The sequence below is a fragment of the Canis lupus genome, chromosome 10 (genome assembly GCF_003254725.2).
Source record: "Canis lupus dingo isolate Sandy chromosome 10, ASM325472v2, whole genome shotgun sequence".
NCBI classification, from domain to species: Eukaryota; Metazoa; Chordata; class Mammalia; order Carnivora; family Canidae; genus Canis; species Canis lupus.
Window position 1 is genome coordinate 68,373,030 of NC_064252.1, and position 143,423 is coordinate 68,516,452.

The following is a 143,423-nucleotide window of genomic DNA, read 5'->3' on the forward strand; positions in this document are numbered from 1 at the left end:
GTGGGGCCCGGCGCCGGCGTGTGCAGGGCCACGCGGGGCCTCGCTGCCTTGGCCGCCTGTCCGACTTACCTGCTCTCTTGTTTTTTAAGGCCTGAGCTAAGACTAAGGGGCGTCCTTGGGACTAGCGGTCGTGCCAGCTGAGCGTCCCCTGGCACGTGTGGGCTCCCTGCACCCCTCGAAGCCCTTTCTCCCGTGTGCCTGAAGCTGCCCGTGGCCGTCCGGGTCCCGGGCCCCATGGCAGTGGCCGTCAGCCTCCGGTCTGGGTCCCAGTGGCAGGTGGAGTCTTCCCTGAACCTGTGCCCGAGCCTTAGCTCCGGGGATTCTGATTCTGCGTGTGTGCACGTGGGCGGGGACGGTGGGGTGGGGGCTACGTTTGCACTTGTACTTTTTTAAACAATAAGGCATGGCTAGCTGTCGCCGACATCCGCTGTGTCGCTGCCAGGAGGCTCCTGGGACCCCACGGCCCAGGGCTCAGGCGCCGAGGCACTAGTGCGGGGCCCAGCAGGCCTCTCCAGGTGGCTCCCGCCCTTCCTCTTGCCCGCTGTCGCCGGTCCCTGCCAACGTCTCCCCCAGCCTAGGCCGCAGACAACGCTTGGCTTCTCTTGGCCTCATTGTCCCTGCAAGATCCGACTAGGTGCTTCCCCCGCGCCTCCCTCTTCGTCCTCCCCTCACTTCCAGGTAGACGCCGAGCCTGGGGGTTTCGCTCCCACCTGTCCGGACGTCTGCTCATTCGGTGTCGGTTGAAGACCCCAACATCCTCCCTGTTTTAGGGTTTGTGGTCTTTGGGGTCAGAGAAGTGTTTGTGTTTTGCAGCTGTTTCAGAAGTGCCCCCTGCCACTTAGTGCGGCGCTCGCTGGGGCTGACGGGCGCTCAGCGAGCCAGGGACAGTCACCACCAGACGGCTCAGGGCCGGCCCGAGCTCCGCAGGTGGCCGCAGGTGTGGCAGCAAGCTCTCGGGGCTCTCCGCTGTCACTCGCCTGCCCACGTCCCTTGCAGGGAGGGCTTCCTACCGTTCGTGACCGCCCCAGCAGGTTTACGCCACGTTACTCCCGTTTAACGGAAGAGGCAACGGTGGCACCGAGGGGTGAAGGGACTGGTCCAAGGTCGCACGGCTGGCACTGTCGGGAGGGGGGGTTCTAGCCCCGTTCGGCCGCCCGAGTTCGAACTCTCAGTCCCCGCCGTAAGGGTCCCCCTTGTAGTAAGAGATGGAGTTTAGTTCGTGTGACTTCGTGTGCCGGGAGCTTTGGCACATCCACACCCCTTGCCCCCCAGCTGTACGGGGCCGATGCTGCAGGGAGCCAAGGGTGATCACATCGCCCTAGACCCGCGGCCGGCCGTGCAACAGGACTCAGATCCAGGTCTGAACAGCCTCTGGATCCGTCTGGGCCCCGCTCTGTCCCCGGTTGTGTTGGGTTCCCACGGCCCGCGGGCTGTCGCCCCGACGCAGACGTGCCCTGCCCACCCCCCTCCCCCCTGATGCCCCACCAGCTGCAGTGACGTCTCCCGCCAGGCCAGGCCACAGCCAGCCTCAGCCCCGGGCTCTAGGCTCTTCTTTGCTTAAAGGAGATTTTATTCTCTAACACACTCACACACTCACACACACATTACAGACACTTGCACACTCGTATGTGTACTTACAACTTTTAAAACCCCGGGGTGCCTGGGTGACGCAGGCGGTTCAGCGTCTGAGCCTTGGCGCCCACCGTTGCACAGAGAGCGAGCCCTGCCTCGGCTCCAGGCTCATCGTGGAGTCCGCTTGGGTTTCTCCCTCCCCCCCGTCCCCCTCTCCCCCCACATGTTCTTTCTCTCTCGAAGATAAGGACGTGATTTTTTTTTTTAAGCCCTGAGAGCACTGGATGCACGCACGGGCACAAAAACTTGCAGAGGAGCAGCCAAAAGCCTTCCCCCTTCCCTCGTCCTGGGGGGCTCGAGGTGAAGAGCTCAGTTGGGAATTAGGGAGATCGTTTCTTTGGGGACAGCAGTTGCGACGCAGCGTGGAGGCTTCCTCTCCATCCCGTGGGGGCGGTGTGTGGGTGCTCCCCGCACCCCCAGCAGGCCCCGAGGGGCTCCAAGGAGCTACCCACGGCGATCCGTGCCGCCCGGACGCTGCCGGTGGGTCTTGCCTGGCGGCTGTGGCCCGTGGGCGCCCTGGTGGGAGGGACGGGGAGGGGGCAGCTCCGAAAATGGCCCGGCCAGGGCTCCAGGGGAGAGGGGGTCACGTAGGCCTCAGGATCCTGCCTCAAAAACAGGCCATCGGATGCTCAGAGGCTGAAGGGGAAACGGCCAGCAGCGGCACCAGGGCAGGGCAGCCTAACGTCAGGGTCAGGGTGGCAGTGTCCCTGCAAAATGTTCCTTTCAAAATGAGGAACTTGCTTAGATTAAAAATTATGGGCAAGGTGGCAGGACCCCACCACCAGGCGCCAGCGGAGTGAACCCTCTCTTGTGCCTCGTGTCCCCGAGCGGATGCAAGTAGGGCTGGAGGCACAGGGCAGGGAAATGGAGAGGCCGGTGCCACGTGGCCCCCTTCCCTCTGCAGACCCCCAGTCCCGTGGGCCTGACCCATGGGAAACAGACTCCCCCCCAGTCGAAATAGGGTTCAGAGGGAACAGCACGGATGGCCACGTTTTAATTAGCCAGCTGAGATGGCTCTGCGCCTTGGCCGGGGTATTATCTCGGAGATGCTGGGACATCCGATGGCACCTGCTGGGGGCCGCGCACGGTGGGGAAGGCCCAGCTCCGCAGACCGGAGTCGAGCGGAAACAAGGCCTGCTCTGATCGCCTCCTGGGCGTCTGGCTTCTCAGCTCCACAGCCACGCAGCTGCTAGGACGGCAGGCGGTGCTCAGGGAGGCTGCTCCCCACGCAGCCCCGGCCCCCCGCCCCCCGAACGTGCTGGATCACCCTCCCCAGCCCTCGGGGTGGCCTGTTGGTTCGTGACCGGTTCCGCCCTGAGCTTTCCACTGTGGGGGGGACCCTCCCGGGCTCCCTTCTCTGCCGGCGACCAGATGCTCGCTGTGGCTGCATGTGGCCCCGAGCGCTAGACCGTGGCCGGGCCAAGCGGAGCCGTGCTGTCGGCGAAGAAGACTTCCTAGATTTCAAAGGCGTGGGACAAAAAAACAAAAAACAAACAAACAAACAAAAAAAAAAACCGCTTGCGACTACCCCATGAAGACATTCTTTATTGCTTGTTGAAGAGGTATTATTTTTATTAAAGTGGGTAGAGTAAAAGATCTCATTAGAAGTAATTTCTTTTTTTTTTTAAAGGGAAGTTTTTTTTTTTTAATTTTTATTTATTTATGATAGTCACACAGAGAGAGAGAGAGGCAGAGACACAGGCAGAGAGAAGCAGGCTCCATGCACCAGGAGCCCGATATGGGATTCGATCCCGGGTCTCCAGGATTGCGCCCTGGGCCAAAGGCAGGGGCTAAACCGCTGCGCCACCCAGGGATCCCTCATTAGAAGTAATTTCATCGTTTCTTTTCACTGTTTAACATAGGGCTGTCAGAAAAACGTGAAATGGTGCACGAGGCTCACGTCTGTGGCTTGTGTTATGTTTTTATCGGGTAATGGGGCTCCAGAGAGTAGTCTTTTTATCAGTCTGGATGGTTCCTAAAGTGAGGATGTCAAAAACGTGGAGCAGATCCTACAGCCAATTGACGATGGTGGCATGACGTGAGCAAGTAATACACGTTTGCTGTTTCACGCCTCTGGGGCTTGGGGTTGCTTGTTCTTGCCGTATTAATGCCCTCACCGACCTGATTGGGGTCGACGTGGAAAAAGAAAGGCAAACAGAAGGGAGCATCCCGAATATTTTATCCTCTGAAATGTCCCCAAACGTCCACTTGGCTTCTTTAGACTCTTCATCTCCATGACCAACAATCAGAAATACCAGAATCTTTTAGGATTTTCCTAAAAGATCCTTTTAAACGGACTCTGGTCTCATCGTCATTCAGAAGGACAATGGCAACTCCAACATCACTGTGCGGATTTTTCTTTTTTGTCAATGTCCCGACACCCAAGGAAGACCACTTTCTGGTTGTGTCGTCTTTGTAAATGAGGTCAACAGAGGTCAGAAGACTCGTGCCCCAGTCTGGTCATTTGCTTCCTGCCACAGTGACCCTTGGATAAACAGCCTGCTCTTTCAGTTAAGCCTCCTTTCCTGTTTCTTTTGCTCCCTGGGCCTCTCTACAGGGTGTTTGTGCTAAGGGTCCTACAAGCGCATCCTGATGACAGCGTGAAGGGTACACAGAGCTGGACGTCTCCGGGAGAACAGGGGCACTCAAGCCTATGGTCATAATCCAAGGAAGAGAGGACAGAGTCACACCAGTGAGGGTGAGGCCAGTAAAAGTCCATTTGAGGGATCCCTGGGTGGCGCAGAGGTTTGGCGCCTGCCTTTGGCCCAGGGCGCGATCCTGGAGACCCGGGATCGAATCCCACATCGGGCTCCCGGTGCATGGAGCCTGCTTCTCCCTCTGCCTATGTCTCTGCCTCTCTCTCTCTCTCTCTCTCTCTCTGTGACTATCATAAAAAATTTTAAAAAAATTTAAAAAAAGTCAATTTCAGTCACCAAACAAATATTTACGGAAGGTACACCATATATCAGAAACTGAGCCAGGATAAGTAGCTGAGCCTTACTCTCTACCCTCAAAGAGCTCTTAAGGTGATGTCTTCAACATTTTGTGATTGCTGAGTGCTGTGATGTGCAGATGAAGAAGGGGAAACGGGCTGTGCAGAGGAGCCTTCCTAGAAATGCTGGACAACTGAGAGAAGTGGTTTTTTTTTTTTTTTTTTTGAGTGAAGTCTTGAAGGATGAATAGGGTTTTCCAGGCAAAGAAAAGAAGAGAAAGATTTAGGGATCCCTGGGTGGCCCAGCGGTTGAGCGCCTGCCTTCGGGCGTGATCCTGGGGTCCCAGGATCAAGTCCCACATCAGGTCCCTGCAAGGAGCCTGCTTCTCCCTCGGCCTGTGTCTCTGCCTCTCTCTCTCTCTCTCTCTGTCTCTCATGAATAAATAAAATCTTTAAGAAAAAAAAAGAGAGAAGAGAAAGATTTGAGAGATACTTAAGGGGCAGAATCAAGAAGAAGAAAGATGGTCATTTCATTGAAGAGTGTAAGGAATAAAAGAACAGCCCAGTTAGTGGGAAAAAAGGATGTACGTAGATAAAAAACAAACACTGAGTTTAGAATCCTAGTTAGGAATCTGGGGGCAGCTGCTCACTGGTGGTGAGGGATCTACGGGACTGGAGCAAAGAAGAAAGTTCAAGGCTTTTAGATTTCAGAGTCAAGAACTCGTCTATGGGTACTTGAAATGGTGATAATGGATGAGGATGCCTGGGGAGAAAAAGAGCCCATGCATTCATTCACTCACACGTTCACTATGTACTGAGGGTCTACAACATGGAAAATGGAGAAATGTGAGATCAACTTGGGCAGATGTGTATTTTTTAAAAAAAGCAAGAATGTACTTTTCTTTTAAGAAATTTGATTGTTTAGGGGAAGTGATCAATAGCTGATAATTGGATGGAAAACTAAGAGAACACTTCTTGAGGATGAGAGAGACATGCTGGAGTTGAAAATTTAGTTGAATTTTACCCACATTTGAAAAAAAAAAAAGCTTTTCAGCAACAAGAGAACTATAACAAAAATTTCATTGGTTGTACACACAGCTATTAACATTATTAACATTTGCTGAAGTTTCAATCATATTTATTAATGTAATTTTTCCCTTTTCCCATGTTATCTGATTCTTCTGTCTGGCAAATAATGAATCTAGGAGACGCGTGCTTCAAAAGAAGTTGACTGGACAAACTTTAATTGACCATCTCCTGCGGGGTTATGTGGGCACAGAAAAGTCAAGACTCCATCAGGCTCTCTGGGACTCAGCATCTGTCTATAAAGATTAATGCTGGAAAATTGGACATCCACATGCAGAAGAATGAAACTAGACCACTCTCTTTCACCATACACAAAGATAAACTCAAAATGGATGAAAGATCTAAATGTGAGACAAGATTCCATCAAAATCCTAGAGAAGAACACAGGCAACACCCTTTTTGAACTCGGCCATAGTAACTTCTTGCAAGATACATCCACAAAGGCAAAAGAAACAAAAGCAAAAATGAACTATTGGGACTTCATCAAGATAAGAAGCTTTTGCACAGCAAAGGATACAGTCAACAAAACTCAAAGACAACCTACAGAATGGGAGAAGATATTTGCAAATGACATATCAGATAAAGGGCTAGTTTCCAAGATCTATAAAGAACTTATTAAACTCAACACCAAAGAAACAAACAATCCAATCATGAAATGGGCAAAAGACATGAACAGAAATCTCACAGAGGAAGACATAGACATGGCCAACATGCATATGAGAAAATGCTCTGCATCACTTGCCATCAGGGAAATACAAATCAAAACTACAATGAGATCCCACCTCACACCAGTGAGAATGGGGAAAATTAACAAGGCAGGAAACAACAAATGTTGGAGAGGATGCGGAGAAAAGGGAACCCTCTTACACTGTTGGTGGGAATGTGAACTGGTGCAGCCACTCTGGAAAACTGTGTGGAGGTTCCTCAAACAGTTAAAAATAGACCTGCCCTACGACCCAGCAATTGCACTGTTGGGGATTTACCCCAAAGATACAAATGCAATGAAACGCCGGGACACCTGCACCCCGATGTTTCTAGCAGCAATGGCCACTATAGCCAAACTGTGGAAGGAGCCTCGGTGCCTCCTGGAGTAAGGAGCCTCCAACGAAAGATGAATGGATAAAGAAGATGTGGTTTATGTATACAATGGAATATTACTCAGCTATTAGAAATGACAAATACCCACCATTTGCTTCAACGTGGATGGAACTGGAGGGTATTATGCTGAGTGAAGTAAGTCAGTCGGAGAAGGACAAACATTATATGTTCTCATTCATTTGGGGAATATAAATAATAGTGAAAGGGAAAATAAGGGAAGGGAGAAGAAATGTGTGGGAAATATCAGAAAGGGAGACAGAACGTAAAGACTGCTAACTCTGGGAAACGAACTAGGGGTGGTAGAAGGGGAGGAGGGCGGGGGGTGGGAGTGAATGGGTGACGGGCACTGGGTGTTATTCTGTATGTTAGTAAATTGAACACCAATAAAAAAAAAATAAAGATTAATGCTCATGAACTGCACAGATGATCACTGTGATGAGATTATATTTCCATTTGCAGAAAATCTCTTAACAAGTAAGAAAGTGGAGACGTTAAGGAAAGTCTAGAAAACTGACTTGAGGCTTGATTTGTGCCACATGAACAACAAAAGAATTTGAGCTTTCTCTTTCCTTGTAGGCAAGTGGTTTATTAAAGGGAGACTGGACAGAGGGAGCTTGTAGGACAGGGACTCAAAGGACAGGGATATCAGTTGGGGACTATTGTAGCCTCTCTGTATGGGAGGGGATAGTGGGTGGGTGGCAGAGACAAGGATGAGCACGGCTATGTCAAAGGAAGAATCCACAGATGGTAGGGACTGAGTAAGACGGTGAGCATTAGGAGGTACTCGGGGAGAACTGTAGGGTCTTGGTCCTGGGAGGAGAGCAGTTCCTTAATAGAAAAAGAAAAGTCCTGGAGTGACGGTGGGTTTGGGACATGAGTCTGAAGACAAGGAGGGGGGGCGGGAGATGCAGGACTCTGCTTAGACTCATGAGCAAAGGAGTGAGAGCTGACGTTCAAGGAGATGTGTTCACCAAAGGAGGATATGTAGAATGAAGACCTCGATACGGCTTTATCGCAAACCACCCGGAGGAACCATGGTGCGGGTTGGGAGCAGAAAGAGGAGCCAGCAAAGGGATTGGTCAAGATGCGGTTTATAGAAGATGACTGTCAGAGGCCTTAGGGAAAAGGATGATTCTAAAAGAAAAAGGAAGTGGTCAATAGTGTCAAATGCACAGAGCTTAAGAAAGCAGAAGCCTCAAAAAGGCAGTTGGGTTTGGTGTTAAAGCGCCCCGATGACCTTCAAGGGAGCAGTTTCAGAAGGAGGTCAAGGGGGAACATCACAGCACAGAGACAATGGGGTGAGAGGGTGAGTAGTAGCGGGGGAAGCATTGATGGCAGACTATTCGTTCTAGAAGTTTGTTACAGTGAGTCATAGAGCAGGGAATTGGTTTGCAGCTTCCAGAAATAGTAGGTCACCCATTTGATCAGGAGGACCGTATACATTGGAGCCCACGCGGTGCTTGTTCACGGCGAGGTGAATAAGGCAGGCACGATCCCCAGTATTACAGAGCTTGCATTTTAAGTGTCGAGGGATGGTCTGTAAACCATGAGGACAACTTCAGATCTTGAAAGTGCTATGGATGAAAATAAAACAAGGCACTTTCCTGTCGGTGGACATAGATCCCGAGGCAGGACTGAGAGCTGTATATTCGAGCAACAGAAAGGATAGGTATATGGTGCTTGATAAACTTGGGGCAGTCTATAGGACACATCCAAGAGACCCAGGGAAGGACTTTGGATCTTAGTTTACACGCAAGAGGACAGACACCATTGCTGGATTTTCAAAAAGGAGGTGACATGATCCGATTTACAACTTTCAAATTCTCTTTGGCTGCTTTGTGAAGAATGGACCATTGAAGAAAGCAAGAGTTCAAGCTTGGACACCTGAGGAGCTGCTGAATTTTTCAGGCAAGTAGTGAGTGTGGCTTAGACCAGACTGGTAGCCCTGGAAGTGGAGAGAAGGGGTCAGATTTGGGCCACGTTTTGGTGGTAAAATCATAAGATGTGCTAAGTGACATTGAGGATAAAAGGAAAAAGCAAGTACGGGATGACCCCTAGGTCTTTGGCCGGGAGGGACTGCATAAACAGTAAAACCATTTGCTGATGTGGGAAGACTGGAGGCGGCGCAGATGTGGCGTGTGGTAGGGTGGCGAGAATCCGGGGTTTCGTCGTACTCATATGTGATAAGTTTTGAGTCATCCAAGTAGAGGTGGGGTTCGGCGGGGTGGTTAGAACCAAGTGAAAGATTTTTTTTTCCCCTACTGAGAAGGACTGCATATTTGTAAGTCATGGGCTGAGGGCAGGAATATACTGGAGAGAAGAAGAGAGGAGGAAAATGAGAAAGGGAGGTTTTGGAGGGAGCAAGGAAGGATTGGATCATGGGCCGGATACTGGGTTGCCATGGAAAGCAGGAGGGACGCCATTGAGGCAGAGAAGGACACATGGATGCATGTAGCAAGGTCTTTTAGAGGCTGATGGGAGAGAGAAGACAGGGCTTAGGCTGAATGCCTTCTGACATCTCTCTGAAGCGAGTGATGAAGCCGCTCAGGGGGATTTGAGTGAGAGGAACGGTTGGAGCCTGAGGACAGTGGAGGCTTGGAGTAGACATTTGGAGACTCAGTTGACAGTAGAGAGCATCAGTCTCTAGGAGTGCAAGGAGCGACAGAAGCCCTTGACACCCATCAGAGTCCTCGGTGACCTTAAGGCAGGGATGAGGAACCCGAAGGGCATGAGTCAGGCTGGGGTGGTGGCTCCAGTGGCAGGTGTGGGATAGAGAAGTCCCCGCTGTACGTGGCGGGCCTAAGGGGTTAGGCTCCTGATGCAGACAAGAGGCGGGGAGCGTGTGCAGCAGCGTAGAGATGTGGAAGTGTAAGTACGAGTGGGGACCCCAGACCGCAGTGTCAGCCTCCCCTGGGAGTCTCTTTCGGAGAGCCGGGGTTCCAACCCAGATCTCTGAGTCAGATCATGAAGTTTAACTAGTTTCCTGGATGATGTCCTGTGTGTATTAAAAAAGTTTTTAAAAGATTTTCACTTATTTATTCATGAGAGATATAGTGAGAGAGAGAGAGAGAGAGAGAGGCAGAGACACAGGCCGAGGGAGAAGCAGGCTCCACGCAGGGAACCTGACGTGGGACTCGATCCCGGCACCCGGGGGTCACGCCCTGGGCTGAAGGCAGAGGCTCAACTGCTGAGCCCCCCGGGCGTCCCTAGAAACAGTTGTTACAGGAGAGTATTTAGAAAATAGGAAAGAATCTAGTGCTTTGAAGAGAGAATGCTCTCATAAAACCATTTACATTTTATCACATGAAAGTGTACCTGTGAGAGTGTTTGTAAGACATTTGCCTTGTAGATTATAAAAATATGTCCATTAATAGAAGTTGGGGTTTTCACTCTTGTTGGGAGGTTGATAATTATACTGTTCCTTGTTACCGTGAAAACAACCTGACCAATTGTTTTTCATTCATTTAATTAATATCCATTCAAAATACTTATTAACTACCATGTACCAGGCACGGTCTCAGCTGCTGATCTCATTGAGTTACATAAATTATAATGTGGTGATAATTATTGCATAAAAATTCAGCTAATAAGAATGAAAGGGTTGAGGGTCAGTGGCCAGTGGTGCTCTAGGGAGAGGAGTCAGGGAGGTCTTCTCCAGTAAGATGACACTGAAGCAGAGACCTAAAGGCAGAGAGTGAGCCGGGTTGGTATCTGGCGGGGGGGGGGGGGGGGGGGGGGGGGCGGGGGAGCATTTCAGATAGAGAGAACAGCAAGTTCCAAGGCCATGAGGCGACAGTATGCTTGAAGAACGTCAAGGAGGCCAGGATGGCAAAAGCAAAATATGAGTGGGAGGAGGAGCATAAAAACATCCTGAAGGTATGACCAAAGCAACAGTTGGGTCCAGGTCATACAGGAGCATTTAAGGAAATATCACAAATAGGTAAAGATTTCCATGCAATAGGTTCTATAAACTCTCTGGCATTTTTTTCAATTCCTGAGCAACAGTCTCTCCAATGAGATAAATTGGATCTGTCCGTCTATTGGACACTTAGATGACCTCCACATCGTTCGAACCAGAGGTCACAATCATCCTATTATTTGACCTGTCAGTGGCACCTGACATCATGGATCCCTCCAACTTCCTCACAGCATTTCACTTTACTCCTTAGTTTTCCCCTCACTAATCAGTTACTGGCTCTTTTTCACCCTTTTCCACCTCTGAATGATGGAATATCTCAGGGCTAAGTCCTTGGATCACATCTTCATCTAGTTAATCCTATGCCGTAAAAAGTCTTTAACTTTTCTTTTTAAAGATTTCGTGTATTTATTCATGAGAGACACGGAGAGAGAGGCAGAGACACAGGCCGAGGGAGAAGCAGGCTCTATGCGGGGAGCCTGATGCGGGACTCGATCCCGGGACTCTGGGGTCACGCCCTGAGCCCAAGGCAGATGCTCAGCCATTGAGCCACCTGGACGTCCCTTGAACTTTTTAATATAAACTGATGAAAATGATTATGATCAAGCGGACCAAAATGATTATGTTCCTGTGATGGTTGGTGTTAATGCCTAACTTATTACCAAACTTAATTCCAAGACAAAATACTTTGCAAGGATATAATACATACAGATGTTCATTAGAGTTCATCGAGAATACTCTGTCCTTAAAATAAAATATGGAAAACACTGTGGAGGTACTCCTCGGAACGAAATATGGCCCCATTGCCTAATATCCAGACAGTTCTATGGTCTGCTTAATAAATTGGCTGCACAGTGTGGTAGCAGCAATCGAATGACTTAGTTCTGCAAAATGTTGAAGAGATTGCTTGATCTGTGAAAACAAAACGAAATAATCAAATTGTTTTATGCCATTAAAAAAAAATGACCAGGAAGATCAGATCAAAGACTTGGTCATCTGCTTAGTATTTCGACTCATCGTACTGAATATAATCTTGCATGGGCGTTCATAGGTGGTTACAGAAACATGTCACATGTAACCTACTCATTCTTAGTAAATTGTGTCGAAGAAATTCAACTGGTGGAAAATAATGTGACCCACTTTGCTGCACTGAAGTCAGTTTCCGGAAATAGAAATCATGGTACAAAGTAAAATTGCGATGCTAGAGCTAAATTTCAAAAAGTTCTCTGACCTCGACTTAATGGAAAAGAGCTGAGATTATCCTTTTTTACCATCTAACTGAGTATTAATGGTGTGGAAAATCAATAAAAAGGAAAGTTACTAAATGCAGTTAAACAAGAGCTTAAAAAAAAACCAAACAAAATGAAGTGATTTCAGAAGAGCAGAATTTTACAAAAATCTTGAGAATGGCTAGCCATAAAAACCATGGTGCAAAGCTTGTGTCCATATTTGGAAGTATCTGTAGTTGTGATTGGCTGATTTCACCATGAATAAAAATAATCTCTCTTACCTAAATGATTTGAGACTAAATTCTGCTTTGCAAACTATATCAAAAAAATACAAACCTGACATTGACAGCTTAGTGAGGAAGAAAATGCATGATATTTTAGTTCCAAATTTCATTTAAAAAGGAAAATGCAATTTAACAGTGGTGATATTTAAAGGAGAGTATAACTGTTCCTTTCCAAGTGTATGACCATTTTCCTGGTTAGACTTGGAGGAGAGCTAGATCTGTTACAGAAGCAATGGGAGAGTGAGAATAAGGTAATGCTCCTTTTTGGACGTTCTTTGAGATTCACAGTGAGACAACATTTTTTTTTAATTGGGGTTCAATTTGCCAGCATATAGCATAACACCCAGTGCTCATCCCATCAAGTACCCCCCTCGGTGCCCGTCATCAGTCACCCCCACCCCCCGCCCACCTCCCCTTCTACCACCCCTTGTTCATTTCTCAGAGTTAGGAGTCTTTCATGTCCTGTCTCCCTTTCTGATATTTCCCACTCATTTTCCCTCCTTTCCCCTTTATTCCCTTTCACTATTTTTTATATTCCCCAAATGAATGAGACCATATAATGTTTGTCCTTCTCGGATTGACTTACTTCACTCAGCATCATACCCTCCAGTTCCATCCACGTCTGAGACAACATTCTTAAAATCTAGTTAATGGGAGAGAAAAGGGGCTTACATTTTTCTAAGTCTTGCAAGCCGAGATCATAGAGTTAATGTAAAGAAGAGACTTCTGCTGGGATGGCCAGCTGGGGAGGCTAGAGCACAGAAAGGGGGGTGGTGGTCAGAACCTGCCCATTCTAGTTCTGGGGTTATGGGAAAAGGCAGAGAGAAAGAAGCAGGAGGAATAGACGTGTGTTGGGGGATTTTCCAACTTGGGCCTTAGTGCAAGGAATGGGAAGATTCAGATAAATGGAAGGGAGAGTGACTTTCCCTGCTCACAGTTCGAGATTCCAAAGGGGACTTTTGTGTGGAGGCTCCAGGCCAATATGGGTGAACCGGCATAGCCAAGAGAGCTGGTGAGCATGGCCAAGAAGAGAGCTGCTCTCGTTTAGACACGAAGCCTCGGTTGGCTCTATACCGAGAGCCAGGGTGCTTGTCCTCACGCTGCCGTGGCAGGAGCAGTGGGCCTCACAGCAGAGTTGAAGGGGGAGCTACAGGCTATGAGACCATACAGGAAGCAATAGCTGCAGGCAGGCCTGGTCAGCATGGGACAGCGGAGAGAGGCCCACGTGTGCAGCCTTGTAGGGCAGCAGTAGAGGCTAGGGGAAGTCCAGGCCATAAGACCAGCTGATGACAGGAGAATAAATGTCATATGACCTCTTTGGGTGAAAATGACGTGAATCCCTCTGCCCCCAGTGCTCTTCACCAATTTAAACAACAACAGGATAGAGAACAATGGAATTTCAAGGCAGTGAGCATTTCTCTCAAAAGTTTGATGTTTAATGATACTTTATGTCACTGGGTTGGTCTAAGGTTTGAAATGGATTGAATAGTAAGCTTTTTTTTTTTTTTTTTTTTTTTCCTCTGCGGAAACTCAGAGGTTGGAGGCTTGCCGGGAATACCTGATCAGCTATATCAGCTAAAAAAGGAAAAACACTTCTATATGTGTGTATGTTGTATAAGAAAACCCATGAGAATATTCAGGATAATTCAATATTTATATTTTTCAATTTGTATTCCATTTCGTTTTCAAAATAAAACTTCCAGTATTATATAAATGTATATGAGATTATGTGCATAAGCCATAATTTTATAAAAATAAGGCAAATTTGATTATCTTTCCTCAGCTGACTTTTTTAAAGATTTTATTTATTTATTTGAGAGAGAAAGAGTGAAAGCACGGGGAGGGGCAGAGAGAAAGGGCCCCATGCCCAGGGCTCGATCCCAGGACCTAAGCTGAAGGCAGGTGTTTAACCTACTGAGCCACCCAGGCGCCCCTCCTTGGCTGATTTTTCTTATATTCAGCTTGCTCCATTCCTGTTTATTGCCAGCTTGGACTCTGAAGGCATTTGAGGTTTATGCATTTCTATAAAGAAATCAAATGACTCTTTAGGAACTTCTTGACTCTGAAGGGAACACAAAGGCAGGAGCAGAAAAAAATACTCACATACTAAACTCACACACTGAAACATTGAAAGGATCTTTTAGTAATCCCATGAAAAATGAACACAAATCCAATTAAAAATACACATACACAGGTTTGTCAAGAATGGATTTGCCTTATTCCATAGGGATTTAGAGGAAGGTTAAACATTATATGGTTCCTTACAAAAGTAAGCCTTATTTTTTTTTTAAAGTGGACTGAGAAAATTCGAAAAGTAAAGTAATAGTTTTAGTTAAAATCTAAATTTGGTTAAAAAAGGGGCCCCTGGGTGGCTCAATTGGTTAAACATCCACCTTTTGATTTTGGCTCAGGTCATGATCTCAGGGTCATGAGATGGAGCCCTGTGTTGGGCTCCAGGCTGGGTGTGGAGTCTGCTGAAGATGCTCTCTCTCCTTCTACCCCTCCCCCTGCTTGCTTTCTCTCTAAAAAAAGAAAAAGAAAAAAAGAAACTAAAAGAGATATAACTAAAAAATTAAAGAAACAAGGATTAAGGATAACTATTAGAGCTAAATAAAAAAAAAAGATATAAGGATAAAATATACACCGTCAAGTCAAGAATAGATAGTGTGAAAAGTAAAAACAAAGCTAAAATAAGCTGAATGATAAATACAGAGAATAAAAATAGAGAGGTGACAAAAGACTTAAGGGGGAAGTGCATAAAATCAAAATGTTAAACCTTACTAAATTTAACTCCAAATCCCCAAGTATTTGTGGAATGAAGGTCAAGAAAAATAAGCTCCCATTACTTAAAAAGAAACAAAGCTGACAAGTCACAGGAGTTACTCAGAGTGACCTCTGGGCTTAAGTAACTCCCAGGGGTTGGGGTCTCCAGCAGACGTTCCTGAGGGCAGAGATGGCCTCAACTGCCAGGACCCGCAGTCTGTCAAGGGCCTCTGTCATGCCAACGGCAGGCCTGTTTGTCTACAGAAGGAATCAGCCTGGAGTATTGCTGCTAACTAGTGTTAATAATTCTATTACCTTATTTGCATCCTATTTGCTACTTCACAAAAGCATGTAATATGGAAAATACCAGAAGGATCCTATATCTTGAATGTTAATGTATTATTAAATGCCTTTTTGCCACTCTAGCTATGAAAGAGATATACTCCATGCTGAGATTACAGAAAACAGTCCAATCACTCAGAAGTCTTTTTTTTTCCACCTGAGACCGTTTTCTCTCTTCTTACAGAAAACTCCCCCAGGTAAGGTAAGGTTGAAAAACTATACTTCTGAGACTCAGCATAGTCAAAAACAATCTTAAAAAGGAACAAAGTGGGATCCCTGGGTGGCTCAGCGGTTTGGCGCCTGGCTTCGGCCCGGGGCATGATCCTGGGGTCCCGGGATCGAGTCCCACGTCAGGCTCCCTGCATGGAGCCTGCTTCTCCCTCTGCCTGTGTCTCTGCCTCTTTCTCTTTCTGTCTCTCATGAATGAATAAATAAAATCTTTAAAAAAAAAGGAACAAAGTTAGATGACTTACACTTTTTGATAGCGCTTAATGCAAAGCTATAGTGATCAAGAAAGACAAAGGGGTATTTGAGTGAGAATAGAGAGCTCAATGGAACAGAATTGAGATTCCAGAATGGACCCATGTATCTATGGTCAAGTGATTTTCAACAAAGGTGCCAGGGATGCCTGGGTGGCTCAGCGGTTGAGCTTTGGCTTTGGCTCAAGGCCTGACTCCAGGTTCCCGGTATCAAGTCCCGCATCGGGCTCCTTCCAGGGAGCCTGCTTCTCCTCCCTCTGCCTGTGTCTCTGCCTCTCTTTCTGAGTCTCTCATGGATAAATAAATAAAATATTTAAAAAACAACAACAACAAAGGTGCCAAAATAATTCAATGAGGAAAGAATAGTTATTTATTTTATTTTTTAAGAACAGTTTTTCAACAAATAGTGTTAGGACAAGTAGAGAGCTGCATGCAAAAGAATGAAGCCCTACCTCACACCACTTATAAAATTCCACTCAAGTGAAAAGAATAGGCAAATCTATGGAAACAGAATATAGCTAAGTAGTAGCTGGGGGATATGGGGAGATGGGACGTGACTGCTGATTTTCATAATCGTTCCAGGAGATGAATCCTTTTGTCATCATATTATAGATGAAAATCTAAGGCATAGATGACTTGTGCACACAGTTAATAAGTGGAAGAGGCAGGAATGGACTATCTCCAGTGGTTATTGGGAAGATATCTTATCCATGGTGAGCACTCCCCTTAGGATACCAATTATTATCTACAGGCATTAATTTCGAGTGGTGGCTTTTATTTCACACACATACTGTACTTTAGGCAGGGTCATTAAAATAGAAGAAAAAAAGAAGTGATATGAGATAAAACTATATGTCACACTTGAGCACAGTTTACTTTTCCTTTTGAGATGGGGAGATTATATACATAATAAAATGTGCAATCCAAGAAACGGATTTCAAGATTTACAAGTGACAGGTTTATTTGTAAATGAAATGGAATCTTGCACATGTAGTTTGATTACCTTGCTCAACTACATAAGGCCCCTGGCTCACTCTTTCTGCCCAAATGAATTTCGAAGGGAAACTAAAAACCTGATTCCAGAAGAGTCTTCACCTCTGGATGAACTTCTTTTATAGTGTGTTCATTAAGAGAGTAGAACTGATCGACAATGTTGGCAAAAGGGTGAGAAATTTCTTGACACTTAAAGACTGTCAAACCATAAATGCCTAAGTCTTTGATGCAGCAACCTCAGAGCTCACATGTTATTTTAGTAGAATATACTCACACTAACCGTCCGACCACAGAACTGCAGTATCCAAAGACAGTGGGCTGAAAATTTGGAGAACAAACCTATGAAAAATGAAAAAAATACCCCTATGTAAAAACTTCTGCACTGGGGATCCCTGGGTGGCTCAGTGGTTTAGTGCCTGCCTTCGGCCCAGGGCGTGATCCTGGAGTCCCGGGATCGAATCCCACATCAGGCTCCCTGCATGGAGCCTGATTCTCCCTCTGCCTATGTTTCTGCCTCCCTCCCTCCCCCCCGCCCCTCTCTCTCTGTGTATGTCTTTCATGAATAAATAAATAAAATCTTTAAAAAAAAAAAAAAACTTCTGCACAGAATAATGACGTGGATGTAGTTCTTTGTGGAAAAAAAAAAACTGCACAACTAAATTGACATGTTCTTTACTGTGCTTTTGGAAATCAAGATCGAAACCTATTGGGTGGTCAGAACAGGAACGAAGGGCCGAGTGGCACGAGAACGCTTTTCATTGGAGTGCTCTCTTCCCTGACATCTTCAATTTCTAGCTAGAAAAGCTGTTGGTCATTTTTTGTTGTTGCTGTTATCCCCCAATGTTCTCTTCTGGGAAAGGCCCAGAGGATGGGCAGGACTAGTTTCAGTTCTATCATTTGCAACAAACAGTTTTGTACAAATTCTGACTTCTGAGATTTTTCCAATCAGCTCACATGGCCTAGATGACGAACTGTGTGCCCTCTGACGCCCTGGCTCCTCTTTGTCACGGTTTCAACAGAAATATTGCTCCCTCTGCTGGCAGCCGATTAGCATTTACTGGGTCTCAAGGACGGAGTCTCAGAAACCGCTTCTGGGCCAGTCCTGGGGTCAGGGTCCTTTGCTCCAGGGACAAGCTGCTTGACCTTACTCAAGTTACTTTGCTTCCATGAAGGTCAAGGTTTGCACCTTTATTTATTTATTTTTAAAATATTTTATTTATTTATTCACAAGAGACACACACAGAGAGGCAGAGACACAGGCAGAGGGAGAAGCAGGTTCCCTGCGGGGAGCACGATGCGGGACTTGATCCCAGGACCCCGGACCGAAAGCAGACACTCAACCACTGAGCCATCCAGGCGTCCCCTGGAAAATTGATTCTCACGTTCAAATGGCAAAACAAAAACAAAAACACCCCCGAACATACATGCATATATACAGGAAAACCTGGGGGCGAGGGGAGTAGGATCAATGATGGAGAAGTAATTCTAATAAATAAAATACACTATAAATTCTCCATGATTAAAACAGCACGGCATGAATAAATGGACAGGCCTGGAACATAACTGAAAATTCAGAAATAGAACCAAGTCACAGGAAAGTTTATGATATGAATAAAATGGCATCTCAAATCCCTGGGGAAAAGACCAACTCATTAATGAATGGTGTTGGGACAAGTAGACACCCATGTGAAAAAAATAATTTTGGATCCGTAACACATATTCTACTTCTGGAAAAACTCCAAATGGGAAAAATAAGCCATACAAGTACGAGAAGAAAACCTTAGTTTATTTAATTATTTTTATTATTTATTAAAAGCCAAAATTTATTTATCATTTTGCTGTCAGAAAACCTTTTAAAATATGCTTTTCATCCAGAAGCAATAGCAGAAAAGATCGAGACATTTTACTACATTGATAAGAATAAGGTTTGAGGAAAAAAAAAAAACTCTACAAGCAAAAACCAAAAGACAAATGATGAGCTGGGAAAAATATAATTGCAACATATAGCTAAAGCTCCAGCTTTCTCTATTTATAAAGCCTTCAAAAATTCAGAAAAGCAAAAATTCACACATATAAAAGATATAAGTGCCTTTAAACTTATGAACTTCATTTATGACCAGAGAGAAGCAAATTAAATCTATAGGAGGGGGCAGCCCGGGTGGCCCAGTGGTTTAGCGCTGCCTTCGGCCCAGGGTGTGATCCGGAGACCTGGGATCGAGTCCCGTGTTGGGCTCCCTGCATGGAACCTGCTTCTCCCTCCCTGTGTCTCTGCCTCTCTCTCTCAGTCTGTGTCTCTCATGAATAAATAAATAAATAAAATCTTAAAAAAAATCTATAGAAGAAAAAGTTCTTCCAGCTTTTTGTGTGAAAAAGGTCATAATAAAGGAGTAGAAAATGATACCCTGGGGTATCATTTCTCACTGCTGGATTGGCAGGTGTTCACAGGCTTGAAAACACACTTTTCTGCAATCCACTGAGTGAAATTTGGGCCTGAGCCGAGGATTAGATGCTATTGCATGAAGGTTGTATTTCCTGGGTGTGATCATCGTGTTGTGGTTACGGAGGGGTGCGTGCTTGTGCTCGGGAAATCCGTGCTACCGTGTTTATGGATAAAATCCCCGGAGACCTCGGAGCCTACCGTCAAATACATCAGCTCAACAAAAGTGGTTGTGCTTTTATTACCAACCAGTCCTTTTAATTGGGGACATTTGACAATGTTGGAGACCTTTTTGGTTGTGACGTCTTGGGAAGGAGGCTATTGGCACCTCCATGAGTGGAGGCCAGGGATACTGCGAAACCTCCAGCAAAGCGCAGCACGGCCCTCTCGCCAAACATCAAGAGTGCCAAGGTTTAGGAACCTGGGGTAGACAACGATGAAGCAAATGCGGCTCTGGTTGGGTTAATCTGGGTGATGGTACCGTTGAGCTGCTCCTTCAACTTCTCTGGAAGCGTGAAATTTTTCAAGACAAAGCGTTTAGAGAAAAAGTAAATTTTATTTTATTTATTTTTAAAGGTTTTATTTATTTGTTCATGAGAGATGCAGAGAGAGAGGCAGAGACCCAGGCAGAGGGAGAAGCAGGCTCCATGCAGGGAGCCCGATGCGGGACTCGATCTCAGGACCCCGGGTCACGCCCTGAGCCACCCAGGCGTCCGAAAACGTAAATTATAAAAATATATCATCAAAAGAGTCTAGGAAAGGAAAAGAAAGCCACACTGATAAAACAATAAGCCGCACATATTTTTTAAAGCAGCCTCCCCACCCGACGTGGGGCTCAAAGTCATGACCTCCAGATCGAGACGCGTGCTCTCTGAGCCAGACAGGTAGGTGCCCTTGTATTTTGGTTTTGTTTCGTTTATTGGGCTCTCACTACGGGATGATCAGAGACATAACCTTGTCATATTAAAACTAGTTGGAAACGAGCAACCTGTGTGTTCCCCGCAGGGCTCGGGAGACCCGCAGCTGAAAAACAGGCCTCAGAAGATAATTACTAAAAAATAAAAAGTCTCCCCGACGACGTAATGCTTACGGCAACACAGTATAATCGGCGTGGTGGGCGAAGCTCCCGTTTCATCCGACTTGATGGCCCATCCTGCCCTCCCTGGGCAGGGGCTGGGAGGTGTTGACAAATGCAAAACGGATTTACTGAAAAAGTGGGTTTCCTATATGTCAGGGCTAAATATAAGGCTTTTCTGAGGCCCGACTTGCGCCCCTCGCTTGGCACTGGTGTCCTCCTCCGCTCTCTGCCCCCCTCACAGGCCTTCGTCTCCCTCCTTGTCCCGTTGTGCAGACACGTCGAATGGCTTGGTATTTTTGTGACATTTCCTAATTTCCTACTGGACGTTCCAGCCCCAGGAATTCTTGTTTTTCTACAGCCTCGCTGCCCCCCAGGTGAAGCCTTTTTGGGGATGATGCACCTGCTAAGAATAAAGGAGTCAAGGCCCAGCTTTGAATTTTAAAAGACTTAAAAAAAAAAAAAAAAAAAAAGGCCTAGAAGAAACAAACGTTTTCAGAGTCTGACGTTGAGGAATGCCAAGATCCAGGCACTTGAGGAAGGAAGGGTCTTCTGGGTTTCAAAGGACTCACTTTAAATACTGTAGAACAGTGTTGGTCACCTGGATGACCGGAAAATAGAAAAGGTGCAAAGCAAGGAAGGGTGGAAGTAGAGCGTTGGCTCCCAGAGGAGCTGGGGACGCCTGCCAGGACGCGGAGAAGACCGGAGCGTGTGGCCCAGGGCTCCGGGCCTCCCCTCCTCCGCGTGGAACCGCACCCCTCCTCGGCCCCCCTCACCCCCTCCCCAGCCGAGGATGTCGGAGCAGAATGTCCCAGTGTCCCCATGAGCAGGGGCAGGGGAGCACAAGGGCGAGCTGTGGGGCATCTGGGCACAATGGGCCCAGGGGAGGTGAGTCGCCTCACGGTCCCCGCCGAGAAAGCATTTGGTGTTCGTTGTGCAGCGCGGGGTCGGGAGGGCGGCCGGGACACCCGGTGGTAGGCCTTCGTCTTGCCTGTGAAGTGTCCTTCGGTCACATCCACGTTCACTCAGTCCCAACACGTTCGTCGGTCTCGTGGGGTCAGGGCTGCCAGGGAAAATACAGACGCCCGGCTACATTTGAATTTCAGCTTTTCAAAATGATTAAAAAAAAAAAAATTAGTATAAGTATGTCCCATGCAATATGTGGGATATACTTATACTAAAACTGATCCGTTGTTTATCTGCACTTGAAATCTAGCGGAGCGTCGTGCGTTTTTATTTGCTACTTCGGGCCACTCTGTTTGCAGCTCCTCTCCCTCCGCTGCTGGCATCAGGAGGAGCGGGAAGCTGGAGTAACGGCGTCGGGGCAGAGGCTGCGGCCTGCACCCTGCCTCCCACTCCCACCGGCATCCCACGGCCTCTCCCCCGGCATCCCTCGTCCCTGTGGTCCCTGTGGTCGCCCCAGTCTGGACTTCTGGAACGATCAGGGCTCGGGGATGGGGGCCCTGGGCCACTGCAGACCTCACCGCGCTGGACAAAGGGCCGTGGCCGTGGGGACCCTGCGACTCAGTTTGCTCCTGGTGTCGCCGTCTGTCCCGCGGGGTCTTGGGGGTCCCCTCGCCTCATCCCCATCTCGGGGAGTGACAACGTCTTCAGACCTCTCCGGGGCCCGCCGAGCTGAAGGGACCTGAGGGCTCCCCCTCGGCCCCCACCCCTTGGGGATCCCCCCTTGCGATCCCAGTAAACCTCTGTGTTCCGACCCAGAGTCGCTAACTCCTTCTTTCCTTTTACACCTTTTCTCTCCCCGCGCTTTAGCTCACACGTTTGTCTACTGCTGCGTTCCCTGGTTCGCAAGCCATGCGGCGCTCCCGGCTGAAATTACGCCCATGTGCTGCGTTTCCACTTCTGCTATTGAATGTTTCGGTTCTAGATTCTCCATTTAGTCTTTTTCTTTTTTTAAATTGTCTCATTTTCTGGTAAAACTCCCCAGTGGTACCTATTTGCGTCCTCGGCCTGCATCTGTGGGGCCACATCAGCCGGGCTGCTGGGCGGTCCTGACCTCACGCTCCAGCCCCTGGGGTCTTACTCCAACGTTGTCGCTTAGCCCCGTCGTTCAGGATCCTGCCAACCCCCCTTTGCTGCAGGCAGACGATGCAGGCCTGTCCCCGGCGGGGTGGCCGCTGTGCGCGGGAGGCCGCCTGGGCCGTGGCGGGATTGAGGCCTGGGCCCTTAGTCCGCGACCTCCGGCCTGCAGGTTGAGCACCTGGCCTGCTCCCCTGGGCCGCTGCCTCAGGGGGTCCTCAGCTCGGGCCACTGTCCCCTCACAGAGCGAGCCTGGGGAAAGTGCCCTGGGCCCCCCCGAGCTCTCTCTGCCGCGGTCAGCAGAGCCTCAGACCCGGGCAGGGGTGGGAGGAGGGCGGCCGGGGCAGACGGCGAGCTCCCGGCCCTCGGGGAGCCTCACGCCTCGCTTTGTGTCTCTAGTGCGCCCGGGCCCCGAGCCCCCCGGGGGTTCCCTGCTCCCCCTCCAAGGCTCGGTCTTGCCAAAGCCCATATGTTCAGGTTTATTTATTTATTTTTTGTGCATCACGTCTGAAATGGCCCAGTGCTTCCATGGGAAAGAACACTGCGGAGTATCAGCTTCGCTTACAGGTCCCTCCTGCCCCCTGACCTTGGTCTCTGGCCCGGCCACCGAGGCCACTCTCCAATGCTTTTAAGGAGATGTTTTGTGTTTTATTACAGTTTTTCTACTTATTTGAGGCAGTAGCGTTGCTCTTGCATATCCTTACTTTTTTTGTTTTTTTTTCTATCAGTCGCTGATAGAGTGTGATAAAATCTCCCACTATAATTATGGATTCTCCGACTTCTTCTTATATATATATATATTTTTAAAGATTATTTACTTATTTATTTGACAGAGAGACAATGAGCACAAGCAGGGATGAGGGGCGGAGGCAGAGGGAGAAGCAGTTTCTCCACCGAGTGGGAGGCCTGATGTGGGGCTCGATCTCAGGACCCCAGGACCATGACCTGAGCCGAAGGCCGACACTTAACCGATGGAGCCCCCCCGGGAGCCCTTTCTTCTTGTAGTTAAATCAATTTTTATTCCCACATATTTATTCTGTATTATTAAATTCATCATCAGAATCACGCAGGTACCCCTGTGTTATTAAATTCATATGATTAGAAAAAAATTAATCTTCATGACAAATTATTTTTTATCCTTGTGTAGTTTTGTAAAAAATCTCCAGTAATGCATTTTCCCTTGAAGTTTAATTTGTCTGGTATTGGGTGTACCAATTTTCCTCTTGTTGCTGCTAACGCAGTATATGATTTTCCATCGTTTTACTTTAAACTTTTATGTATCCTTATGTTTTGATGTCTCTCTTGTAAAGTGCATATAGTTTTTTTTTTTTTAAATGCAATCTGGCCTCTTTATCTTTTCATTAGAGCATTTAGTGTACTTACTTATATTAACTATAATTAAAGATATATTTGGGGTGAAATTTCCCATCTTACTATTTACTTTGTGTTTATTCTTGTTATGTTACTGTCTTTTCTTGTGTTCATTGATTTAAAAAAAAAAAACTATTCCATTTTACCTTGGTAGCTACCTATTAGCTAAGTTTCAGAGACTGAGATGTTTTGAAAGCACATGATTTTCTTGTGAGGATTGATTGATTGATTGATTCATGAGAAACACAGAGAGAGGCAGAGACACAGGCAGAGGGAGAAGCAGGCTCCATGCAGGGAGCCCGACGCGGGACTCGATCCCAGGACCCCAGGGTCATGCCCTGGGTCGAAGGCAGAGGCTCAACCACTGAGCCACCCAGGCGCCCCGATGTGAGGATTTGATGTACTTCCAGGTCAGTGCCATTCCTCGGGTGCAGTCCTTCTGGGTCCTGAACTACAAAAGGGGAATTACTAAGGAGAGGGTTTCCTCATTCCCCTTCTCTTAGTGAGTCCGAAATTCCATCTATATACCTAATACTGATTTCCTCTGATTTTCTAAATATCTGTATGGGAGGTGTTCCTTAGTCCTTTATGTTGCTTCAATGTAAGGTCTAAATGTCAAAATTCTAAAAGGCGTTATACTCCTGTCATTAAAATCTTGGTCTCTAACGTCAAGGAGATTTGGGTTTAAATAGTGGCTTTACATCTTGATATTCAGATTACCTGGAAAATAACTTGATTTCCTGTGTTCTTTGAAAGTCTAATTACTAAGATGAAACAAGAAAATGCTATAAAGCATTTAGCATAGGGTTAGTCAAAGGGGAATACTCTAGAAACAGTTTCTTGAAAAAAAGAAATTGTGACTCTATGGGAAAATATCCTTAGAATGGAGAGATTTGATGATTACCACCTCAATCAAAAAATCGGACTAACCCTGTCACACAGTAGAACAACCAGACATTATGTACCTTTTAATGTTAGCACTAACCTCATATGAAGAAGCATATTATACTACCTATGTAGTCTAATTGCTAAATATTTTTAACTGAATCAAATCATGAAGAGATGATGAGACATTCTATGTCATTTATAGACATTCTCTGGGAAAACCATCCTGAATCCTTAAAAAAACCCAACAAGCCAATATTCTAAAAAACAAAACCAAAGGCGGAGGAATGCTTCTGGCTAAAAGAGATTAAGAGGTCATAAAAAATGACATGCACTTGTAAACTTGTTTGGATCCTGAATTGGAAAAAAAAATCTATATATTTTTTGAGGCCATTAAAAAAATTTAAACAGGGATTGTTAATATTATTTAACCAAATAAAAATTTTAGATGTGATGATATTGCATATAGGATAACGGACTTATTCTTAGGAGACCCATGTTGAATATTTAGGGGTAAAGCATCACCGTGGCTGCAAATTAGTTTCCAATGTTTCAGTAAAAATAAATACTAAATAAAACAAATGTGGAAATCTTAACAACTGGTGTATCTGGTGAGGATATACGTAAGAGTTTTTTGTCATATGTTTTTACTTCTCTGTGTGTTTGAATTTTTTCAAAATAAAAAGTTGGAGGAACATTGGTGGCTTTTCATTCAAGTTACTCAATCTCAGGTAAGTTTTTAATTTATCCAATAAAAAATTTATCGAGCACTTACTACGTTACGTGCTTATGGATGCTGGGGTGTGGTGATGAACCAGATAGATCATTCTTTTATTTTCCATCTCCTCATCCATAGAAAAGATGCAGAGCAATGGTATCCCTCGCATAAGCATTATGCTTGGTTCAGAGTGGGCACTCAATAAATGTTGGCTATTATAATTAATCAACTTTGTCCATTGTTTGCCTCATTTCATCTATTTGATGATTTTGATCTTTCAATTCTACTTAAAATGAAAATGTGTGTGCATCCTGTGTATTAATCTTCCCATGATGTTACTATTCATCTTATTTTTGTTAATATTATTAGGATATTTGAAGTTTTGGAGAGAAGATATTATATGAAGTCAAAGCAAAGATCCAATTACAGTGGTTAGGGGTATATTTTTCAAGTTAGGCTTTTATTTACTTGAGCATTCTAAGATCTAAAGTTTATATTCAACAGATTTTATTGATGATTATATCCTGGTCTAAGATCGGGTTATAGACTAGAGGCAACTAAAGATTTCTAGGGGCACCTGGGGGGCTCAGTGGTTGAGCGTCTGCCTTCGGCCCAGGCCGTGACCCTGGGGTCCCAGGATCGAGTCCCACTCAGGCTCCCTGCATGGAGCCTGCTTCTCCCTCTGCCTGTGTCTCTGCCTCTCTCTCTCTGTGTCTCTCATGAATAAATAAATAAAATCTTAAAACAAATAAAATAACGGTTTCTAAATTTAAAAAAATACTAGATCTTGAACTGATCAAATATCAACCCTGGGAACTCCTTCATATTCTATGCCAATAATCTTGCCTCTTTAACAAACTGTGTCTATGTAACACGTTATTTTATCTGAGTAAAAGCAGTCCTTCCCCCCCATTCTGCTCCACCCACTCATGTTCTCAGAGGCTAATGGCTTGGTCTGATAAAGGTACAGTTCCCTCTAAGCACGTACCATAAAATTTATCATTAAGTTGCCAAACTTTCCTTTCTGTGTAGACTGTGCTCAGTTTATAACTTATTATATAAAAATTATTTTAATGCTACAGTACTAAAAAAACAAACTAAAGACCATTCATATAACTGGTAAAGTAATACTTAAAATTCATTGGGGTGACCCAATAATTAAAAATAAGTGATACTTTTGGGTTATGTTTATTTGCAAGTGTTTATTCAAAAACATAAAACATTTCTATTTTCCTGTTTCTCTCTTACAGCTTTTGAGGAGACTAAAACAATTATTCACATATTTGCACTGATAGTAAGCATCCCATACATCTTTTGGGCTGTGGACAGTCAGTCTTGTTCACTAATGATACAGCAAATTATTTTTATTTTACATTCTGGGTAGGATTAAAATAAATAATATAGAAATAATTTAACAACTCTTCGTGGAATACCTACTATATTCCAGGTTTGTGGAACATAAAAAATAATAAATAAATGGTCCCTGCCTTCAAGAAGCTCACAGTCTAACGGGGGATACAGACAAATAGACAACTTAATATAGTAGACGGCTTTGGGAGTGGTATGGACGGAGGATGATGGGAACCCTAACGAGGGTCACATAATCCAGAGTGGTGCAACCTAGGGACGGGGTCTGGGTCCAGAGGATAAGTTTTACGGAAGAGTTTGCCACAACGACAATTAACAGCGGGTGCGAGGAATTCCTCCAGAAGGGACGGTCAACTAGGCCCAGAGACCTCACTGCCTGGTCTTCGAGGCCCTTTCCAGCAGATCCTCCCTGCTTGATCCAACACAGGGAATATGCAGAGGGTGACGTATCTTTCCGATACTGTGTCCATCTGCTAACTGTGGGTTTCCCAGATTCTTATTTTTTGTGCCATAGGTCACAATTTAAGAGGAAAATGTCATACTAAAATGTTTTGTGGAAACTTTTCACTATGGTACTGACTACAGATTCAGAATGAACAATCCGGTATAGTGAGTACTATACCATCTACTTTAAAAAAAAAGAGAGAACAACAGTTAAATCGAAGGTTCCTGGAGAGCTATAAACTTAAACAAATCAGATATATAGGGTTCTCTAAAATACATATATTTTTCTTTTAAATGTGACCCGGAAGTCCTTTGCCTTGGTTATCTAGGAGTAAGACACTAGATGGTGCTATAAGGCTGTTAGAAAGAAAGCTTTAGCAAGAAAAACTGGCAGTTAGAAATATTCTGTCCCTGAGAAAAGTTCCAGGTCTGCAGGCAAGTAATGAGAATCTTAATCTCACAAGGTTTAGCCTTCTGGTCAGGTTAATTTTAAACTAAACCACAAGTATAATACTTTTTAAAATGCTTTCTTTTTAAAACACTTCTTAAGTGTTTTTAAAACACATTTTAAAAGGGCTCAGCATTTGACAATTCAATCTGATTCCACTGAAATGGACATTTTACAGTTATTGAAATATAAATGTATTATACTCTGTATATTGAAACACACTGTGAATAATTTCATTTAGGTAGTCTTCCTGGTGCTATCTATTTCTAATTCTGAGCCCGGTTACACCTACTACTGAATGAATCTTTCTAATCAGTTTCTTCAACCGGTTTCCAGAATTCCTGAATCGTGATTCAGTAGAAAATGCCCATCAAACCCTCTTGTGATTAATTACTGCAACATACTGATACAAATACATTTAAAAACACTATCGGTATGGTACTTCTTACACAACATTTCATGATCTTTCCACCTTACAATAAAACCAGAAAAATGTTTTTATGAAAGTGCAGAATAAAAACAAAGTTTGACTTTTAAAAAGTTTTCTCCTTGGTTTTCTTTTAAATGTTGAACATAAAAAAGGTAAACCAAAAAAAAAAAAAAAGAACCTAAGAGTCATTTTAATTTCAAAGTCTCAAAGTTACGAGATCTGTTTGTGATTTTTCGGCTTATCGTTCCAGTTCTGCTTCTAGAATCTCCCCCCATGTATCTGCATCCATTGGGTACATGATTTTTTCTGGTAAACTAAGAGGAGAACATATGTTGCTGTATCTGCCACTTAGCCATTCGTGTTTCACTTTACTCTTCTGGTAGTTCCTCAGCAGTATTACCTGGAAGGGGTAAATCATCATCGTTAAAGGATGTAGTAGGGGGCTGGTCAGTGAGTTTGTTTAAAACGGGAGAAGCTGACTGACAGGGCTGAAAAGAGGATTAAGCATTTACACTGATAAACACAAACTAACAAATCTGTGGTGTGTGCATGTAGGTGGGTGGGTGGGTGGGTACACGTGTGCATATGCAGAGTGAGCCACCCCGTTTGCCGTGAGTTTTGGATAAGGTGGACTAAAGTAGTGAACAGAGGGATATGCCTGAGTTTAGGATGCAAAACATGTAAAAGGATGGATGGGATGGTGTGGCTTATAGGAAAAGAACAATCATTCAACGTCAACTCCAAAAGCCAACACTCTGATATGAAATCCTACCTCCTCCGTGCAGAAGGTAGAGTGGGCTCACACCTGCCACCACATTGTCAAGAACACTGCAGACTACAGAGACCACACTTACTCTCCAGGAATATCCACTTTCTACATCATTGTCTATCTCTCTTTGGCACACAGCTCTTAGAGTCAAGCAATGAGGTTTCCATAAGGAGTCACTGTCTCTTACTGTGTTATTCCAGCTCCTGCACGTTATCGAAGCCCTGCACAAACTCCGAATGTCCAGCTGACTGAAAATTTTAAAAGTAACTTCTGGAGGCAGCAGTTCAACAAAGTTATTTTGACCCTCTTTTTTTTCCTTCTCAGCATCCGCAGCATTCAATTCTAGGTCAGAAACTCTTGAATTATTGTTCCTCTTGGAGTTTTTCTGCATAATGTTTTAGCAAATTATCCTCATATGTAACCTAAAAGGCAAAGTTTAAATATGTTCAGTCTCTCTGGATCAGACTACAGAATGTACCCTGAGCCGGATACTGCCTGGGTATGATTTAAAGAACCTTAACTTTTTTTAGTTTTTCTATCTATAAAATGGGGCCAAGGATGCTCCTCTCTTGGGTGTCCTTCTAAGGATTAACAGGGATTATGTGTAAAGCATCAAGCTTCACAATCTGAATTGCACGTGGGAGGTACTCAACACTTGTTACTTCCCTTTTTCTTTTTAAACGTTTTTTAGTAAATGGGTTTGTTTCTTAACATTTGTTTTTCTGCTTCCAAAGAGCATTATCTAAAAAAAGAGAAGTGATTCTTCACAGACCAAAATTGTAGTAGTAGAAATGATTATTGCGGGAACATATTTGATTCCAAGCATTTGCTGAAAATACTTTGGAAAGCGTGTACGATTCAATGATCTTCAACTCCTAAATACTCGTCTGTGGGAACTGATGCCTTGTCATTAAGTCCTTCATTTACAGTTTGTGACTTAATCATAAACCGGGAGGACTTTTATAGTTTATACGATCATCGTTTAGCTACTTGTACCAATGGGTAGGTGTGTTCACAGCTGACACAACTACTATCTGAAATGGACTAGAGGTTGAAGTCCAGGTTATAATGACAAAGTCTCAAATGTTCAATCCAGTTATAAGATTAATGTTTCGGAAATGGCCTCTTGAAGCTATTCTACAGGCATAATTATGAATAAGAACAGTAGTTCTTGAGGCCATGAAGCAACAGTAACTAGCAACCATAAACAATGTTTATAATTCAGCTAGGTGCAGCATATAATTAAAGATGGAAAGTCCAGTTTCTGCTAATCTACCTAAGGTGCATGGTGTAGGCTTCTAAAATCAGCTGAAAGCACGGAGCTATTTTTGCCTATAAAGACAGCTCATATTACTAAAAATCAGTTTATTCCATATTGCACTTCCTTTTATGATGGGGGGGGCATGTGGCAGTGCAGGAGGAGGGGTTTGTTAAATACTTTTTTTTTTTTTTTAAGATTTTATTTATTTAAGAGAGAGCGCACGCACAAGTAGGGGGAGTGGCAAAGGGAGGGGGAGAGTCCCCGCAGAGCACAATGAGGGGCTTGACCCCAAGACCCCAGGATCATGACCTGGAGCCACCCAGGTGCCCCTAAATGCTTTTTTTTTTTTTTTTTTTTTTAACTCAGCTAATGATAACTCCCCCTTCTAGACATGCCACTCACCTATGTTCCCGGACTTGCCAAGGCCACAGTTGCTCCCATTCATTCGGCTGTTTGTGATCCGAGTTAGCCACGGTGGTTAGAATTTTACTGTCTCTGTTCAGCAGAGGACTTCCTCTCGAAGTTTTGGGGAAGGAAAGCGACAGAAACAAATTCATGAGTCGAGAGCAAGTTTTTTGCCAGTTCACTCACCTCTCTTAACCATCAATACAAACCAAGCCAAAGTACACTTTTGGTGGAGAAATGAGAGTCTACATCTCCCCGGCCGTGCATTTAAACACCTGTCACTTCTCCCAGAATCTCAAGGGGGAGGGGGAGGGGGGGATAAAAATGCGTCCTCTCCTTACAGTTCTTCTCCAGGAGGCAAACGAATGTCTTTGGAGTTAACAGCTTGGCCGGGGTGGGGGGGGGTGGGGGGGGTGGTGGACGCCTCGGGGAGGCTCCTAAACCCCCGCTGGGCATCTCCTTCCAAGAGCAGTTTTCCTGGATGCCTGGGAACCTATCCCTCTTCCGCCCCTTCTGGTGTATGAACCACACCTTGCTGAGGTCTCTCTGCAGGTCAGGAGCTCGCCCCGCCCACCCATCGCCCCGCCCCTCAAGCCCCGCCCACCCATCGTCCCGCCCCTCAAGCCCCGCCCACCCATCGTCCCGCCCCCTCAAGCCACGCCCACCAATCGCCCCGCCCCCTCAAGCCACGCTCACCAATCGCCCCGCCCCCTCAAAGCCACGCCCACCCCTCGCCCCGCCCCCCCGGCACCTGCCAGCGGCGCAGCCCGGGGTGGGGGGGCGGGGGGTCCGCACTCCGCGCGGCCCCACCGTGCAGGTCGGAAGGAAAGACCCCGCAGCCCCAGTAGCCGCCCCCCGAGGGTCTCCGCCGTCCGCAGCTGCCCGCCTCCGACGAGCACGGGGCGACGACAGCGAGCGCCGGCACCGACTGTCCCCGCAGCTCCAGGCGGCTGAGCGGGGCGCCGCGCCACCCAGGCGTCCGCCGTAAGGGAAGACCCTCCTACCTCCAGGGCCGCCTAGGCTCCTCCGGCGAATTACAGCCTCCGGAATTCGAATCCTTCGCCATCGTCTCCCCGGCCCCGCCCCCTGCGGCCCCGCCTCGCTGCCTCGAATTCCGCGCAGGCGTAGAGAGGAGCGCGCGCCGCCTCTTGGGAGTGGTAGTTTCCTTTTTAAACCCGGGCGCCCCCGCTCCGCACCAGAGGACAGCGCGGCGGACTACAAGGCCCGGCAGCCTCCGCGGCGGGTGGGCGGGGAGAGCGCGCTGCGGGGGGCGGAGGCGTGGCGGGGGGGGGGTGGTTAACCCGGGCTTTTAAAAAATAGTTTGGAGGCGGAAGTGGCGGCGGGAGGGGCGAAGCGGGGCGCGGCCGAGCGGAGCTCCCCCCCCCCCCCCCCCCGCGTCCCGCCGAGGCCCGCGCGTGTCCATGGAAGGCGGAAACGGCGGCGGGGCGCGTGAGGTCGCGCAGGGGGGCGGTCGCCGGCGCCATGTCCGGGGGCTTCGAGCTGCGGCCGCGCGACGGCGGCCCCCGGGTGGCCCTGGCGCCCGGCGAGACGGTGATCGGCCGCGGGCCGCTGCTGCGAGTAAGTGCGGGGCCGGCCTGGCTTCCTTAGTTCTCAGTTTTTGCTTTTTTTTTTTTGCTTTTTTTTTTTTTTTTTTTGCACGTGTCCACGTACGAGGAGGCCTTAAAACGTGTCCAGTGCGAGGCAAGCCCGCGCCCGCCGGCCGCTGGGGGGCGCTCATGGGGCCCAGGGCTGAGCGTGTGCCCCTGTGCTCCGTGCAGCCCGACCCTGGACAGAGGTTGCTGACCCCGACCTCGACCCCCGACCCCCGACCCCGGCCTCAACCTCGACCTCGACCCCGGCCTCAACCTCGACCTCAACCCCGACCCCGACCCCGGCCTTGACCCTGACCTCGACCCCGGCCTCAACCCTGATTTTGACCCGACCACGACCTTGACCCTGACCTCGACCCCGACCCCGGCCTTGACCCTGGCCTCGACCCCGACCCCGACCTCGACCCCGACCCCTGGCCGCACCGCGGGAGCCCTGCTCCGGGCGAGGATGGTCGTTCCCCGTAGCACCCGCAGGGGATGCCCGCGACCTGGGGCCTGGCTGTTGCTCAGGGGCTCTAAGGTCTGCAGGGTCGCGCGCGAGGTGGGCCGTGCAGCGGCCGCGTGGAGGGCCCCGGGGCTGGGCGCCAGGCGCCGCCGGGCTGTGGGTATTCCCCGCCCCCTGCATGTTTAGGGCTAGCAGACCCTCCTGTGGCGATTGGGATTTCGTAGGCCTCTACGTAAAACGTATATATCTGTTTTTATTTTATTTTGATTTTATTTTATTTTTTCTTGACATTTCAGGGTATTTTCTTTAGCGTCTATTTGGTACAGCCGATTTGCACGTGGTGGCCCAGTGGGGTCCTCAAAGAGACTGAGACACGGGTCCCATGTGCACGTGGTGGCCCAGTGGGGTCCTCAGAGACGACTGAGACACGGGTCCCATGTGCACGTATGGCCCAGTGGGGTCCTCAAAGACCACTGAGAGGGGGGTCCCATGTGCACGTGGTGGCCCAGTGGGGTCCTCAAAGAGACTGAGACGCGGGTCCCATGTGCACGTGGTGGCCCAGTGGGGTCCTCAGAGACGACTGAGACACGGGTCCCATGTGCACGTGGTGGCCCAGTGGGGTCCTCAAAGAGACTGAGACGCGGGTCCCATGTGCACGTGGTGGCCCAGTGGGGTCCTCAAAGACCACTGAGAGGGGGGTCCCATGTTCACGTGGTGGCCCAGTGGGGTCCTCAAAGACCACTGAGAGGGGGGTCCCATGTGCACGTGGTGGCCCAGTGGGGTCCTCAAAGACCACTGAGAGGGGGGTCCCATGTGCACGTGGTGGCCCAGTGGGGTCCTCAAAGACCACTGAGAGGGGGGTCCCATGTGCACGTGGTGGCCCAGTGGGGTCCTCAAAGACGACTGAGACGCAGGTCCCGTTTGCATGTGGTGGCCCAGTAGGGTTCTCAAAGATGACTGAGATGTGGTCCCCGCCCTCCAGGAGTGTTCTCTTGGGCCATGGAGACACACCTGTGTCCGTGCACGCAGCCATGAGAGTGCACCATGGTCCCCCGCTAACCTTCAGTGTCTGAACCAAGACATGGGTATTGGCCTTAAGAACCTGCAGGAAAGGAGTGGTGGTTGGGGGTGGCGATGTGGAAGTGAGTCCTGAATCAGTGTGTGTGTGGGTGTGTGTATGCATGTGAGCTGAGGTCCCTGAGAAAGTTGAAGCTCACATGCTGCTTATTTATTTATTTATTTATTTATTTTACTGCACAAGCAATTACTTAAATGTTTGGATGACATTCTGTTACTTTTTTCCAGTTTGTTAACTTATGCAAACATTGGAGAGAACTGCCTGAGCGGTTCGGTTTTTTTTTTTTTCCTCCCTCCCTCCTTCTCCCTTTCTCCATGTATATATACATACACATACATATGTTTGTATATATATGAAATTTTACAGAGTCTGTGCTTCATCCAGAGAGCTTTTGTCTAGTGACAATTAAGTTTTGATTTACTTTGATTTACTTAACTAATTGTGTCACCAGGACAGGGTGCTGTGGATCTGGTTAAAAGATCCATGAATTGTAGTCCTGTGTTTTATAAACATGGCAACAGGTTGCAGATCCTTTCATGGTTTGTGGCTTGATCTCCGTGTTACAGGCTTGCTAATGTGAGATGAGCCTCCTTGGTTTCTGTCTTAAAATGGTAAGGAGTAGAAGAAAGTTAGCCTGTTGGGTCAGAATTTTGCTTCTCTTTTTCAAATAATCATTCAGTGATGAGATTTTTTTTTCTTGCCAAGTTTGGCAGATTGTAGAAGCAGGTTATGAACAGTGTCCTCAATGTGTTGAAGGAAAAATGTGAAGAACAAACAAATCAGTTTGTGGTTTTTAAGACATGTTTCTTTCTTTGCAGTGGTTAAAACCCTACATGAGGGGGTGCCCGGATGGCTTAGTCATGATCTCAGGGTCCCGTGATCTCTGCCAGGCTCCCCGCGCAGAATCTGCTTCTCCGGCTCCCTCTCCTCCCCGCTCCTGCTCTCATCATGCACGCTTGCTCGTGCTCTTCTCTCCCTCTCTCAAATAAATAAATACAATCTTAAAAAAAGAGGGAGAGAAAACAACTCACCATGGGTGTGCAGTTTCAAATAGCAGCAATTCCAGGGAGGCTTTTTTTTTGTGGTATGAGAGAGCAAAGATTTAGTTAAGGTAGGGAAACACAGGAAGTGCATTGTAAATTATGCATGACGTGATGATTAGTTATTAATACGTGATTAGTAATGATGATTTTTGGACTCCCTTAACGAGTCATGTTTTTTTTTGGAGACAAGCTTCACAAGCATTCATGGGCATACAAGCATAAAGGTTTATAATTCCAGTGTGTAAAATGGGCTTGGTGGTGAAACAATTTGGTAAGAATGTCTTTATGTCTTTACTGTGCCAGGAAAATACTTAGAGATAACAGAGCACAGTGAAATTTAATTTCCTTGAGCCATTTGCTTCAGTGGAAGTCATCAGTGGACCCAGGGTCTTGGTTTACTTTACTCGGTTGTAATTCTATTTTATGATCTACACTAATTAAAGGTTTTGTAGCAGAATGAATCTCTATGGAATTATCTGGGGTGCAGACAGCCAATCCCAAAGGTTACATATTGGATAAATTTATTTACATGATATTATTGAAATGATTAAAAAAGACAAAACATGGAGAACAGATTAGTGGTTGCCAGGAGTTTAAAGACGGGAGGGAGGAAGGGAAGGGAGCAGGAGGGAATTGATATGGTTATGATACAGCAGCATGAGGGATTTTTGTGGTGATGGAAATGTTTTCTATCTTGATTGTTTCAATATCTGATTGTGATACTGTCTTCTGGTGTTGCAAGACGTTACCACCGAGGAAAACTGGGGATATGGCACAAGAGATTTTTCTGTATTGTATCTTCCAATTATATGTGAACCTACAATTATCTTAAATAAAAAATTTAATTTTAGAAAAGGTTTTTCAGTACAGCGTCTCAAGCAACAGAGTACCTTTAGGGGAAATTATTTGGTTTATGTTTTTTTTTTTTTTTTTTTTAATTTAAGCTGATTATACTCTTTTTAAAAAGCTGCTTATACTCTTAAATGAAAACTACTGTTTTTGATTTCACATTTTCCTTTTTCTGTTTTGATAGAGATTATATGACACATTTCTTTCTTATCTTTTTCCTCCAAAGAAATAGGACAACATAGCTATCTAGTCAGTCTTCCCAACAGCAGGTGTAATGGAATTTATTTAAAAGAGAAGAGGCCCACGGTTGTGGATGGGGATGGTCAAGGACTCTAGTACAGACTCTTTCCTGGCATCAGTTCACCCTTTGCAAGAATGCTGTTAAGTGTCCTACAAAGTCTACACAAAGTAGCCGGTAACTACTCTGGCCGGGCAGCTCTGTATGGTTTCTGCTTGTTACAGAAGCTCCCTGGCTGTTCTAGAATGCTAGTCCTACCTGCCCATTGGGATGTGCCCAGTGCCTCTAGCTACTGGGTATCCCTCCCCCCTTAATTACCAAGCCTAGTACAGTGCCTGACACAGGGGAGGCCCTCAAAGCACATGACCTCTTCCTTTTCCACGTCTCCGCTTTTCATTTTTCCAACTGTCAAAAACAGCCTACTTGTAACTGAGGTGTGAAAAGGATGTAGAACTTGGAAGTGAATTTAAGCATAGTAAAGAAGCAGTGCTACCAGCTGCTAAAGCTTACAGAGCAGCGTTCGTGATGGATCGTCGTTAGCATTTTTCCTCTTTTGTTGACTATTAATTGAGTAAATTCAGAAAATAATTGAATATATACCAGTCAGAATGGAGGGATGAAGAGACACAAGTCATTACTCTCAAGAAACTTGGAGTCTCCTAGGTGTGAGAGACAGAGAAACGGGAAACTAACCAGTAGTCGCCGCCTCAAATGGGGACTGGGAAGGGGTCCGTAATGCAGTGCCTACTGCTCACCCCCATGCCCACCTGGTAACAGTGTCCTGTTGTTTTCAGGAGTAGTCAGAGATCTGGATATTTATTTATTTGTTTGTTTGTTTGTTTATTTATTTATTTATTTATTTATCCATGAGAGATGCAGAGACATGGGCAGATGGAGAAGCAGGCTCCCTGCAGGGAGCCCGACATGGGACTCGATCCTGGGACTCCAGGATCACGCCCTGGGCCAAAGGCAGGCACTAAACCACTGAGCCACCCAGGGATCCCCGAAATCTGGATTTTTAGATATAACCTCTGACTTTTGAAAGGTCACATTTAATTAAAAGTTTTGTTTTGGTACCACAAGCCACACAGAAAAGGATGTTCCATGATACAAAGAGGCATAGAAAGGAAGGAACCCATAATTAAGATAAGGTGTCAGGGAAGGTTTCATGAACTCAGCGACACTGAGCTGACTTGGAAGTGTCAGAACAGTGAGAAGTTTGGTAGGTAGGGAGTGGGTGATAGAGAGAGAAAGGCCCTTCGGCTCGGTGGGGGGATGGTACATGGTTTCCTGGCTCTGATGGGAAGCCTATGGCATTGGATGACTAGATAAGTGCTGACCAGGCTTGTGGGATCCTCACATTGCATCTCTGATCCCCTTTAACTGTTACAGACGTCGCTTTTATATGGTATGTAGCTTCCTTTTTTGAAATAGGCTTCATTTTACTGAGCAGTTGTAGGTTCTTGGCAGAATTGAGTACAAAGTACAGGGGATGCCTAGTATACCTCACCCTCCCCGTCCCCCCACCTCCCTCACTCTCAGCACCTGCACCACAGCGCTGTGTTTGATGACCCTGTATTGTCCTTATAATCCAAAGTCCATAGTTTATGGTACACTATGCACATTCTATGGGTTGTAACGAAAGTGGAATGATATGGGCGCCTCGGTGGCTCAGCGGTTGAGCATCTGCCTTCGGCTCAGGCCATGACCCCAGGGTCCTGGGATCGAGTTCCGCATTGGGCTCCCTGCAGGGAGCCTGCTTCTTTCTCCCTCTGCCTGTGTCTCGGCCTCTCTCTCTGTCTCTCATGAATAAATAAATAAAATCTTAAGAAAAAAATGTTGATGTGCATAATGACACACATCAGCTATTGTAGTACCGCGCAGAATAGTTTTTCACTGCCCTAAAGATCCTCGATGTTCTGTTTTTCTTTCTTCCTCTCCCAACCCCTGGCAACTACTGAACATTTTACTATCTCCATAGCTTTACCTTTCCCAGAATATCATATAGTTGGGAATTGTACAGTATGTATACGGAGACTTTTTTGGATTGGTTTCTCTCAGTTAGTAATGTGGGTTTACACTTCCTCCGTGTCTTTTTTAGTGATGAGTAATACTCCATTGTCTGGATGTTCTGCAGTTTAAGCGTTTACCTGCTGAAGGACATCACGGTTACTTTCAAGTTCTGGCAATTATCAGTGACTGTTACAAACATCCAATGCAAGTTTTTGTGTGGACTTGAGTTTTCAGTTCATTTGGGTAAATACCAAGGGGCTCGCCTGCTGGATCATGCATACGGTGTCTGGTTTTGTAAGAAGCTGCCATCGTCCTTCAGTGTGGCTATACCATTTGCATCCCCTCAGCAGTGAATGGTTTCCTGTTGTTCACAACCTCACCAGGGTTTCCTGTTGTCAGTGATTTGAGTTTTGGCCATTGTGATAGGTGTATAGTCGATTACTTTTCATAAGTATATATATTCATATATATTTATTTCTAATCAGTCTCTCCAAACCGTCTCCCGTGTACTGCTCAGCCTGAGTATGCCGTCTTCTCACATGCCTCCATACCTCTGTTTGAGTTCCTTCCTCTGGTAATTTGATTCTGTAGGTAGCATTTGAATATCTGTATTTTTAAAAACTCTGAAGATGATTCTGTTGCGAAATGAGAGTTGGAAACCTCTTCTAGACACACTAAGAATGCTTGGCAGAGGGTAATTCTTTAAGAAATGTCTGCTGAACTGAATTAAATAACTATTCAGAAACTTTAATTTACCAAAGTCCCAAGTGGAGATTTAAATCCAGTTTTGTTTTCCTAAGATCTGCTTATGCGTTTATTATGTTGCCTTGTCATAATAATGATAGGGATGATGTTCTCACATATGCATAGCTTTCACTTCACCAGTAGCATTGCAAGCCTAACAGGTTGGGGGAGTTGGGATTTCAGTGGCATCAAGTCAGCACAGTTCCATCATACTAGCATCTAACAATTCAGCATCCTTGACTTAGGAGCTCAGAAGGTGTTGGATTTTACTTTTTGAAATCTAAACGATCTATATTTCACCAGTATTGTGGATTAAATAGATGTTTGTGAGGTAGCCTGATAACTACTATGATACCATTAGTTTTAAGAGACAGTATTTCACAAATTTCAGACCATTTCACATCCAGTATCCTAATAACCTTTTATTTATTTTCTTTTTCTTTTTATTATTATTAATGACCTTTTAAAGAGAGTTTAATCTGTCTAGAGAGCCTCTGGCAAAAATCAACTTTGTCTCCTCAAACTTGCCCTTTGTTAATATCAGAAAATGAACTTTGGTACATTCCAAGTATAATAAACACTATATCAAGTAACTTTTGCCCTCTCGAGGAATAAGAAGGACTTATCTAATGTTATGACAGAGTCTCGGTGTTGGTTGAGCTCTGGAGTACATCCTGGATCTGATAACCGGGAAGCACTCTGATAAGAAAATTTTATGGTTTGTCAACTGGTTTACCTAACCAGTCTCCCATCCAAGTACCAACCAGGCCCGATCCTGCTTTGTTTCTGAGATCAGATAATCATCAGGTGTGTTCAGGGTGGGTGGTATGGCTATAGACCACAGTAGCCATATGTGGCCCTGCATGGCACCATGTGCCCTTCTTTCTTTCTCTACTTTAAGTCTTAATTTTAGATTTTATTTACTTGCCTCATACACAAGTTTGAGGAAAATATTTTATGCAAATTATATCTGAAATGAATTCTGTGCTTCTTTAGTTTTATGCATTTTTCATAATACAGGCCCAAGTCCCATGCCAGGTGGTTTTTTATTTTTCTCTACCACGAAGGTTTGAATTTGTCTCTTTTTCTATTTGTCTATTGATAGAGCAAGCCAGATAATCTTGTGTGAACGCATTGTAAGTTATAAAATATTTTACGAAAAAATTTGTTAACTATCTTAGCCTTCGGTGTGTTATGTAATTTATACTGGAAAAAACAAATCTTGCCTCTTTGCTGTTCTTTTATGTTTATAGGAGCTAGGCTACAGGGGGCATTGTATTTATTTATTTGTGATACTCAGAAATTTCTCTAGGAAAACATTCTAAGAAAAATTAACTGCTGTTGGTTTTTCAGTGAATGTGTATAAATAGGCAAAAATGAAAGGAAAGATACCCTTTTATTCTGTTTCAGGATCCAGTAGTTTTTCTGCTTTTACTTTATTCAGGTTTATTTTTTATTTTTAGAATTTTGGAAATAATAAATAGGTCAGAGACCTTGATTCAAAACATCCAAGCATTTTTGCTAGTAGCATAAGAAAATCTTCATTTTGTTTGACTTCAGTAAATGTCAAAAATAAATATTTGGCAAACAAATCACAGTTCTTTTATGTTTTCATGTCTTTGCCTTTTATTCGAGCACAAACTCCATGTCTTAAAAATGAGACATGAAGATAAGGAGAAAGGACTTTGTCCTTATCATAATATGTGAAACATTCAATTTAGAACCAGAAAATCAAAGATAAGGGATCCACATTGTATCAATACGAAAGTGATACAGAAACAGTCTGGTCCCCATTCAAAAAACAATATGAAGAATTCAAGTAAAAGAGGTTTGTTCTGTAGTATCTCTGAAGAATTGTTACCATTTTTGCTCTTGTTAACAAAGGATAGGAGTGATTTCAGCATTACCCATTAGCCTGTGTATTCTTCAGCTCCTGCGACATGCCTATGCAGTTTTTGTAACGTTAAAAAACAATTCTTGGGTTTGTTCAATTTGGTTAGCTTTTTTGTTTTCTAATATTCCTTCTCTGACTGGCTGAACATAAAGGAATTTGTTATTAGATGTTCAGTATCGATATAACTGTTGTTACAGTAAAGGATATTCATTATCATTACTTTTGGCCGCAGGTAACAGAAATGCAACAAAGAGCGGTTTAATCACAGTGATTTTTCTTTTGTAAGACAATCTCAGGGGCAGTCAGTCCAGGGCCGGCACGGATGCTCAAGGAATGGGCTCTTCTGTGTTCCTCCTTTTTCATCCTTTGCAGGTGGCTTTCATGCCTGCAGTCATGAAAGTATCCCACTGAAACACTAAGAAAAGAGAAAGGCACAGGGCAGAAAAAAGTCCACGCCAGTTGCGCCTGTTCTTACCGTGAAGGCAGTAATCTCCAGAAGCTCCACTGTTTTAAAATGTAGGTTTCGTTGTTTTGTTCAGGAATGATGAGGCCAACAGATCAGAAGATGATTATCACTCAGAGTTCCCAAGAGAAAGAAGGGCACACGGTGCCATGCGGGGCCACATGAGGTTGGTTGAAGGCAGAAGGCAGAGAGAGCTAGGGGAACTGCAGGAAAGCCTTTCTTACGGTTTTCTCAGCAATGAATGGGCAAGACAAGGTACGCAGGTGTAGGATGATCTAATTGGAATAATTTCATGTGGCCCTGAGCTGTGGGTGGCTGCCCCTGGTTGTCTGATGCCTAACCCTGGGTGATTGGGGCAGCATAAGAGCCAGGTAAACCCAGAATTGGGAGTACAGGTTTGGGATTGGTTAGTTTGCATATGAAAGGTGTACTTGCAGGTGAGTCATTTACTGTCTTTAAGAATCCAATAACCCTGGGAGGGGTAGTACTTCCTTAGTCCAAAGTGTCAAATATCAAAACATTAGATGCAGAAACTAGAAGATGTGGTTAATATACACTCCCTTTTCTTTCCTTTGCTAGAACTTGTCATTTGGCCATCCTTAGCTACAAGGAATTCTGGGCATTTGGATATTAAATGGGTGCATTGTTAATCCTAAACAAAAATTAGTATGGAAGAAGAAATGAATAGTTATTGATTAAGCAACTAAGTAGCATCTGGTACACAATGTCACATGTGAAGAACTGGCATCTAAAAGCACAGGTGTAGTTTAAATCCTAAGTTGCAAATTCAAATGCCTGCAGAGGCCAGCTCTGCAATAAAGAGTGAAGTGTGCTCAGTGGAAGATTATAGGGAGTGCTGGGGACTGTGGTGAGATGGAAGGTACATATACTTTTCCAAGCAAAACTTAAAAAAAAATAAAAACCTAAATGATTTGTGACCTATTGGCTACGAGTATGTGGTGCCCAGTCTAAAATAGGTGAAAAAAATTACAACTAAATAGAAAGAGTCTTATTAATTTTACTGAAATGACTATAAATAGAATTATATCTCATTTATGTTACTTAGCAATCATATACTACATTTTCTAGGTAATTTGTTTCATTTTTAGAGAGTGAGAGAATGCACATTCACGAGCAGGGGATAGGGGCAAAGGGAGAGGGAAAGAGAGAATCTTAAGCAGGTTCCACACTCAGCGAGGAGCCAGATGTTGAGCCCTATGTGGAGCTGAGTCTCACAACAGATCATGACCTGAGCTGAAATCAAGAATCAGAGGCCTAACCGACTGAGCCACCCAGGTGCCCCAAAATTGTTGATGATATTGTGTGGTCACTTTGGGAAAGTGGTGTCTGTCAGACTTCTCCAGTAAAGACACAGTTCCCTTTGTGAGCAATTTGTGCAATGATGCATTGAGACTTCAGGAATATTCTTTTTCCATGAAGCACTTACCTGAAAGTTAACATCTGTTGATCCTTTCCTGAGTCAATTATTATATTGGTAGTTACAAAATAGTGATTTTCTGGTTTGATCATTTCTTCTTCATTACTTGGCATTCTTTTATGAAGAAGAGCTTTTCCTCCCAGCCCTAGCCCCAGCCCTTGTCTTGAGTTCAGTATGAACTCATGGATTATTTTATATTCAGTGTGTTGTATTCCTTATTATCATTATTCATATTGATTCCCAAATTGTTTCCAGTTTTGCTTGGACCACTGAACTGCTGGATATGAGATATGTTTTCGTTATTTCCCACTCAAGGTGTGACTGTTTGGGGGAGTGATATTATCTGTACCCCACCACCCCTAGCTCTCACTCTCTTTCTTTCTTCCCATTTGTCCCTTGACTTTCTGTTCCAGCAAAAGCCCTGAAGCTTGATCTGCATTTGGTGTTTCTTTCCCCTTTTACAAGTAAAGTTTGTGGTAATCTCTGTCTCTTAGATGGGCTTTAGATGTGAATATAGGTGGTTTTATTTGTTCTAAGTGTTGATTTTTATGGTGTGATGAGTGTTTAGGTGGCTACAGTTATTTGACAGAAAATTGGAATTCCCCTATTTTAACTATTTTTTTGGAGATATGAAATATCTTTCAAATGAAGTTTGGGTAATCAGTAAGCAAAATCAGGTAAGTATTTAGTACCTTTTGAAGTGTGTTATGCCATTTGTTCCTACTCTCAAAAAAGAGTCAAAAGACCCTTTGTGAGTCTTTGAGTTTCTTTGCTTTTCTATAGCCTTTGTCTTTTTACTTGTGGACCAACATCAGTCATCCCCCCCCCCTTGTCAATGCACTGCCTACTAAGCCCCACCCACTTTTTTTGTCTACTGTGTATAGAGAAATGGGAATTCAGATAACAATGTTGTTAGACTTAGGTATGACATTAGAATACATAGGGCCAATGAAAACCTGAAGACCTTTTGGAGCTTTATTTAGGGCTTGATTTTCCCAGAATGTCTACCTGCTTATTAAATAGTCATCCTGCCTTATTTCTAGTTCTGTAGTATATTCTAGTTTAGATAGTTAAACTGATGGTAAATAATCTAAAAAATTATATTTTATGTAATGATAATGAGGGAGGCAATACAGTGTTAAAAGGACGAGTGTCACCAGAGTCAGATTCCTTGGGTTCAAGTCCTGGTCTCCCTGCTTATTGACGTGTAACTTTAAGTAGTTGCTTAACCTCTCTGTACTTGTCATTACTCTTATAAAATAAAGATAATAATGCCTTCTCCAAAGGTTTGGTGAAGATTTAAAAAGATAATACATGATACGTGCATCTGAGTGGCTCAGTCGGTTAGGTGTCTGCCTTTGGCCTAGGTCATGATCCCAAGGTACTGGGATCACCCTGTGTGCCCCACCCCTCCCACGCCTCCTGTGTCAGCCTCCCTGCTCAGCAAAAAAGATAATATGTGGTAAATACAGAAGAGTGCCTTAGACTTGATAATTAATTGCTATTACAGCTAATATAGTAGTAAGAATATATGGATATTTACTCTGCACAAGTACACAAGGAATAGTGATCTCTGTTTAATAAAGCAGGTTATCAGATCTTTAGGGTAATTTATTTATGACCTGGCCTCCACAGACCATATGCCTTCTACCCTCCCCACACCCATTCTGAAATTAGAATAAGTTCTAATGATAATTTGTTAAAACTTTAAGCTTCCTGTAGAGAGAACATAAGTTACTTTGTAATTTACTATTTATTTATTTATTTATTTATTTATTTATTTATTTATGATTTCATTTATTTATTTATTCATGAGAGACACAGAGAGAGAGAGAGAGAGAGAGAGAGAGACAGGTAGAGGAGAAGCAGGCTCCATGGAGGGAGCCTGATGTGGGACTCAATCCTGGGTCTCCAGGATCAGGCCCTGGCCTGAAGGTGGCGCTAAACCGCAGAGCCACCTTGGCTGCCCCTACTCATTATTTAGAGGTATAGTTTATTTTATTTACTTTTTAAAAAGACTTTATTCATGAGAAACACAGAGACAGAAGCAGAGACATAGCAGAGGGAGGAGAAGCAGGCTCCCTGTGGGGAGCCTGCTGTGGGACTCGATCCCAGGACCCTGGGATCATACCCTGAGCCAAAGGCAGATGCTTACCCGATGAGCCACCAGGGTCCCTAGACGTATAGTTTAAAAGGGACAATTATAGCTAAATGCCCAGATGATATTAATTTTAAGGACTCTTTAAAAAACACTTTTTTAGGAGCAGCCCCAGTGGCTCAGCGATTTAGCGCCGCCTTCAGCCCAGGGCATGATCCTGGAGACCCAGGATTGAGTCCCGCGTCAGGCTCCCTGCGTGGAGCCTGCTTCTCCCTCTGCCTGTGTCTCTGCCTCTATCTCTCTCTCTCTCTGTCTCTCATGAATAAATAAATAAAAATCTTTAAAAAAAAAAAAAACTTTTGGGCACCTGGGTGGCTCAGTGGTTGAGCATTTGCCTTCAGGTCAGGGCATGACCCCAGGGTCCTGGGATGAGTCCCACATCAGGCTCCCTGCAGGGAGCCTGCCTCTCCTTCTGCCTATGTCTCTGCCTCTCTGGGTCTCTCATGAATAAATAAATAAAATTTAAAAAAAAACCAAAAACACTTTTTTTGATATACTGTAGAAATGCACAGCTTGCCATGAAATTACATTGTTGTGGAATGATATGTCCACTAGAGGTCATGTTTTGATTTTATATATATTTTTCATGCTAGTGTCAGGAAAACCCACTTCAAAGAAAGACTAAGATGGGGAAAGTCCATTATTGCTTTCTGCAAAAATAGTATTTAAAAAAGAAAGAAACCCAAGCTGAACTATTAGAGGAGCCACTATTGCATGCCATGGTTTTATATTTGACAGTCTGCTACTCAGTTGGTTAGAAAATTGATTTGTAAGCTTCCTTCTCTCTGACGTAAACTATTTCTGAATGATTATTTGCAGATATAGTATCATATATGACTATTTTCCACATATTTATTTATTAATGAGTATGGATTTGGAGTGCTACCTACTTGAGGAGTGGCTTATGCAAATTACTTCAATTCTCTAGACTTTGAATTTACAAATTCGTAAAATGTGAATAATAGCTATGACAGTATTATGGTGAATCTCAACATTTAAGTGAAAGCTCTATGCAAATGGTAAAATCTGTGCACGTTGGAAAAACTGGTGTTTTTCGCCCACAGGGCACATGATGGGAAAGAATATAGGAACCTCCAAATTTCTTCTCTCCTTTTTGATAGAACAGATTATTAGTTTATACTTACTTTTCGAAACTAGCCATTGTGGCCAATAGTGTATGTATTTTAAATGCACTACTTTTAAGATACTTTATTTTAGAAAATGTTCTAAAGATTAACTGTAGCTGTCACAAATCTACGTATGTGGAATTCATTCACCTGGGAGACTTAATGAGCCTATTTTATATAGTCATAGACTCACATGTGGAACTGCTCTCTGGTTTAAAAAAAAAAAAGAGTACTGATTCTTGGCACTTTCACATTTTTTGTAAGTTTTTGCTGAACTAATGGGTTTAATTGAATTAGGCATTGCTGTAGTCTGTTTTTACTGATAATTTCAGTCCTGAGGTGGATAATGCCAGTGTTGAAGTGATAGATACCAACGTGATCAAGAAATGGGCCAGATAATTACGGTGTTCAGTAAAGTGTGTGCTTAAAATGTTTTCGTTATGTATCAGCCCCAAGTAACAAAGCCAATCTTAACTATTGTGTTTATAGCCTTGCAGGGAAGGCTCAGTTGGCAATTTTCAGGATTTAAAGTGCAAGCGATTTTTGAATTTTGGAATGCAGAAGTGCTTGTGAGCATAAGTAGAGCATTATTGGCTCAAGACAGGAAGCAAATATTTTCATTATACATTATTATCTGATACTAAGGTATATGTATATATGTCATAGGTGCATATACACATACATACATAAATGGTAATCTCTTTTTCACTGTAAATATTTGGTTTTCACCTCTCCCCCTTCCACCTTCCTGTTCTGTTAACTTACTTCTGAGGGCCCTAGAGCTCCAGCACAAGTCTGCCCGGCCCTAAAACTTGTAGTCACACCTTTATATTTACCAGATTGCTGTCTTCAAAATCTTTTGTCAAAAAAAAAAAAAAAAAATCTTTTGTCATCATAACCTACTATATATTTCTTGTATTTGAAAGGTTTCTTAATAAGTACATAATATTTAGATTTTCTAAGAAGACTATTTATTCATGAGAGACACAGAGAGGGGCAAAGACACAGGCAGAGGGAGAAGCAGGCTCCCTGCGGGGAGCCCGATGTGGGACTCATCCGTGATCCTGGTATCATGCCCTGAGCCAAAGGCAGATGCTCAACCACTGAGCCACCCAGGTGCTCCCAAAAATGTCTATCTTGAATGGAAACTATCATGAAAGGTTGGGGATGTGTTAGATTCCAAGTTTGAGTCCCTGCTCTGCCATTTATTCTTATGACCTTGGGCATGTCCCTTAATCTCTTGAGTTTGTTTCATTATCTGTTCAATGAGAACCATCATGGTAATACCACAATTGATGAGTGAATATGTCATATCTGACCTACTTATTTCAGAAACATTGCTATGGGTTTTGTTGTTGTTGTTACTCTTGTTTTTAATGGCGGTAGCTCTGTTTGAAATGTTTATTTTTCCCCCTGTAGATAACAGACAAGAGAGTGTCCAGAAGACATGCTATTCTTGAGGTGGTCGGTGGTCAGCTTCGAATCAAACCGGTATGTATGTTATTCATGACTTGTTTTAACTTTTTGCCACTCACCTTTTTCTAGCTCCTGATTAAAGTGACTTATTTCCTAAGATTATGAAAATAGAAAATGAATGTTAGAATATATCCTTCTTATTTCCAGAGGATAATTGGGAGATAACAATATAAACTATTTAAAGTATTTATTTTCCCATAAGGCAGTGCTACGTTTACACAGAATTTTAGTGAAAGATGACTATCAGTTCATGAATATGTTATGATTTTGCTCATAACTGGGTATTGCAAATAAGATCCTATAAGAAAGCTTATAACTATGTAATGGTTTGTTTTGGGGGGATGAGGTAGTGACCACAGTCACTTAAATGCTACAGAATTGTATTTTAACAGATTTATCTATGTGTAGAATTGAATAGTTCTAAAATTTAAACCTTGTTCAACTTTAGAGTTGTATAAATAATTTTCATTTGAAAGTTCCTGTTGAGAGCTAAAATTTTAATTGCTTGCTTTAGAGTTTAAGCACTGCTGTATTGCAGGGATATCAGTTTCTGAGGATGTATTATACCTTTCCATTTGCACAATGTGCTCCAGGAGAATAAAATATGTGTAGCGGGTTCATCTGTTTTGGACTAGATGCTGTGGTGGTAGAATTATTATGGAATGAAAATAATTAATTTGTAACGTTCTTAAACTTATAGGTATTTTTATCTTCTATGTATAACTGCCTTTGATATCATTAGTTCTTTCCTTTCCACATAAAGTACCTTTATTATTCTACGTTGAGCTGTTTCCAAATTTGAGAATTATCCTTTTAATTCTAATATTGGAAAAGTTTTGAATAAAGTTGAATTTACCCCATCTCACCACTGAATAAATATTTTTAAAAAGGTTTGTATATTGTTCTGCATTATCTTCTTGAAAAGTGCTAATGTCTGTAGTCAGCTCTCTTGTGAGAGCCCCTTTATTTACTATCAGTGGTTCACCTCTGAATCCCCTCCAACTCTTCTCTTCTTAGACAAGACTGACCAGATCATAAGCTTGTTGAGTATAGGAACGCTGACTAATCCTTGCATCTTTAGTAAATAGCATAATGCCAAGCATATAGTAGAGTAGGTACTTAATTCATATTTGTGAATGCATGAATAAATGCTACAGTGAGAACTATATGTGGCACTTCTAAAAGTGGAGATAGCATGAATTTTTACAAAATTATGTTATTCCCAGCACCTGGTTTCTAATGCCATTTCAATGAACAACTATGGCCTGAAATAAACAAGTTTGTTTTTATTGTTACTGAAACACGTTAAGGTAGAGAATATATGAATCTCTAAATTCCCATCCTGATAGAGCATATCATTACTTTATATTTACTTTTATCAAAAAAGTAATTATGGTAAATGATGCACATGGCTCCTCAAGTGGAATACCTACAACTTAATACTACTTTATTTAGATTTACTGCTCTATCATTTGTGTTAATGAAATGGAGAACTTTATAGTGAGTATTAACTTTTTGGAAAAGTATAACATCTAAATAGTCCTCAATGAATGATTTCCAGTTATTTTTGATACCAAAGCAGAGAATATCAGCTCTTGCTAGGTTTATAGATTTTTCTAGATTTGTATTATTAGTATTCAAATCCTACTATGTATACATATATCACAAAATAAATCAATAAACCAAGAGTACTCTTTACACAACTTAAACAGATCCGTGGTTAATTTCTATAATTTCTGATGTTTTTGAAGCTTGCTTTTGTTTCAAATAGCATCTGAAAAATTTATAGTAGCAGAAGAGTTGTAGACAATGTCATGATCCATTTTAAGAACTCAGCACATTTATTTGTAAGCAAATTAATCGACTGAATTGTGAACAGTGGATAAATATTAGATTTTCTTTTTATATTCTTATTTACTCAGTGCTAAGAAGAAACCCTTCTTACAACAAAATTTACATGGCATTAAATTTTTTATGTATCAAAAGTAGGCCATTTGGGAAACCATCATTTTGACTAATGCATGAATATTGAAAAACTTACTTATATTTTTTCTCAGTGTTAATTAAGGATATTTTAGTTTTGAAGACTAGATAGAATGTTTTCCGAAGTGGCTTAATCAAGATACTTAACTGGAGTTGTGTCTATACTTGGATGAAAAGTATTCAGGTATATTTTGAACTTGTGTGACTATTCAAAAAAGTAATAATATAAGTATACTTAAATTAATAGTAATTTTATTAATGGAAAATTCTCTCTTTGAGTTAAGCTTTATTTTTTGTGAGGTGGGTCAGATTTCTGCATGAGAGTTTAGCAATTTTTTAATTAAAAAATATATTTTGTAGAAAACATCCTTCACTTTTCCTTGCTCTTTAATTAGATTGTACTCATGTAAAATAACTACATGAAGTCAACAAGTGTCTTTTGTCTACCAAACTGTGGTAGGTATAAAATTAGAAGGTGGAGCAAAAATTTCTCATGAGGTCATAGATATAAAACTAAAAATTTTACATAATGTTGTTTACTTAAGTTATACCTTTGTTTACACTTATCTTTTAAATATTATTTAGTATGATTTATGAACTTTCTAGTAAATGTAACCTTATATACATGGGAGGAAGATAAACATTTTTTACTCTTTCTTGGTAGTATTGTTTTTGACAGCGTAGAACATTGAGGCCCTCTGGAGAATGCCTCATTTTACATAGTCAGCAAGTTGTAAATGAGAATTAGAACTCAGGTTCTTTGGAATCTATGCAATATTTTTTTTTTCGTCATATTTCCCAAGTCAGGATTCTTTTGCCATTTGGTATTTTCTTCTTTAAAAAAATTTCTTGAAGTTAAAAGTAACTTGATTTTTCTTCATAAGAAGTTTTGGTGCCTTCAGTTGAATAGAATCTTACAACTGAAAGCAGCCTTAGATTTGGTCTTATGTATATAGGAATTTTATTTGAGCCAGTGCTGGCATTACTTACTAGTGGACAAGAGGACTTTTCATCTGTAAATGATACTGGGACAGTTTGTTATTTGTTTGAGGGGGAAAAAATTAGATCCGTACCTCAAACCATATACACATCAGTTTTGGTTGGTTTAAAGATGAAAGTCAAAACTATAAAACTATTAGATTATAGATGAAAAAAACCTTTGTGACCTTAGAGTAGGGAAAGATTTTAAAATAAGCTATAAAAAAGAAAGACTGAAAAAAATGCAATAACACTGAAATTAAGAACCTTTACTTAGCAAAGACTATAATGAAAATGAAAAATGTAACAGGGAGACATTATTTAAAACACGTGTAATTGACAAAGGAATAATATCCAAAATATATAGCAAATGTCTTCAATCAATGAGAAAGATAAAAATCCAATGAGAAAATGTGCTGAAGACTTGAGTGGCACATTGCAGAATTAGAAATCTGATGTAGTAAACAGGAGTAAGGTGCTCAGCCTTCTTGTTAAGTGGAGAAATGTAAGTGGAACTGCAGTGAGATACTAACACCTGACAGATTGCAAAAAGGGAAAGTCAAACAATTTCAAGTGTTGACGAGGATATAGAACAAGTAGAATAGTTAAAAAGTTTGGATGGGAGCTTAAATGTTGCAGCCACTTTGGAAAATAGCTTGACATTATTTCCTAAAGATGAAGGCATTCATTCCCAACAAGCCAGACCTCACACACGTGTGTGCCAATAGATGTCTACAAGCACCTGAAGAGTAAAATTGTTCATATCATAGCGAAAAACTAGACACAACATAATTTCCATCAACGGTGGAATTGATAAATACATTATAATATATTCATTTGGTGAAATGTCCTACAACAGTGAAGATAAATTATAGTGAAAGCATGAAAAACTAATGGGATAGAGCCAGGAACCTGATAATGATAAAAGCAATCTTGGAAGAATATATGCAATATAACTTCATTTATATAAGATGAAAAGTTCTACAAAATAACAGTATATTCACAGCTGTAAGCTTAGGTGATAAAACCATAAAATTAAGGAATTGACAAACACTACAATTGGTATAATACTTAGCTCTGAAGGAACTGAGAGGAAAATGGGATGGGCAAGACTAAAAGGGACATCAAAAGTTAATACACTTTTTCTGAAACTGTGTGGTGGGTCTACACATAATATCTAATAACATGTATTATATTTTTAAAAACTTATTATGGAGTACTTACTACATGAAAAAGGTTAGAGAAGAGTACAGTGTAGTGCAGTTCCTTCTGTAATGCCAAACTTCCAAACATTGGAAAACATGAAAATGTGTATTTTAAGGAAATCTTCAACTCTAGTACTAGAATTTGATTGCTCTTTTAGAACAATATTTCATTGGGTTCTGAATTTTATTCCATGAATTATTTATACCATACCACTTGAAGGAATACTGCTTCTTGGACTTGGTGATGTGTGTATTGGTATTTTGCTTTATGCAATGTTTGATTTCTTATTAATGTTAATGTAGTTTGAACAAAACGCCTCTCTCCTTGAAGTAGATATATTTATTTATTCAGCTACTTTTTGTAGCTGTACCTGCAAGATGCAATTTAGAGAAATATAGAAAAATTCTAAGCTGACCATAAATGTGAATAGAAATGTTAAGGTCTTGAAAATAATGAGATAGAAGAGTGACTTCTAATTCATTTCTATTACCTTAATGTGTGCTAAATATCATTTACTCTCTGTTCTCTAGGCAATCACAAATAAATTAATCCGGTAAAGGTTATATATACAACTGTGATAAAATTTTGAGAGAAGTTTTAGCTTAAAAATTTTTTGTAACATTATTTAAATGAATTATAGTAAATGTTTTGTTATGATCCCTTCTGTAGGCTGTGTACTCCAAATTATGTTTAAGTGATTAAATATTTTTCTGCTTTCCTTCAAATTAGAAATCCAATCAAATAGAAATGTAACTTTGACAATAATAGATGAGTGCAATTAGGGCATTTACTAATTTGTACTTTTAAATTGGATGAATTGGTCTTTTTTTTCTTCTAGTATTTCCTTTTTAAAAAGGCTCTAGCTCTCAGCAGTTCTTGGAAATAGTGTATGTAGGAGATAACGTTAGTTCATGAGGAGATGATGTTAGCTTTTTGTGTGTCATTTAAATTTAATCTACTGTCTGGTATCAGCAGGAAGAAAATGTATTATAAAGGCAAAATGACAGTGTTGTCTGTAAATGACTGCATCCCCAGTGGTTAGTTGTGTCCTCCGGGTGAATTCATAGCTGTCAGTGTTTTTATTTCATTTTAATAAAATCTTACTCTTTTTGGTTCTTGGACGATTGAGAGAGTGGTTCTATAACTACATATAAATTGCAAAAGATTAGATATGTTTTTTGCCACTTGGTGTTAATCTTCAAAATATGCATCCTTGGGTGGCTGCTCTTTTTCTTTGGCGCATTAAAATTCCTAAGTTGTGATTGTTTTTCTTCCTATGAGCGTACTTGGAAAACAGCTATAAAATATACAATAGCCTTTCCACAGCTCATTTTGTAAAAGAAAAAAAAAAGAGGAGGAAGAAGAAAGAAAAAAGAAAAGAAAAGAAAAACAAATGCTTTCCAAATTAAAAAGAGAAAACATTGAAAATAAGAGGAATTCAGGTTACACACATCAATCCTTCTTAATGGTTATGATAATTACAAGAGAAACTATGGAAAACTGATTTGTATTTTAGTTCCATTTCTTCAGGATTAATGCATCCTTTGCACCACTTCTAAAATTAGAACATAATATTATTTAAGTTTGCACTTATAATCCCATGAATATGTTAAAAGGCACTTCCCAAAAATATGCTTCTCATAATAAGTGGCTCATATCTTGTTCTCACTGTGACTCTGGATTTGCCAATATTTTGCCTGCCCTTATCTGCTTTTAGAATCAAAGTTAACTGAGCCTTATTGAAGGAATTAGAGAGCTTTCCATCTTTTTCTGGTCTCAGGAAGACTTTGAATATTCAGAAAAATTTTAAATCCATTGAGGTCTGGTTTGGAGAGAGATTAGAAAGATTTTTAATTACTGATTGTATTTTTAAAATATTATCAGTCTAATTCCAAAAGACACACACACACACATACATGCTTTTTTTTCTAAGTCAGTTTGGTATATAATCTCTAAGATCATTGTCCATCTTGGCTGTATTTACAAATACATCGGCACAAAGCACTTGCAGTATACCACCAAGTTTTATGTGTACCTATGTCATTGTTTTCATTCCAAAATTTGCGTGTATCTTCTCCCTTTTTGTCTATCAATATTGCTAGATTTTTGTCTACTTTATAACTTTCTAAAAACTACCCTTTGTTTTAGACTTCATGTCTGTGTGGCTTTTTAGTTGAAGTGTATATAGTTGGGTTTGTTTGTTTGTTTGTTTCTTTATGGAGGGAGGGGAGCAGAGGAAGAGGGAGAGAATCTTAAGTAGGCTCTAGGCCCAGCATGGAGCCCAACACGGGACTTGATCGACCTGAGCCGAAATCAAGAATTGGATGCTTAACCTGCTGAGCCACCTTGGTGCCCAGAAGTATGTATAGTTTGGTATAGATTTTAAAAACTTATTCAATGAGTAATATTTGTCTAGGTTTAAATTATAGGATCAAATATTAGATTAGTTTATAGGAGTGTCATTTTTGCTCTTGGTGGTGGAATCCCCTGTATGAACAATTTTAGAAGAAACAGGTGATCATGGATGACATACATTGGTCCTCTATTCTCTTTAGATATTTGCTAAATACCTAATATTTACCACTTAAAAATTTAAATGCTAAGTATATCCAACTGAGTAAAAAATACCAAAAATGACCATTTCTTTCACTTTGTGTTTGTGGTGCCTTATTAAAAGAATGTAATTAGTTTCCTTTTTTAAAAAGTATTTTACCTTTTCTACTCTTAGAATATTATGCCTTTGTATTTAACATCTTGGCCTTTGAGAATTTAGGACTGTTGTAATTTAATGTTGCTTAGAGATTCATCTGAATCTTTAAAATACTTATGAATAAGAGCATAGTTGTATCTTAGCCTATTAGAAGCAAACCTCATTTATAGAATATTCGAGGTTCAGGCAGAAGCTATGAATATTTCTGTCCTGACTCTTGTCCCTCTTGCTACCCAGCATTCCTGACTCTGATGATTGTGGTGTTCTCAGGGAAGGGGAGGCTTTCTTTAAAAGTCCGAGGAATAACAGGGAACAATTTCCAAGCGCAGCAGTGTGCGCAAGCTCAGAATCTGGTGGTTTGTCTTGGCTTCAAAACTCTAGCCATGAGCCAGGGTCATCTGAGAGATAAATTAGGGGTGGTTGATACCGTAATGAAAGGTTTCTTAAAAAAAAAAAAAAAAAGAAAAAGAAAGGTTTCTAAACGTGAAACTATAACTTGATTTTTAAAAATCAGACATTCACAATTCTTTTTAGCAATGTGGTGTTACATAAATACGGTGTTCCACTGCAAGTCCATTCTTATGAAGTCTTGTATATAGTTTGTAAAATAACTCTGGCCTATAAAATAATCACCTACCAAATTTGTATGATCTCTGTTTTTAGCTTCTATTTCTACTCTATCTCCAAATTTTATGTCATTCCTTTCTTTTAACAAACTTAAAGGAAATAGAAATGTTTTTAATTGCAGATACACATAAGAAGGACTTATGGCCAGATCCTCATGAAATTAAATTGCCAGGACCAGATAGATCATATTCATTATAGCTTTCAACATTGTCTTTTTTTTTTTTTTAATTTGGGTATGTAGACAACAATGCTTATTTTTTATTGGCAGCTTTTCTTGTAATGCTCCCTTTTCTATATTAGTCTGTATTAGAAAACTCCTGTGAGGACCAAAAACACTTGAAACAAGCTATGTTTGCTTGAGAGATTTGATCAAAATCTCCCTATAATATTTTTTAATCATACAAAGAAAGAAGTTACTGGGGAAAAGAAGTATAAAATAAGCTAGCCATTTCAAGGGATTAGTGAATTATGGATATGAAAGTTGGGGGACTCAGTTTCCATACTGAGAACTATTTTTCATATTTCTTTTTCTAATGTTTGATTGTCACTCTTAAGCAAATGTCTTTTAATTAGTTAATTGATAACTTTGCTTTTTTCTTTGATTCCTTGAGAAGTGAGAAGAACATTTTAGCTATTTTTCCTTTTTTAGGTTTAGATAATATTATGGTACTTATATAAGTGCCAGATTTATTAGACTTTAAAGTCCAAGTTTGTAATGAAATTGTATTGATACTGAAATTTTGAATCAGTTTGTGTTTAGTTGTGTTCTTCTCATAATTTAGAATTACATCACTGTATTCTTTTTTTGTTAGATACACACAAATCCATGTTTTTATCAGTCTTCCGAGAAGAGCCAGCTCTTACCATTGAAGAAAAATCTATGGCGCTGGTTGAGTCCTGGAGACAGTTTTTCTTTGCTAATCGACAAATACATTTTCTGTGTTTTCTCTACACACTCTGAAACAGAAATGGAATGTACTTTAAGGTAAGATTGCCTGATGAAACGAGATTAAGTAATGGTAATTATAACCTGAGGGTACCTGGGTGGGTCAGTCGGTTAAGCATCCATTGGCCTTCGGCTCAGGTCATGATCCCAGGTTTCCTTGGATCAAGCCCCCTGTCGGGCTCCCTGCTCAGCGGGGAACCTGCTTCTCCCACTCCCTCTGCTACTCTCCCTGCTTCTGCTGGCTCTCTGTTTCAAATAAATAAACACAATCTTTAAAATGGTAATTGTAACCTAATGATAATTAGGTCACTTAATTGGTAATTGTAACCTAATTCCTCAGCCATCCACAAATGCTTCAGTAGAAACTTTTCTAGGATTAAACTATGTTGGCAGTATAGGAGTTACATGGGATGCATGTGGTTATGTGTTTGTATTTCTCTAGAAAACATTTGACATTGGAAACCTACACCTCAATAGTGATTGCCTGCATATGTGGTTTTTTTTCCAATGTGTTCAGAATGTATTTTCCATCTAATAGTACCCAAGATAGTTAATTTGAAACCAACTATATTTTCTTAACCTTTCCTTTTAGCTTTTGTAGTTTTATTAAGTTATTAATCCCTCTGGCTTAGACTACATGCATATAACTCCTCTTTCTTATGAAAATAACAGAAAATATAGAATTGGGAAACTGAGGATATGAGATATTACAATAAACATCTGATGTAAAGTTAAAATTAATGCACTAGTTTTGTTGAGGCAGTCATTAGCAGATATTATTTGCCTCTATTTCAGCTGTTAAATTATATAGTCTACATAAACTAGATTTATAGAAGTAGGTAGACAAAAGTACACAGAATGTGTTCTGTAATTACAGTAGTATTAAAAATCAGCCAGTTGTGGGTTAAATGGATGTATGCATCTGTTAAAACTGACCAAATCATGTGCTTCAGATCTGTATATTGCAGTAAATACAAATTACATCTACAGTTTTTCAAACTAGCAAATGAAAAATTATCTGAGGAAATGGTTTTTGATTTCAGTTAAATGAAATTCAGTCACTGTTGCTTGCAACTTTACCTGTCTTCCTCTTCTTTATCTCTTATTACACAGGTAGAAACAATGCTATTTTTAACCAGCTATTGAAATGAGAAATATAAAGATTTAATTTTTTTTTGTTACAGTAAACTTCCACAGTGGAATTAAATTGTTTTTAAAAAAATCAGGAAAATATTGCACATCTCTATAAAACAGAACACAATCATTGCCTTATGCTTAAAGTATTATATGTCAACTTTAATTTTATTTATATCCAAACAAGCTTGTCCCCTTAACTTGAAAGACTAGTGCTGTACCTTAAATAAATGAGATTGTGGGCTGACTAAATTCTGAATATTTTTAGTATTGACAAAAGTAAGAATACAATCCAGCAGCACTGTACTTTTTTAGGTTATTTATTATGAGTAATATCATTTGGTACATTGTTGCTGTGAAGCTGTGTTTTGAAAGAGGTAATATTTTGCGTATGATTTGGTCATTGTGTGCCTGGATTAGAGCAACCAAATTAATTGTGTTATTTTATATTTTAAAAACCCATGTGCTTTGTGGCAGTGGTTGGGTCCCTGATGCCATTATGAAGTTTTTCTTCCAGCCAGTTGTGAATATAAAAAAGATTTGAACAACAAAAGAACAGCAAAAAAGCCTGAGAAAACAAAGCTTGCCATTTCTTTCACTTTTCATTTTACTCATGCTGTTTTCCATGTAGTAGTCAGATTCTGTATAAGAAATCCTGTTTATAACCAACTCCTGGGGAGTATATGGGTCTGTTCACATCAGTTCTCATCAGTTTGTTCATTTCTCACTCTTTTCTGTATATATTTCTGTGAAATTATTCTGCTAGAAATACCAAAACCCATACTTTTTTGAGAAGTCAGAGAAAGCCAAGTTAAAAAACAAAAAAACAACACTTAGTTTTATGTTTTTTTAAATTATATTATGGCATATTTCATTCAGAAGCACCAACATTAATTTTTCATTCTTATTGCCTCTCCAGTAGCAAGTGCTCAGCAAAGATTGGGTTCTTAAATATATGAATGAGATATTGTATAGCGTTTTGTTTTTGTTTCTGAATTTTGTATCTGAATTTCACTGATAAAGTACAACATTGTCTCTCTAGGGAGATTATTTTCCATAAGACACTGTTAAGAAAAGTACAGTAAACCTCATGTCATGCAAAGTTATTTTTTTTTCAAATTGTTAAAGCTCTTAATTTTTAGGTTTCATATAAAAAGCTAATTTTATTCACTTTAATGTCAACAAAACAGTAAAATGAAAATACTACTATAGTATGATAATATACAGGTCTACAATTCATTTATGATTTTAAAAATTTATCTCTAGATCCGATTCATTTATTTTAGTAGCAAATTTTATATTAATGATAAAAAATGTATAATTTATATTTAAATTTAATTTGGAGTATATTTTTAAGATTTAAGAATAACTTAATCGCTAAAACAGATTTTAAAAAGAAGAAAGCAGTTTTCTGCACTACCCAAGGAGGAGTCTTTACAGCGTTATTCTGCATGAATGCCCTGTGGGGTACCTAGCACCCCCCAAAGCCACCAGAACAAGCTTCCTGCCAGAGTCAGGGATTCCTGTCATAACTTAAAGGAAAACTTTCATAGAGTCTGGAGCCTTTGATGTCCCGGAAATGAAGGAGGAGGATGTCCTCAAATTCTTTGCAGCAGGAGCCCACTTTGTTGGCACCAACCTTGACTTCCAAATGGAACAGTGTGTCTACCAGAGGAAAACAGTGCATCTACATCATAAGTTGAAGAGAACCTGGGAGAAGCTTCTGCTGGCAGCTCGTGCCACTCTTGCCGTTGAAGACCCTGTTGATGTCAGTGTCACATCATCTGGGAATACTGCCAGCGAGCTGTGTTGAAGTTTGCTGCTGCGCCAGAGCCGCTCCTGCTGCTGGCTGCCTCACTCCTGAAACCTTCACTAACCAGATCTAGGCAGCTTCTGGTAATTACTGAATCAAGGGCTGATCCTCTCACGGAGGCGTCTCATGTTAACCTGCCTACCATCGCTCCGTGTAAGACAGACTCTCCTCTGCACTCATGGACATTGCCATCTCTTGCACCAAGGGAGGCCAGTAGTGAGTCTGATGTGGTAGACGCTCGCATGGGAAGATGGGAAGTATTGTGCGTGCATGGCATTCCCTGTGAACACCCTTGGCAAGTCAGGCCTGATCTCTGCTTGTACAGAGATCCTCAAGAGCGTGAAAAGGAAGAGATGTCTGTTGCCGAAAAGGCTGTGACCAACAAGGGGGTTCAGGGTGAATGCTCTGCTCCAGCTCCTGACTTCACCGCTACCCAACCTGAAGTTGCAGGCTGGTCTGAAGGTGTGCACGTGGCCTCTGTGTCTCTTCAGCAGTTCCCTGCTGAAGACTGGCACACTCAGCCTGCCCCTGAAGACTGGTCTGCAGCCTCCACTTCTCAGGCCACTATTGAATAGGTAGAAAGACCCACCGAGTGGTCTTAAAGTGCTCTTCCACAAAGGCAGACAAAATGGAAATAAAGTTGATGGAAAATAAACGGTTTCTAAAAGTTGAAAAAAAAAAAGAATTAGTGGATTCATACTTCCCAATTTCAAAAACAAAGCTATAGTAATGAAGACAGTATGGTACTAACATAAAGAAAGACATATAGATCAGTGAAATAGAACTGAGGGTCCAGAAATAAGCCCCTACATTATGGCCAACTGATTTTTGGCAAGAGTGCCAAGACAATTAAATGGGAAAAACAATAGTCTTTTCAACAAATGGGACAAGCGGATAGCCACATGCAAAGGAATGAAGTTGGACTCCTACGTCACACCATATAAAAATGGATCAGAGACCTAAATATTAGAGCTGAAACTATGAAATTAGGAAGAAATACAGACATAAATCTTTGTGACTTTGGATTAGGCAGTGGTTTCTTAGATATAACACCGAAAGCACAAGCAAAGAAAGAGTGGATAAATTGGACTTCATCATGATTAAAAGCTTCCTTGCTTCTAAGACACCATTAAGATTGTGGAAAGACAGTTCACAGAATGAGAAGAAATATTTGTAGATCATATATCTGATGAGGAACTTACATCCAGAATATATAAAGAACTCTTAAAATCCAACAATAAAAAGGCAAATAAACTAATTAAAAATGAATGAAGGATTTGAGTAGACATCCCCAAAGAAGATATTCAAATGGCGATTATCCACACACATGAAAGGATAACATGGTTAGTCATTAGGAAAATGCAAATCAAAACCACGATGGGATAAGACCGCACATCTTCTAATAAGGGTGTACTCAAAAAGACATATAATAACAGGTGTAGTTGAGGATGTGAAGAAATTAAAATGCTTATGCATTGCTGGTGGGGTTGTAAAATGATACAGTGTCTGGAATGTATTCTGACAGTTACTCAAAATTTTAAACAAGGAATTACATGTGGTATGTAATCTACTCCCAGGTATGTACCCAAAAGATTTGAAAACATGTGTCTACACAAAAACGTGTATGGTTCCATTTCTGTGAAATGTGTAGAAAATGTGAATCCATAGAGGCAGAGGTAGATTAGCAGTTACCAAGGGCTGGAGAAAAAGGGAATGCAAGGGGACTACTAGTTCATACAGGATTTCTCTTTGAGGTGATGCATAGGATCTAAAATTAGATGCTGATGATGGGTGCATTATAGATTAATTTTGTAAATGTCCTAAAAACTGCTAAGTTCTATTAGCATGAATTTTTGTTTTATGAATCAAATCTCAATAAAGCTATTATTTTAAAAAAGTAACTCAATTACCTTTATTATCCTGTATTTAGGCAAGTTTCCAATTTTTAATTTTTTTATTTAGCAAATTCTGGTAGCATTACATTATAAATCCCGTGATGGTTGATTGCTAATAGAAGGATTGGAGATAAAATAAAAACACAGCTGTATCAGAGTGACAATATTTGATATTTAAATAAAAGTATAATAAAATAATGTGTACTTTGACCTATTTGGAACTAAATATCAATTAGAATTTTGTTCGTGGATTAGATTCTCTTTTGTTGTCACATTTATTCTTGGCAAATATTTAAAAAAGTTCTCTATGGGACACAAAGTGTGTATTCATCTTGAATTTCTGCCACAAGAGAAGATAAACTAGAAATAGAATGGACAATGTTGCTTAGTTTCTAATATTATAAATTGTGGAAAGCCATTGCACAATTGAATTTTTCTTAATATTTTTCGAATTAAATATTAAGATAATTTAAGGAAACATCGTAACTTGGAAGCACACCTGTATCTTCTGAGTAAAATTGATCTGAATATTGGAAGGGGAGTGAGGTATGATAGTTGGGAGAATCGTATGTTTTCAGTCTATCTCCAGGGACTGGCACAGTACCTGACACACCGAGGGGTTATACAAATACTTATGGAATGGAAAGGCGCAGTGTAGGGAATACAGGCAATGATATTGTAATGGTGTTGTAACAGATGCCTGTTGTGTAACAGATGCACAACCTGTAGAGAAGCTGAGTCGCTGTGTTGTACACCTGAAACTAAGGTAACACTGTGAGGCCACTGTGCTCAAATAAAAACAGGTATTTATTGAATGAGAAAAACTGCCCCGTTGCACAGTAATGTAGTTGTCTTTGGCTGATTTCTGCCATTGAAATGCAGTCGGCCTTTGGAGATGATTCCTATATAAGAAATAAAACAAGCCATTAAGTAGTGTCTTCTCAGCTGGACACATTTCTAAAATCTCTGTCTTCCATTTTTACACACAGTGAAATTCACCCCTTTTAAATGTGCAGTTCAATGTCCTTTGGCAAATGTATGTAGTAGTGCAATTTCCACCACAGTGAGCTAGAGAACATTTCCATTTCCCTAGGAAGCACCCTCATGCTCCACCCCCAGGCCGGGGCAACCACTGATCTGATTTCTGTCCCTGTAACTTTATGTCTTCAGAATGTGGTAGGAATGGAATTATATGTAGCCTTTTGGTGTCGACTTCTTTGACTTAACAAAATGCCTTGGAGATTCATCCCTGTTGTGTATCAGTAGTTTATTCGTTACTATTTCTGGATAATATTTCCATCTGTATTTTCAGATTTTCAAAAAAGTACATTTGTTGGATTGTCTGTATGTCTATATAATGAATAATGACCCGTCAGCTTTGGATGATCTTACTGCACTTTGCAGCAAGTGGGAGGTAGTCGGTTCTGCTAGTATGTTCCACACGTGACTGTGGATGCTCCTAAATGTCAGAACATTTAGCTTCCAGTTGGACTACAGGTTTGGGGAGATTTCACAAATGGCTATCCTGGCTAGAACTCCAGTGGCAGCCACGTGTGAACATGACATCAGGATTTTATTTTTTTTTCTTCAAAAGCCAAATTAGCTTATCTGATATTCTTGCGGTTTGCATTTTCTCTTTGGATGCTGGGTAGCGATGTTAACTTTTATGAGCTATCCGGAGAAGTACTAAGTACATAGCTCTTAAGCCTTAAGAGAGATGGCTGCTACCCATCTATAAATAGCTAGTGATTTCTAGGCCAATGATTTAGAAAGATAAATGTATTTTATGCTGATATAGTGAGCAGATGAAGAACATATTTTAGTCATATATTTCATTCTATTATGTTACAATCTTTTTTTGTCTTGCAAAGGCCAAGGAAAGGATTACAATTGATTGGTTAGATGTCCTTGGGGGAATCACATTTATGATGACGTGATACAATCGAAGTGTTTTCAGTGATTTTTAATTTTATTTTATAGGAATAGTCAGATGCTTGATGAAGATAATACAGTGAGTGGTACATCAAAATCTTTCTCGGCTCACTCACCTGATGAGACAACGGGTGCCCCACAGCTGGAAAGAAGCACAGAAGTAGCTGAGACCCAAACTACTACTGCAAATAGTGAGGTGAGAAATTTAAGATCTCATCCATTTGTAACATACTCCTTATTCAAGGAGAGAAAAGACAACTGAAATTAGGCCTATCATGACCGTAATACTGGCACTGCTGTTTTTAGGTTAGCTGAACAGAATGTACTAGTCCCCGTGTCAACTAATAGAGATAATGAATTTCTTTTTTTGAGGAATTTGACTAATTCAGTCCAGGGTTGCAGATAGAATTTTTTTAAAAAGGTAGTCTTCTGCTAAGCAAATAATTTTACAATTTCATTAAAGGTTGCATGATTATTTTTAGTAATTAATACATACATGCCTTTTTAGTGTTTCCTAGGTGAGCATAGAGAGCTCAGTAAGCAACAGTCAAACCCTGCCGAGAGGAGAAGAATCCTTCCAGCATGGATGTTAACGGAAGATCCAAGTGATCAGAACCGTTCAGTGCCAGTCAGCAGCGAGGGTAGGTTTTGTTTAGAAAACATTAAGCAGAATTTGGAAGTTTTTCTGAACAAATGGAATTAGACTAGTGGTTGTGTGTCAGTGATCACTTAGCCTAACATTTTTTTAGACATGTATGTGAAATCTAACTTAAAACGTAAGTTACTATTTTATGTCCTTTATCATACACCATCGTCCTAATTACCTTTTGATTTAATAAGTGCGGTTCATCTTATGTGCTGGACCTACATTAATTTAGATTTTTAAACACATGTGTTGGTGTCACATCAACGATCAAAGGCTAGCACAGTAAGAGCTTTCTAAATTGGTTGAGTAAAAACTGCTGGGCACACAATATTATGTGCTGGAGGATGCAAAGGAGAGGACCTCTGTCCTGGCACAGCTCACTGTCATGGCAGATGCCACAGTGATTTATGTCACCGGCTGGGCATCCCATTGATTCAGGATCATGAAAATGTTTGATGTGTTGTCTCTGTTGGTCTTTTTTGCAACTTTGTAGCCATCTCAGGTTTAGTTTCTATTGACTGCTTGTTTTCTTTCATACTGGTCACATTTTCCTGTTCATTCTCAAGTTTAGTAACTTTCTAGGAGATAGTGGATGTTAGGAATGATACATTGTAGAGATTTTTGATTTTATGTTCCTGTGAATATTTTTGTTTTAATAGACAATTAATTTGGCATAATAGGCAACTTTCTTCTAATAGGTGATTGATTTGGGCCCTAACGTCTGTCTCCCCTGTTGTGGTCAGCAGCCACAGCCTCTGCGTAGCCCTAGTGGCTTCCAGCTGCTGCTTTTCCTCCCAAGCACATGTGGCTCTGCAGCCAGCCAAGGACTTAGCAATTTGACATTAATTTGGACAAGAATGTTATATAATACACAATATACTTAAAATGCCAAAGCTTCAAAATAAGATAGAAAAGTCTTTGGATTCTCGCATGTCTTCTTTTCTCAAAGGCAGACTTTGAGGGGTACTTGTAAAAGCAAATGTAGGTTACTGGATTCCTTTAGAGACAGAAAGATTTAGAAGTACACGTAAGACAGTTTAGTACCTGAATCCAGCTAATTAAAAATTGAAATAATTTGACTTTTTTCTGCCGAGTAGTTTTTTATTATTGTTGTTTTGTTTGTTTGAGTAATAAGTCATCCGGGTCAATAGATCAATGCTAGAGATTTTTAAAAATCTATTTTTAGAGTGCATTTTGGACTCATTTAGAAGTAGGTTACTTTCTTAGGTGTTTTGCAGCTTTAGTGCTATGCTTTGTTCATTGATAGCTATTTAGATTATCTGATTAACTTGATTATTTTGGAAACTTTTCTATCATTAGGTACAGGACAGATAACATGAACTGACGTTAAGTGGCTGCTCCAGGATCACGTAATAAAGGCCAGAGCTGTAACAGACCTAGCTCGGTCTGACTTTAAAGCCCATCTTCTGAGCTATGGTGCTATACAGCCACCTAAATTTACCCCTTCTATGTTGCGGTGTTTTTATTCTTTTCTGTTTTAATATTTTGCCCTTGCATTCTCTCCTAGGTCTTTTCTCTGTGTAACTCTTGGTTTAATCCTTAACTGTACCTGAATATTTGCTGTGATCAGGCTATCCTTTTCGTTTTTTTAGCCAATATAGTTCTAGTTTATTTTTCTGGGTCCCCAGGTACTAGCCCTCAGACGTTATCATGAGTTTCTTAGGCTTGAGGTAAACTTTTCTCCATGTCCCTTAGTGATTGGCAAGTGAATATACATTCACTTGGGCGAGCTTTCAGAGCTTCTCTTCTCTTCTCTTGGCTTCCAGTCATCTCTGCTCCCTTAGCCTTCTAGGCTCTGGGACAAGTCATGATTCCCGGGCTATGACACTCCTGCTGGATTGCAAAAGGAGCTTTTACTTTTGTAACGGGTATCGTACTACTCTCCCATCTTCTTCTTCTCCCATCTTCTAACCCTCCAACACGAAGTCATGGAAAGTGGCATATGCTGAAAAAGATTGAAGTCGTCCTTGGTTTGCATTTAATTTTAGACTCTGAGTATTTTCCACATGACCACTCAACTCAGACTGTAAATGTTGAACTGACATTCTATTAATTTAGCTATAGTTTAAAATTTACTCTAAGTGCTAGTTATTCTGTGTTTACTTTATTTCCAGCAGCCCTAAATTATCTAATTCTAATAGTTTTTAAGTCTTTCAGATTATCTAGCTCTACAGCCATGTCTACAAAATTATGATAATTCTTCCTCTTCTTCTCTACCTACCGCCTTTAAACAAATTTTTGTGTCATGAACCAGACCCTATACATTTTAAATAAGAGTCGATGAAATTGGGGTGGCTGGGTGACTCAGTCAGTTAAGCATCTGCCTTTGGCTCAAGTACTGGGATCGAGTCCCACTCAGGCTCCCTGCTCCGTGGGGAGCCTGCTTCTCCCTCTCCCTCTGCCTGCCGCTCCCCCTGCTTGTGCTCCCTCTCTTTATTTGTTTTTACAGATAAATAAAATTATTTATTTGTTATTATAAATAATTTACTTATCAATAAATGAAATATTTTAAAAAATGAATAAAATTGGCATCTTTATCTTGTTCCCGATTTTAATAGAAATTCTATTAGTGTTTTAGTACTAAAGTGATTGGTATTCAATTCTGATACTCTTATCATGGTTAGGATGTTTTTTCTTTTTCTTATTTTCCCTTCAGAAACAACTACTGAATTCTTTAACAAGTTTTTTGGTATGGAAATAGTCCTGCAAAGGGGTGGAGGGGGTGGAGGCAGGGAGGGCATAGACGAGCCGTGGGATGGGTGTGGGGCTGAAAAAGAAAAAAAAAAAATAGTTCTGCATTTTCTTGTGTCAGTGTAATTAGTGATGTTGGTAGATTTCCTAATGTATCATGCATGCTTGGGTTCCTGGAATATGTTTTATTTGTCATGATGGCTTATTATTTTTAAGCTCTGTTAGATCAGAGTTGCTGATATTTAGCTTAGAACATTTGTGTTTGTATTTCAAAAGTGTGATTAGTATTTTCCTCCATATGTGCCACCTATGTCAGATGTTAGTGTTGAGCTGTGCAGCTGTTGTATACAATGAATTAGGAGATTTTTCCAAAGGACAGTTTGAATAACAGAAATACCTGTTTCCTTATTGAATCTTTTTATATCACAATCTGGGCCTGGTTCCTACTTTTAACAGTTGTCCTAGCCCAGGAATAGGTAAGTTAGACCAGCAGAAAATGAATGAAACACCCAGAAACAGATCAAATTAACATATAGTTCATATATTAAAAATTATCAGCTCAAATTGGTAGGGAAAGGATGCATCATTACTATAAAGGATGTTGGAAAAATTAGCTTTCCATTTGGAAGAAAACAGTATTAGAGCACTACCTCATACTATATTCTTAAATTTTTATTGAATTAATAGTCTTAATGTAAAAATTAAAACTACTAAGGCATATGAAGAAAAAATGGAAACAATATTTTTATTACTTCTGGGAGGCTTTCTGAAGATGATAGGGAGCTTGGGACATCAGGGAAGAATTGACAGGAGCATTTAGGTTAAAAATGAAAAAAAAAAATTGTGGCAGAAGAGACTATAAACAAAGTCAGACTGGCAAACCTACCGGGAGATGTTACCTGTCACACTGAGAAAAGATAGAAGGTTAGTAATTGTTTACTTAGTAACAAAAAAAGGTAAAACTCAGAAGTTTGGGGCATAGTATATGACATACTACAGAAGAATAAATACAAATAGGCAATAAATATATGACTACTTTGCCAGTATCTCTTACATATTTAAGTATATAATACTCCTTGATTTAGAAATTCTTATTCTTAAAAAAAATTCTTATTCTGCATGTTTATCCCACAACAATAATAGCATTTATAGTTTTAGTCCTGTGTGTGTTTACATATATGTATTTGTAGGTATATTGGGTTAACCTTAGCAAGTTAGGAAGGGTACACTTCACATTGTTAATATGACTGTTAGGGTTCTTAAAGTTGGTTGGATGTAGTTGTAATGACATATGCATATAGTTGGGCTGTCATTTATATACTGTTAGTGCAATAGCTCATGTAAGTATAAGTAAATGCAACTAGTAATACTAAAAATAAAGTGATTTGTTTTAACAAATTTTCTTTTATATTGTAGTCATTTAACTGTACCTATTCTAGATTTAAAAATATTTGATATGCCAGATTTGAAGATTGTTACAAGCTAATTAAGCTATTTATTTTATTGACTCTTTGTAAAGAGCATTTTTGCAACAATATCAGAGTGGCTTCTTCCTATGTGAAAAGATATTTGTAAGTAGAGAATTTGGAAACTTAAAGAGTTTTTTAAGTATACATTTTTAATTTTATGATTTTTTAAAAAAGATTTTACTATTATTAAAGAGAGAGAGTGTATATATACTCAAGCAGGGGGTGTGGGGTGAGTGGAGGGTCAGAAAGAGAGACTTCAAAGCAGACACCATGCTACTCAGTGCCTGTGATCTCATGACCCCCAAGCATGGCCTGAGCCAAAACTCAAGAGACTGAAGCTCAACTGACTGAGCTACCCAGGTACCCCTAATTTTATGATTTTATGTACATGTGTGACACTTGGAATATGCTAAACTGCCATTTGGGCAAATGCTGTGTCTTAATTTACATTTTTAGTTCTTAGCATAGTAAGCAGTACCATAGTTGATTATTTCTCTTGATTTGATTAATCCATATCTGTTGTAACATTTGGACATTTGCTGCATGCAGCTGTATCGTCCTATTTAGTCTTATTCCTGACAGTTTCTAAAATGATATGAAATCTCTGAATTTAGATTCAAAGCAAATATTTAAGGAATTTAGGTAAAGTTTAGTTATTGAACAGGTTATTCATAAATTTCTTACGTTAAATATATTATGTTTATATTGATTCAATTGGTTTTCCTGTTAAATAATACGGACAATGTTTTTTTTCTTGACTTTAATGAAGGAATGTTATTTCAGGCCTCTTGATATCCTTTAGTACAGATCTGAGCAAACTACAGCCCATGAGCCAAATCCAGCATGCTGCCTGTTTTTGTCAGTAAAGTTTTACTGGAACACGGCTGTGCTCATCCATGTATGTATTGCCTGTGGTGGCTTTTGCACCATGAAGGCAGAGTTGGGTAGTTGTGACAGACACTGTCTGGCCAACAGAACTTAAAATATTTATACTCTGGCTCTTTGTAGAAAAATTTGATAAACCTGGCTTCAGAACATTAGTGACTATAGGAATATTCAGACCTATATTCAGGCTCTTGAGGGAATCTTTGGACCAATTCTGTTTATGTTCACAATTCATTTAGTTGACATTTACTGAACACCAGTTTTATGCGAGCACATTTCTAGGTGCTAGAAATACCAGAGGGGAACAATGAACAAGGCACATAAAGTTTCTGCCCATGTGAAGTTGTCATTTGAGTGTAAGGGAGACAGATAATTAAACACAGATATTATCCTCTTAAAGAGTAGATTTTTTTCTGATTAGAAGGATCATGGATTTATTAACCAAAAATTATGTTGACTGAGGTTTGCCAAATAAATATTTTATGGGGAACAATGTCCATTATTGTTATTGAGACTTATTTTCTAAATTGGTGAAGTTTGTCTCGCTTTTGTGTTATTTTGGGTTCTTAATCTGTTATGAAGTTGAATTCCTCACTGTGGATGTTAGGGGCTCAATAATTAGATGTCAGCTTTGTTGGATAGCTATATGTTAAATTTTCTCTTAGAGAAAATTCAAGACTAATAAAACATATTCAACATGTATCAAGTACTCTGCTATAATTTACATATCATACTTCATTTACGCCTAGTAACTTTATGAGTTATTATTATAATTCCCTTTTTTGGGCTGATAAAACCAGAGTCCAGAGACGCAAGATGAAGCAGTTCAAGGATGGCACCTGCTCATATTAGTATCTTGGCTGGGCTCTCTCCAGGGCTGGAGCTCCCGGCCAAAGTGCTGCTGCTTAATACTTTTTTGGGATTTGCAAATAAGTGTTTTCAAGTTGGCATGAATATAAATGGAACTTTACTTTTAATTGCCCTTTTATCTTTTTCCTTCTTTCTTTCTTTTAATGGATTATTGACATTTGAAGATACAAGACATAATTTTTTTTCTTGTTTTTCTTTGTGTGTTTAAGATAATACTGTAATCCAGGGAAGTAGAAAAGAAGGAATCTGCAAAGATAAAACTCAAGTAAACATAACACAGCAAGGAGGAAGAAAGCGATTCATTTCATCAGAAAGTACATCAGCAGAGCAAGACATGGGGAAAAAGTACAAAAATGCTGATCAAGAAGAGTCTATCATTTCATCCAAGGTGATTTTTTATTATTCGGGGGTGGCAGGCTAGCTCAGTTGGTAGAGTGTGTGACTCTTGATCTGGAGGTTGTGGGTTTAAGCCCCACATTGGATGTAAAGATTACTTAAAAATAAAATTTAAAAAATTATTATTTATTCATTTGTTTCCTTCATCAAGTGTTCTAGATAAGAATTAATTATATGTCATATAAGGCAAGGAAAAACCAAAACTGTTCTTTATTATGGAGTTTACGAAGATAAAATTTGAAGATAGATTTTTTTTCCTTACTAAAACTAATACAGTACTTGCTTTGTAGAAAACAAATCTATTTAATTTAGAAATGTCCAGAATGGAAAGCAGTGGAGACCACTTGACTGTTAGTAATTGGTACCTCCTTTCTGAAAACCTGGTTTCTTTTATTTTATTGGTCATTCTCACACTACATGTATCCACCTTTTTCTTGGGCCTATGAAGAACAACTGATAGGCTAGTTCTTAATAGCCTATTGCAGGATTACTTCTGGGCTAATTTATAGTATTTAGAGAACTACTCTTTCCTCTTTGAGTTTTTGCTAACTCACTAGAATGGTTTGGCTGACTTAAGCATTCTTTAACACTGGGTACTTAATGAAAATGGGGCCTATTATTGGATGCATTTAAAAAAGAGAAAGAATTAGAGAGCACGCGCGAATGAGTGAGCAAGCCCAAGGCCAAAAAGGTCAGATATATTTCCTCTTCAGAGAGGGGTGGCTTTAGGTAATAGTTTTCATGATCCTTGTAGACTTATGGCTGAGCTCCATGGGTCGCCATATTTTTGGGAGCTTTCACTAGAAGCCAAAGGTGTAGGATTGGCTTTAGAATAGCACACACTGGGGGGCACCTGGGTAGCTCAGTCAAAAGTTAGGAAATGGTTAGACTAATATTCAAGATACGATTTTTTACTTCAAAGACCGTCTTAATAATCATTACATTAAACAGTCATTCTGATATATGCAAGGCAGTGTGCTTGAATCTGAGATAAAAATGTGAATAAGACATACCTGACTAGGAGCTCATAGTCCTGTGGTGGACATGATTTGAAATCATGAAATAATGTTGACACCACATTGATTTTTCTGGGGGCTCTGAGGACCGCCTACACCAACTCCTTGGGAAGAAACGATCTGAGCTTAATCTTAACAAGCGTAGGTGTGAACCAGGTACAGAAGAAGTAGAAGTAAGAACCCATCCAGGTAGGTGGGCAGCAGGTACAGGAGCAGAGGGTGTACGGATAGCATGCTGGGAACTATTGTTCTTAGAATTCTTGGTGTAAAGCCAGATGAGGATGTGAGATGAGGATGGAGCTGGCAGTGGGGACCAGTTGTAGAGGGAGGACTTTCAAAGGATTTTGGCCACAGAGAGAACCCTGGCAGCTCTTTAGAGGAGAGATTGAAAGGGAACAAAATAAAAGACAGGGAGAGGAGAGAGGAAATGAGGACCTCAGTCAAGAAAAAAAGAGAATCTGACCGACCGGTTGCATTAAGGATGGCACAAAGGCATTGGATCAGAGAAATATTTAAGAAGCAAAACTGCAGGGCTTGTTGCTTGGATCTGATTGGTGAGGGGAAAAAAAGGAGTGAAAGATAGACTTCCAAGCTTCTGACCAGAATGAAGAAACTTTGGTACAGGATACGATACTGGGGGAGGATTTCAGTTTCAGCTGAGTTTGAGGTAAGTAGGATATTGAGGAAGAAATGTCCAGCTAGAGGTTGAATATTGAGGAAGAAATGTCCAGCTAGAGGTTGATATTGAGGAAGAAATGTCCAGCTAGAGGTAAGTAGGATATTGAGGAAGAAATGTCCAGCTAGAGGTTTGAAGCTCAGGAGTGAAGTTGGGGCTGGAGGTTGGGATTTTTTAATCCTTGGTATGAGGTTGCTAATGAGACTAATGCAGGACTTTCAAGGCAGTGTCTTCTTAGTACAGACATTCTTTCCAGGAGCAGATTACCTCAGTGTCTTTATTGGGCAGAAGTTCTTTATCCTGTCCCTTGTGGACATTAAAACCTCATATGGTTGAAGGGCAAGGGAGGGCTTGCTGGGCAAGTTAACAGACAATTTAATAACCATACGAGTACCTTCCAACCATCGCCAAGCATCAAGGTCACCTCACACCAGCTCCATGCTCCTTGAACCCTGAGGGCTCTAGCATATATTTTTATAGTGTAGGGAACTCAGCTTCTCTATGCTGAATCTTCAGCCTCCCACATTTCATTCTTAACATTTTCATCTAATCTAAGATATAAACAAGGTAGGTGCATAAAATATGGACCTCTCTGCCTTTTTGCTGCTTCTTTCACGTGCAGAGCACATTCCATCTTTTCTGTTCCATCACTTGGCAGTTCAGTGACTTGCTCTGGCTCATGAGCTTTGTAATTGGCACAGAGCAAATTTATGTTTCAGCAAACTTACAAATTACTCCATGTAATGGATTTTTGGGATCATTTATAAATAATTGAGACCCTGAATGTTAAATTCTTGAATGCCAAGGGTTTACTGAGTATCAATATTTCATGAAGTTCCATAAAGAACATTATGATTTCCAGCTTTTGTGCCTCTTAAAATATATTTGAGAACTCCTCATCCATAGTCTTGATCTCTGTGACTTTATCATTCCTTTCTCTTTTAGAATAAATTAGCATGTTGAACATATTCTTTGTGAAGATTAAGAAAAAAAAAAGGGAGTTGAAATCATGTTAAACATTTCATATCTTATAGTTTATTTTCTTTGGTTTTTCTGTTTTTTTAAATAGCAAGAAAAATACATGCTGTTATCAAAAAAAATAGAATGGCAGAGCGTGTGGAGTATTAAGTGAAAATTTTGATTTGCCTTGTCCTTCAATCCCATTGGTCTTACTAATATTTTGGTTTGTATCCTTCTAAACCTTTTAATTTGAATTTATACAAGTAAATACACACATAGGGAGACAGGGTTTTTTTGTTGTTGTTGTTTGTTTGTTTTTTTAAAGCTAAAGGGAAAAAAAATAAAGCTAAAGGGAATCATTGTGTGTGTTAATTCTCTTTTTAAAAATCCTTGTATATATATAGAGGGGGGGGGGGAGAGAGATCTGTTCATTTTCAACCTTTGCATAGTGTTTCATGGTCAGAATGAATTCCAATTTATTTAACTCCTTCCCTAGTTGTGTTCCTTATCTCCCTAAGTAACTGGCAGGATGTTGAGTGGGATTTTTTTTACCCCATCATCCCAAAACTGCTGCTGAGGCCCGAAGCTGAGGACAAGATTACTAAGTATAAGTATCTCATGATTAAAAGGAGCCCCCAGCAGTGAGAACCAAGCCTCTCCCTGTGAGGCTTATTGAAAGGTATGAGAAGTGTTCACCATCCCACCCCCAGGCTTTAGACAAAGAGAGCTGAGAGGCCAGAAGATGTTGAGGCTTGGGGGAATGCTGTGTTTGTAGGGAGACATTATGTTCTCACTCTGAGACCATTCATTGTGGAGTTTAGAGATGCCAACAGGAACCAGGGACTGGCATTTTACTGGACATCTGCATAGCTAAGGGATTGCTAATCTGTCCTATTTCTACCCAACAGGGAAAAAGAACATTTTTGTGTGAGTTGACCCCTTAAGGGACTGCCAAGGCGGAAGGTGGGTCAGGTTTGCCCCATCCCCACCTCAGAGTCCAGTCCCTGGCATCTGTCAGTTGGTCCTGTAGTGGAGGGAGATGGGATTGGGCTGTAATGGAGCAGCTTGGGAGAAAAGAGAGGTGTGGCAATGGATGCCACCAGCTGAGGGTTAGCTCCAAGAGGTAGCTGAACAATTGCTTCTCCCATAGGCCGTTTACTGTTACACCAGAAACATGGCAACCTTCATGCATACCTGTTAGGGTGTCACATCCTAGTAGTGGTTACCAGGAGGACCGAGGCTTATCTGAGCTGTGTTTCCACTCCACAGGAAGTTAAGTAATTAAGAAGTCATTTTTAATAGGATACAACTAAGCTTACTGTTTGTCCCAGTGGTAAGTACAGATTAAAAAGGTTCCTCAGTGCTAATAAGAACGTTTACTTGGTTCAAACTTTATGATTAAACTAAAACTTTTATTCGGACCACTTCAGAGGAATCCTATTTATTTTCTGAGTTTGTCATGACATAGCTTCATGCAAGTTTTTCTGTGTGAGAGAAGAGCAATGTTCTCATTCAGCTAAAGGGAAAATGTCATGATTATATTTAGAGGGTAGAAATAAAAGTATTGCAGTAACAAATTATAAAGACAGAGCAAGTTAAAAGCATCACACATTATTGAATGGGAAGTTTTTTTTGTTTTGTTTTTAAGATTTTATTTATTCATGAGAGACAGGCAGAGAGAGAAACAGGCTCCCTGTGAGGACCCCGGGGTCATGGCCTGAGCCAAAGGCAGACGCTCAACCACTGAACCATCCAGGCATCCCAGAACGGAAAGTTTAAAAGACTAGTAGTTTTTTTGGGGAAAGATTATATTCAAATGGAAGCAAAGTTGTATTTTCTTAGGTTGCATTTGTATTTTTCTGGTTATTTTTCACTGAATGTTTGAGGTGATTGTAAAGGTTTGATACAGCTGTATATCCTTTTTTTTTTTAAGATTTTCTTTTTTTTTTTTTTTTAAGATTTTATTTATTTATTCATAGACACAGAGAGAAAGAGGCAGAGACACAGGCAGAGGGAGAAGCAGGCTCCATGCAGGGAGCCTGACGTGGGACTCAATCCCAGGTCTCCAGGATCACACCCCAGGCTGCAGGTGGCGCCAAACCACTGAGCCACTGGGGCTGCCCTCGGTTTTTTTGTTTTGTTTTGTTTTGTTTTGTTTTGTTTTGTTTTTCCCTCTTTGTTTTTTAAAAAGTAATCTCTACACCCGACATGGGGCTTGAACTCACAACCCTGCGATCAAGAGTCAGGTGCTCTTCTGACTGAGCCAGCCAAGTGCCCCTGTATATTCCCTTTCTGATAACTATAGATTGTTTTAAGGCTATCAGATTGCCCAACAGAGAAAATGGCATTTTTAATAATTTTAAAATTGAATCTTAAAGTTCTAAAAATAATACATATTGGGTGCCTGGGTGGCTCAGTCAGGTAAGTGTCTGCCTCCAGCTCAGGTCATGATCCCAGGGTTCTCTGGGATCAAGCCCCACGTCAGTCAGTCTCCCTGCTCAGCTTCTCCTTCATCCCCCACTTGTGCTCTCTCTTTCTCACCATCTTTCTTACTCTGTCAAATAAATAAAATCTTTTAAAAAAAATTAAAAAATAAAAGTGCACATATTGAATGAATCTTGGTTTCATGCCTTTTTGCTTATGTTTACATATTTCTTTTAAAACAGGTTTCAACTATTTCTAATATCTTTTTTTCTGATTTGCCTTTGTAGGAAATGCTGCGATCATGTTCTGTGATCACGTCACGTAATGCAGAAGTGAATGATATGAGGGCTAGTACACAGAGAAATGAAATCCCAGTAGAGGAGCTTGGTAGGGTTCCCGAACGTAGAAGTATTGTGAAAGGAAGGCGAAGTAAAGAAGGCGAGGTGATGAGCTGTTCTGAGAGTCCCTTGAGTGCCCAGGGCAAGTCCTCCCAGGAGGAGTCTCCAGGATCTCCTGAGTCCAGCTCTGACCCCTCCAATCCTGAAACGTTGAGTGCAAAGACAACCGATTCAGCTGCACAAGGTTCTGAAGAAAACAAGATCAAGAGGACATCCTGCATGTATGGGGCAAAGTGCTACAGGTAAAATAAAATTACAGGTAGCACGTGATTCCCTTATTTCCATAGCAGGTAGCTGTGTGGTATATGTATATTAAAGGCCTCAGAAAACACATTGGCCTAAAGGTTAGGAGATTTATCATGTTTCTGCTGGTTTACACTTTCTCAGTATTCTGTCCTGTAAATCTCACTAGAGGCTTTCAAGATAGAACCGGGGGGATTAAATGCTTCATATGTAGACATGCTGATTGATGCAAGGACATGAACTAGGGAATGCAGACTTGAGAATTGAATCACCCAGACCTAAATGCCTGCTTGTTTAATGTCTTATTTAGATATTAGAAAGATGGCTTCATAAATAGCAGTATGTAATATAACTGTCAAGAGAATTGTATTTTTTCTGACGTGTGTTTTCCATCCTCATAGGAAGAATCCTGTCCACTTTCAACACTTCAGTCACCCTGGTGATGGTGATTATGGAGGTGTACAAGTGATGTGTCAAGATGAGGCTGACGACCGGCCGGAATGTCCCTATGGAGCATCTTGTTACAGGTACATACACCTGGAATGTTAGGTTGTACTCCTTTTCTCCTTAATCTCTGTTGTATATTCAGCAGAAATTGCAGGCAACTTCTCACTTCAAGCCTTTCAGTGTTTAAACTTCCATAGATAGTAGCTTTTCATTTTGCCAATAGGATTATGTTTCTTTTAGATAATTATAAATTGTTGAAGTTATTGTCCTTGTAAATGCCTGAAATTGTTCCTCATTTATTCCTGACTTTCTAAAATGTAAATCAGATAATTGAAAAGGTGTCGATGCTACCCCATCGTACATTCTATCCATCATACCAAGGCTCCTTGGTGTGACGTAAAGCAATTCGGGATGTTATCTCTGCCTTCCTCAAGTCCTACTACTCCACCATTCTTGCCAGCACATGCAACTCGATGCTTAAAAGAAGAGCACCTTCTCCTCTTTCCTTTCAAAGCATCTTTTGCCTGTGTGTATCATGCATAGTAGAATTTATCTTAAGAGATTGCATTTGTCTCTTGACAATAGGGACTGCTTTATCCTTGTATCTGCAACTTTGTTCAATGACTGAATGAACTTGAAATAAATCTGACTACCAAAGAAAAAAGTAGTGATTCTAACCTCAGCTTTAATTCCAGACAGCCATGTTTCTTGGATACATTTGAAACAGTTACTGAACCTACTCGTCTATTTGAAGTTGTTATTATTTCTATGATTGTAGTTTTCAATAAGAAGGCAGGATAATCTTCTGAGGCAGGAAAGAAAAATTGAAAACCTTGTGCCTTATCATTTGAAAATTACAGTGTTTTATTCCAGCAGAACTTCTTGTAGACCTTTGCATATACAGGTGACATATTCATGAAAAAGGGGTATTGCAGGCATTGATAAAAGTATGAATTTTTTAAATTAATTTTGTTGAGATAAGAGTATCTATCTGGAGAAAGAAAATTGGAACTTTATTTCACACCATAGTCAAGAACTGGATTCTAGATGAATCCTAGAACTAAATGTGAAAGGAAAAAAAAAAAAACAATAAAGCTTTAGAGATGTGTATAAGAACATTATTTCCTGATCGCAGACTAGGAATGATTTTCTAGAACAAGATATAAAAAGCAAGAACTAATATGGAAAGCTTTTAAGTATTTGACTACATTAAAATTAAGATTTTTTTTTTTTACACATCAGTAGACACTATTAAGAGAGTGAAGATAAGCTACAGAGAGAGAAAAAAAATTGCAGCCACATAACACATAACAGAATACAGGAAGAGGACTTACGAATTGCTATTGTTTTCTCCTAGTGACATGTACCGGTTTTTTGTCCAAAAGGAAATCTAAATGGTGAATAAAATCATGAAGAAATACGCAGTATCATTATTAATTAGGGAAATTTCTCTCTCTCTCTCTCTCTCACACACACACACACACCCTTGAAGTAACTAATTCCTTGCTCCCATTTATTTATTCAACAAATATTCTCCAAAGAATCATCAAATGCCAAGTACTGATGAAACAATGTTGAGTGAGATTACTTGTAGAACAAATGTGTATCTCTGTCTCTATCTTTTTTTTAAAAGATTTTATTTATTTATTCATAAGAGACACAGAGAGAGGGGCAGAGACACAGGCAGCGGGAGAAGCAGGCTCCACGCAAGGAGCCCGATGTGGGTCTCAATCCCGGGACTCCAGGATCACACCCTGGGCCAAAGGCAGGTGCTGAACCACTGAGCCACCCAGGTGTCCCTCTGTCTCTATTTTTTTTTAAGATAAAATAGCCTTTCAGAGCTCATGGCACAATGGCCATGTGCCTTTTCATCTTGAGGGAACTTTTAGGGAACATTTCAGGGAACTTTTATAATACAGAATTGTATACATTATCCTCAAGTGGGGGAAATGCAGATCAAGTGAAGCCATAACTCATTTTCAAGTCTTGGCCAATACTGTTTTCTCTGTACTTCCCTCTCTTCCACCTGCTACCTCTGCTCCTAGATTATTTGGAAGTAAACCCTTGGTAGTGTAGCTTCTCATCCCATTTTATTCATAGGTATTTTAGGGTATATCACTAAAAGATAAAGGCTTTCTAAAAATATACTACAACCATTATTAAAAAATATATAATTTAGATCCTGTCAGGTATCCCAATTTACTTATAGTCTCATTTTCTTTTTCTTTTCTCCAATTTTTTTCTTTTTTTTCACATATCTTTTCTTTGAATTAGGATCCAGTTAAGGTCCATGTACGGGCAAAAGGTGGCCATGTTTCTTAAGTTATTTAATCAATAGGTTCCTCTTCATTTTTTTTCCCTTGCAATATATTTGTTGAAGAAAGCTGACCATTTGTTCTGAGGAGTGTCTGACTGTCTGGATTTTGCTGACTGCATTACCGAATTGTCATTCATTATGTTCCCCTGTATCTCCTAATGATTGGTAGTTAGATCTAGTGACCTGATCAGATATCAGTTCTAAAAATTTTAAAAGTTATCTGGTCCATCATGTCCCTTTTAGTCTCTAAAATGCTTCTTGTTGTAAAGTCTACTTAGTCTAATATTTACACGTTTTGGGATTGCTCTAGGCATACGATTATTATTTATAATTTAGTTTCATTGTGATCATAAAACACTTTTTAGAATTTAAAACTTATTGAGATTTGATTTTGGTCCAGCTAGATGGTCTATGTTTGTTGAACGTATTATGTGCACAGAAATATCTGTGATTTGGGGGAATAGGGTTTTGTAACTGTCAATTTGGGCAAATAGTGTTGTTCATGTATTCATTGTCTTTGCTGATTTTTTATGTAATTCTATTACTGAGAAAAGGATGTGAGAATCTCCACTGTAATCGTAGGTTTGTTTATTTCTTCTCTTAATTGTCAGTTTTTCTTAATGCACCAACTGCGGTCTGTTGTCAGTGGAAAAGCCATAAAAATGGGAAACTCACTCAAAGCTGCTCCCTTTTTTCCCTACATTGACTCCCTTCTGGCTTCTGCCTGCTTTTGGTAGCTATCCCTTTCCTTAAGATTATTGTTTTTATATTTTTAACAGAGTGTAATTGTTACCTGTAGGAGGTTTGGTCTGATGATATCCTCTGTGATTACCAGGAAAAGAACTATTTTGTGTGATGTAGTACAGCTTCCCCAGCCTTCACTGGTTAGTATTGTGTGATAATATTTTTCATTCTTCTTTTTTCAACCTCTGTCCTTATGTTTATTTATTTATTTTATTTTATTTTTTTAAGATTTTATTTATTCATTCATGAGAGACACACACACACACACAGAGGCAGAGACACAGGCAGAGGGAGATGCAGGCTCCATGCAGGGAGCCTGCTGCAGGACTTGATCCCAGGACTCCAGGATCACACCCTTAGCCGAAGGCAGGCGCTAAACCACTGAGCCACCCAGGGATCCCCTGTTCTTATGTTTAAACTATGTCTCTTACAAATGGCATATAATTGGTTCACTGTTTTCATTTTTAACCCAGCTGGATAGTCTGCTTTTCTGGTACATTGTGTAGTCCAATATATTTAGCATAATTGCTGATCTTTTTAAGTTTAATTTTGCCATTTTGCTATGTGTTTTCTATTTGCCCCCTATATTCATGTTCCCTTATTCTTTTTCTGACCTCTTTTTTTTTTTTGAAGATTTTTTTTTTCTTTATTCATTCATGAGAGACACAGAGAGAGAGAGGCAGAGACACAGGCAGAGGGAGAAGCAGGCTTCATGCAGGAAGCCTGATGGGGGACTCGATCCCGGGACTCCAAGATCACACCCTGGGCCAAAGGCAGGCGCTATACCGCTGAGCCACCCAGGCATCCCATTCTTTTGGATTGACCAAGGGTCTTTCATTCCATTTTTTCTCTTCCATTAACTGTTTAATTATATATTCTTTTTTCCCCAGTAGTTATATTTGATATTAATAGGCATCAGTGACTTATTACGCAGTCTACCATTACACATCTACCATGCAGTTGGTTCTTTTACCACTTCTGAAATAGAACAGTAATGCTTTGTTGGTTTAAGTCCATTTACTTTGTCTTCTGCTTTTTTCAAAAAATATTGCATCATTTATTTTTACCTCCACACATGTTAAGTTGTAAAGGCATTGCTATTATTTTCTTAAATTTTAAGCATCAGCATTTTTTATATTTACTGACATATTTATCATTTTGAATGGCTTTCTGAAGCTTTATCCTTTAATCTGGGATCATTTTCTTAGTCTTAGGAACTTCTTTTAGCATTTCTTTAGTGAAAATCTTATGGGAAAGGATTCTGTCAAATTTTGTGTGCCTGAGTATGTTCTGATTGATGGATTGATTGATGGCTCTTTTCACTGGGTATAGAATTCTAGCCTGGCACCTTTGCTTTTTTTCCATCAACTTGAGGGTGTTCTATCAACTCCTTCATCCATAGTTTCTGATGAAAGTTACTTGTTTGTCTTATTGTTGCTTTGAAATGAACATGCTTTTCCTTTGGTCATTTTAAAGATTTTTATCATTGCTTTTTTTTGGTGTTTTTGTTTGTTTGTTTGTTTGTTTTTAATAAGCTACCCTCAACGTGGAGCTCAAACTCATGACCCCAACATTAAGAGTCTCATCATCTACCCACCGAGCCAGCTAGGCTCCCCTTGTTGCTTTTACTTTCATGTGTTTAGGTATGATTTTTTTTGACATTCATCTTGTTTGGGGTTCACTGAGCTTTTTTGCAGGTTGCTGTCTTTGTTAGTTTGAAGAAATTGCTTAGCTGTTATCTCATCCCTTGGATATTGTTCTGCCCCACTCTGTGTCTTCCCTCATTTCTCCACTCCAATTAACCATATCGAGTCTTTTGACTCCATCCCATATGTCTCTTACACATTATTTTATTCTTTCCATTTTTTTTTTTGCCTCTGTGCTTCAGATTGGATATTTGTTGTTGCTTATCTTAGAGTTTAGTAATTCTCTCTTCTCATGTGTCTAGACCACTAATGAACCTACCCAAAGACTTTATAATTTCGGATGCTGTATTTTATGCATGTTCTCTTCCATCAGTCGGGCTACCTCACCCCCCACTTCCCTATTTGGCAGATAGGAGCTAGTCATCTCTGTCCAGTCAGAGATTTGGATAAGTAATACCTAGGTTGATATCTTAAGAAAACTCGGTCTGCCTTTGGTTTATCCATGCTCATTGGGCATGACACGTCTAGATTGTTGACAGAAAAGCAGGTCTCTGTTCTCTCAGCTCTGAAACTTCCCTTAGAAATTCTGAGCTTAGCCAAGTAGGCTATCACCTGTGCAGCCTAAAATCTGGCAGATTTCTTGAGGGGAGACTAATTATGTTTGTTGTAGATCCTTTCTCCCTAGTGGGACTTCATCTCTGAAACATGACATGAATTAGAGATTTCATTCTACCATTTTGAGTTTCAGATGCAGTCCTTAAACCTCTCATACTTCCCTGGAATTCAGCAAATATTTCTTAGAAAAAAATCAGCCTGGTGTTTTGGGGTTCTTTTAGTTTTCAGATTGTCATGACAACCCCATGAGACCATGAAAAGCTCTACAAGTTTCTCTTTTCCTCAACTAGAGTTCCTCTAGATGACTCAAATCTTATTCTTCAGCCCCCACCAATTGGCAAAGACAACCAGAGAAGAAAAGAGCCAGTGATTGTCAGCTAACCTAGGAAGGGCTTTTTCTCTGTGGAATTTTAGATATTCCAAAATTCTCATTGCTCTCACAGTTCTGTCATAAAAACAATTTTTACAGTTTATCAGGCTTTTTTTCCGGGTTGTTAAGAATATTGGCCTGCCATGATGCCTTATGACCTTCTCAGAAGCAAAATCCAAATGTGCCTATTCTTGAGAAGAATAAACGTAAAATACAAAACCTTCCTAAGAATAATCAAATGTCAAATACTGTCAAAAGTAACATCAAAAATCACTGCCTCAATGTCATCAGTCTCTCTAAGAGACGTCAGAGCAGCAGTAGGCAAGAGAAATTATTCCAATACCAGTGACCCACATATGCTAATAGAAACTTTCAGATCTGTATCTAAATATGTTTATATATACATAGAGTGTATTTTTTTCATTGCTGAGCTACTTGGTGTCTTGGTTCAAATTGGAAATAAAATCTGAAGATTTTTTTTCCCTTGTTAATTTTAATTACAGTTCAGACAGATTCTGGGAGAACATTAGGTATGATCCCTTACTCTGACTACTATTTTACAAATAAAGGTTAAGTGAGCTGCCTAAGACTCCAAAGCCAGTGAAATCAAAACTAAGTCTCTTCCCTCCTCCATTCCAGCATTTCTCTGTGGCAGGCCCGACTCCACCATTATTATTCATGGCTTTCTTTTTCTTTTTCTTTTTTTTTAAGATTTTATTATTTATTTATATATTAGAGAGGGAGAGAGTACACAAGCAGGGAAGAGGGGCAGAAGTAGAAAGAGAAGCAGACTCATTGCTGAGCAGGAAAGCCCAATGCAGGGCTCCACCCCAGGACCTTGAGATCATGACCAGAGCCAAAAGCAGATGCTTAATCAACTGAACCACCCAGGCACTCCTATCATGGCTTTCTAAAGTATTAACAGTATTTGTTTTTTATTCAAATGACAAAGTAATATTTTAGAGTTAGGAAAAAAAGATCTCCAGATAAGGTACTGTGATTGAAGAAATTGTGAATTTTTCAGATCATCAAAATAATAAACCCTGGTTGTGGAAGCATGATACATGTTTTTATATATCCTTTCTTGTCACATTCTTATTACTATTTAGGCAAAAAACATGATCTAGTAGGTATGTCATTGATTATAACATCACTTTAGTTTTAGCAGTTTACTCTGTAATAATCTTGATTTGCAAGAATATATCATTTTTAAAGGAGATTTTATTTATTTATTTATTTTTTTGAGAGAGAGCAAGTGAGAGAGGGAATGAGCACAAGTGGGGGGAAGCAGGAGGCAGAGGGAGAAAAGCAGGCTCCCCACTGAGCAAGGAGCTGATGCCAGGCCCCAGCCTAGGACTCCAGGATCATGACCTGAGCTGAAGGCAGACACTTAACTGACTGATCCACTCAGGCACCCAAAAATATATATTATTTTTAAGCCACGTACTGTTTAGTGCTGTTAAATATTATTAAAGAAGGCAAGTAATACAAAGAAACTTTATTTAACACTTCATGAAGTAAATGGTCTCGGGATCCCTGGGTGGCGCAGCGGTTTGGCGCCTGCCTTTGGCCCAGGGTGCGATCCTGGAGACCCGGGATCGAATCCCACGTCAGGCTCCCGGTGCATGGAGCCTGCTTCTCCCTCTTCCTGTGTCTCTGCCTCTCTCTCTCTCTCTCTGTGTGACTATCATAAATAAATAAAAATTTATTTTAAAAAAATGAAGTAAATGGTCTCTGTTCAGAGAACTGCAGAATGCGTTGGAAGGTGGGAAACTAAGGATAATGAATAAAGAGCAAGGAAGACAAAAACAGAAAATATCTGATTAGCCGAGGCCACATAGCCTTATTTGAGGTGAGAAGAAAGAGGAAGAAGTATAGAGCCCAGAACTGGTATGGCATTTGGGGACTGGCAGACTGGATATATTATGTTTCTGGTCAAGTGGAACATTGATAGGGACATCAAAGTCATCAAAGTGTTGGTTTGCTTACATGGCACCCCAGGAGGAATGACTATCATGGGGCCAGGTTTTTATTTCCGCAGTGCTAGAATATAAGCATACTGTATCAGAATGATAAAATGTTCTAATTTGGCTTGCTTAAAAGCAAGATTTTCTGTAAATGCATGCTAGATTTTTCCTATAGCCACAGAAGAAAAATATTGGTGTCTCACAGATCATAAAATAACCCACAAAAATCAGCCAGAAATGATTATATTTACAAAAGTAAATACATATATTCCAAAAGTAGAGCAATGATAAGCCTGTTTTCCATGATGGTTGACAACATTTGGAAGGGAGATGAAGTTTATGATTGAAACATTTTTGTTTGCTTTTTATATTTGAAGATTTGCCTTCACAAGACAAATTCTCAAGTAAAAACGGTCTCTCAAGTGAAATACTAAGTTGTTTTTTTGCTTGTTTTTTGGTTTTTTTGGTTTCCAGTTTTACCTTCTAATCCCTTGAATGTGCAATTTAGTTTCTCTTTTTGAAATATATAGGTGATCTCAACCCTGTACAGTACACTAAATAATCTGTCTTGTACTGTGTCAACCACCTGAACTTACATGATACTGTATTTTATTTCCAAGTATTGCCATCTGTAGTCGAAGTTCTTATAACAATAAAGCAAATATGAAAACACCAGCGTATACATATATGGATATAGTTCATTTTCAGCCATCCCATCCCATGAGTAAGACAAACAATATGAATCATATATTAAAAATGTGTACTATAGTAAAAATAAAGATTCTAAGGCCCATATAAGAGATTGATGTTTAAAAAAGATACTTAATCACTAAATTGTATTCTTATCTAGACTACAGGCATTACTAAAATTTCCTCTGACATTATACTTTTTTAAGCCTCACAAAATTAAATCAACCCGGAAAAATGGTAATATGAAAGAATTAATGTTGTCATTTTAAGTGTGTTGCCCATTTAATAAATCTGATTTATTCCTTTTGTGCCTTACGCCATAGTCTGTCAGAGGACTTTGTCAGTTTAATGTGTTTGATTAGCTTAAGGTACTTGTGTGAATTAGAACATTAGATACTTAATGTCTAATATAACCAGTGATTGCCGCGCCTGCCTCTGACTCATTCACTTCCTCTGGTGTGTAATTGGATTTTATGCAGTGCATTACTCCTGTTCTTGTTTGTTAAATTGGGCACTAACCTTGGAATATATGTACACTGAAACGAATAGAATCCATCATCAACCAGTTTAGTGTGAAAATGTAAAGTTAAACTCACATACATTGCCTCAGACTTAAAATTTTAAGGCAGATATGAATTATGCAAATGAAAGTATTAGTACCTTGGTGTTTTTTGGAAGCCAATGACCTACTTTATATTTTTTTAATTATAATACTTTCTAAGAGGGATGACGTAAGGAAGTATATTATCAATTATAAGTGCTCTCACTGTAATGAATTTGCAACATGATCTGTATAGTTGAAAGAACACAGTGTTTTGCAACAAGCATAATTCATTTTTAAAAAAATCTATTTGATAGTAAGTAAATTCATTATCTTTTGTTATTTACTGATCCAAATTTATATCTATGATCTAAAATTTTTTGCTATTTCCTCTTTTTTTAATTTATATTTTTTATTTAGAGAGAGAGAGAGCACGTACAGTTGCACATGAGCAGGGACAGAGGGGCAGAGGGAGAGGGACAGAAAATCCCAACAGACTCCATGCCCAGCTCAGAGCCCGACGTGGGGCTCAGTCTCAGGACCCTGAGATGATAAACTGAGCCAAGGCCGAGTTGGTCACTCAATCGACTAAGCCACCCAGGCACCTCTCCTCTTTTATTTTTGAAAAATGTTCCAAATTACTGCAATATTGTCTTAATTGATCATATGTACAGGTGTATGCTTCAAACCAGAAGATACTGGTTTTTTGGAGCTGCTTCATAAAAATTAGGAATGTATGTTTAGCATAAATCCATATTATTTTATTTAAGGCAAAATAAATAGGTTTCATTTTTTTAAATTTATTTTTTAGAAGCACACTATAATAGTTAATTTTATTTGTTCAAGGGCTCATATTGCAACCATTGAACCAAGCATGGGCTTTGATTCTGTGAGCCCAGATTCCCATATTTAGGAAGATAAAAGCAAACTATGATCCATGTATATGAATGAAAAACTAAAGGCTCACAGTTAATCCCATTGTAATTTTAAATTTCTACAGCCTAGAAGCTGGAAGTCACAGATCTTTTAGGTCTTTCTGGATGTCCCACAAGGTATCTGTACTTTTCTTTTTTGTTTTGTTTTGTTTTTTTATCTGTACTTTTCTTGAGCTGAGCAACCTCATCATCCTTCAGCTTCTGGTTGATCACACTGGTTAAGCCCCGAGCATTCAGGATACACGGGAGGCTCAGGAAGACTTTGTTCTCAATGCCACACATCCCCTTCACCATCGTTGACACTGAATGAATCCTGGATGGATGTTTCAACATGGATTCAGTGAGATCAGCCACACTTAATCTAATTGCCCCGTTGGTATATCCTTATAGCTTGATGACTTCACAGGTACTTTCAACCACCATCTTATGCACATCCTTCCAATTTTCACTGTCATCGTCTGTTCCTATTTCTGGATTCATTTCTTGAAGAGAAACACCTGCCACATTCACTCCACTCCACATAGCCACACTTGAGTCCCCATGTTCTCCCAAAATCCAACAGCTGAGTGTTCCAGGGTCCTGCACTTAGTAGTGGGGATATCAGGAGTACAGAGTGATTTATTCATGTCCACGGAGCCAGACCGGTTAGGTTCCTGGCCTGCTCTTCCTTAGTCTTCTTTGCTGCCTCCTCTTCTTTTTCCCTACCTGTGATTATCACAGAGCCACAGGGTTCAGTTCCCTGAGTAGAGGCACTTCTGTATTCTGTTCTTACTCCTGAGGGCACTGATTGAATTTAATGACTCCAGACGCATATGCTTGGTTATAAAATAGGTAGTTCAAACTTATTACATCCGAAACAGAACTCTGGATTTTTATCATGAAAACGACTCTTCCCCAAGGTTTCTCCACCTGTCTAAATGACTTTACCATTCACACAGTGTTTATGCTCCAAACCTACAAGCAGCCTTGATTTCTTCCCTTTTCTTCATATCACTCAGTCCCATCAGCGGTTCTTGCCATTTCAACCTTGAAAATAATTAGGATCCTGACCACTTCTCTCTTCCCCTCCCTCTGCCATTTTAGTCCTAACCACTACCCCTTACCTTTAAAGTACTGCAATAGCTTCTTAACGGAGACCTTGGTTTCTCCTCTTGCCCTCCAGTGGTTCATTTTCCATAAGCAACCAGAGTAATTCTCTAAAAGTAAGTCGTATCATGTTTTCTTACTCAAAATCTCCCAATACTTTCCTACAAAACTCTTGACCATAGTTTACAAGGCCTTTTCTGACCTCATTTCCTACTGTTTTCTCATTCATTCTCTTTGAGCTATTCAAATCTGCATTTGAATGTTTTTCCAAATACCTTAGCTTGTTTCCCATAGAGCCTTAGCAAATTTATAGACATTTCTATTTCCTCTTCCTGGAGTATTCTTCCTTCAGATAAATATTTATTCAAGTGCCATTGTCATTAAGATCAGAATTTTTTTTTTAGAAAATGTATATTTTAATATATAACAGCTTCTACAATGCTGGTGTGGTTATGGCTGTAAAATTTTATGTTTAGAAACCAAAGATTTAAAAAAAAAACAAAGATTACCATTAATAATTAATAGTAATGCAAAAGAAAAAAACAGACAACAATTCAGAAAGGATTTTGAGGCCTGCTAAGTTACAGAAAATGCCATTTGTGAAAAAGATGGATGTAAATCTTTTATGAATGAAGCCTGAGTATTTCCATTCATTATTAGGAAAAAGTCCTGAGCAGAATTTCACATTATCCTTGAAAGTTATTTCAAATGCTCATATGCCCCCCAAGGGCTGCACAAAATTACCACTTAGCCTTAACCCAGGGTTATATGAAAAAGACATTGTGCCTTGTTATAAAATGACTGATTTTTGAAGATGAGATACGCATAGGTGAATGTTAGAAAATATTCCATAAATATGTGAAGTAGGAGGGGGAATATATTCAATCATAATAATATGTATCATTGAAAACAAAATTCAGCTCTTTAATATTAATTGGCAGTTACTTTCACTGGCACACCGAGTTTCCAAACATTGTTGGTTATCTTAAAGTAAAATTAATTTCTGTTTCTATAAAAATAGCTGACACGTGGAATATACTTAATAGCCTACAAGTGTTTATACATATTACTTGATTTAACCCTTGGAACAACCCTGTGTGAGCCAAGCAGTATGGCAACTTGGTTTATAGGATTTTCTGAGAATCACACGACCAGCAAAAGTTTGAATTCATAATCAGCTCTTCTGATCCTGAAACCACCCTTCCATGGCAATGCCGGTGATCCCGAGTTCATCCAGCCAGACGAGAACAGGTCCAAAACACAGTGGCATCTATCTGTCTTAAGCATTTGTGAAGGACTCCATGTTCCTGTGTTCCTTGCATGATTGACTGAGTAGAGTAAGCGTTTGATGATGCAGACCCGTCAAGATCTCAGGAACCTGATTGCAGTGGAGTCTGCTTAATATGATTGTTACATTTTCATGGTTTCCTGGGGAAGTTATAGGAATTGTCAGTGGCAGGAAATACTAACATGTTTTAGTCTTGGGTTTGTATAAAAAGATTCAGTTAGTACTTTGATTATTAACTTTGTAAGTGTGAAGGCAAAGCGATTTCAGCACATTGACATTCTTTTCAACCTAATGAGAATAGGCATTCTCTGGCATATTCCCAGTAGAAAAACTGCCTTTCAGAGGCTAGGCTTCTGAAAACATCAGGATCCATGGAATAGGATTACCATAAAAATATTAAGTGTTAATGTGAACTCAAAAACACTTATTATCAGTCTAGAAATTACTAGAAGCTGCTTTTTTATACTCTGACCAATGAGAATTTTAAACTTGAGTTTGTACTGCAAATAGTTCTTTCAAATTGCTTTCAATAGTTATTTTAAGAAATAATAGTAAAGTCAGCAAAGACAAGTTTCTTTTTCTCTTATTAAGTAGGAAAATACAAAATATTCCATCATTTTCTAAACTCAAAAACCTAATTAAATTTTTTTCCTTGAAAAAAATCTACATTTTAGTAGATAAATTTGTTAAAACTACAGATGAATGCTTCCTTGTGAAAGGTGCTATAAAAGATATTAAAAGGTACAAGAAAAACTCCATGGAGATAATACACGTGCGTGCGTGCGGACACACACACACACACACACACACACACACACACTTCTGTTGAAAATTTAGATGACAATATAAGAAATTACGTAGTGAGTACCAAATGATAGATACAGACAAGATATCCTAGACCTATGTGCCAGCGATGATCAGAATTCTCTTCCTGAAGGAGGTATGATTTGAACTTAGGCAGAATATGGTAGGAAGAGCTTTTCAATAAATTTTTTCTTAATTATTAAAGGCAAAGTGAAGAAAGTTAAGACTGCTTGGAACCTGAAAAAATATGTATATATGTAGTGAAGGAGAAAAAGATTTTAAATCTTAAAAAGACTGTAAATAGTAATAAAAATAACAACAATGGGACATCTGTATAGAATTGCTAACACTTGTAGAATCTCAGCAAAATTACATGGAATTTCAGTGTACTAATCCTGCTAATATTTAGTAGGTTTGGTTTATGTTTTTGTTTTTTTTTTCCAAAACAAAAAGCTACCAGTGTATTTAGTTTTCATACTCAGTACAAAAAAAGATTTTTGAAAGGCTACCAAAAACAATCTCAAATGACCAACAGCTGTCTTCTAGGTTATTGATGAAGATGAACTTTGGTATTAATGTCCCTCGTGTTTGCATTCCTCCTCCCTGACATGTCCAGCATTAATTGCATTTTAATGAAGACTGAATTAAACAGGTCCGTGAGCTGTGCCTGCGTGTTCCATCTTCCCACAAATCATCACTGCAGCTCTGTTCATTTGCACCTCCCTTTGCCACGTTTAAGTTGTCCAGTTTATTTTTCCCAACTTGGAAGTTTCTCTTCCAATAAAAGGTCAGATTTGGGTTAATGATCCCAAATACACAATCTTCTTTAGAATCCTTTTTCCATTTTTCAAAACTGATGAGTTATGACCCTTAATTAACTGTGTGGTTGAAGCCTTGTACGGTGTTTCATGCTGACAGTATAGGAAGAGTGATCCCCCAAAAAGAAGAGATATTAGCAATGAGAAATGTCACACCTGATTACAGAACCTGACATGTAATTAGTGCCCTATGACTATTTATTGAACCAATGATGGATGTGTCAATGGCCAGCATTAATTACTTACAACCTAGCACGCCTGTCGGTTAAGGATGTGCTCTGTATTCTTCATGAATCCTCACAGTAGCTTCGTATGAGCCGTGCACCTGAGCACATACCTATTGTTGGTGTGCACCCCGCTCTCCCGTGTTAGTCCCTCGAGAGAGAGGGGCCCATCACGTGGGTCATGATCGACCAGTAACTGCTTTGGATTTTTGCTGCCCGGGCAGGTCTGGATTATCTGGAAAATGTCTTGTATGTGTAGCGTGTACCCCAACATTAACTAATAAAATAATAAAAGAGATCTTAAGCACATATAATCAAAAATAGGTATCCAAACAATAGTTTGTTGGTTTTTTTTTTTTTTTTTACTTTGGAATATTTCGTGTAAATTTCTCCCTGCAAATTGACTCTGCTGTTTTCTCTTAACAGTTTGGGATCTTCGGAGACATGACTTAAATGCTTTTGTCTTGGATTTAAGAAGAACCTTAAAAATCTTTTTAGACATTACAAACACATGCAGGCACACACATTTGATATTTTGTGTTCTATATTTCATATATGATATATTGTATTTTTATAGAGGTGGTTTATGGCATTGACAGTTGAGAAATACAGTATGTTATATTTTGGGGATATGATATATTGTACTTTGTCTCAGGCTGTTTTTCTCTAGTAAGTCAGGAGGAAAAAACTTTTGTTTGGTTCACCAGTATATCTCTGCATCTAGAAATATGCCTGGCATGTAATAGGCACTTAATAAATGTAATTAAAAAGCTAATGCTTTATACAGTACTATAGTTAGCAACAACAACAAAAGCAAGTGCTTTTCAGTAAGAGACTTATTGGGACCTTAATTTTATTTGTAGGTAAGTGAGTGTTTAGTTTAATCTTTGTTCTAGTTTAAATAGTTTTACTAATTTTTAGTGATTAGAAAACTAGATCTTATTTTTGCTTTCTCTCTCCCCCCCTTTTTTTTTTTTAGGAAGAATCCCCAGCACAAGATAGAATACAGACATAGTACACTTCCGGGTAAGCAATTCTACTTCAGGAAACAAAATGAAACCTTCAAATGATTCTCTTGTTCAACCTAGATACAATTTCCAGTTATGTGAATTTTTTAAATCTCTGCTTCTATGAATTTGCTGATTTTAATGATTTTTCTTAGATTAGAAAAAAGTGGTAATTTTTTTTAAATGCCAAATGTTTTCTGTAATCATTGCACAACCATATGTATTTATCCTTATATCTTTTAGAATTCTTTCACTGGCCAGTTCCTGAAAAAAAAAAAATCTCAAACAACCTAAGTGATAATGAGAACTTATTGACCTATTTAAGTGAAAAATCCAGAAGAAGGGATGGATTTAGACAAGATTTACTGCTTTGGCTCATTAGTAATGTCAGTAATGTCACCAAGGACCCAATTTTCTTCCATCATTCTGTCTTTAGAGGGGTCATTACCACCCTAAGACTGGCTCCTCTCCCCACGAAAGGACTATATGCATCCTTATCAGTACCTGTGTTTGCATCTAAGGAGAGAGAGGGGATGAATAACTTTAGCTCTCATTATTCCTAGGAAAAATAGATGAAAAAAAAATTTTTTTTTACTAGTTTAGATCACATTCTTACTCTTGGATGAATCACTAAGACCACTGATTAGTTTACACCACCCCTGGATCTAGGGTAGGGTCACCTTCAGAACCACAGGGAAAGGGAAGGAGGGAGGACAGATGGCAGAGAAGCGACCATCAAATGTCCTTGAGCCCGAGGCTCAGCCACCGCGATCTCCCTCCTCTTCCCCCTGCTTCCTAACCTTTTAACAAATGCTGGCTCCTCCATATCATCTATATAATGCAGAGGCCAATTTGGCACACAGTATTTCTGCTCACAGACTAAAGTGCGAATCCTGCAGGCTGCCCCCCCCCCCCCCCCCCGCCGCGTGCCCTTGTCTGCGCATAAACAGCCCCCGCGGAACCAACGGGCAACAACCAGGAAGAGAATTCCACTCGAAGTTTCTCATTGAAACACACTTTGAAGCTTTAGTACTTCAGACACAACTCATTTTATCTGAGCTAATGGTTGAATAAAGGGCCAGAGCTAGGGTGGTCACCACGAGAATGGAAGGATAGGATTAGATACAGTGGGATTTTGAAGGAAAAATCAGATTTGCCAACTAATTGGTTTGGGAGCTGGGATGACATAAAAGGAAAGGAAACAGTGATCACTCAGAATTATAATTCAACTTATCAGGAGGCTGGGGATGATATTTACATACCGTGGAGATCAAGAAGAACTGGGCAGGCGGGGAGTCTTGTTTTTGTTTTTCAGTGTAAATGTTGAGTGTGAAGTCGGTTCAGTAGCTACACAGTAAGACAATACAATTTAATATAGTGCCAATGTTACAAAAACCACATGAAACGCTTACTATTTAGCTTCTGATTTGTAACACTCCTAAAAGATTTCCTTCTCCAGAATTCTTCCACACATGTAACAATTTATAGAGTGTATTTTGTTTTTTGTAGATTTGACTACTGTCATCTATCAAGCTTCTTGTATATCTGATTGATTTAAAATTTCACTAACTTTCCACACTTTTTTTAAAGAGTGCTGTGCTTTTGGCATAAGCTGCTAAATGCAAGAGTAACCAATGCCAGGAAACTTTTATACTTTCTTAGCTACCTTACCTGTTAACAGCATTTAAAGAAATCATCATCAGCATTTAATTATCTGATTATCAGAGTTGTTCTGGCTTTTATTATTATGTGATATGTATTATTCTAGGCTATCGATACCATCCATGGCTGAAAATTTAGCTATCTACAATAGCTATTTTAATATTCCTCTAGTTCTGCAATTATTTGCACACATTTGCTTATATATACTTTTCTTCCAGCAGTAGAACCCATAGTTCTAGAAAGCTATTATAGAAATTAATGGAACTTAAATAAGATTCTGCAAACTGCTGCTTAGTGTGGGGAAAGCGGAGAGATTTGGGGATACGAAAAAGGCAAGTGCAGTGGGATCTAAAAAGAGAAATAAACTTCATGTAAATAGAGTCGATCAGAATAGACAAGCTGCTTTTCCAAGGCTAAATTATGAATACACAACTCATGGCTTGGTGCATGAGAAAGATGAGTATTTAGTAGTAAAATGAAGTATTTAAAAAAGTGTTTATTCTTATGGTGTGTAGTAGATTTTCATCTTTAGAATATTGGGCCAAAAGTTTTTTGACTTAATGAGAATTACTATCCTAATTAGTCCTCAGATTTACTGGAAAAGAAAGGAAAATAAAGTCTAAAGTTATTGATGTTAAGCTGTAAATCTGCTATGAGGCATCTCTTAGATGTCATCTGAGGTGACAGGCTTAGATCCTGACACCAGAAACCTATTTTGAAAAATCAGCAATTTGGAGTGATCTTTTCTCTCTGCAAAAACCAGCATGTCTTCCAATGTACATTTGACATTTTGTACTCTTCACTAGCTCTTCAGACTTATGTTCTTGGGGTAAGAATTGACAGTGAAATTTTAAACTGTGAAGGAAAGTTTAGATACAAATTTAGGAATTATTCTGATATTGCACATTCCTCTACATGAAAAGTAAGAAATCACCACCTAACATCAAATAATTAATCTCATATTGTTTTAAACACGTTTCAAGAGTTTGTTACTTTTCTAAGCGTGATTATTTTCCATCACAGAAGTCCAGTGTTATCCATCAGTTTTTAAAAACAAGTGACAGCCTATTTCTCCTGTGCTGCTGCATGCAGTCAAGCTGTCAGTACATTCCCTACATTTCATATGACTTCACTGACTTGTAGAGAAAATGAAGATTCTTACTTTGGCCTTAAAATTAGAACTTCGGAGTCAGAAAGGATTTTTGAAGTAATTTAATCAACATCCTTTGACTCATAGATAAAAGCATAAATTCCATTAAGCCATTAAGTTAAGTGACTTGTTCATTGTTTATGGGCTTGTTTATGACCCAGATCTTTGGGCTTCTACTCCCCAGTCTGTCTGTCTTCTTTCTCTTAAACCGCAGCTGCTTTTTAAAGAGACTTTTTGTTGGATGAGGGGAATGGGCAACCCCATAAGAACAGCAATAACTAGCAGCGAGAAACTCCCGGGTGAAGATAGAGAAAAAAAATTAATTTCATGTGAGCTCACCTGGATTTGGAAGAAAGAAGCTCACTTCTGATCTTCTTAGACACACTTAAGACTTGTATTTCAGGGGCGCCTGGGTGGTTCAGTTGGGTAAGCAACAGACTCTTGATTTCTACACAGGTCATGATTTCGGGCTCGTGAGATCCAGCTCCACAGCAGGCTCCTCATCAACTCTGTGCTGGACATGGAGCCTACTTAAGATTTCTCCCTCTCCCTCTGCCCCACTCCACTTTGGGTACTCTCCCACCAAAAAATTACTCCCCCTGCCAAAAAATTATATTTCAAATCAGCCAGTCATTATATAAGCGAATGTTATACATAAGCACTTATTTTTTCAAAAATGCATAATGCTCTTTAATTCTGTGGAAATCTATTGGACGTCATAACTACAAAAAAAACCATAAAAATTATGTTTTGTTATTGAGTAAAAATATTAAACAGCTCCTGCTATGTCCCCTGTTATTATTTTTGCCCTTTAATAAGCTTTTCACCAACCATGACATTCTCTGTATGATACTGGAGCCTTGGCTTGGGATAGTCTGCGATGCGACGCCTCATGAGTGTTGCCTGGTTCTCCAACCAGCCAGCTTCCTTGCATGAGAAGCTTTCTTTGAGAATTTTATAAAGCAGACAGTTTTTAGGAAGGTTTATGTGAACTTTACTACTTTCGTCACTTTTAATCCAGATATTTATACTGTATGTTTCAGCTTGCCCAGTTAGAGACTACCTGTGTGGGGCTTTTTTGTTTTGTTTTGTTTTGTTTTGAAGAAAGCTTTCAGTGTTCTTTAGTTCCCTTTTGCATAAAAACTTATTTTGTGGCAAAGACAGGCATTTTATTCCTAAGTTAAGTGCTAGCCATATTTAGTTCAGAACCTTACTTCCTGAGTTTATTCCCATGATTCAGGAAATCATGTAATAATTCAGATCGACAAGTGTACTCATTCAAAGCACTTTCCAAATAAGTAAAGTTTCACTAACTGCATGCCCCATTACACTGAAAGACAGAAACTATTATTTTGCTAAAAGCACCTTCAGCAATTAAAAAACAAAACAAAACAAAAGCCTAAACTTCCTTCTCCCTGGCATTTACATTGTGGAATATTTAAAGTTACTAATTGAATTTGCTAAACAGGATCCATTGTAATGGATTCCAGAGGGATAGTCACAGGTCCATATCTAATACCCTGTTAAGTGTGGGAGCAGTGCTGCTAACAAAGGACAAAGGCCTGACTTTGCCTTTGTCATGAATTGGCTCTTCGGGTGCTTCTACTTAAAGCACAAAATACCTGTTCATGTGAAGTGAGATGGATGAAATTTGGCCACCAGCTGCATGGAGTTCTGTTATGGATTCCGCTTTTTGTAGATTCCGAACCTCCTATTTAAAGGAATATGAATGTGATGTTTATATAAATGGGGATTTGATATAAATGATTTTTTGAGGGAACAAATAACAAATAACATGACCTTATTGCTCAAGAAATGAGCCTGGGGCGGCCGGGGTGGCTCAGCAGTTTAGCGCCGGCTTCAGCCCAGGGCGTGATCCTGGAGACCCGGGATCGAGGCCCCTGTCGGGCTCCCTGCATGGAGCCTGCTTCTCCCCCTGCCTGTGTCTCTGCCTCCCTCTCTCTCTGCATCTCTAATGAATAAATAAATAAAATCTTAAAGAAAAGAAAAGAAATGAGCCTGCCCAGTAAGTTGCTAAAGACTTCCAGGGTTCATTGAGGCTTAAAGCCCCTTCAGTTAGGTTTTAGATAAATGTCTTTAATATAATTCATTATATTGACAGTCAAGCTAAGTGATTAAAAGCCGGGGTGCGGTTAAGCATCTGCCTTCAGCTCAGGTCATTATCCCAGGGTCCTGGCTTGGAGCCCCATTTCACACTCCCTGCTGAGGGGGGAGCCTGGTTCTTCCTCTCCCACTCCCCTTGCCTGTGTGCTCTCTCTCTCTCTCTCTAATGAATACATGAAAAGTCTTTTTAAAATGTAGGTTATAATAAGGGTTTCTGTAAAACTAAAGGTATTCAGTTGATGTGCAATTTGTTGATTTGTTCAACTGTTCATATATTTAACAAATATATATCTTAAGTGTCTTCTGTGTGTTAGGCATTGTAGGAGCTGAGGAGATAATAGAGGCAACGCCTCACTCTTGTAGAATTTCACAAAGGTGGGTGCATGTAAACAGCTGTGTGATGTCATGTATGATAACTGCTAAGAAGAAAAAGTTGTGTAAGAGGACAGATGGCAGGGGTGTGTGTGGTGAGGGACAGATGCCATTTCAGATAGGATCGTGAAAGGACTCTGATAATTTGACACGAGGGCCGAGGCTTGAAGGGGAGAGCAAGACAGGCGATTATCCGAGGGAAGACGGTACCAGCCAGGGGGAACAGTGACTCCAGAGCCCTCGAGATGATCCAAGGCTGCTTATACTATTCAAGGAGCAGTAGAAAAAGAGTAGAATTGAAACAAAGAGAATAAGCAAGGAGTAGCAGATGAGATCAGAAAAGCTGGCGGTGGGCCAGTTGTATAGGGTCTAAGAGGCCACGACCTACAAGTAAGACCTTGAGATTTTTTTTTTAAAATATTTTATTTATTTATTTAGGATAGTCACAGAATGAGAGAGAGAGAGGCAGAGACACAGGCAGAGGGAGAAGCAGGCTCCATGCACCGGGAGCCCGACGTGGGATTCGATCCCGGGTCTCCAGGATCGCGCCCTGGGCCAAAGGCAGGCGCCAAACCGCTGTGCCACCCAGGGATCCCAAGACCTTGAGATTTAATTCAGACTGAGGTAGAAAGCTATTGAAAGGTTTGGCTTCTCTGTGGAGAACAGACAAGAGTGGAAGCAAGAAACTAGTTAGTAAACATTGGAATTGACTGAAAAAAGACGATGGCATGGGGACCAGAGAATGGAGATCTAGTGAGAAGTGGCAGATAGATTTTGATGGCAGAGCCAATAGGATCTCTGGACATCCTGGATATGGAGTGTTCAGGGGGAGGCTATTCAAGGACGGCTCCAAGATTCTTGGAAGGTTGGAGAAATCACATGCTCAAGAGTGATAAGAGAATGACCAGATTGGGTGAAGCACCTCAAGAGTTGTGTTCTGGAAATATTATGTTTCAGAGCCTGTGCATTGTGCACTGAGTAGGCCGTGAGACAGAGGAGTCTGGAATTCGGGTGGTGGTCAGGGCTGAGGCTATCCGTTTGGGAATTCAGGATAGAAGACTGGACTGTGTTAGAGAAGAGGTCCCAGCCAGAAACTTGAACACTCCAAAACCTAGAGGTTGGGCGGATGAGGAGGAGCCAGCAAAAGGCCCTGAGAAGGAAGAGCCAGATAAGCAGGAGGAGAACCTGAAGTTTTTTAATTCAGCTTTATGGATGTTGCTCTTGTAAATCTGCTAGGGTAATTTCTGAATCTGAAAGGACACGCTTCACTGCGATGTCACTAGGTACGTATAGGAGGTATGTCCAGAGCAGAATGCCCAGGAGCAGAGATGGTGATGGGCTTTCCTCCTCCCTCCTTTGCCATCTGCAAACTACCCTTGAAATGTTCTTTTAAATGTTCCCCATCCTGAAAATTATATGGGAAATTGAGATTAGCTAGACATAACACATGCCCTTAGGATGCTTACAGGGATAAGAAATGTCTACAAGTAAATACAATGCTAATTTCCCCTAAGGCACTGATGTGCTGCTCACGCTAATAAGAACTGTGCACATCCTATGTAGCCTTCCTGGCCTGGGCCACCGAGGAACCCAGGGGGAAACCTGAGGCTCAGTTTCTAATAATCATGGTAAAACCGAAGGTTGACATGTTTACATTCTGGTTTTTATGTTATCTTAGTTCCTACTTTTATTCGTTTGTTTTGTTTTGTTTTGTTTTGTTTTTTATGACCACATTATTATAAGCTGTCTCAAGTCCTCTCTGGAAATGAATGGCGATACTAAGAAAGATGTAAATATCTGGGCTGTGGGAGTTAAGAGGACAGATAAATTATCTTATTTTTTTGTCATCCGACTTTTTTTCCTTCTCAAATTTCTTGAGTTTCATTTAAGTCACATCTATCTATTGTGAGCATTTTAGGAGGAAGTCAAGTAAAGCATACACAGAAGTACAAGTGGTAATTTTTTGACCCATACATGTGGTGTTGATCATAGGAATTGTCTCCTGCCATTCAGAGATTTCCAGATAGAGTCTTCCTCTTTCTTTCTTTCTTTCTTTCTTTCTTTCTTTCTTTCTTTCTTTCTTTCTTTCTTTCTTTCTTTCTTTCTTTTTCTTTCTTTCTTTCTTTCTTTCTTTCTTCTTTCTTTCTTTCTTTCTTTTTCTTTCTTTTCTTTCTTTCTTTTCTTTCTTTTCTTTTTTTCTTTCTTTTCTTTCTTTCTTCTTTTTCTTTCTTTTTAAGATTTTACTTATTTATTCATGAGAGACCCAGAGAGAGGGGCGGAGACACAGGCAGACACAGCTCCCCTGCGGGGAGACCGATGCTGGACTCGATCCCCAGGACCCCGGGGTCATGCCCTGAGCCAAAAGCAGACGCTCAACCACTGAGCTACCCAGGTGCCCCTAGATTGTGATGTTGTTAAGGAACCGTTATTAGGAATCTCACAGGACATTTTAATTTTAGGAGCCTCATGGTAGGAAAAGTTAGAATCAAATAAATGTTTTAAAAAAACAGAATTCTAACAGTATTTTTATCTGCCTTTCTAGAAATTTCTGGTGCTTAGTGTTGTCTTAAGTAAAATCAGTCCTCCTTGTCAGAGAAAGACATCGTGCAGTTCCATGTCCCTACGCCCGGGTTTGAGTGACGATTGATATGTTGTGTACCGAATTTTTTTTTTTTTTTTCTCCCAGTGAGAAGCACGTCAGATGAAGACGGCGATAACGGTGGGCAGCCCAATGAGTGCGGCCTCAAGGACAGCTTTGTCGGTGATGAGGAAGAGGACTATGAACCCACAGATGAAGATTCTGACTGGGAACCAGAACAAGAAGACCAGGAGCAGGAAGATGTAGAGGAGCTTTTAAAGGAAGCAAAAAAGTTCATGAAAAGGAAGAAGTAACTTTTTTCAGCGATGATATTTGGCTCACGTTTAGTCTTTACGGAAAAAAATCAGGAACTAAGGAAGCACTTAAGTGACCATTGTTTTCCTTCTTTTTATGGTCGTGACTTTGCTGTGGACTCTTCGCGAAGGAAACGCTGATACGTCGGCCCTCAGTGTAGCGGATGGAGTTTGTTTTTGTTGCCTTGCTTTTTCTGTCCTGTTTAAAGCATCTGGAAAGAGGAGGCAGAGAGTTAAAGAGAAATAAGTGATATTTTTCATATACTTTGTGTGTTGGGAATAAACAGAAAGCCATAGGTCGCACAAAGCTTTGGCCCTGATCCTTTTTTCCAAAGACCCTCGGTTCATGGACCGCGAGGCAAGCGGAAGCCGGCCCACCACGGCGCGGGCACGGAGCCTGCCTCCTTCCTTGCTATGAAGCAATTCTTCTGGCAGAACCAGGCTTTGGAAAATGACAGCCTGTTATTTTTCTAGTGCCCTGGATATGAGCTTTATGACCTCATTCACTACTTTTGTTCTTTGAAACTTGGGGAAATTATTATCAAATGGCTGCTGAGAATGTATTCAGCTGGACCGTAGAACTGTTCACCATATGCCGGGAATGTTGCCTTGTGCCTCACGTCGGTAATTTACTCTGTGTCTGAATTTAAAAGTAGGAAAGTCCAAAGGATTTGACACTTTATTTTTTCAAAACTAAAGTCCTGCGTAGTTATTTTAACTCCCTGTGTTCTGTCTCTACATTAAAAGATACAAAAATTATTTTTAACCGTAATTCTCAGATGCCGTTGGCTCTTTTGTCCTCAGATAAAGGCAGCAAGCTGTCTGCTAGTGTTCAAGATTCTGGGCTTTTATTTCAAGAAGAAACCCCTTATTCTCCAATTTTATGAAGTATATATCTCTGTTCTCAAACTACTTTAGGCCCCGTAATACTCTTCATTTTAGGTGACTTAGAATCTTTGAAATCCAGTTTAGAATCTTTCATAGCAGTTGGGTATGTGAGCGCCGCGGTAGGCATAGTATTGACGTCATAAATTGCTATGCCAAAAGTGTCCTTGCTAAACACTAATATTTTCTAAGACAACCTAGAAATTTATATCTTAAAAGGGCAAGACGGATTTATAATGGTTTTCTCAGTGTTTCTGAATGTCTTTCAGAGTTAATTGTGTAATATTAAAATCAGCTTAAGCTGCCCAAGACAAGATAAATATTTCTTTAGACCTATTATTCTGACTTTGCCTCTGTTATTTAGGAACTCATGTGTCCCTTCCAATGTCCCTTTAGTCTTGGGGCTCTACAGACCTCTGAACTTATTTTCATCCCTGCACCGACTTAATCCTTCGAGTGTTTTTTAGTCTGCTCATAGATATATCCTAAAAGAATTGAAAACATGTCCACACAAAAACATGTTTACAATGTCCACAGAGGCATTATTTATGATAGTCAAAAAGTGGGGGCACCAGGGTGGCCCAGTCGGTTAAGCATCTGACTCTTAATCCCAGCTCAGGCCTTGATCTCAGGGTGGTGAGTTCGAGCCCTGTGTTGGGTTCCACGCTGGGCACAGAGCCTACTAAAAAAAAATAAATATAAATAAAATTGGTATAATAGTCAAAAAGTGGAAACACCTAAATGCCCATCAGTTGATGAACAGATAAAATGTGGCGTGTCTCTACAATGGAATATTTTTTGGCTAAAAGAGCTGAAGGATTGATACATGCTGCAACACGGATAAACCTTGAAAGGACTGTGCTACGTGAAAGGAGCCAGCCACAAAAGGCCACGTATTATATGAACTAATTTGTATGAAATATCCAAAATAGGCAAATCCCATAGAAAGTAGATTAGTGGTTCCCAGTGCCGGGTGCAGGGGAGTGCCTGGAGGAGGTGGGCACAGGGGGTGACTGCTAATCGGTGTAGGGTGTCTCTGTGATCTGGAGTTAGTGGTGACGCTTGTACGGCTCTGTAAACGGAAACCCACTGGGCTCTACACTGTCAAAGGATGGGTTCTATGATCCGGGGAAGGCTGCTATAAAGAGAATGCAAAAGCGGACACTGGGCTTTCAGAAAGAAAAAAGCATTTAATCAGAGTACGTTCTTGGTGTAATGTGATAGCTTTTGTTGGGGCAGGGGGTACGTGGCTAGGGGCGGAGGGAGAGGAAGAATCCGAAGCAGGCTCCACAGCCAGCGCGGGGCCCAGGGTCACAACCCTGACGCCATGACCTGAGCAGAAATCAAGAGCCGGATGCTCAGCTGACCCAGCAGCCCTCGTGGTAGCTGCGTTTCAAGGAGGACTTGATGTGGACGGTCATCCCAAAGACACCTGAGTACAATGCGTGACCGGGTAGCGAAATTGGCCAGACTTCGCCCCTCGTAAGTGGACTGTATTCAGATCTGTGACTTAGAAAGTGGAGGGAAAACTGACGATATTAGGCCGTCAATGGGTGCAAGAGCAATGTTAACAGAAACTTGATTCTTTAAGTCCTTGCCGTCCTGGGCAGGGTGTAGGAGCCAACGCTCGCTCCCGTGGGGCTCACTGAATCTCTATCTCCGCTTTCTCCATCATGCCACGTTTTATCACATACACATTTCTCACCAATGTGCTTCATTCTGAAAGAATTTTTTTTTTTTTCTGACTTCTTGCAGGTAGCACGGGTGGTTTCTGGGACGTTGGGAAGCCGAGACATGAAGATCTTTCAGTGATGCCCAGACACTGAATTCTGTTTTTGCCCCAGGTTGAGGATGGCCTTGTCAGTACTCTCAGTCGGTTTCTTTCTTTGTTTCCCTTTCTTTCTTCTTAAGATTTTGTTTATTTCAGAGAGAGAGAGCATAGCCTGAGCAGTGGGGAGGGGTAGAGGGAGAAGCAGACTCCCCACCGAGCAGGAAGCCCAATGCGGGTCTCAATCCCAGGACCCCAAGATCATGGGCTGAGCTGAAGGCCGACACTCAACCAACTGACCCACCCGGGCGCTCTTGGTTTCTAGAACTGGAAGATCCTAGTGGACGTGAACATTCATGTAATGAAAGCAGAGAGATTGTGATCATAATTTTCCAGGATGGTGACGTGAAGCTGAGAATAAATGGACAGTGACTTTCTTCCAGTTCACGTGTGCAGAGTTCCGCGTCACCACCGCACGCACGTGCTGCATCCAGCCCCGCTCCGTGACACCACCCGCTTCCTTGTTCCCGTTCTTGAGCAGGAATTGGTGATCGGGGCTGTGTGTCTGTGTCCAAGCACATATTTTCCATCGGCAAACCAGACTTACAGAGCTCCTCTACGATAAATATTGAAGAAAAGGGGTGAAGACAAGTGACTGCTGACGTTATGGCGGGCTGTCCTAGTACAGTGCACATAATCTTATGGTCGCCCTAAGCCACCATGGTTGTGCTCCGTTCTGCCCGAGACGCTGCCTAGCATAGAAGAGCACAGAGTCCGTCTCACTGTGCTTGCAAAGTACTTGGGAAGTTGGATATTTATTCATGACTAGTGGATCCCATGGGGGTGGCCAGGGAGAGAGGACACGGGGTCTGCAGTCACAGAGCCTGCGAAGGCAATGATGCTGTTGGCCAAAGAGCAATGGGTGGAGCGACACTCGTCAGAGAAGGGAGTGCTGGGTTATAATCCAAACATCCCGTCTTGCTAGATTGAAATACAGCCTCGATCTTGAGGAAACGCCTTTGTATGATGCAGTTGGAAGCTGAAGGAGATTTTTCTCCGCAGGACGCAATTTTTACTTGACGGTTAGCATAGCAGATAAGCTTATGGTTATTCGAAGTTGAGTATTTGGCAGACATTTCCTCCAAAATGTACTAAGTGAGCCCGTTTTTCAAGGAAAACAACCGGCACTGTTCGTTGTCATTGTAAAACTTGAGCTCGCCAGCAAAAATGAGGATTCTGGAAAGCCTGCGTGTGTCACTGTGAGCCTGATTGCTTCCGAAAGCTTTACAAACCGTCACCAGGGTAATGTAATATAACGAAGTGTGTCGCCGTCTGGAAGAGCTGCAGAAGTGAACGAGCCAATGGTTTCCAAATGACTAGCGCATGTTACAAAATCAGGGTGGGTAGAACCCACTCAAAGCACGAGATAGACCAGTGGAGTTTAACGTACCAGAGTCTGTCGGCGCAGTTCGTTAATTTAGGTGCAGACTACGGATCGCGACCAGCCTTTCAGAAGCTACTTACATTTTTCTACTTCTGGTGCCATGTCAAAAATAATACCCATAATTATCTGAAAAGCTCGTTAAAATACTCATTCCTTTCCCGAGTGCATAACTCCATATGCTTTAAGCAAAACAGCATGTGAGAGTAGACCTGTGAATCCGGCGACCTGCTATTATGTGGGCGTTAGAGAGATTTACCAAAATGTGACACAATGCCGCTCGTCTCACTACATTAAAAAAAAAAAATTAAAAAAAATTGTCTTTCATAAAATACACTTGTGTTAATGTGTAACCGGCTTGTTATTCTTATTTTACTTATATTTTTAAAATATTTATAATTTATTTGAGAGCGAGCAAAGGAGGCGGGACAGAGAATCTCAAGCAGACTCCCCGCTGAGCTGGGAGCCCGACACGGGGCTCAGTCTCCCCACCCAGAGATCATGACCTGATCCGAAACTGAGAGTTGGACGCTAAACCAGCTGTGCCTCCCCAACACCCCCATTTATTATTTTTAAATGAATTAGTAAACAAATATTTTGCATTTCTCAATTACAATTTCCAAAATGGCGTGTAACTATAGCTATGACCTTCATAAACAGAAGCTCTTTGGGATCTTTAGTAATCCTTACGAGCAAAAGGAGTCCTAAGGCTCAGAATTTTGAGAGCCCTCAGTTCTATCCGTGTACATTCAGTTAGGTCAGCTGTGGTAGCACAACCCTAAAATCTGTGATTTGATAAAAGGGAAGTTGCCTTATGACGAGATTTCCTGTGTTGGGTGACACTCAGGGCACTGTCTTCCATGTAACAGCATCCCAGGCTTTCAGAGGCTCCGTGGTCTCACGGTTGCACCATCTGGAACCTGGACCAGGAGGAGGTTGGGGGGCGAGGGAGGCCCTGTGGATCCAGAGCTGCAGGCTGCAGGTGGACTCCCCACTGGTGTTGGCTAGAAGCAATCCCACGGCCCCGCCCGCTGGAAGGGGAGGCCAGAGAAGATGAGAACCTGCTGGAGTGAACACCAGTCATGTCACCACCGTCACTAAAGGAGTGAGTGACATTAGGGAAAAGAGCTGGGGACAGGAATCTAAGGGGTGGAAAGAGAAGACTCACTGAAGGAGTTGGAGAAGAGGCATGTCAGGAACTTGCCCTCTGACTCATAGTCGGTCATCTGCTCCCCTCTTCCCTGAGCGTTCCCATGACCTGGCCCTTCACGATGGGCTCCCGGCTGCCTCTACTCCAGAGAGAGGGGTCTCCTACCCCTCCTGGCCTTCAGCCCTTCCTCCTCATCTTGCTTATTCTTCCTTAAATGCTCTGGTTTTCTTGATGTTTCTGGAACTCCCCAAGCTCCTTCCTGCCCTGTGACCTTTGTACTTGTTCCCTGTGTTGAGAATGCCCTTCCCCTTGGTCTTCACATGGGCCCTGCCATTGACTCCCAGTATCTACTCCAATCTCACTCTACCGGCCTGAAACAGCCACCACCTGGAGCCCTCACCCCACCGTCCTCGGCCTCTTTTCCCTGCTTTATGCTCAGAGCAGTTATCGTACTGCTTCATAGTCCCGGCCTTGTTTCCTTGCTGTCATCCCACTTGGATATCAACTCCGTTCGGGAAAGAACATTGTCTTGTTTACCTCTGCATCTTCAGTGCCCAGAACGATGCCTTCCTTTCTTATGGCTACTCAAAACGGATTTGTGGAATGAAAGAGTGAATGAATATTCTAGAATTTCCGGAATGCTCCAGGAAAAAAAAAAATTTTTTTTTGAATATTCACCGTATAGATTTGCTTATGCAAGGCTGTGCCGTGTCCCCGAGTGAGAAGCCCATTTAATCCAGCATTTTGCAAACTTGTATCACCACTATGCACCATTTTTGAGCCTCACCTAACAAAAAATCAGAATGCCGGTTGGGAAAGGCTGCTGTTGGCTAGGGAAATCAGTTGAGGATTTTTGTGGGGGGGGAATGACATCTTCTGACCTCTAGCCAGTCCCCTGCTCCCTTTCTTCCTCGTCTCACCTCCAGTTTCCTATTTTCTTTCCTAGGCCAGGAACAGAGCCCCACCCTCAGCAGCCTGAGCACCTGCGATCTGGGACTCACATGAAAGAAAAAAAGGCTGTGTGCTGGTGGCCCCTCGGGAGACTTTATTTTTTACCCAAAGAGCCACATGGTAACCAGCAGTGCGATACCCAAACCTGTCTCACGTAGATCCCAGAAAGCTCTAGTAGAGCACTATCCAATTTTGCCCCAGCTCCAGCCTCCTCCCAGCACCAAACTGTCCTCCTCGTTGTAGGATGTGTGGGCTGGAGGACACCGTCGGGAGTGAGGACGTACCTGCCTGGACTCCGCGATCTGTTACTCTCCCCCCAGCAGATCCTTGTGCTGTCGCGGCTCCAGAGAGCACTGCAGCCGGAGTCAGAGCCCGGGGCGGCCCTGCTGGGGGGCAGATACCTCAATTACATTTCACAGACTCTAAAGTTCCCCTAGACTACGTGAAAGTCTTTGAAGACAGAAAAATGCAGGCTGCAGGGCTCTCTCCCACGTTACTTAATCTTGGCGCAGCTACAGTTCCAACTTCTGAAGCTTACGTGGGAACCCCAAGAACCACTCGATCCCTAACAAATCCTAAGGGCTCACCCTGCTTACATCCTCCCCACTCCGTAAACCTACAGCTGGATTGTTTTACCTGCCTTGATAGCAGGTTTTTTTTAAAGATTATTTATTTATTTATTCATGAGAGACTCAGAGAGAGAGGTGAGACCCAGACAGAGGGAGAAGCAGGCTCCATGCAGGGAGCCCGATGCAGGACTCGATCCCGGGACCCCGGGGTCACACCCTGACCCCAAGGCAGACGCTTAACCGCTGAGCCCCCCCCCCCCCCCCAGGTGCCCCTCCCGGTAGCAGTTTAAAAGTTGACCTAGAAACATGAGAAACTGTAGTCCTGGGCATAGTCTCCAAGTATTAGTGATGCACACAGGGCATGGCAGGAACTTTTGAGTATGCATACTTCTTCATATCAAGTATTTATGTAAATTCTTGATATAAAGTATTTATGTGCATCACTGTATTAATATATGCACTATAAAACACAAACAAAATTAAAAATTTAAAAGGATGAGGTCAACTTGAAATAATCAATATTTTCTAACATAGCATACTTTTGTTTTCAGATTAACTAGATAGAGCTATTCATCATTTTGTTTTGTCATTTACGATATCATCCCCATGTTTTCTTTCCTTTAAATTGACCTAAGATTTTTAAAGAGAAACCTCAAACATGCAGGAAAGTCGAAATCAAGTACAATGAGTATTCGGATACTCACCACGTATATTAAACGTGAATTAATTTACCGTCTACGCATTATCTGTAGGTGTATGCGTGTATGAACAAAACCATTAGAAAATAAGCTAACCTTATTTCGCCACTTCCGCTATAAATACTTCGCTGTGCATCTTCTACAATTTTTTTTTCATCTTCTACAATTGAGAATTGAATCAAAACATTGTTCTGCCTCAGAATCAAAATACTGTTATCACAGCTGAGGAAATTAACAAGTTTCCTAATATCATCTAATGCTCAAGTTTAGTTCATACCCAAATTTCTCCAGTAGTCTTAAATACATAAAAACAAGATCAAATCAAGATTCATGCATTGCATGTGGTAGTTAAGAGCGGTCCCCTCCTAGCTTTTTAGAACAGTCTTTTTTGAAGAGACAAGATAGAATTATCCCACATTTTGCATTTGCCTGATTACTATGGTGTCACTCACCGTGTTCCTCTATCCACTGTATTTCCCTGGGAATTAGATTTCCTCTATCTACTGTATTGTACCCTTGGGAATTAGATTCAAAAGCTTGATTAGATTCAGTAAAACATTTTTGGCAAGAACATTGCTTCAGGAGACATGTTAGGCCATCCCTCTGCTGTGGGTGCCTCCTAACCTCTCCCTTGTAAAGCAGTGTTTTCTCGCCTACAAGCTATCTGTGGGGTGATGCTTTTCGGGACCTACTGATGATCCTTACCTGAGTCAATTATTACACTGGGGGATTAGAAAATAGTGATTCCCTCATTCTCTCATTCCTTTCCCATTTATTAGCTGGTATACTACTATAGAGAAGATATTTTTCTCATCTAATGGAAATGAAATATAGTTCGTCTTCAAAGGTAGAGTAAATGTTTCTTTAAATTTCCAGAGGAGGAGGGATGCCTGGGGGGCTCAGCGGTGGAGCCTTTGGCTCAGGCTGTGATCCTGGGGTCCTGGGATGAGTCCCACATGGGGCTCCCTGCAGGGAGCCTGTTTCTCTCTGTGTGTCTCTCATGAATGAATAAATAAATAAATAAATAAATAAATAAATAAATAAATAATAAATTTCCAGAAGACGAAGTTAGTGAACATGAGCTTTTTATTTCTTTCCTTTGATTTTTAAAACATATTTATTTAGTAGTAGCAGCAGTGGTATCTATAGGTACTCAGAGATTTGTATTTATTCAGTGTTTTATGATGAATTAAAGTCCTTTTTTTTTTTTCTTTAAAAAAATCAGAGAAGGCGCCTGGGTGGTTGAGCATCTGCCTTTGGCTCAGGTTGTGATTCCCAGGGTCCTGGGGCTGAGTTCCGGGCCAGACTCCCTCCTCTGTGAGGAGCCTGCTTCTGCCTCTCTCTGTCTCTGTCTCTGTCTCTGTCTCTGTCTCTTATGAATAAATAAAATCTTTAAAAAAACATCAGAGAAAACAGACAAGCGGAAAGACAACATAAAAGTGACCCATGGCCGCTTCCACCTTCAGACCATCATTAGTAATTCCCTTTTGGAGTTTCCTACTCCTGTTTTGCAAGTGATAAAGATTAGAGTCTAAGTGAGCTCTAGAGAAGTTAGACAGTAAACAGTAGTAGGGGCAGGTGGTCCTAAGTGGGGTGGCAGGTGACCGAGGCCTTCTCCTCATTCATTCTAGGTCAGTCGTTCAAGAAGTCCCTGCAACCCACCGAGTCCCCCAGTTAGTCGCCGTGGGGTCCAAGATAGAACAGGCTCACCTGACTCTCGCACCTAACTTGTAAGGGAAACAAAATGCCCAAAGGTCTGATTTTTATCTCGCTCTTCAATCTTGGCTTCGGGCACTGCTTGAGAAGGGACGATCAATCCTCCTTTCCATAACTAAATCCTTGTTTGCTAGATTTCCTATTTAAAGAGGGAGAATTAAAAATAAATAAATAAACAAACAAATAAATAAATAAATAGGGAGAATTCAGGAAATACATCGGGAAACAAAATTCACGCCAGCTTGGTGTCGTTCTTTCACTGATAAATCAAGTGTTTCTGAAACAGGAGTTCAAGATTACAGACGCAAGGACCGCGTCGTGCTGGTGTTCGCTCATTTCCTGCCCCACCATGTCCTGGTGCCTCTGTCACTGCCAGTGACTGGCAGCTGGCTCACTAATTAAATCAAGCGGTGTGTGCTTTTCCTTGACCTTTACCGAGAAAAGCGTTCTCAAGCTCTGGACGCAAATAAAGTGCTTTAATTTGTAGAGAATAATGCGTTTGCATCATCCCCGCCCTCTGCGGACCTGCTTACCCGTGAGATTTCTACATCCCCATCCCGCTTCACGCTGGACGCGGGGAGGCTGGCAGTCGCCCCGGGAGGGCGGGGTTGCTTCTGCTGAGATGCTGAGGCCCTAGCTGGCCCCGCTCCCCAGGGCCTCCAAAATCGGATTGCTTTTGAGCCCCTTAGATTTTTCATATTCGCCCAAAGTGTTTGTTTACACTGGCTCATTGAACAGGTCGTAGCCTTGATTCTTGTCTTTCTCCACCTGCTGTTTCTTCTTTGTTTCTTCATTGCTCTCCATCCGGGGGGTGCAGCAGCCTGGTCCCCTGCAGGGGCTGCTGGAGAAACCGGGGAGGGGGCCCAAGCAAGCAGCTGGGGAGCTGCCCAGGGAACAAAACTTTACAAATGGATGAACTGGCCTGTGTGAAAATGTAAAGAAAAAAAAAATATATATATATATAAAGTTTATATATAAATTGATGGTTCATCTGGCAATCCTATTTTTAATTGTTAGAGAAACTTCCATAATGTTTTCAACGGCAGCCGTACTGTTTTATATCCCCACCAAGACCGCACAAGGGCTCCAAATTCTCCACGTCCTCACCGACACTTATTTTCTGAGTTTTGTTGTTGTTTGTCTTTTGAAAGTAGCCATTCTAATGGGTGAGAGGTGATGTTTATAAAGTTTCTGTGCCTCGAAGAGCATAACCAACAGAGTGAAAAGGCATCCTATAAGATGGAAGAAAATATCTGTTAATCATGTACCATATAAGGAGTGAATACCCAGGATATACCAAGAACCTCTACGCTCTTACAACAAAACAAAAAACAAATAACATGATTAAAGCACGTGCAAAGGACTCCAATAGAGACTTCCCCAAAGAAGATTCACAGGTGGCCCGCAAGCATAGGAAAAGATGCTCCACGTCAGTGGCCATCAGCTAAATCCAGATCAAAACCACAGGAAAACATCACCTCTTGTGCAGTCTTGGGTACGGATATAAAACAGTACGGCTGCCGTTGAAAACATTATGGAAGTTTCTCAATTAAAAATAGGATTGCCAGATGAACCAGCAATCTCACTTCTGGGGATTTACCCGAAGGGTTGAAAGCAGGGCTCAGAGACCTTTGCAGGCGGGCACCCTGCACCAGGGCCACGCGGTGGGGGCAACCCGAAGGGCCGCTGACAGGTGGATGGATCCACAAACCTTGTATATACTTTTAATGGACTATTATTCAACTTGAAAGCAGTAGGAGGGACGCCTGGGGGGCTCAGTGGTTGAGCATCTGCCTTCAGCTCAGAGCGTGATCCCGGTGTCCCAGGCTTGAGTCCCACGTCGGGCTCCCTGCATGGAGCCTGCTTCTCCCTCGGCCTGTGTCTCTGCCTCTCTCTCTGGGTCTCTCATGAATAAATAAATAAAATCTTTAGAAAATAATAATAAAAATAAAGCAGTAGGAAACTCTGGCCACTGCAACAGCGCGGATGAACCTTGAAGACGTCACGCTGAGTGAAATAAGCCAGACGCAGAAAGACAACCGCCCTGACCCCACTTCGAAGAGGTAGCAGAGCAGTCAAATCAGAGGGACGGGGAGCAGAACGGAGGCTGCCAGGAGCTGAGAAGAGGCGGAAAGTGAGCAACTGCTGTTTTACACGTACAGAGTCACAGTCGTGCAAGATGAAAAATTTCTGAAGATTGTTTGTAAAACAGAGTGAAGGCATCTGACGTTACTGAAATGTACACTTAAAACTGGTTAAGGTGGTAAATATTACATGTATTTTATCACCATGAGAAAAAAAAAGAGAGATTCTTCTTACGGGTAGAGACATTCCAGAACACAGTTGGAGAATATCAGTTAAAACTCTTATTTAAACTTTTTAGGTCCTCTTGCTTTTATAGGGATAAATGTCCACATTTCTACTTACAAGCTTTGTTTTCAGTAATCGTGATTTTCTAAAAGCTTTAAAATTTAAGCTGTTTGGTGTTATAGCCACAGAATACTTTAGCTGGAGATCTGAAATAGTTTCTGCTCAAAGGCAGCCAAAGGTTAGAGGGCCTATTAAAAAGGTTTCATACAATGGCATGCAACTTTATTATTATTATTTTTGTATATATTTTTTTATTGCTCTATGTTGGCATGCAATTTTAATTGACAAAGTTGTCCTTCGAAGGCACGGACATTTCTAAAATCTGATTGATAACCGAAAGTAAAGCGAGAACAGTCTGCCAAACTAGAGGCATTTTTCTTAATTTAGCAGTAACTTAATTTTAAAAATTTTGTCATTCTATGTATATTTATAATATTTGTAAATGTCAACAACTGTAGCTTCTATGTGGTTTTGTGAAATATTGAAGGTTGAGTGTCATTATGAATCAATCACACATGCAACAAAACCAATCCTGGCGATAGAATTCTGCTCCATAAGTTTCTTTATTCAGTAAGAACATAGTTTTTACCACAATACTGTGCTGCATTGAAATCCTAGGTATACACACAAATACACACACACACGCACCATATAATTTTGTCATCAGTGTCGAACTTATCACTTGAATTTATAATAACATTGACTTTTAATATCAAATGTCCACCTTTGCCAGAATGAACTTCCTGAAGTTTTGCTCTGAGTAAGAATGCAAAAAACCTGATCAAACCGTTACTGGCATCCGCTCGACTGACTTTCAGTTAGCATCATTTGCAGACACCAATATAAAATGTTCGTATAAAATTTTTCTTTTTTTTAAGATTTTATTTATTTATTCATGAGAGATACAGAGGGAGAGAGAGAGGCAGAGACACAGGCAGAGGGAGAAGCAGGCTCCATGCAGGGAGCCTGACATGGGACTCGATCCTGGGTCTCCAGGGTCACACCCTGGGCCGAAGGCAGCGCTAAACCGCTGAGCCACCCGGGCTTCCCTTCTTTGCTTTTTCTAATTGGTTATTGCTATTGCACATTTTCCTGTGCTGACCTTTTATCAGCCCAATTTAATGGACCGTCTTATTAGTTTTAACATTTCTTTCATATTTTCTAGAGATGTCCTAGTCAAACAATGATGTCATCATCTACAAACAATGGTAGCTTTGTTTATTCTTTAAAAAAAATTTTAAGCTCTTATTTTATTATTTATTTGAAAGAGAGAGAAAGACAGAGAAAGAACGAGTGAGGGGAGGGGCAGAGGGAGAAGCGGACTCCCCGCTGAGCTGGGGGCCTAATGTGGGGCTCAATCCCAAGACCCCAGGACCACGACCTGAGCCAAGCACAGACACTTAACCAACTGAGTCACCAAGGCACCTCTATTCTTTTCCAATATTTGTACTTCATTAGTTTTTCTTATTCCATTAAATTGGCTGGAACTTCCAGGACAGTGTTGGTAGTGGAGTGACAGCCAGAAAGCTTATCTTGTTCCTGATTTTAATGGGATTGCTGCTAATGTCTCACCATGAGGGGTGGGACCTGCTGCCATTATAGAAAAATAAAAACCAGAGCATCAGAATTAATACATGAGGGGCACCTGGGGGGCTCAGTCAAGCATCCGACTCTTGGTTTCAGCTCAGGTCCTGATTGCACGGTCGTGAGATGGAGCCCCGTGTTGGGTCTGCTCTGAGCCTGGAGCCTGCTTGAGATTCTCTCTCTCTTTCTCTCTCTCTTTCTTTCTAACACCACCCCCCCCCCCAATGCACACTTGCACATGCACACTCGGGCTCTCTCTCCCTCACTCGTTTTACAAATGAAACTTTTGTCTCTTAGCTGAAGAATCGTATAGAGGAAGAAATGAAGGAAACAAAAACAGCCTGGTCCTTTATGCATTAAAATCATGGAGTCTTTTTTTTTTTTTTTATATAATGTAAGCATAGTCTAAGAACTATTCAAGAATTGCCTTAGAGTAGGCGAGGAGGAGAAGGGTCTCATGACATAAAGTAGGAAAAGTAAGATCCATGACGCTCACAAAGGAAGATGAGAGTGGCACTTGGGTCGTAATTTAGAAAGGTCATTGATAACACACATGATAGTTACCCAGGAAAGTAGTTGCGAAGGCAACACGGCATCTTTTCCAAGGGGGTCAAACACCAAGAGCCTATAAAGAGACCCCAGAGTTGGTCCAGAGGAGTGAAATATTAAGTAACTCTTTGCGATGTTAACATTTAGTATATGTGACATGATATTTTATAGATCACTGGGTCTCTTTTCTTCTGTGAATAGGTTCCTAGTTAAATAAGTTGCTCTTATTCATAGCTTATAAAGAATGGTTTTGAGTTTATCATGGTTTTTAGCTACTGAGTTTCTTTCTTTGCCATTCACCTAAGAATGTGATGAACTACATAATATAGTTCTAATATTGGACTACGCTTGTATTCCTGGAGCACATCAGGCTCATGATTCTCCTGCTGTATCCAGTCTTGCTAATATTTATTATATATTTTTTATCTTCGTTCATAAGGGTGATGGGCAAATACCTGGGGAGATGGCTGTCCATCATCTGTTCCTCAACAATTCAGTAGACTTTTTGCATAAATCTGGGTCTGGTACCTTTAAAGAAAGAGACCTTTAACTACTTTCTCGTTTATCTGTAATTACTGTGATTCATACTTCTTCTCGGGTCAGTTTTTGTAATTCCTGTAAAATGAGACATTTCCAATTTATAAAATTTTACTTTGACATTATAAAACTCTGCTATCCAGCCATACTGACATCCCTTTCTCGGTTGCTACCACTAACCTCTACCGCCGACCTGTTGACTTCCTTCAGAGGAGGAAGGAACTTTGCCTTAGCAACAGTGGATGAGGTTGATGATGATTTGAATGCTATGATTGTTCTTCTGTTTCCCTACCACTATTTACTTTATTCTGTTTGCTTTTGGTTACCTCCCTGAATCACCGACCACTAAAATGGCAGAATGGGATGGGGGGGAAATGGTCTAATATCAAGATACCAAGATTCTCATCCTGGTTCCAGAACTTAGAAGCCTCCAACACATACCGTGCCGTGGACACCTCAATTCCTCTCAAAATGAGAATCGTTACGATAGGGGCCAGTGGCACAAGGTGGGGAAGGTAAGCCATCATGACGCTCAGGCTCTTTTCTTTCCCTGATTCAAGGAACACAAGTATAAAAGGCACTGTCAAGGATTGAGCTGTGTCCCCCCAGATTCATATGTTGGAAGCCCAATTCCTAGTCCCTCAGAATGTGCCCTTGTTTGGATATAGGGCCACTGCAAGTATCATTAGTTAAGGACATCATGCTGGAGTACAGTGGGTCCCTATCCCCAGCCCAAGACTGGGATCCTTATTAAAAGATGTCATGCTTATTAAAACATTTGAGCACAGACATGCGTACAAGGCGACCACCAGCTGAAGATGAAGGCAGAGTTAGGGGTGATGCTTCTACGAGCCAAAGAATGTCAAGGACCTCCAGCAAACCACCACAAGTGGGGAGATACATGGAACCGGGGCTCCCTCGTGGCTCTCAGCAGGAACCGACTCTAACTCTACCTCGATCTTGGATTTCTAGACTCCAAGACTGCAGGACAATAACTTTCTGGGTTTTTTTTAAGTCCTCAGTTTGTGTTACTTTGCTGTGGAAGCCCTAGCAAACTGGGACAGGCGCCGAGCTAGACAGTGTCCCTAGGATTATCTCTGGTTACCCCCAGCACTCCGTGATTCCCGTCTTTGGAAATTACTACAGGCCTAAGAACCAGCCTTTGCTGCAATAATGGAGCCATAGCTCTGAAAGGCAGCAGCTTAAACCACACACATTTACGTTTCCCTCGCGGGAGCTGTGGCTGTGGCTCTGCAAATGCTGCTGGGCTCTGTCGGACTTGGCTCCAGCACGTTGAGGAAGGTCCAGGTGGGCTCTCTCGTCTCATTTTGGGACCAAGACTGAAGGGGGCTCCAATGCACTGCTGAGGCTTTTGTCATGTTGTGTGTGTGGCCACACAACCATCTGCCTCCCTGAGGGCCGTTCACTCCACTACTGGATCTTCCGGTTGGGCCTCTGTGCCTCCCTGCCCCTGACCCTAAGGCCCAACCATTTCCTGCCTGGGTATGACCGAGATGCACGCTAATTATTGTCCTGTCCTCTTGGGTTCCAAGAGACAAACTCCCCAGGGGAAAAGAAGCTGAGCTTGGAATTCTATGGAAGCACGGATTGTTCAGCCTCCCACCCGGTCTCTTCAGGATGTGTCCGCAGAGAGCATGCTACCAAACCATGGGCGCCTTGGAAGGTCTAATGCTCTGGCACTGAGGTGGGTATTTGGAAAGACTTGTGTCTTCGTAGTCCATCCCATTTGTTAAAATACCCATTAACATATGCTGCTACCTCGTGGACGAATTCTGTGTAAGTTTATTCTGAAATACTCTCTATTTCGGAAAATGTCAACCACTAATAATGGGATCAGGGATACAGGTAAATGTGACAAGTTTGGCTTTCTGTATTCAGTGTGCTTGAGGATTTTTTAAGTGACAACACACGTTACTTTTGTGATGAGACAAGACTTAAAGACATTGAACATACATACTTCACGTCCTGTCCCTCATTAGACATGACGTATGTTATATTCAGAGAGAGTGTACCCGTAGGTATGTGCATCCCCTTGTTCTTGAGAATAGTGTTTGGTTTGGTGGGGGAGCGGGGAGGGATCGAGGCAGACAGCAGGTGCAGGGGAGCCCCAGCTCTAGACACAGGCCGGAGCAAGGGTGAGGCGGTGTCGTCACTGGGGCAGGGCTGAGGGGGAGGCCGGGGCGTCCAAGAGGAGTTGCTGCCATCCAAGGTGGCGTGAGCCCATCCGCCATTGTCTGAGCACCTTCAACTCTTCTCAGACCCTCCTTACTGAGCAGTGGCTTCCATTTTTTTCACCGACTCTCCAGAAAGTCCTGGTCCCCTAGTGCTTGCCCTCCTGTCATTGTCCCCTCCCCACATGCTCTTTAGGTTAGTCAGCATTGGACACGTGTTCAGTAGGTAGGCTGTGGCTGGTGAGAATGTGCTTCTGGGGCTTTGCCATGGATAGCCCTTGGCTCCCACTCCCCACCCTCACCCCCACGCACACGCACCCCTCTTGAAAATGTTCTGAATATAAAACAATATTGTAACTTAGTCAATAAACCATGCAAAAGATTCAGCACACATTTTTAGGTATAATTCGAGTTCGATCTTCTCCTGCGGGTTTCTCTGTAAGTACAGGGAGCCGAGTCCTGTGACACTTGACTTGACTTGCAATGACGTCATCCTCTTGGCGCCGTGCCCAGGTCTGTTCTCCTGGCCGCAGCTCAAGTCAATGCCAGGCGGAATGAACAACGGAAGGGGAGAAAATGGTCGCGTGTCATCAATGGAATCAACCGTATTTACTACAAAGCGACTCTAGACACAACACGGAAGCTCAAGATTCTTCCAAAGTTAGACGACGGACTTGAATTCTTAAAGTAAGCTCCTGATCTAATTTTAACTTTTGGTTTGTGACATTGGCTTAGTTAATAGGCAAAATGGTGTCTCATTTTTTTGGTTATTTGTTTTGTGAATCGCCTATTTGTGTGTTCTGCTCATTATTCCTCCCAAGTCCTGGTTTCTTTCCTATTACAATATAATAGTACTTCATATATTCAGACTTGTGACCTTTTCTTTGCAACATCTGTCATAAATATTTTCCTCTGGTTTGACATTTATCTTTTAGTTCTGTTTATGATTTTTCTGTCTTTGAAATGTTTTGAGTTTCAAGGTAGAAATAAATAAATAAAGTCTTTTCCTTTGGGATATTGTCGATTGCCTTTTTTTTCTTAGTAAAACCTTCGCTACTCTGAAATCAGAGAGATTTTTGTCAATTTTTTGTCTTAAATTTTTTGAATTCAACTATTTAATCCTTCCATAATGCATTTTTAGAATGTCGTGTCAGAGAAAGATCTAAATTAGTAATTTTCCCTAATAGTTGACTCTCCTATTCATTGTTATTGAGTAATTCACTCTTTTTTCATTTATGAAACGTAAAGCATTATACAAATAGCATCGTTCATTTTTAAAAATTAGAAAATAAAAAAAAAAACAATTGAAATAATGGGGGGAAAAAACTTGTATTTCGTTTCTACGAGTTGAACATTAGTAATTTGCTTTGTTCCTCCAGATAGTATCTTCTATAGATGAATGCATTATTTCCCCTCCAGGTGGAATCATATTGCAATGATGGTTTTGTAACTTGATGTTTTCCACTCAGTAATATATCGTGACTATCTCTCCGTGGCAATCAACACACCTTGACAGCACCATGTCCTAATTAACTTTTCACTGAAATATCCTAAACCTTCAGAAAAGTGCACATTTCAGAAGCACAGAGCTGGGTGCATTTTCACCAACTGGCCAGACCCTGTAACAAGCTACTGCACCAAGTGGAAGAACGTGGCTGACACCCAGAGCCCCGCACCCGGCTCGTTCCAGGGATCTCCCTTTCCCGAGAGTACCCGCCACCTTGTACCTGGACCCCCCAGCAGCCCGGGTTCATTCCCAGCCCCACGCTGCATGGCCTCATGGGCGATCCGGGGAAACCTGTGTCCTCTCGAAGGCCAGCTTGAGATCTAACCCCCGACACCTGCAGATATGACCTTACGCAGAAGCAAGGCTCCTGCGGAGGTGATGGAGCTCGGCTGAAGTCCCTGGGGTGGGTCCCAGCACGGGGGGAGGGGGTGCATGGAGACAGAGACCCCGGGGAGCGAGCCACATGAGGAGGACGCAGAGCCGGAGCCCTGCAGCCCAAGCACGGGCACCAGGTGTCATGGGGAGAGGCAGGGAAGGGTTCGGGCCACACCTTGGTTGCAGACCTCAGCCTCCACAACAGTGCATGGACCGCAGTGCCGTGGTCCTAAGGCGCCTGGATGGAGGGGCTCAGCCCTGGCAGCTGCGGGAAGCCCATAGGGACTTGGCTCGGCCTTGATGGAGCTGCAGTCTTTCTAACATTTTATTATTCTCATGCTGTTCTGAATATGCCTTTCACCTTTTTTCGTCAGAAGAAACTGCAAAAGTGAAGTCTGTGTCGCAGAATCTTAGTGGGAACTATCAGTCCGACAGTGGCCATGACCCATCAAATCACCACTTTTAAGAGTTGGACTTGGAGAAGCAGTCGATGGGCACTGCTTCCCTTGGATGTGTTCTCCTGTAACTCCAGTTTCACCAGGATCCCCTAACTCCTGGGTACAATGGACCCACGTAAGGATACACCTGACTCCTGCCACCGTCTGCATAAAGCAGAAAATCCCAGACCCTTGTTTCTGGAAGCCTCTGGGGTGGGGGGAGGGCATCGTTCAAGTTCCCATATCCTGGGAACCCTGGGTGGCGCAGCGGGTTTAGCGCCTGCCTTTGGCCCAGGGCGTGATCCTGGAGACCCGGGATCGAATCCCACGTCGGGCTCCCGGTGCATGGAGCCTGCTTCTTCCTCTGCCTATGTCTCTGCCTCTCTCTCTCTCTCTGTGACTATCATAAATAATAAATAAATAAAAAAATAAAGTTTAAAAAAAAAGTTCCCATATCCTTCCCCTCCTGTCCAACCCCTCAACACTACTCCCTGCAAAGACGTTTGGGGCCTGGCTGTGCCATTTCCCTTGAGAGAGCACCGTGTCAACGGAAAGGACCCATGTCACGTCCTCCAAAGGTAAAACTGCAGAGTGCCAGCGAAGCGGGACATTGTGACATTGCACGTGGCACTCATGGTTTTAGAACCAGCCCGTGTTTCCCAAACGGGGAGACAGGGCCTTTCTTCCCCACTCTGTCCCCGAGCCCCCAGGCCAGCACTACGGGGGGCCCCTGTTTCCCAGAGTCCCGTTGCCTCTAGCCCTGTCACCACGGGTCCTAGTCAGGGAGACCAGAACCTGGGGCGGATGCCACGCACCGGCTCCACCCTTGTCCTCAGCCCTCCCCTCAGCACCCCTGGGTGAAATAGGGGCTGGGGGCTGCACTGAATTATCAGACCTCATGTCAAGACATATGCAGGTCTTACCACTTTTTGCTCAAACTCATTACGTGCTGTCCTCTTAAACCTTTATAATATTTTATTATTAATGGGTCAAATTTCCCCGTATTACTCTTCTTTTCAAAGAAAAATTCTTATATGCTGTTGCCTGTTTATTCATTCAGATACACATAGGGATAGTTTTGTCAATCATTAGGAATTTGTTAGGGATGGTATTAAACCAATGAGGTTAGTGAAGGAATCGACATCTCTGAAGTGTGGGGGCTTCCGTGGAGAGTGAGGTCACGTCTGTGTATCTGTCTGAATCTTCCTTCACATGCCCTCCAGGGGGACTTGGGAAGTGGAGAGGAGGGGCAAAGAGCAGTCCGAAGGCCCCGCTGAGTGGGCTTCGGGGAGCCCGTCCAACCCTGCTGGCTCGAGTGCTGCAGAGGTAATTGGAAAAGGAAGCAGCATGGGTTCTGAGCCAGCTCTGGGTGTCTTCCAGGAATCCTTGATTTTTTTCGTGGCACTGGATGAGACTGAGTGTCAAGAGAACAAATCTGATGAAGGCAGAAAATAAGCTGATTTAGTAAATTTGCCAGCCAGGAAGAATTGTGACTGGAGCCAAGGATCTATGGGGCCAAGGATCATGGGGGGAGGGGGGCAAATGGAGGCAGGTTGCAGTAGGTGTTGTGAGTGTGGCCAAGGGAGATGGAGGGTGGGGCTAAAAGTCAGGAGACTGGGATTCTCATCCGGGCTCTGAAATGGGCCCTTTCTGTTCCCTTGGGCTAGCGGCTTCCCTCCTGAGCACCTGCTTGCTCCTTGCTCCACGTAAGAGCGCTCCCTGGATGAACTCTGAAGGCTCCTTGAACTGTTTCCTATGTGGTGTTGACTGGAGCATCACAGGAGTTACATGGCTGAGAAATGCCCTAAGACATTAAAAACTTCCACGTGTAAAGGATACAAGCATAGCCTAAAACGATGAAGAAATGAGAATTCAGAGGACTTTTGAGATGATTCCTGCTAGTGGGATAGGAAAGGAAAGAAAATCTAAAGTAGCCTGAGGACATTACTTGGGGGGGGGGAGCATCTCCAAAAAAAGCGCTTCCCAAATGAGTTCTTTGATCTTGTTTGGCGAGAGGTCACCGAGATGGCAAATTCTCTCAGAGAGATGAGGCAAAGTACGTTTGCCCTTCCTGGCAGTAGGCTGTAATCACAGGACAGATTTCTAGGCTGTTGGCATCCTTGGGGTTACAAGTTTGAAAAGAAAAAAATTGTACCATTGGAGTTCCAGTTTTTATTCTTAATTCCTTAAAAAAACAACAACAAAAAAAACCTTTTTAGTGCCATATTTCACTCTAAGCTAAGCTAGCCCTGGTTTAACTCTGTCTAGAGACAAACTGTTATTATAGGGCCCCTGATGGATGTCTGCTTCTCGGATGGAATGGAGATCTCTGGAAGTGTCGGAAACTTGTTCCCCACGGGAGTCCCCAATACGACCTGCTAGATCATTATTTCATTCATTTCATTCTTTCGTTCCTTTCATGAGGGTCCGGGGCCAATCAGTCATCTCAATCCTGCTTTCCAACTCCAGAGGTTATTTATGGCCGGACTTCTCTACTCTGAAGTTCAATAACGTCTTCGCTGTGGCTGACCTCATTGCTGACCTCAGGTGCCATTCTGTGTCAGGCCTTTGAAGGGGAAAAAGGAAAATGCTAAGCCTTGTCTGGTAGCCAGTCCCTAAGGTGATCTCCAAGTCGGTCCCCAGTGATCCTCCTCGTAGTCACACACTTGTGTGGTCCCTTCCCACATTGTACCAGGGTTATTGTCGCTGTTGTTTGTGGTGAATGATACATAACGGAAGCACGGGGCGGGGGCGCGGGTTGGGGGCAGGGAATCAGCTACCAATTCGTGAGGTCACGTGGGCAGCCCAGGTTAGGCTCACATGCTGAAGAACCCAAGTCTCCAGCAACAGCCAAGGAAAAGCTGAGGCCCGACAACCACCTCTTGAGTGAGTTTCAAGTGAATCCTCCCCCAGTTGAGGCTTCAGATGAGGCTGCAGCCCTGACAGCTTGGCTCCAGTCTCATGACGGACCCTGAGCCTGGATCCATCGAGCTAAGCCATCCCCAGATCCCGACCCTCAGAAATTCTGGGATATAATATGCGTTTGCTGCTCTCTGGTGCTGGGTTTCAGCGTAATCTGGTAGGAACAGATAACTCTGTGCTTTGTTCTTGATCTTCTGAGTGGACGTAAATAGAGTCAAGAAGACGATTGCTGTAGGGAACAACCGTATATGCTGTGTGAGAGGACAAATCAATATTGGTCTACCTTGTGCCAGGCTCTGTTCTAGGTCCCCGGGCCCCCAAATTTATTTGATAGTAGGAACCACCTGGGGTGCTGGTTTAACTTACAGATTTCTAGGCCCCTTCCCCGGGTTTGGGGTGGGAACCAAGGAATCAGTATGTTTCACTAGCACCCCAGATAATTCTATCACCAGGCAAGCCTGAGAAATATTTGCAAGAAAGGGTTAGAAAATGAGGGAGCCCTAGCCCCTCTTCAGGTGACGGTGCGAGAGGGGAAGCAAATTGGTTGGTTAAGATCTCACTGGAGCAAGACAGGGAAAGACTGACAGAGCAACAGAAACATTCGCCATTTAGCGGAGCCTGCTAAGCCCCCGGCACGCACCAGACACTTGGCCTGTTTCACCGTATTGGGTCCTCACGACAGCCTTGTGCAGGGGGAGCTCTGGCCACCTGTAGCTTATGGATGGGAGGCTCTGCTTGGTTCCAGGCCGCCCCGGCACAGGGCAAGGGGGAGAGGGGGCAGGGGCCTTCACATGCCAGGCCCCTAACCCACAGGCTCCGTCCCGGACGCAGGAGGCTCAGCCACGTGAGAGGCCTGTGACATCTCTGCAAACGGGAGAAGGTGCTCAGGGACGGAGATGGGCCTCGGAAGACAGAGCGGGAGGTGCTGGAATCTGGCGGTGACTTCCCAATAGAAGCTCAGCTCACTTGTAAGTGAAGGAAGGGAGCTCCAGAGAGTGGAGCTCCTGCCTGAGGCCGATCTGGCGACGAAGCGTGGGGATCCAGGACCCAGCGGGCCCCCCTCCTTTGTGGACACTGGGAGGTCAAAGTGCGACGGGCCCTGGGTGCCTTGCTGACGAGGATGGAGCTGTTCTATAGCCCCTTTGAGCCATTTCAGCGAACAGCTCAGTGACATCGGGGGCACCCAATTCAGGGCGTTTTCATCATCTCCCACGGGACCTCTGGATCCGCTGAACATAACTTTCCCTTCCTCCTCCTCCCTACCCTCCTCCATTCACTCTGACTCGATGGATTCGCCTGTTCTAGGTTCCTCATAGACCTGGATTCATGGAGTATTTGTTTGTGTCTGACTTATTTCACTTAACGTGGTGTTTTCAAGATTCACCCATATGGTAGCATGAGTCGGGACTGAGTTCCTTTTATTCTCCTTTTTTTTTTTAAATTGTGAAGTACACAAAATATTTACTATCTTAACCGTTTGGAAATGTGCATGTCAGCGACCTAAGCGCATCCACATTCTTGTGCAACCCCCACCACCCCTTCCAGGACTCTTCCCATCTGGCAAAGCTGACACTCTGGACCCGCAAGCGGCACCTGCCCCTCCCTCAGCCTCCAGCACCATCCGCTTTCTCTATGATCCGGACTCTGCAGGGCACCTGCTGTCAGTAGACACTGCATTTGCCTTTTGGTGACCGGCTTACTTCACTTCCCGTGATGTCCTCACGTTTCATCCCTGTTGCATCCTCTGTCAGAATTTCCATAATCTGGAGGCTGACTGAGATCCCACTGTGTGTACATCCCGTTGTGCTTGTCCGTCCACCTAGTGACGCGTCCTGGGACGGCGCCCACCTCTGGGCCATTGTGAATGATGCGGCTCTGCCCGTAGGTGCCCAGTAGTCCCTTGACACGCTGGCTTCCTTCCACGACTCTGGCTCTATATCCAGGGAGGAAGCTGCCGAGCCTGTGAGAACTCTATTTTTTAACCTTTGAGGAACTGTCCTACCGCTTTCCACAGCGGCTCCATCATTTTCCATTCCCACCTTCAGTGAGCGCCCCGGGGGTTCCCATTTCTCCGCGTCCTCACCAACGCGTGAGCTCACTCACTCCATCATTCTTTAGCGATGAGGAATACTGTCAGGTGTGTATCTAGCACATTTTATTTATTTATTTATTTTAAAATCTGTTCATCAGTTGATGGACATTTGGGTCGTTTCCAGGTTTTGGCTGTTGGGAATAAAACTGTCCGGAACACTGACAGACTGGGATCCGGGTTCCTGTTTTCTGTTTTGTTTCTGAAAGTGAAATGACCGGATGGTAGGGTAATATTATATTTGACTTCTTGAGAAATCCAGACTTTTGAGGGAGATCTGTGCTCTGTGAAGTTGGCTCTGGCCTGCGCAGCCCTCTCAACAGATACAGGTTGTGGGGGGGGCTCCTGCCTCCTGCAGCGCCCACGCGGCCCCCTCCCCTCGCGGCCCCTTTCCCCTAGAGGTGGGCGCTGCCCAAACGGAGCTGACCCTGGGGTGCCCCAGGGTGCCCCGGGGCTTGGCCGAGGCAGCGAGGTCTGGGTCCATCCCAGGGGTCCGGCGAGGGCGGGAGGGGGGGTGCCCTCCAGCCGCCCTCGGATGCGCCCGGCCCGCCCCCTCCGCCAGGTGAGCCGCACTGTCCGGTTGCCCGGGGCGGGCACTGCGGGAGGGAGCTACGCCTCCGGGGATGGCTCAGCCCCGCCCCCCGCCCGCGGCCGCATTTCCCGAGCCTGAGCCCCGGCCCCGCTCCCTCCGCCGCGTCCTCCGCATCCCGGGGCTCCCGGGTCCCAGCCGCGCGCGGGCCCAGCGACCCCAGTGAGCCCGGGGGGGGGCCTGGGCGCCCCCAGGGCACCGGGGGGGGCGGGGATCGCTGAGCAGGGAGGCAGGGGGGAGACGAGGACGCAGCGGGGGCTGGTCCCTGCGCCTCGGGAGCCGCCTGGGTCCCTGCACCGCCGACACCGACCCGGAGCGCGGCCGCCGCAGGTGCAGGTGCAGGTGCAGCTGCAGCTGCAGGTGCAGGTACGGGGCGCCCGGGGGGATGCTCGCCCCCGTCGGGCTCCTTGCCAGGCACTAGCTTTCGCGCCCATTCCCCAGGGGAGCGGGGTACCCGCCCCGGGAGTGCCCCCCCCCCGCGCCCCGGGGACTGGGGTCCCCCCTGCAGACGCCAGAAAGCGGGAGGGAGCGCAGGACGGGCCTCCGCGGGGCTGGATCTCCCAGCGCCCCCTGCCCCGCCCCCCCTCCAAGAAGTTTTTATCACCATTTGCTTTTAAAAGCTGACTTGGAGCCTTCCAGGTAGGTGACCTGGGGCACACGGGGCCTGCGGGGAGGGAGGGGGGCCCAGCAGGATGGCAGCTGGAGGGGCCTGGACCCCAAGACGTGCCCCCCCACCCTTCAGGGGTGCGGTCCCACCCTGACAGGGGCACCGGGGAGGGCCTGGGAAGGGAACCGTGAGATCAATGGAGGTGAGGCGGGCGGTGGCCTCGTGGGGCTCAGAGGGGCTTTAACCCCAGTGTCCCCCCAGGACAGGCTGCGGATACCTCCCCGCTGAGGAGTGTGGGCAGCAGGTCTCCCTTCCCCGGCCGGGGCCTCTTAGGTCTCTGCAACTTGATGTGATGCTTGCAGGCTCTGGGAGGGACCGGGACTGCAAGGGGAGGGGGGTTCCTCTTGGTTTTCTGGTCCCCAGCAGGGCAGTGAACCCCCACCCTGCCCCCCATAGGTGCTGCGGTGGAGGCATCTGGGGCAGGATCCCCCCCCCCTTCCCCGTGGCCGCGGAGGTCTGAACCCTGGGCAGGAATTCCTTGCAGCCCCGGTGTAACGCCCTCCCTTCCCTTCCCGGGAGCTCGCCTCACAGATGTTACTGATCTGCTGCCTGGAGGATGTTGAAACTCGGAGCGGTTAAGCTGTTTACCCGGGGCAGGCTCCGGAGCCCCCGACGAAGCCACTCAGGGGCTCGGGGGCTGTGGCTTCAGCCCCGCAGCCTCTGCCTGGGGACAGGCCTTGGTCAACGCCGCCTGGCTCCTGGGATCGCAGCAGACGTGCATGTGGGGACACGAAACCCAGCGAGGCGCGGGAAGGGACGCTGCGGGGTAGACTCTGGGATTCTGGAGGGTTCTGCGAGAGGAAGGAGACCAGCTGGGGGGCGGGGGGAGCGACAGGGCTGTTTCGTACAGGGCTGATGATATTCAGAATAATTTCTTTTTTTTAATTTAAGATTTTATTTATTTATTCATGAGAGTGGCAGAGACATAGGCAGAGACCCAGGCAGAGGGAGAAGCAGGCTCCATGCAGGGAGCCTGACGTGGGACTTGATCCAGGGACCCCGGGGTCACGCCCTGGGCCCAAGGCAGGCGCCAAACCGCTGAGCCCCCCAGGGATCCCAGAATAATTTCTTTTAAGCCACAGAACTGGACCGTTTCACAAAGACCGAGTTCACGCTGGTGGGAGGGGGGAGCGTTTGGAGCCGGTCACTTTCCTTCTCTTCAGCCCCCCCCCCCCCAACTTGGGTCCTTGAGCAAAATCGCGGCCACACGTCAGATCTTCAGTGGAGACGAGATAAGCTGAGCCGGAGCCGGTTGTCTCTACAGCGGTCCAGCCTGCCCCGGAGGAGCGGCTCTGTGGTTTTTATCCATTTGTCTTCTCTCCCCGCCTCCTTGGTCTCCCCCCATCACTCTGTTCGTCGTGAGCGCGGGGCTAGCGGGTGGCCTTGGGGTACAGGACGGCCTTCAATTTGGCCACTCACTTGTGTGTGTCTCGAAGGCTTAGGATGGAGCCCAGGCCCCGAGCCCCGAGGACGGCGGACGCGTCCTGACCCAGCGGAGAGGGCGGCGACCCCAGCATCCCCGACGTCGCCCTGGGGGCCGCCGGCCCGATGGAGGTCGCCGCGGGGCTCGCCGAGGAGTCGGCCCCCAACACGTCCGCCTACTTCCCCTCCGTGCCTGCGCCCCACGGGGCCCACGCCGCGTCCTTCCCATTCAACTTCAGCTACGGCGACTACGACCTGCCCTCGGGTGAAGAGGAGGACGTGACCAACTCCCGGACTTTCTTCGCCGCCAAGATCGTCATCGGCGTGGCCCTCGTGGCCATCATGTTGGTGTGCGGCGTTGGCAACCTGGTCTTCATCGCCGCCCTGGCCCGCCACAGGAAGCTGCGGAACCTAACCAACCTGCTCATCGCCAACCTGGCCGTCTCCGACTTCCTGGTGGCCGTGGTCTGCTGCCCCTTTGAGATGGACTACTACGTGGTGCGCCAGCTGTCCTGGGAGCACGGCCACGTCACGTGCGCCTCCGTCAACTACCTGCGCACTGTCTCGCTCTATGTCTCCACCAATGCCCTGCTGGCCATCGCCATCGACAGGTGAGTCCGGGGACGCAGGGACGACAGAGAAAGGGCCCCGGGTCGACCCCTTCCTTTACTGCAGGTGTGGACGGACGGGCGATCTCTGTTCCCTGCGGACGAGGATGCCTGGGGGCGGGGGGGGGGGCAACGTTGGCCCGTTGGCCACCAGTAGGGAGACTTCTGGTTTTCCAGCCGTGGGCGGGCAGGGGCAGTGGCCGAGCTCCCCGGAGCTGAGCGGCGGGACAGCTTCCGATCCCTGGGCCCCTGGGCGACGGCCGCGCTCCTGGACGGCCTGCTCGGGGCCCGGGGCAAATAGGTTCGAGGACACGCGGAGGGACAAGTCTCAGTTCCAGGCAGGTGCCTTGCGAGTCAGCTTGCCTGAGGAAGATTTTCTCAAAACGCAAGCGCCTCTCCCCTAACCTTCCCCCCACTCCGCGCTGGTTGATTTTAAAATAAGACGGGTGATTTGTTTTGAAGAAAAAAAAGAAAAAGAGAAAGAAAAAGAAAGGGAGCGCATGCTCTTACTGGTTCTTTCCGTCGGGGCACGTTTGCTCCTCCCCATAGGTTCGTGTGGGCGCTGGGGTGGGCGCCGGTCTGGCCTCGTGCCTGAAGCCGTCAGAGCACACTCTGCACACCTGTGTTGGGCGGTGTCGGGCCTTTTCACTTAGGACGAGCTCCTGTGCTAAGGAGCCCGGCGGGGGTGGGGGGGGGTCCCCGGGCAGGGTCTGCAAGCCCCTCTGCCGGAGCTCTCTTCCTGGCGCCGCCGCCGGGGTCAGGGCCCCGTGTCCTCGGGTCTGCATGGCCCGTCCCTGCCCCTTCGCCCCGAGAGCCCGCAGCACAGCCGCCCCCCAGGTTCGTGGCCTCAGGGCTCCCGTGGAGGCCCCCCCCACCCCCCGCAGCCAGGACGGCCTGGGGCAGCGGTCCGGGACCAGTGCAGCAGATAGAACCTATTTTCTGAGGCCAAAGGCAGAACAAGCCGAGATAGCACGACCTGGAAACAGGCCACTGCCCAGGCCCCGGGGGCGTCCCCAGGAGGAGCCCGGCTGCCAAGCCTTAAAGGCTGGGGCCGCAGCCTCCTCTCTCAGGGCACGAATGTCAGGGACTTGGCCTCAAGGGCACGAAGGTGCTGCGTGCAAGGGGTCGTGCCTGCAGGGCCCTCCACGGGGTCCGGGCGCCCCGGGCCGCTGCCGCAGCTGACCCAGGCGACTCAGGAAGGGGACGGCCGAGCACAGCCTGTCCCCAGGTCCCGTTCCGGGCTGGGAGGGAGGAGCTCCCGCTACCTTGTCTCAGACTTCCTGAAGGTGGGAGCTCAGAGCAGAAGAGCGTCCTCTCCTGAAGTGTCACTTCCTGCACAGGGGGCGCCCCAGCCACGGGCGCGGGCTGGCCTGGCACCTGCTCGGCGGTGGCGCCTGGTCCCCGGGCACAGCCCGTCACCACGCTGCAGGCGTCCCACGAGGTGGGCGGTGGGGGCTCCCAGGGGGGCGGACGCCAGCGCCGGTCAGGGGACGCTGGCTCACCCCGACTGTGCAAGGGCCGCTATCGGTGCCAGGCGTCAACCCCGGTCTGCGGGATCACGCCGTTTAGACGCGGCGGCAACATGTGCTGCACAGCGGGCCTGTCTCGTCGGGCCCAGCAGGGTGGGGACGCGGGGCCTGAGCCCCGACGTTGAAAACGGCGCTGTGGCCACCACAGGCCACCGCCCCGAGGCCCCGGCCAACCAGCCGGCTGCTCGGCTGCACCTGTTCGTGCCTTTGCTTCAGATGATTTGTGTGTGTTTGTGCCACCTCCTTCTGGGGACGTGGTGCAGGGCCTGCAGGGCCTGCTTGACTTTGTCGGGCCTCGTGTGCTGTTCAGGAATGGATCGGGGCTTTTTCAGGTTCTGTGTCGTTAGTTTGGGGCAACGGATTTTTTTTAAAACATTTTATTTATTTATTCATGAGAGAGACACAGAGAGAGAGAGAGGCAGAGACACAGGCAGAGGGAGAAGCAGGCTCCACGCAGGGAGCCCGACGTGGGACTCGATCCCGGGTCCCCAGGATCACGCCCCGGGCTGCAGGCGGCGCTAACCACTGAGCAACCCGGGCTGCCCCCGGGGGCAACTGATTTTTTTTGTCTCGATGTCACGGATGACGCTCCCGTTATAGGAGGCCTGGAGCTTTGTTCAGCGAAACCACAGTGGTAGTGCCTACGCGGGCAGGGTTCGAGCCCTGCTGCGGCGCCTGCTAGCGCCAGGGCCTCCCGTCAGCTAGCTTCCCTGGCCTCAGGCTTCTCCTGTGTACGGTGAGAATAATAAGAAAGCCCGTGTGCTGGGGTGTCCTGAGGATTCGAGGAGGTAAGACGTGTGGTTGTTCGGAACCAGGCGTAGACCAGAGTCAACAACAAGTAAGCAGCGGGTCTTAGGGGCCCCTGGGGCTCAGCGGCGTGACCCCGAGGTCCCGGGATTGAGTCCTGCGTCGGGCTCCCTGCATGGAGCCTGCTTCTCCCTCTGCCTGGGTCTCTGCCTCTCTCTCTCTCTCTCTCTCTCTCTGTGTCTCTCAGGAATCAATAAATACAAAGCAAAACAAAATAGCGGATCTTATAATTCTCAAATTAACCCTTACAGCAGCAACAACAAAACAGACCCAGGTAAAGTGATGACCGTTTTCGATTGGCCAAGCTCTTCGAGGTGGCTGTTCCTGTGATGTGAGGTCAAACAAGCTCTGGTGCAGGGTGTGCAAGACACGCAGCTATGGAGACAGAGCAGAGCAGAACTATTTATGAACCAGGGTCCCTGGTGCTCCCAGACGTCTGTGCCGCCCGGAGGCTGTCTCCCTTTCTCTGCATTCATTCGATTTATGGGACCTGCTGCAGGGGGGTGACGGGGGGGTATATCTCCACCGTCTTCACTGCAGCCTCGGGGGCTCCTGGATCTGCCCCTCAGCTAACGTCCCCTGCTCACAATCCACGCTAAACACTCATTCATGCAAACAGCACTTTTTTTTTTTTTAAGATTTTATTTATTTGAGAGAGAGAGAGCACAAGCAGGGGGAGCAGGAGAGGCAGAGGGAGCAGGGGCCCCATGCAGGGCTCCAACCCAGGACCCCGGGATCACGACCTGACCCAAAGGCAGACGCTCAAGCCCTGAGCCCCCCAGGCTCCCTGCAAACAGCATGTCCTGAGTGCGAGCCCTGTGGACAGGATGGTGCAGGGGGTGGGGGGGTGGGGGGAGGAGCTCTTTGCCTTCGTGCAGCTTTTCCCCCCAGGAGTGGGGAGAGGGAACAGTCGGGCAAACAAGCCACAGACCAGAAGGTGATCTCAGCAACGCTCTGAACCAAAAAAAAAAAAAAAAAAAAAAGACGAACACAAGAACGCTGAACGTGATGCAGGATGGAAGCTGCTCCAGGCACGTCGTTGGGGAAAGTGTCCCCGGGGAACAGGCATTTGAAGGGAACTCTGGAAAAATCAAAAAAAAAAAAGCAAGCAAGCAAGCCGGGCTTTGAAGACTGGGAAGACACATTCCACACAAGGGAAATGATCAGTGCAAAGGCCCCGAGACAGGCACCCACACGGGCAGCAAGGCTCCATGGCCCGAGGGGAGAAGGAAGGCCGCCGCCGCCGTCACTCTTGTGTCGCGGGCACAGCTCCCCTCTTGCTCAAAAGACCTCTAGGGACTACGGCTCGCATCCCTCCGCCTTTCCTCAGGGTTATCGAGTCCCAGGCAGCGCCCCGGGCTCGGGCTGGGTAAGCACGTTCCGGCCCTGTTCTCTGAAAGCCATTGCCATCTTTCCGGGAGCTTCGCGATGGCCCCTTACGTCCCCATTCATCCAGGGCCGAGCGCCTGCTGCGACTGAGGCTTGACTACAATCCTAGGTGCCCAGGATTCCCGGGGAAGTGGAAGCTACAGAAGAAGCAAGACTGGATCCCCGCCCTTGAGGAGCTTGCCGTCGGGGCGGGGGGTGCAGATGGTGGGACGAACCCTGAGTTAACAGAACCCAGAGTAAGGGCTGTGTTTTAAATGAAATTTGCAGAAGGGTCACGTCCTGCATACCAGGGAGGCTTCACGGAGGAGGTGGGCTTTCAACTGGCTGTCAACAAATGACAATCAGCAAAGGACCGGAAAGGTTTTCCACGGGGGGTAGGGGCAGGGTTTACAAGATGAGGTCCCCTGGGGAGGTGTGTGGGACCTTCTGGGGCAAGGAACATAAGCAGAGCGGAGATGGGAAACAGCAGGGTCCTATTCCAGAAGGTCTCGGAATCTAGGTACGGGGAGTCGGGCCTGCTGGAGCAGGGAGCTGAAAAGGAACATCCCTGGGCTCTGCGCCCCAAGGTCTGGGTTTCCCGCCGGGTGTAGACACAGCTGCACTGGCCTCCATGTGCCATCCACATACCCCAGAGCGCGTGGGGCGCCGGGGGCACCGCCCTCTTCACCCAGAATCCAGGCGGGATGTCGGCCCGTCCGCTGAGCCCCGGTCTCCCGGCTGCGCGGGGCCAGCGGGGGCCTGAGCACCCGAGCCGCCTCGGGAAGCACCGACGTCCCCCCGTGAGTTCACCGATGGGGCTGACTGGCCGGAGGAGTGGGTTCTGGGTCCCTGGTGGGCTGGTGGATGGCCTGGAAGCTGCGGCAGCCGCCATTCCCATGGGCTGACCCGGGGCTGGGTCCCGGGGTGCGGGGTGGGGGGGCGCATACTCTCCCCCAATCGCCCGGCCTGTGGCCATCGCGGAGTCGCTGCCTGGGTGCTCGCTCGTCCAGCAGCCTTCATTCCTTGCCCTGTGGGGAGTGTCGGCCCCAAGTGGGTCTGGACACGGGGCACAGGCCAAGGGACGCGCCTAAGCGGAGGAAGGAGCTGCTGGTTGCCCGACGCCTTGGAACGTCGGGGGGTGGAAACCAGCTGCGCTGCAGAGGAAGGGGAGAAAAGGATGCCGGCGTTCTGGAGGGTTCCAGGAGGGCAGGAGGACGGGGCGCGGCTTGCTCCCCGGGAAGGCTGGAGCCGGACACCGACGGGCCTGCACCTGGCTCTGCCGAGGTCCAGCTGTGTGGCCTTTGGCAGGTGACGCAGTTCCTCCGAGCCTCAGGCGGCTCATCTGTGAAATGGTCACCCTTGTTCTCCCCCCTGTTCCGCACGCTTGGGGCCACGCGGGGACAGGGCCTGTGAAGGCGCCGTGCACATCGCCCGCTGCCTCGCAGACATAAGCACGCAGGCTGCGGGAGCCCGGAGTGCGGGCCCGGGCGTAGGGGGCTGCCGGCCGTCCTCTGAGGCCACCCCGCCATCGCCTTCCGGGAAGGGTCCCCGGCGGGCCTGGGGCACAGCGCCTGCTGCTAACCCCGGGCGCGGTCGCGGGTGGCGGCGAAGGCGGGAGAGCCGGGACGGAACACGCATCTGGTGGGTGATTCGCCTCTGATGCGAGGATAAACAGATCCAGTGAAATAGAAAGTAGTAGAGACCTTGACGGCGACGTTGTGGCTGAGAACAGGTCAAAAAAAAAAAAAAAGTAGCGCTATGTATGCAGAAGAGCTCGGGACAAACTCCCTTTGAGGTTGCGAACCACGTGAGGGGAGTTAGTGGCCTGCGGCAGTCGCCGTCCCGGAGGGTCCCCGGCTGCCCGCGGCGTAGAGAGCAAACACGAGCCAGCAGGCCCCGAAGGGCTAGAGAGACAGCGGGTGTAGACGGAGTGGGGGCTCAGGAGGGAGAGCAGGGAATCTCTCCTTGTTCGAGGTCTGGGGTCATCGTTGGGGCCTCATGCGTGTCCTCTCAGGCTTCCAGGGACTGCGTGGCTCGGAGACCGGGGCCTCGCTGCTATTCCTTGGAGCCGGGGGGTCTCGGCAGAGCCGGGTGCAGGCCCGTCGGTGTCCGGCTCCAGCCTTCCCGGGGAGCAAGCCGCGCCTCGTCCTCCTGCCCTCCTGGAACCCTCCAGAACGCCGGCATCCTTTTCTCCCCTTCCTCTGCAGCACAGCTGGTTTCCACCCCCCGATGTTCCAAGGCGTCGGGCAACCGGCAGCTCCTTAGGTGCATCCCTTGGCCTGCGCCCCGCGCCCCCGTGTCCCGTCATCATGGCTCCGTCGGGTCACTCTCACCCGGTCCCTCCTTAGCGGTCATCTACTCTGAAGGGATCATTAACTCCTTGTCCCTTCCAGGGGGGACGTAGACTCTGCATTCCGAGGCACGTGTGAAGTGGGGGTGCAGAGCCCCGCAAGAGTGGGAGCAGTAGGGACGCCCGGGGGGCTCAGCGGTGGAGCATCTGCCCTTGGCCCAGGGCCTGACACCGGATTCCCGGGATCCAGTCCCGCATCGGGCTCCCTGCATGGGGCCTGCTTCTCCTCCCTCGGCCCGGGTCTCTGCCTCTCTCTCTCTCTCTCTCTGTGTCTCGTGAATGAATAAATAAAATCTTAAAAAAAAAAAAAAATAAAGGAGCCCAAAGCAGACTCTGACGGGGTCATACGGGTTCCCCAAGTGACGGCGTCTAACGGCGCCCACAGCTCTCGGAGGCAGGCGAGGCAGGCGCTCTCCCCCGTCGCCCGGGGCACGTGCAGCCGGGGGGCCCGGAGGAAGGACGCACGTTCCCGCGGTTCGAGGCAAAGCCGGAATCAGAGCCCCGGTCCTCTGACGCCTAGGTCGGTGCAGAAAGGAGTACTCCGGGGGGTGCGTGGGGGAGGAAGGAATAGCAGCAGACCGTGACCACTCGCATAGCAAACGGGTAGAGGCGCAGACGTGGCCTTTGCAGGACGGTCGGTAGAACGTGGGGGGACGGCAAAGGGGAGGGGGTGGTGAGAGCGAAGGCACTGAGCTCATAGTAGGCCTTAGGGGTCGGCGACTTGGGGCGCCGCGGCCTTCTGGGGCCCGGGCCTGCGCATGGACAGAGGCACCGCCAACACCCGGCATCGTTCCCCTTCCCCCCTCGGCGCTCGGACACCGGCGGGAGGGCAGGGACAGTTGCGGGGCCAGAGCAAGCCCAACGGCCGGGTGCACCGACGGTGGCCCCGTCCCACCCCGTCTGCCGTCTCTCCAGCCAGCAGGAGTCTCACTCTGTGAACTCTCCAAAGGACACGCAACGGAGTCGGCTGCCTGCGTTGGGGGGAGAAGGGCGCAAACAGCAGGAATATAATCGGGGAAAACAAAACAAAACAAAAAAACAAAAAAAGGAATGAGCTTCCTCTTCCAATCAAAATCCCAAGAACGCTGACCTCAAAGGGATTGGTTTCAAAGGCAACAGAGTCGCTCTGGTTTTCCTTCAGGCTTCTCACGCCTGCCCTTGGCTCTACCTGGGACAGGCCGGGGACACGTGAGAATGAGATTATTTCCAGCGTCGTCTGGCCATTCCCTCCCCCTTCCCTCCCCATCTGTCCCCTTCTCCAGCTTGTACCCCCTGCCAGACGTGGCAGGTCTTCCAGGAAACCAGAGCTCTCTGCGCTCTCTCCCTGGGAAGGCGGCTTTCATACCACACAGATGACTCACATCCCCCCCAAAGTGCTCTCTCTTCATTCCTGGACCACTGTGGTAACAGCCGTGTGGGTTTTTTTTTTTTTTTTTTTTGGGGAAAGAACAAAGGCAATATCTTTTACCGCCTGCTGCTTTGTGGTTAAAAAAAAAAAATTATGTATATTCCTGATTGATCTTTCACATCGACCATGAGACAGGGTTAAACGTTTTCGATCAAGCGTCCTGTGGTGTATGACCCTGAGAGAGTCACTCCTCTGTCTCCAGGCTCCGTTTCTACCCCTGAAAAACAAGGTACGTGGTCACATGCTCTTCCCTTCACCTTTGCATAAAGAGCAGTATTTCCAATGACGCGGAACGAGGGCGAAACTTGGCCCACTGCTTCCACTGGAAAGGGTAGGCTCCCCCCGACAGCTTTTTGGAATTATCAGGCCCTCTCGGCTCTTCATGGCGAGGTAATTAGGATGAATGGCCCCGGAATCAGGAAGGACCTGGGAACAGAGCCCGGCCAGAAACCAACGGGAGGCATCACTACTACATTTAGTAATAGTTACCGTTTACCGAGCATATAGCACATTTGAAAGTGCGTCCAAAACTGCGTACACGCGGCAGGTAGGGAAACCGAGATTCGGGGACATTAAGCAAAGCCTGCCTGAGGCTGCGACAGCTCCTAAGGGGTGGAACCGGGGCTTAGAGCCTACTTTTCTTGAGAGCCCACGAGGTCGTTTCTCCGTTGGGTCGCACCTTCTCGGGATGGTAGCCCATCTCCAGGATTGTCCTTGTTCTAGTGTTGCCCCAACAGTATCATGACCCACGACGTCCCCCTCACGGCGGCTGGCCCTCTTTCTGTTCTCGTCCTAGATACCTGGCCATTGTCCACCCGCTGAGACCCAGGATGAAGTATCAAACGGCCACGGGCTTGATCGCCTTGGTGTGGTTGGTGTCCATCCTCATCGCCATCCCTGCCGCCTACTTCACCACCGAGACGGTCCTCGTCATTGTCAAGAGCCAGGAGAAGATCTTCTGCGGCCAGATCTGGCCGGTGGACCAGCAGATCTACTACAAGTCCTACTTCCTCTTCATCTTCGGCATCGAGTTCGTGGGCCCGGTGGTCACCATGACCCTGTGCTACGCCAGGATCTCCCGGGAGCTGTGGTTCAAGGCGGTGCCGGGCGTCCAGACCGAGCCGATCCGGAAGCGGCTGCGCTGCCGCAGGAAGACGGTGCTGGTGCTCATGTGCGTCCTCACGGCCTACGTGCTGTGCTGGGCGCCCTTCTACGGCTTCACCATCGTGCGCGACTTCTTCCCCACCGTGTTCGTCAAGGAGAAGCACTACCTCACGGCCTTCTACGTCGTCGAGTGCATCGCCATGAGCAACAGCATGATCAACACCCTGTGCTTCGTGACCGTCAAGAACAACACCATCAAGTGCTTCAAGAAGATCATGCTGCTCCATTGGAAGGCTTCTTACAGCGCCAGTAAGTCCAGCGCCGACCTGGATCTTAAAACCACAGGCGTGCCTGCCACCGAAGAGGTGGACTGCGTCAGACTGAAGTAACCCGCTGGGCCTCGCAACGTTTAAACAAAGACAGACTTTGGGACCCTGACCAGTGTACGGAAGATACACCGTCAAGCAAGAAGCCTCGGGTGGCTGCCGGGGGCAGAGTGAATGGACAACCCACCAGGCCCTGATGTAGCCCATCTCTAGGATTGTCCTTCGGCTCGAGTTCTCTCTTAACATTTGGGGCGTTGGAGCATGAATAGGAAACGGGCTCCTCGTTCTTTCCTCAACCCTTCTAGTCGCATCTCTGGTCCTGTCACTGTGAGGAGCCTCGTGTGCATGCACGTGGACACCCCAATACGCGTGGCCAAGTTCTGTCCAAATCTGCTCCGTGGCTTACAGCTGTGCCCATACACGGTGAGGCTCATCGTCAGGGGAAGCCACGCAGACCCTGGAAGCCGTTTGGTCAAGGTATTAAGGGGTTCTGGGTGTCTTGACTTGCTCCGGGGAGGGCCTCGGCTCAGGCCGAGTATATCCTCTTGGCTCCAGGGGGAGGAGTTCAGATGGCAGACCTCTGAGAGCCTGTGGGGCTCAGGGCAGGAGCTCGGGTTTTCTGGGGCTAAGGATGCTTCTGCCCCTCAGTTATTCTGACTTGGACCAATTAGGCTTCCCCTCAAGTCCTGCTCTTGAATCCACGCCTGGAAGCATAGACTCTTTGAAAGTAGGCTCAGCCCCTCGTGGTGTGGCCATCAGCCATGTTCCACGTCCACCAGCTCTCCCCCTCGTTGTTACGGTTTGAGGGCAAGATGAGTCCGTCACCAGTGCCCGAAGCCCATCACAGCTGTTAATCCTCTGGATTAAGACTTGCTTCTCTCTCCTTGGGACAGATCACCCGCCGTGTTCCCACTCCTCCGTGTAAGTGGAGCCTTGCGATCCGGGGGCAGGTGGTGAAGGTTGGTGGGACAGCCCTGGGCGTCCAGGAAAGACGGGGACATACCGGCGGGTGAAGGCGACCCCGTGGGATTCAATGCCTCCACGGGCTCGTCAAGAGCTCATCCTCCTTTCTAACGCGCCCTCATGGTGTAGTGTTTCCAATTTTGGAATTTGGACTTTTGGGACCAGAAGATCTGATCCAGCCTTGGCTCTGCCACCTGTGCGACCCTTGGGAGAGCTTCCCAAAGGGGACAAGGCTAAGGCCTGTGAGAGCTCCTGATGAGGTGGTTGTGAAGAGCCGAGGAGCCGGTAGGTGGGTAACCAAAGGAGAGGACCGATGACTGTATAGCGTGCCCGACCAGGAAAACCTTGCCACCCTGGCTGCTGTGTCTGGGAACCTTACCGTCTCCCCTTGTCATTACTCTTCGTGCACATTTATCCCTTTACCTCTCGTGGCCGCGCTGACGTGTCACGTCCCAACATCACGCTGGTACCGCGAGGCAGAGACGTCTGGTGGTGAAGGTGCAACAGGGAGTGGCGGCGTGTCTCCCGCCGGAAGATGAGCTCCGGGTTTTAGGAATCTCAGAACGAGACTGTCTGTAATCATGGACGCGTTGACCACGTTCCTGCTGCCGGCCAGCGTGCGCCTGGGCAATATGACATTCGCTTCTCGATCTTTCTTTAGTTTCCTAAGTGTGTATAGCCAAAGAGTAGATGTGTCCTTTCCCTCTCAAAGAATCCTAGAGCAGCACATTTCAAAGGGTATTTAACTGACACTCGTACGGCGTTTCCCTCCAAATAGAGTCAACTCTTAATTTTTGGCAGCAAACCTCATTTTTTTTTCAATAGTTACTGTATTTCCTTGGAAGACACGTTCAAAGATCCATGTCTCCCTACTCACCGTCCAGCAGACCGTCCTACGGTGCCATCGGAAAACTCTCAGAGAATAAAAACTAATTAAGACATGAGCCCAAACCCGACACGTCCCGGAGGGCGGTACTTAGTCCTTATAAGATCACATATTCCGTTCTAGACTCGGGAAAGGTAGCTTCGGACCACAAAATAGTAATAGGACATAGGTGGCTGTTGTCCCGTTCGCCTCTCCCATTAGAAATGCTAAGCGAGAGTCGACTATCACGTGGCAGCCGAGCGGCTTTGCTTTTCCGCCTAGAAAGTGTCCGCTTTGCACTCGTTTAAGTGTCTGTGACATTCCTACTTGTTGCGTCTGCTTGGGATTTTCCACAGTGAATAAAAGTGTCGTGTTGTGATCAAGTGAAATAAAAAAAAAAAAAAAAAAACCAGTGCAGATCTCAGCGTGGAGCGTAGCGTGCCTGTAATTTCCACGTCTTCCCCCTCGTCTGGGTCACAGCGCGGAGCTGCTTCCCGCCAGCGCCGGGCACAGGCCGCGGCCACGGTCCCGGCAATTGTGACAACGGCGCTGCCCGGGCCCCTCTTGCCCTCGCGCTTCTCCGTCCTCCGCAGATTTCACGGTTTAGATCTTCCTCCTCTAAGGCGGCTCTGGTACAACCATCAGTGCCTTTTCAGCATCGAGATGCCAAGACGCGAAATCTGAGGACCCGCTTACGCCCGTCACATGCCTACGGTGAGCCCCTGGCACGGCTTCCCGTCCACACACGCAAAACGATCCGGGAGGTGGCCCCGGGACCCCACACCATCCGCAGCCTGGTGGCTGGCTCCGCGAACCCGGCTCCCGCCCGCCCAGCCGAGGGCCTCTCCAACCCTGGGGCTGAGCCCACCAAGGGGCCCCGGCGCTGAGCCGCCCTCCGCGGTCCTCCACGCGCTCCCAGGCGCACCCGGCCTGCGCCTCGTCGTGCGTGGAAGCCTGAAGCCAGGGCTTTGGCAAAATTGAACCGTTCCCTTAACTAGAGCCAAAGAGGAGGGCAGGTGCACAACAAAGCTGCTGGGCGTTTTGCCTAATGGTCACACGTTCGAGAAATGACTTCTTAAATCCAGGACACGGCAACAGGGCAGCGGGCGGTGTCCCCCGAGCCCTCCAGCGCGGCACCTGTCCCCCCTTAGGGAAAGGGCGCTGAGGAGTGTGGGGCGCGGCCACAAAATCCTAACTATGACTCTGGTTTCTTGAAACATCTGAGACGCTTCGGGCTGCGTGCACAGCCCGAGGCCAGCTCCCCTCCCCGGGACCCAGCCTGTTAAACCCGCAGGGTGCTTCCCACCGTGGGGAGCCCGACGCCCCGGGTGAGAGGTTCGGGCGCCCAGGGCCCCTAGCTCTCCCGGGGTTTTCCTGCCGCAGCCTTGGGGGCAGCCTGTTTCGGGGGAAAGCATCTTCCCCGAGAACTCTCGGGTTGACCTTCAGCTCGGCCAGGCCGCCCCTGGGGACCCTTCCCGGCCCCGCAGAGCCCACTTAGCTCTCGTTCCCGGACCCAGCACAGAGGTCAGGAGGTTTCATCCCTTGCCCTGTCGTCTGGTGGGGGTGGAGGGTGGGGGTGGCCCCAAGCCCACCTCCTGCCCCGCGGTAAGGACGGGGCACGGGCCTGGGAGGCACCAGACACGAGGAAGGTCGCTTGCATCTGCCCCTGGAGACGGGACCTGGGTGTTGACTGGGGACAGGGGTGGCCAGGGGGGCTTCTCACACCGGGAGGAAACTGTCGTCCCTGCAACCGGTAAGCAGGACCCTGAAGGACACGGAGCGGGGGAGAGCGGCGGCTCACAGGACAGGCCCGGGCTGGGGGAGAGGCCCTGCGGGGGGTGGGGGGGCGGGTGCAGGTCAGTGGGACTCCATCAGCACCTCCCGGGCTCCTCCCGTGAAGGTGCCTCCATAGGGGCTGTGGCTCCCCCACCTGCCCCAGCCTGCGGGGTCCCTCCACCCTCTGCGGGGTCCCTCCCTCCTCTGCAGGGTCCCTCCCTCCTCTGCGGGGTCCTTCCATCCTCTGTGGGGTCCCACCATCCTCTGCGGGATCCCTCCACCCTCTGCGGGGTCCCTCCATCTTCTGTGGGGTCTCTCCACCCCCATTCCAACCAGCCCCAGCCTGCGGGGTCCCTTACCCTCTGCGGGGTCCCTCCACCCTCTGCGGGGTCCCTCCATCCTCTGTGGGGTCCCACCATCCTCTGCAGGGTCCCTCCATCCTCTGCGGGGTCCCTCCACCCCCATCCCAACCAGCCCCAGCCTGCGGAGTCCCTTACCCTCTGCGGGGTCCCTCCACCCTCTGCAGGGTCCCTCCACCCTCTGCGGGGTCCCTCCACCCTCTGCAGGGTCCCTCCATCCTCTGCGGGGTCCCTTCACCCCCATCCCAACCAGCCCCAGCCTGCGGAGTCCCTTACCCTCTGCGGAGTCCCTCCACCCTCTGCGGGGTCCCTCCATCCTCTGTGGGGTCCCACCATCCTCTGCGGGGTCCCTCCACTCTCTGCGGGGTCCCTCCACCTTCTGTGGGGTCCCTCCACCCTCTGCGGGGTCCTTCCATCCTCTGTGGGGTCCCTCCACCCTCATCCCTCAGGCCTGAGAAGCCCGAGAGGTCTGTCTTTATAACCTGGAGATTCCAGATTCTTTTGCACAATTATTTAACAAACACTTACCATCCTAGGCTGTGATGTTACAAAAAGGAACGACCCAATTCTAGCTCTTGTCCCCTAATGATCTGAATTTAGGAGCTAGGACGTTTTGGTTGTTGGGAAGCACAAGGAAAAATCCTATAAAAGCAGCATTGCACATTCACTTCTCAAGGTGACTGCTTTGCTCTCTTTTTGTTGGTCAGTCTCTGTCGCTTCATCGTTTTGTTGCGGCTTTCGCTTTCCTCACTTTAATTTTGTTGCTCTTTTCATATCTTCTTGAGTTGAATATATACGTGTTTTTAATTATTTTTATGTCACTTTAAGGGAGTGGATTTATATTTATAAATATAAATTTATATATTTATAAAATATATTTATATTTATTTATAAATAAATTTAAACATTTTATTAATTTATTAGACATTAAAGCATTTTATTAAAAACATTTAATTTTATTTATTAGAGAGGGAGAGTGAGTATGAACGGGGAGAGGGGCAGAGGGAGAAGCAGACTCCGTGCGGAGCAGACCGCGTGACTCTGGGCTCCGACCGAGGACCCCGGGATCATGACCTGAGCCGAAGGCAGACGCTTGACCAACTGAGCCACCCAGGCGTCCCCCGGACAGAGCTTTACTCCTGGTTTGATATATAGAACATCTTTAGCTCTGAAATACATCTTTTTATTTAATCGTATTTGATATATGTGTCTCCTGGATCACGGTTTCCATATTCTCCTCACGTATTCAACATTTCCAGCATTTGTTGTTTTCTTTTCTTTCCGTGATATTTATTTATTTCAGAGTAGACTATTCATTTTTCTTTTGCAGGCTCTAGTCTCTTCTTTTTTTCCTTCCTTCCTTCCTTCCCACCCCCTTTCCCTTTGGCATGATTGTGCACAGTTTTTCTATTGCTTCTTTTCATTTTACTCGCCTTTGGACAATACACATGACATTGCATCTGGTTATAAAGTGAATATTTATGAAAATATCTATCTTTCTTTCTATCTCTATCTATACACAGTTGGCCCTTGAACAAAACGAGTTTGAACTGCATGGTCTACTTCTAGGCAGGTTTTTTTGGGACAAATACAGTACTGTAAATGTATTCTCTCTTCCCTATCATTTTATAATAACATTTTCTTTTCTCTAGCTTACTTTATTATAAAAATACAATATATGATACATAGAGCAAACCAGCCATGTGTTAATTGTCTATACTATTGATTAGGCTTCTAGTCAACGGTGCGCTGTTAGTATTTAAGTTTTGGGGGAGTCAAAGGTTTTGCTCAGATTCTTGAATGTGTGGGGAGAGGCGAGGGCAGGGTCAGTGCCCCTCCTCGTGGGGCTGGTCAAGCGCCAACTGTGTATGTTATTGCTGCTTATTTCATTAGATTTTATGATCCCGCATCTCCTTCACCGTACTTCCCCCGCAGTCTATCGCGTTTGTGTAGAAGAGTGCTATAGGGAGACTGGTATGTTGGAAGGATCACTTTAGTTTCCTCTTGCTCGCCAGGATTCTCTTTTTCCTTAGGATGAGAACCAAATAATTACTTCGGAGTAAAGACTGCATTTCGCAGGCTCCCTTGCTGTGAAAGATGATCCTGTGACCGAGAACCTACCAAGAAAACCTAAGAGGAAACTTAGGAAAGTATGGAGCTGACGTCACCAAAGAGAGAAATACCTTTCTCTTTGCCTTGCAAAATCCTGTAGCTTAGGACGCAGCAGCTTGGAGCTGGAGCCGGATGGCTCCAGCAGCCATCGTGGACGATGAAAAGAAGGTTTGCACCGTAGGGATGGTCCACCAGAAAACCAGAAGAATACTGGGCCTATGGTAACTCTGAGTGTCCCCGGCCTGACGATCTCTACACTTCTCCTAAGTGAGATAAAAATAAACTTCCATCTGATTTAAGTCACTGTTTAGGGACTTCTCGCTGGGCACCTATGGTTCAATATTGGCTCGCGGGGACTGTATTTTGTCTTCCGCATAATACGCATCTTTTCTGTTTTTTTAAAATTTATTATTTTATTTTTGTATATTTTTTTTTATTGGAGTTCGATTTGCCGTTATATAGAATACCCATCTTTTCAAGAAAGGCGACATTGCTGAGCTGCATGGCAAAGACCTCAATATTCCCTCGCACGTTAGTACCTCAATAAAACTCTAATCTGAACAAATTCTAATCTCTACTGCATGTATTAGGATTTTTTTTTAATTGGCCTCAAGGTGCATCTTCAATATCATAGGCAAGTTTTTCTCTTTATGGATAAGAATTGTTTAAATGTTGTTTTTGGCTATTGTGACATGGACTATAATAATAGACTACACGATTGATTCTAGTTAATCAGGTATTTCTATGTACTGTGTTAAGTAATTTATAGGTGTGATTTTATTAAATCCTCATAACCCTACCAGGTGTGTGTAATATTGTTCCTGAGGGTCGCTTGTCTAGTGAGCAGTCAGCCTGCCATTCGAAACCAGGCTGGTTTGATTTCAGAGCAGGAGGTTAGAAAGCTACACTACGGGGTCTGGTCTACCTTTGTATTTAAAGTGACAAGGATACCCCTGAATTATATCAGGATGGAACCACCCTGTCTGTTGTTTTCTTCATCCCCTCTATGTCTACTGGCGCAGAGGACTGTTTGAGGACCAGGACTTGACCTTTTAGCTACATTGTAATGAGAATTTTATCCAAGCACGCAGATGAGTTTTTGCTCTTGTCCCCCAAAGCTAAAAGCATTAGGCAGGGCGATGGATCCAATGGGTCTGTCAGCTTCCATGCACTGCAAAGACCCCAAACTGGCCGCCAAGGTGGGAGTTCTGAGGCTATGGAGTGTACAGAAGTGAGTACTCATGACTCTTTCAAAGTTAGGGTCTCTGAAATGTTTATATCAGGGGGCTAAAATTAATAGATGGCTTGTTTGGAGTAGGCTTGCCAAAATCCCACGTTAGAGCAGCTCTCAGTGTAAGGCATTAACATGTATTCCTATAGCTCTTTGGCTGTTTTTATTTGGGAAATAGACTGGCCAAAGTTTTCCATGAATTTCAAAGAACATTTTTAAGCAGGAGTAAATAGTAAACAACCTAATGAGAAACATTTTGTTTTTTTAACAGCATTGAAAACCCATGGGACAAAGATAGGTCACTTCTTCCGGACATACATGGAAACTCAGAGAACCTTTGAATTAGAAGAGGGATATGAATTTTTCTGTGATTATTTTTGGAATTCACCAAGATAAAATGTCTAAAGACTCTTAAAATGGTAGTCTGTGAAACAGACCACACCTCATTCTAGATGCACCTCCAGACATTTAAAAGAACTTTTGAACCCTAGGGGCGGTCGGGTCTTCAGATGAATGTTCTCGGGAGCCAATCAATGTATCCATAGCAACATATCACCAAACCAAGTAGGGACTCTACCCCCTAGCGACGAGTTAGAGTGCCGTGACATTATATTTGCTTAATTTAATTGTCATCATTACGTTGTCACAGTCCCAGGAACCTGTAAATTCTTTGCAACTTAGCAGACAGTCCCGACACCTCGTCCTCCTTCCAAGTATTGCTGAGGCTCCCCGAGGAAGGTCTAGGTTTCACAAGTCTCTTCTTGGTGTTTGCTCGTCTCTTCCGCCGGGTCTCTTACAACCAGTCTGCACCAGCTGTTGCTGGAGTTGTGTGGGCTGTCCCTCCCCGGCATGCTGTCCAAAGTCCCTCAACATGGGAGGGAGAGGAAACCTCCGTCCTCACTCTGAGACCAGGCTGCGTGCTTGTCCTTGGGAAGAATTCCCTCCTCTTGCTTTCATATGCTACTTCACTAATATTTCTGAAAGCCTGAATTTCTTCAGTCTTCAGTGAGACGGTAAGTCTCAGTAAGTAGCCCACCTAGGGCTCAGGACACCCAACATCACCTTCTATCCAGCACAAGGTAAAGAGCAGGTGCCCTAATGTGTGCTCTGGGTAATGAGATCTTCAGGTGAGTACATACCTGGGCAGAGGTATACACAAACATCTACTAAAACACCTATTTTTTAAGGATTTCTCATAATCCACATTTACGGTGTGTCTGTTGTGGGAGGAAGACACAAAGATATATCAAATTACAGCATGAAAACCAAACTTAATGTTATTTTTTAAATTTTTATTGAAGTTCGATTTGCCAATAGGAATTTAATGTTATTCTGGAGCAGTCAGCTATGGTGTCTTCTCCATGAGCAATGGACAAGAGTGGGTATTACATATGCTTATGTATATCATACATATACTTTATATACATTATGTCTCATTTACTTTATATACTGTGGTAGGTTGAGTAATGGCCCCCAAAATATCGAGGTCTGAGTCCCAGGAACCTGTGAAATCTGGCTTATGTAACAAAAAGGACCTTGCCGACGTGATTAAATCAAGGCTCTTGAGCTAGAAGATGACCATCTTGGATTGTCCAGGGAG

The 143,423-nt window shown here is 43.9% G+C and overlaps 3 protein-coding genes and 1 long non-coding RNA gene across 10 annotated transcripts; 3 read left to right on the forward strand and 1 right to left on the reverse strand.

Moving 5' to 3' along the window:
• Nucleotides 1–26,452: 26,452 nt before the first annotated feature.
• Nucleotides 26,453–31,532, reverse strand: FBXO48 (F-box protein 48). Of its 2 annotated transcripts, none has more exons than XM_049115923.1 (4): nt 31,410–31,532; nt 30,403–30,514; nt 28,825–29,161; nt 26,453–28,370 (listed from the first exon to the last, which is right to left on the reverse strand). In XM_049115923.1, the coding sequence occupies exons 3-4, from the start codon at nt 29,128–29,130 to the stop codon at nt 28,209–28,211; spliced, it is 468 nt and encodes a 155-aa protein (XP_048971880.1). In that variant the 5' UTR covers nt 29,131–29,161; nt 30,403–30,514; nt 31,410–31,532; the 3' UTR covers nt 26,453–28,208. The 2 variants fall into 2 exon arrangements, 1 of the variants encoding a protein (XP_048971880.1); XR_004802940.2 differs by having other exon boundaries at nt 28,231–28,370; nt 28,743–29,161.
• A 270-nt stretch (nt 31,533–31,802) lies between these two features.
• Nucleotides 31,803–99,371, forward strand: APLF (aprataxin and PNKP like factor). Of its 4 annotated transcripts, XM_035696001.2 has the most exons (11): nt 31,803–31,983; nt 46,925–46,996; nt 55,298–55,470; nt 62,254–62,401; nt 62,714–62,846; nt 68,997–69,175; nt 74,547–74,899; nt 75,302–75,427; nt 85,238–85,289; nt 90,372–90,418; nt 98,394–98,496. In XM_035696001.2, exons 1-10 carry the CDS (start codon nt 31,888–31,890, stop codon nt 90,405–90,407), a joined length of 1,368 nt encoding a protein of 455 aa, XP_035551894.1. In that variant the 5' UTR covers nt 31,803–31,887; the 3' UTR covers nt 90,408–90,418; nt 98,394–98,496. The 4 variants fall into 4 exon arrangements, with proteins under 4 accessions (XP_035551894.1, XP_025325883.1, XP_025325900.3 ...); XM_025470098.3 differs by lacking the exon at nt 85,238–85,289 and having other exon boundaries at nt 31,809–31,983; nt 98,394–99,371; XM_025470099.3 differs by lacking the exons at nt 31,803–31,983; nt 85,238–85,289 and adding an exon at nt 32,449–32,535 and having other exon boundaries at nt 98,394–99,371.
• Nucleotides 99,372–112,116: 12,745 nt separating this feature from the next.
• LOC112673988 (uncharacterized) lies at nt 112,117–116,323 on the forward strand. 2 transcript variants are annotated; one of them, XR_007413835.1, is made up of 3 exons: nt 112,117–113,332; nt 114,371–114,522; nt 115,458–116,323. It is a non-coding gene; the product is annotated as an uncharacterized LOC112673988 (long non-coding RNA). The 2 variants fall into 2 exon arrangements; XR_003145180.3 differs by having other exon boundaries at nt 115,523–116,323.
• Nucleotides 116,324–123,483: 7,160 nt separating this feature from the next.
• Nucleotides 123,484–136,757, forward strand: PROKR1 (prokineticin receptor 1). 2 transcript variants are annotated; one of them, XM_025470160.3, is made up of 3 exons: nt 123,484–124,892; nt 125,032–125,628; nt 133,884–136,757. In XM_025470160.3, the coding sequence occupies exons 2-3, from the start codon at nt 125,144–125,146 to the stop codon at nt 134,578–134,580; spliced, it is 1,182 nt and encodes a 393-aa protein (XP_025325945.1). In that variant the 5' UTR covers nt 123,484–124,892; nt 125,032–125,143; the 3' UTR covers nt 134,581–136,757. The 2 variants fall into 2 exon arrangements, with proteins under 2 accessions (XP_025325945.1, XP_025325935.1); XM_025470150.3 differs by having other exon boundaries at nt 123,484–125,628.
• Nucleotides 136,758–143,423: the final 6,666 nt, after the last annotated feature.

Bases quoted from the DNA above. Each gene is read 5' to 3' on its own strand.
- FBXO48 (XM_049115923.1), bottom strand. From the start codon at position 29,130: ATGCAGAAAAACTCCAAGAGGAACAATAATTCAAGAGTTTCTGACCTA. The intron at 28,371-28,824 runs GTAAGTGTGGTC...TACCCCTTCCAG, and splicing joins AAAGTGGATATTCCTGGAGA to GTAATACTGCTGAGGAACTA.
- APLF (XM_025470098.3), top strand. From the start codon at position 31,888: ATGTCCGGGGGCTTCGAGCTGCGGCCGCGCGACGGCGGCCCCCGGGTG. The intron at 46,997-55,297 runs GTATGTATGTTA...TTTTTTTGTTAG, and splicing joins GTCAGCTTCGAATCAAACCG to ATACACACAAATCCATGTTT. The intron at 90,419-98,393 runs GTAAGCAATTCT...TTTTTCTCCCAG, and splicing joins CAGACATAGTACACTTCCGG to TGAGAAGCACGTCAGATGAA.
- PROKR1 (XM_025470150.3), top strand. From the start codon at position 125,144: ATGGAGGTCGCCGCGGGGCTCGCCGAGGAGTCGGCCCCCAACACGTCC. The intron at 125,629-133,883 runs GTGAGTCCGGGG...TTCTCGTCCTAG, and splicing joins CTGGCCATCGCCATCGACAG to ATACCTGGCCATTGTCCACC.